The sequence below is a fragment of the Halichoerus grypus genome, chromosome 6 (assembly GCF_964656455.1).
Source record: "Halichoerus grypus chromosome 6, mHalGry1.hap1.1, whole genome shotgun sequence".
Taxonomy (NCBI): Eukaryota; Metazoa; Chordata; class Mammalia; order Carnivora; family Phocidae; genus Halichoerus; species Halichoerus grypus.
In genome coordinates this window covers 137,129,022-137,273,200 of record NC_135717.1, presented here as the reverse complement: position 1 = coordinate 137,273,200, position 144,179 = coordinate 137,129,022, and the positions used below count along the sequence as shown (strand labels likewise).

Genomic DNA, 144,179 nt, shown 5'->3' with positions numbered 1-144,179 from the left:
ATGATGGTTGCATTGTTCCTTGCATTGCCTTTTTTATTCTTTTCAAAGTTAAAAGAAAAAATATGTAGCAATTTCCAGTAGAAAAATATGCTACATGAGAGAATAATTATTATAAAAAGGGGTTACACCAAGTCATCACAATTATAGCAGATCACCTTTTCAGTATCACCACATGTGCCTAGAGAAGTATAAATCAAACTAGTAGACCAATCAATACATTTTAAAATCCTCACAGCAAATATAGAGCGTTATTACACACACACCCCCCCAAAAATTTTAGTACATAATTCCTCCATCTATCTTGTGACTGGGGCTAAGTAATTCTTTAAGTATGTGGCTTATTTTAATGAATTGGTGGCATGGGAATGAGAGATGGTGATGGGTAAAACCTGAAAACTTATTAATCCTCTGCATAACTTGCTATACTTATTGTAGTACACATAGTGTGTTTTTGTGACAGCACAGAAAAAACAGAGCCAACAGATGGAAGGACACACAGAAAGAGAGAGAGATTATGATAGAGAAAGAGCGTGAATATCTCTATGACATGGTTGAGGTCCTAGGTCCAGTTCCCAGGTATGTAGGACAATAAATCCACTTTTTTACTTGTTAATTTAAATTTCTATGATTTGCAATCAAAGGAATCTTGAGAAGTATACTTATATGCAAGTACTAAAGCATACTAAAATTCTAATTCTGTGTCTTCTGGAGAACTCTAAGAGCAGGGAATTTGAGTGCTCATAAGGTCAGATCTGGGCGTCTGAGACCTTCTCCCGTGTTGCTTTAAGGCAAGGGTCCCTAACCTAACCTGATGGCTTGATCCTGCAGGGGTTTTATGAAAGAGTGTGACAGAAAAGTGAACATCCATCAAACTGTGGGTAAAATGATATGTGTACCCAAATATATGTACTTTTCTGGAGAAAGAGTCCATTAATTTAATCACATTAGTAAAGGGACTCAGAAACCAAAAGAAATTAAAATCACTGATAGATAATCAAAAGCAAAAATGTAGTGTTAAAATCTGAATTTCCAGTCTCTAAATGTATCAGATAACTGTACTTTTAATTTGAGATTTTGAAACAATGGAGAAGCCATGTTGCCATCTTACTAACATCATGAAATGACTTGTTTAAATATAAACCCATTAAATGTTTGAAATACATAATCTAAAAAGCTCATTTCATAAAAAAAAAAGTTCATTTCATCAAGGGCCATCTGTGGTTACCACTGTCTGAAGGATGGGAGAAGCATATAGATTTAACAAATGACTAGAAATCTGCTTCTTAGGGAAGTTCAAATATTCCCCTGGTGTCATGTAAACAAATAAAGACTGTAGTTTGCTTGTTCTATTTGCATAAAATAATAATTCTCAGCAGTATCAATACATTTCACATGCCACTGATTAAATCTTGAATATTCATGCATGCATTAAAAAGCCTTCTGTTGCTTTGGTGGAACCTAATATCATGAAATGTGTTCCAGCTTTCCTTTAGGGGGAAGAATATTATAACTGAAAATTAAATCAAAGCAGTTGCTTATCAATAAGAACAATCAAGAAAAGAAAGATGGGAGATTGCCTTGGAAATAGTAGGAGAGGCCCAAGGAAATATTAATGTTCTGTGGGCCTGGGGCCCAGAGAGACTAATATTCAAGTGGTAATGAGTGTCTTTAGACCTTAAGCATCCGCTGTATGTACCAGTATCATTGTTTGGGTAATGAGACAACAGAATTCCAGAATGACGGGCAGAGTTGAGGAAAATGGAGCAGGATTGCCCATCACGGAGCCCAGCATAATAATGAACAGCCATCTGGAAACTTTGGCTTTGATACCAGGCAAGTTCTGCCCTAGGTAGGTAAAAAGTGGGAAAAAACTTTACTTTCAATGCATGCCTGGTTTGGAATAAAGCCCTTACTAGCCCTTTGAAGTAGAATCACAGAAATTAAGAATATCTGTAGACCCAAGTTTCTCAACCTTGGCACTATTGACATTTTGGGGTTGGATAATTCCTTGTTTTCCAGGCTGCAAATTCTTGGGCCCTACCCCAGACCTACTGAACTATAAACTGGGAATGGGGTCACCCCTCCATGTGAGTCTGAGGTTGGCTAAATTTTAAGAAGCAATAATCTAACTCAACTCTCATTTTTACAACTGAAGAAAAAGAGGCTGGTTAAGTATTTACTCAAGCTGGTTATCAGCCAAAGCCATACATCATTTGTCCGTATCTAGAGTTTGCTAAATGGGGCCTTGCAGGAAGAGGTTGATATCCTGCAAGCATATTTTATCCCAACACCAAGACACATGAAACATTTTGTTGCACAGCAAACATTCCAAGACTGGCTGAATATATTTCTCAAATTTGGTCTCTCCTAGATTCCCAGGTTTTCCAGGCTTTCATTCAGACTCCTTTACTTTTGTTGACATTATTTTTCTAAAGATTATTATTTTTTTACCTATTTTTTTAATCTTTTTGCCTACTTCCTTTTTCTTTTCTGCTTTCATCCCTAAGATAGCCAGGCTATAACCTTGATGTGTAGCCTTCCAAATCTTTTTTTGTATGATCACATACAAACATATATTCACATATACACACATACATACATATAATTATTATATCTAGCACATAGAACAAAGTATTTAGAACAGAACCTGAAACATTATAGATGCTCAATAAATATTTATTGAATGGTTTGCTTTATAAAAATGGTATAATTTGGGGTGCCTGGCTGGGTCAGTCGGTTAAGTCTCTGCCTTCGGCTCAGGTCATGATCCCAGAGTCCTGGGATCGAGCCCCGCGTCGGGCTCCTTGCTCAGCGGAAGGTCTGCTTCTCCCTCTCCCTCTGCCTGCCGCTCCCCCTGCTTGTGCTCTCTCTTTCTCTCTCTCTCTCTGTGTCAAATAAATAAAATCTTAAAAAAAAAATGGGATAATTTTTTTTTTGAGAGAGAGAGAGCACGAAAGTTGGATGGGAGAGGGGCAGAAGGAGAGGTAGAGCAAAAATCTTTTCTTCTTTGTTTTTAAAGATTTTATTTACTTATTTGTCAGAGAGATAGAGAGCACAAGCAGGGGGAGTGGCAGGCAGAGAAAAGCAGGCTCCCGGCTGAGCAAGGAGCCCAATGGGTTCCTTGGGATCCCTGGGACCCTGGGATCATGACCTGCCTGAGCCAGAGGCAGACGCTTAACCAACTGAGCCGCCCAGGCATCCCTTGGAGATCAAAAATCTTAAGCAGGCTCCACACCTAGCATGGAGCCTGACTCAGGGCTCGATCTCATGACCTGAGCCAAAACTAAGAGTTGGATACTTAACCAACTGAGCCACCCAGGTGCCCCCAAAATGGGATAATTATTTTTAAAATGGGATAATTATATAAATAATAACATATAACAATTTATATATGTACTGTATCTGGCTTTTATCACTCAATGCCTCTAGGTAATCTCTTCATTAGATTTAATTAATTCTTACGAATGGTTGCATAATATCTCACCACTATGGAAGTAATATCAATTTATTTAACTATATCTCTAATTGATAGTCAAGATGCTTTTACTTTTTTGCCACCTTAAATAAATAATAGCTAACATTGAATATGTACCAAATGTGAAGCTTTTTTTTTTTTTTTTTTTTTAGCATTTTTAATGTATAAAGTCACAGAGTTAAGGTTATTTTTCCTGTTATAGGAAACTGAACAGGGATGGGTAAGAAACTTACTGGTGGGTGTGGCCCCATAGTCCCTTTCACTGAACTGCTTCAACACAAGCAGTAATTGACACAGTTATACACACATTCTAATGGAATGGTGGTTTACTTCTAGTTGACAGTTTTCCAGGAGTGGACTTATTGTGGAAGAATATGTGTATATTTTATATTGATAGATTGCTTTGCAAAAAGGCAGTGACAGTTTGCATTTTCACCAGCAGTGTATGAGAGTGCACTTTCTTCCATCAGATTATCATTTAAAAATATATGTATTTATTATTTATTTTTTGCCAGTCTAGTGGGTGAGAAGTGATATTTCACAGTTATGTTTACATGCTTTTAAGACAGTAGTGAGGTTAAGCATCATATGCTTATAGCTATTTGGATGAGCTCCACTACAAGTCCAATGTCTGCATGGTGGGACAGCAGGCTGGAGATCCACAGAAGAGCTAATGCCCTCAAATTCAAAAGCTATGAGGCTGAAAACCCAGTCCTCCTTCCAACACATATGTAACAATTAATCCTTTTAGTAGCCTTTCTGAAACTGCTAATGGTCAGACTGCCTGGACTTGATGTCTAGCTCACCACTTATTAGTGACTGAGTTCCTTAAAATAGCAGTAATAAAAATCTGCTTCATAGGATTCCTGGGAACGCTGAAGGAATTGATTCTTACTTCATTACTTTCCCCTGTTGTTATTTGTTTTATTATAGGGATTTGTCATTGCTTTTTTTTTTTTTAAGATTTTATTTTTAAGTAATCTCTACACGAAACCTGGGGCTTAAACTCACAACACCAAGAACAAGAGTCGCATGCTCTACTGACTGAGCCAGCCAAGTGCCCCAGGATTTGTCATTGCTTTTTGAGTAAATTGCAAGAATATAGGGATGCGATTGTGGCCTGCCACTTACAAGACATATCTCTCTTTTTTTTTTAAGATTTTATTTATTTTAGAGAGAGAGAGAGAATGTGTGAGCAGGGGAGGAGCAGAGTGACAAACAGACTCCGCGCTGAGTGCAGTGCCTGACCTGTGGCTTGATCTCAGGACCCTGAGATCATAACCTGAGCTGAAACCAAGAGTCAGACAAGTTAACCGTCTGAGCCACCTCGGTGCCCCAGGGGAAAAAATCTTAACATAATCATGTGTCTTGGGACCTTCTGTCCCTAATTAGTAGTCTGTTTTATATATGTACCTTATGTACAACAATCTAAGTTTTTATAGAAGACACACAAGGTTGGATTTCAAATAAACATTCCTAGTTTCACTAACACAAGAAATTCAACCTATCAAAGACTTTCTCTCATTGTGCTGCAGAAAACTTTAGAAATGGCAAGTAGTAAGATCAGTCATCAAAAGAAGTTTCATCTTTAGTGTGTCTAAAAATTTTTAGATTTTTAGAAGTGTAAAAATTTGTAGTAATGATGAACTTCACATCTTGAGGTATTTGGGAAATCTTAGGCTAGGTGAAACTCTTCAGAAGTGTCACTTAGTTACTATCCTTCTGGCTTAGAAAGAGGTATACCAAGACTCTAGGAAATTACCACCAGAAACAAAGACTTTTAAAAATTATCCTACAAAAAATTATCAATCTTAGGGAGTTTTGTTTGTTTTAATGTTGTTTAAGAATTAGAAATGCAAATAAAGTGCCGGCGAAAAGTAGTTTCACAATAGATGTTGGCTATTACTGTCACTCCCTGCCGTCAAGGATTATGTATTTTCGTATTTAGACCTAGCACTTATTTGACAGTCACATAAATATTATCAAATGAATGACTGAGTGACATCAAGGATAGACCGATTGCGCTATATGGCCAAACTCTGGAGTTCGGGGTCCTAAGTAAGATACCGGTACCAAGAGAAAACTACGGGTAAGACAGGCTCCCCTTGCCCATAGTCGTGGACTACAATTCCCAGCATGCAGCTAAACTCCGTGATTGCCATGCATCCTGGGAAAGACGTCTCCGGCTCTTCATTGGCTACGCAGGAGAAACGCTTGTAGTGTGTGCAAATAACGCGGGCTTTAGCGTACGCACGCACGGAGATGGCGCAGATCGCGTCTAAGTTCTACGGAACTCAATTTGAATAGACAGATTTTCAGGACTAAAATCCGGTAGGATTTAAGAACAGTTCCACTTCCGGTAACACCGGAAGCAATTTGAAGATGGCGTCTTCCTCCTACAACGGGCCGGCCGCTGCGGACGGGAAAAGTGAATTATTTCGTAACAAGAAGCCGAAGCCGGAGAATCGAGGTAAGGTTGAATGAGAACTGAAACCTGATATTAGGATATTGAGTTATGATTGTTTTCTTCCGCTGGCTGGGGACGTGTAACGCTGCCTTAGTGTGTTCTGTGAAGTTGAGTACCTACCATTGTTGAGGATTGGGGATGATGGCCAAGCCTGCGGGACCGACTGGCAGGTATGGTGCCAGCCACGTGTTCCTAACCGCTTTTGCTAGAGGCTTTTCAAAGTAAAGATGTTGCAGAGTTTGTCTTCTGTCAAAGGAAGAGGATTAAGAAATCGTGGAGGGCGCCGCAGGACCTTACACTCGTGGCGGTGGCTGGAAGTCGTTGACAAAATGAGGGATGGAATGGGGTAGGAATAGGAGGTCGTTGTATATATGAGTGAACGCTGATAATAAAGGAGTGAGACAGATAGGAGAAGGAGGTATCTGGCGTGTTCTTAACGCTAGTTTGTCCGTTAGTGAAATTTTGTAACATTATCATCATTCCTGTTCGTCAAACCGCTAAAATATTAGACGACACGACTCGTACTCTAATTTTAGACTGCCCTACTTGTAAATTGCTGTCTTCCTTTGTAGTCTGGTTTTATACATTTTCTTCAGTATGAATGACAGGAAGAGAGGCTAGAGAAGTAGCCCAAGACCCGAGCAACCAGTCTTATTCGAAGTGTTAAAAACCTTGAACTCGCATTCTGTAGGCATTAGGGAAGTATTAAAGGAGTTCTGTTATTTTTAATTATGTAACATAGAGTACAGTCTATGTACAGTTTGAAGAATAAACACAACAGGTGAGAAAGGAGCACTCAATACCATTACGCAGAAAAAGCATTACCATACTCCCGACCCCCCTAGGAGCACCTCCCAGATGATAATTCTTTTCCTTTACAGGACATGAGGTAACCATCCTGAATCGTTTTGATCTTCTGTTCTCTGCATAATCTTTACCACCTATGCACGAAGTGGTTTGATTTTGTCAGTTTTTGAATTTTATATGAATGCAAGAGGGCTGTAGACATTCTTCTGGCTTCTTAGGCTAAACTTTGTTTTTCTTATTGAGTCAAGGTGATACTTGTAGCTGTAGTTTATTCTTTTCATTTGATATTGATGAGATTTTCTTCTATGAATATACACTTATTTATATTATCATTCTATTGTTGGTGGACATTTGGATTGTTCCCATTGTTTGCTGTTATAAACAATGCTCCTATAAACATCTTTTTGTGTATCTCCTGGTTTGCATGTTCAAGAGTTTTCTTCAGATTATGTAAGTGGGACTGGAATCCATGAAAGTTAGGGTATGTGCAGGTAATGCTAAATCACTCCCAAAGGGGTTGTGTCAGTTTACACTCCCACTAGCAGTGGATGAGAATTTTTACTGCTCTACATCCACACTAGCACTTGATATTATCTGCATTTTGAATTTCTGTCATTTTGGTAAGTATGAAATGGTGTCTGGTTGGGGTTTTAATTTGAATTTTCCTTTTTAGTAGTGAGGATGCATATCTTTTCACATGTTTTTTGGGCTATTTGCACTTCCTCTATTGTGAAACTCCTGTGTATTTCTTTTGCTAGGTTTTTTGTTTTTGTTTTTTAATTTGTAGCCACTGAAGTGTTTAAATTGGGTAGAAACTTGGTAAGATAAACATTTTAAGTAATCACAGTTATAGAATTGGAGGGGTTTTGTTTTTTTAAGGATATTGGGAAGTGATGTATGAAGACTAGCTAATTCTCTGTGATTTGAACCAGAAATAACAAAGTAGATGTGAGTATAAGAAAGAGAAGCAAGTTTACAAGCAAGTTTAACAAAGGCCCTTTTCTCAGACTTAGTGTGCGTAAGAATCTCCTGATGAGATTATTAAAACACAGATTCCTGGGGCTCATTCCAGAGATTCAGATTTGGTAGGTCTGAGTTGGAGTCCAAGAACTGCATTTCTGACTAACTCCTAGTCCATGTTGATGCTGCAGGCCTGTGGGTCATACCCTTGAGGAGTACGGAATTAAAGCATAGCTGTTAGATTTAAGAGATTCCTAAAATCCAGGACCAGGAGTTTTAATAAATGATGTAGGAGATCATATATGGCCCTTAGGAGACATTTTGTTTTATTAAAAGGAGACCTAGACTGAATCACCTTTGTGTCCCATTAGACAAGTCACTAATCTTTTTGGACTGAACGTCTTTTATAAAACGGGGAAAATAATACTGGTTCTTCCTACTACCTTTCACAGTTGTCATGAAGGTGTATACAGAAATAAGGCATATGAAAACTCTTTGGAAAGTCTAAAACCCTGTACCAGTGATTGGTAACTGAAAGTATATGTGTGTATGCACACACACAAACACAAATATATATGCATATGTATATATATATATACACACACACAAGGCTGCAATTCAGGAAAGTCTAAAAGGTTATATTGAAAATAGTCATGTAAACAAAGGGGTATTTGGATCTTTAATAGTGTAATGCAATAGAAGTTTCTGGAGTACCCCACTGTCTGTCAGGCATATGCTAATTACTGTGGATCCAAGGAGGGTCCTGCCCTTAAGGAACTTTGTCTTACGAGGCTGAAGTATATACAGTTAATTTTAATACAGTGTATTGATAATAATGACCGAGGCATGTTCTTTGTTGACTAAAGAGCATAGGAACAGGAACTACAAGGAGAGTATTGGGAAGCATGTAAATGTATGCAAATAAGTGTTCAAAAAAGTGTCCAAAAGAAGGCTAAAATCTTATGTGTAAGTTTCTTCCCCTCTTTAGATGAATCAGAACTCCTCACTGTTCCTGATGGTTGGAAGGAACCGGCTTTTTCCAAAGAGGACAATCCCAGAGGACTCTTGGAAGAGAGCAGTTTTGCAACTTTGTTCCCAAAATATAGGGAAGCTTACCTGAAAGAGTGCTGGCCATTGGTACAGAAAGCCTTGAATGAACATGTATGCACATTTTACATATTTCTTTGAGATTCTGTTCTTATACCTTTACTTTTAAATAAGTATGTATGCTGATAGATTTTTTTTTTTTAAGGTACTGGCATAACTGGTTAATTTGGTTTCTTTGTTTTTTGTTTTTTGTTTTTGTTTAAGAAAAATCTTGAGAGAGAGCGCGAGAGTGTCGTGTGCATGAGTGATTGGGGGGAGGGGCAAAGGGAGAGGGAGAGAGTGAATCCCCAGCAGACTCTGCGCTGAACATGGCACCTGTTCTCACAACCCTTAGATCATGACCTGAGCCGAAATCCAGAGTCAGACGCTTAACCAACTGAGCCACCCAGGCACCCCTGGTTCCCTTGGTATTTTAAACAGCCTAAATATAAGCTTTATTCTTTTTGTTTTATTTTATTTTATTATTATTATTTATTTTTATTTTTTTATTACAGAGCAAGAGAGCACAGGGGGAGCAGCAGAGGGAGAGGGAGAAGCTGGCTACCTGCTGAGCAGGGAGCCTGATGTGGGGCTCGATCCCAGCACCCTGGGATCATGACCTGAGCTGAAGGCAGACGCTTAATGCGCTGAGCCACCCAGGCGCCCTAAGCTTTATTCTTATATTCCACTCGTTTTTAATTTTGTCAGTAATAGATTACTTTAAAAAATTCACATACCTTTAAAATTTAGGGATCTCATGGACTTTCTGAAACTCAACTGTGAACTCCCAAGTTTCAGGATGCCTATTCTATACTGTGATACTTGCCATGTTTCTGTATAGTTTTAAGTTGAGGCATGTTCCTGGATGATTTCTTAATTTTCATTTTTTTTTTTTTTAAGATTTTATTTATTTATTTGACAGAGAGAGACAGAGAACACAAGCAGGGGGAGTGGGAGAGGGAGAAGCAGGCTTCCCGCAGAGCAGGGAGCCCGATGCAGGGCTCGATCCCAGGACCCTGGGATCATGACCTGAGCCGAAGGCAGACGCTTAACGACTGAGCCACCCAGGCGCCCCTTAATTTTCATTTTAAATGAAAGATGGGGATGTGGCCAACTTTCCCTTGTATGTTGCTGCCATTTCCCTAGAACAGTATATTTGTTTTTGTTTTTCAAACTGTGGATTAAAATTCATTAGTGGAGCAAGAAGTCCATTTAGTGGATATAATGAGCCTTTTAAAAAAAGAATGTACCCAAAAAATAAATAAGTAAAAAGAAAAAAAATAATGTATCACATATGGTAAGGATAAGTTTCATTTTATGAAACTTTTGGTTCATGTATATGTGTGTATTTGGGCACATGTGTAAAAACATGTACACACATGGGCACACTAGGTGGTGATATAAAATAAAATAAAAAAAAATAAAATGTATATTTCAACTGTGTGACTGCTCTGGAGTTGTTTGTGCCCGTTAGGTATTACGGTGGTTCAGCAAACCGCAAGCTGTTTTACAGCTGTCTGTATCTGAGATTGGACTCTTGTAAACTCATAGAGACCCAACCTTATGTTGAATTGTTCATCACTCACTACATTGAAATACTCTTCAGAGTATGCTCCAGTCAGAAAATGACATTTTAATTTGCTTTGTTGAAATCTGGTTCTTCCTACTAAGAGTTAATGCATGATTTTCCAATTATTGCTTCTTTCTGAACCTGTGAGAATTTGTTTTTACTTTGTATTTAGCTAATACAAACCAATTAGAAAGAAGTTTGAAAGGGAAAGTCCATTCTCACCCTAAGGAACAGATGGCAGATCAGAGCTGGGTCCAGGATAGGGGAGCTATATGTAGCTTTACATTTTTACCCTAGGTTTTAAGTATGGCTTCATTTGCATTGATACGTATTTTTTAAACTAGAAGTAATCTTTATTCCAATAAGTACAAAGTATTCTAAAGTACGTATAATGCTTTCAGTTGCGTGTTTCTTATATTCTTTGAAATATGAAAGTAATCAAGTATTCATTATTTATATCAACTACTCAGCTTCTTCAAGGAGGGAGTTGATAGAATGAGAGCTTAATTTACAGTAATTAGTAGTTTGATTAGGATAGGCTCTATAATTACCAAAAAATGAAGTGATTTTTAGACAATTGTGTATTTGCTCTTTCCTTTTTGCAGCACATTAATGCAACCCTGGACCTGATTGAGGGCAGTATGACTGTGTGTACAACAAAGAAGACTTTTGATCCATATATCATCATTAGGGCCAGAGACCTAATAAAACTTTTAGCAAGGAGTGTTTCATTTGAACAGGTAAATTTAGAATTACAAAATTTGCTTTATTTGCATCAACATTAGAGATAACACATAGCACTGCATCCTTCCCTCTTAGAGTTTTCATTTTTCTGCTTCAATTTCATTAGCCTGGGCCTTGAAAATAAATGCATTTGTAAAGAATATTGATGGAATATTTCCTTCATTTTTCCAAAAGGCAGTACGAATTCTTCAGGATGATGTTGCATGTGACATCATTAAAATAGGTTCTTTAGTAAGAAATAAAGAAAGATTTGTAAAAAGAAGACAACGTCTCATTGGTCCCAAAGGATCTACATTGAAGGTACTTTTTTATCAGTGGAAAACTTAAGTGTCTTCCTCTGTCATTAGTTTTTCAGTGTACTGAATTTCAACTTACTGTTCTTTTGATATAGGCTTTGGAACTCTTAACAAACTGTTATATTATGGTTCAGGGAAACACAGTTTCAGTCATTGGACCTTTTAGTGGCTTAAAAGAGGTGAGTAGTGTTTACTATCTTCTGTTAATTTTCAGCAGAGAACAAATTAAGTAATTTGGTTATAATAGTTCATTGGATAATATACTGTTTTGCAATTACTATTTTTTTTAGAATGTGCTTTGTTTGATTTCCCATTGGTAAATACTTTGTGCTTCATGTTGTTTGAGGGAATCATCATTCCTAGATCCTAACGTATTATGGCCAACCTTTGGCAACTAAAGAGGTATCCATTTCCGAATTAGAAGGTCTGCACATCATCCCTCTTTCCACTACAAATTTTAAGTAGGTTTTTAAGATTTTAGTCTGTAGCACATTTGGGAGATACGTAGTTACATGTGCTCAAGTGATTAGAGAATTAAATGGTGATAATTGTCATTTGCAGTAACCTATATAAACCAGTAGAGGTCAGATTCTGAAACCATCTTTAAAATATATATTTTTGTCTGAATTTTATTGGAATGTTTATTTAATGTATTGATGAACTTTTTTATCTGTCAGATTTAATGTTATGAGAAAATCTGTGGAGCAATTTTGGTTTCTGTTAACTGCTTTGGTTGTCTGGATCTGGCTATGAGGTCTTGTTTGCTTTCCAGGACCCATAATAGCAGATCTGTTAGACCTCTTTCTCATAAGTTATCTGCCCTTTTCTCATGTGGCAATACTAACTTAAGTATATTGAATACCCTATAGTTTTGTAAAGTCTAACTATATTATCTTATTTAGTTTTCACAGCAGAGCCTTTAGATAGTTTTATTTCCATACTACAGATGAGAAAGCTGGAACAGGACTTTACCTTATGAAGTGGCATTCCCATTATTTGAGCACGTATTTTCTGACTCTAAATCTAGCTGCCTTCTGCCTAAATTCCACAGTTCCAAAATGTTGTTGTATTAGTTCTATATGTTATATTTTAGCAGTAAAGTTGAGAAACTTCATTGAGTCCAAGAGAGGTTGACTATTACGAAAGATCTAGAAGTCACTCAAAGCAGTTGAAGGAACTACTATATTCAATTTGGTAGTCATTGCTCGGTTCATAGGATATGTTGCAGTATATTAATCCCCTTCCACTTAGTTCCACTTAGTTAAAATCTTTGTGACTAATTCATTTTTCTTTGCAAATTTCAGGTTCGAAAAGTAGTCCTAGATACTATGAAGAATATTCATCCAATTTATAACATTAAAGTGAGTTTATATTACTCTAACAGTGGTTGTCAGACTTCTTTTAGCTACAGAAACCTTTCTTGAAATTAAATCTTTTCTGGAAGCCTAATGCAAAAAATAGATAAAGTAGAAGTATTTAGGGTAATTTAGAGGTAGAGTTCAGCCCACTCAACTCTACCCTAGTCCTGTAGTAGTTACATCCTTGGAGACTTAGGTTTCTGTGGTATGCAGTCTGAAAACTATTGAAGGGGGATCCTGTAATGTATGACATAGTTCTAATACAAAGGAAGTAAGTTTCGTAGAGTTGGTTGTAGATGATAACAATCAGGTTTTCTTGGATGATGGGCCTATTACTATATTTAAAGATGTGATCTTTCAGAATTCTGCCTTTTTCTATTAAGTAGAGTCTGGGATATTTCAGATTGTATTAAAACTTTTTATTTAACGCTCAAATTAGAAACTCTTTGAGAGAGATGTTAATCCCTGTGTGCACAGCATTCATGATTATACTTGGAAATGTAACCATGCTGTAATGAGCTATTTTGTGAGGGGTATTTGTTAAGCAGTCCACTTAAATTTGATGAAGTTATGAAGTCACTCTTAGATTGGGGTGAAAGAATGATTTTGAGTTGCCTTGGGACATTAAAGATAAAGAGAGCTTGTCTTGTATCTGATGCCTGGTTTGCATCCTTTGATGTCCCAATGTGTGCAAAACTCAAATGGAGTAGGAGAAATATGAGAATATTGTTTTTATCTGATCAAGAGAAAGTTTACTTTTTTCTTTCCCTGTGATAAAGTACTACCAGAAACTTCCTGCTTTCAGGGAACATTGCTAATTAAGAACTCTCCTCCTATTAAGTTGAATTTTAAAGGTTTTAATGAACTAATGGTTGAAAAGCTGAATTAGTCTCATCTCAGTTTATTTGAACAGTTCTGCCTTTCTTTTTTTTTTTTTTCGAAAGAGAGGGGGGAGGAGCGAAGCAGAGGAGAGGGAAAAGCAAGCTCCTTGCTGAGCAGGGAGCCCAACTTGGGGCTTGATCCCGAGTCCTGGGATCATGATCTGAGCCGAAGGCAAACACTTAACTGACAGCACCCAGGCACCCGGCAGTTCTGCATTTAATCTAAATTTCTAATGGTTTTCTGATGCTTGGTTTGAGATTACTTTTTTTTATGGAATTGTTTTGCTCCTACTGAGGAGATTAAGAACTACTCGGGTTTTTTTGTTTTGTTTTGTTTTTTATTTGTTTATTTTTTTAATTAAAAAAAATTTTTTTTTTTTTTTAGTTTATTCGACAGAGACAGCGAGAGAGGGAACACAGCAGGGGGGGCTGGAGAGGGAGAAGCAGGCTCCTCGCCCATCAGGGAACCTGATGTGGGGCTTGATCCCAGGACTCTGGGATTATGACGCGAGCTGAAGGCAGATGCTCAACGACTGAGCCACCCAGGCGCCCCTTGTTTCGTTTTTTAAAGATTTTATTTATTGATTTGGCAGAGAGAGAACAAACAAGCAGGGGGAGCTGCAGGCAGAGGGAGAAACAGGTTCCTCGCTGAGCAGGGAGCCCGATGCAGGGCTCAGTCCCAGGACCCTGGGATCATGACCTGAGCTGAAGGCAGACGCTTAACCAACTGAGCCAGCCAGGTGCCCCAAGAACTACTCATTTTAATTGAATTATTTATAGGAACAGTATTTGTAATGTCTTAGTTTGACAAATGCTTGGCTTATAAAATTAAAAATTCTTACTTTGTTCATATATCCCCATGACTAAAGACCTTAATGATTAAACGAGAGTTGGCAAAAGATTCTGAATTAAGATCACAAAGTTGGGAAAGATTTTTGCCACAGTTTAAGCACAAGAATGTGAATAAACGCAAGGAACCAAAGAAAAAAACTGTCAAGAAAGAGTACACACCATTCCCACCACCACAGCCAGAAAGTCAGGTCAGTATTAAATGTTGAATTTCTTTACATGAGGGGGAAACCATTTTAATCTGTTTTGTCAGAAACTTTATGGAGAGCAATTTAGGTAGACTTTGTATGTGTGTGTCCAGGTATAAGAAACTAAAGGTAAGTGTAAATAGGCTTATTTTGAGCTAAGTGCGTGAGTGCGGAGGGTGGGGGCTTCACAGTAGGAGTGTAAACTATGTCTAGGTGGTTGCTGTCAGTTGTGCTCCTATAGCCACAGTACCTGTTCCATGGATGAAAAAAATTTTAACGCTTTAACCCTTAATGCTCTCACTCTGCTTTAGCATCTTTCCTGTGACCATGTGCTATATGACTGCTCCAGTTTTGAAATCTTAAATTCTCACATCCATCCTTTTTCTAAGTTATGAATGCCTCTCATTTTATCACCTGTTTTCTGGCTTCATTTTTTCCCCCAAATTTCCTTTTCTCTCTTGTCCATCACTGTTTCTTGTATGCTGCCTTTTCCTTCTCTTCACACCTGTGCAGCAAAACTCTCAAACTTGATCAGTCCTAAAATTTGGCTTCTTTCCTATAATGTGGCTACTAAACATAGCTGGAGAACATCTTATCTTTGGACTAAATCCACTATAATTTCACGTTTCCAACCTCAGGTAGATCCTCACTATTGTCTGGTAATTCTGTGTGTCCTCTTAATTCTCTCTCTCTTTTCTTTTTTTTGAGATTTTATTTATTTGACAGAGAGAGAGCACAAGCAGGGGGAGCTGCAGGCAGAGGGAGAGGGAGAAGCAGACTCCATGCTGAGCAGGGAGCCCAAGGGAATGATGACCTGAGTGGAAGGCATACGCTTAACCCACTCAGCCACCGAGGCGCCCCTGTCCTCTTAATTCTTGAAGCACCCTCTCACTCCTAGCAGATGACATTCATTTTATTTTATGGAAATATTTAAGACCATCAAGTGAGAATTCCTTCAGCTTCCTTTTCTCTCACCTATAATTATTTTTTCTCCATCTGAACCAATTCTTTCTTTACCTGTTCTTTGAGTTCTATCTTTGAGCCTGTCTCCTGAGGGATCTTATTTCATGATTCCCTCCCTTGGCTGTATCTTAAAGTCTTTCCTTTCTACTAGTGCTTTGTTCTCAGCATGTAAACACATCCCTTTCTGTGTACTGTCTTGTCTTTTCCATAGCCCTGTATTTGGAGTTTGAATTTCAGAGGTTTGATGAAAGGTCAGAGGGGAAAAAGAAATAATGATCATGGTGATAAAACAGTGGAAGTGTTGGTTCATGAGGTCTATTCTGTAAAGGGAAGCAAACAAAGAAACTGTTTGTTGGGGGAAAGTAGAGTGATCTTATTTACCCAACTGTCATTCCATAACACCTGGTATACTTCTTATGGCCCTGTCCTGTAGTTAGTAATTGTCTTATCTTTCTTCCCTATGGCTAAGCTTCTTAAAACAGTGATGTCTCAGTTGACTTACTCTGCCAATTACTTGCTTCATGACTGGCAATTTATTTAACCCATCCGTGCTTCAGTTTCCCTGTACATAAAATGGGGATAATAAAAACATCTTTTTCAAAGGATTGTTAATGAGGATTAAATGATTAGTAATTGTAAAGAGCTTAGTAACTATTAAGAGTTTTAAAACATTGCCTTAGATATAATAATGCTGTGTAAGTGTGAGATAAGTCAATTATATCTTGAATGAATAAGCTAGTGCTTTCTCTAATTAGTATTGAATTAGTCACCAAATCCTAACAATTCTTGCCTTTCATTTTGCATGCCACTACTTTATTCCAAGCGTTTATCTCTTCTTTCTTTTGTACCTTTTAAATGCTGCTTTGGTCTCTTTCTTTTCTCTCAGAAACCTGGAGTCATTTCTAAATCATAGCCTACCTTCTCACCTGGCATTCAGGTTTCTTCAAGCTTACCCCAGATTATCTTTCTAGTTTCCTCACACCTTTCTGAATCATTGATCTTCTAGCCCATCTAAAACTGCCTGCTGTATATTTCATGCACACATCACCTTCTTTCCTACCTCCATGCTTATTGCTTGTATTCCCTTCAGCGTAAAGCACATCTCCTTTTAATGTCAGTGCCTTTATGAATTGATCATAGATTTTTGACCTCACTGTCTTTACCTCAAGGACATTGTGCCTTTCTTAGGGATGACTTCTCATTTACCTTATTTCTGATGTAATTGTAAATACTGATTTCAACAGATTGATAAAGAATTGGCTAGTGGTGAATATTTTCTGAAGGCAAGTCAAAAGAAGCGACAGAAAATGGAAGCCATAAAGGTAAGACTGTGTCTAGCTCACAACACTGATAGCACAGTTCATAGAAATTTCAATTCCTGTTTAATGATAAATTGTGTTATTAATGTATTTCTTATTAATAATGCAGGCTAAACAAGCAGAAGCTCTTAGTAAAAGACAAGAGGAAAGAAACAGAGCTTTTATTCCACCTAAGGAAAAACCAGTTGTGAAACCAAAGGAAGGTAAATGCTTGTTTTCCAATTATTGGTTTGATGTTAAAGTCTGTTAGCTGAAAAGTAAACCCATAGGGAATTTGTCTGACTCTCTTTGAGTGTTAACTAAAGACATAACTATATCTTTCATCAATTCTGTTGACATTTCATTAATCACTAATCCTAGGGACGAGACCACTGAGGTGTTCTATAATTTATTAGCAGCTAATGCCTATTTAAGAATGTCCTGGATTGACAGTCCTCTCCTGACCTCTGATTGTGCTGGAGAAGGACTCTTTGGGGTTTTTTTTTGTTTTGTTTTGTTTTGTTTTAAGATTTTATTTGTCAGAGAGAGAGCACAAGCAGGGGGAGCGGCAGGCAGAGGGAGAGGCAGACTGCCTGCTGGAGAAGGACTCTCTGTTGTGAAAGCTATGAACTTAGAGCAGTGAATCTTCTATAGATTTAAAAGTAACTAAAGCAGTGAGATCCCCGAGCTCTGTTATCATGCCTCTCAGAAAGAGCTTATGAGAGGTTATGCTTTTCTTCTCTTTACTTATGTGATCCATGGCTTAAAGTTTGATTCCTATATTGTTATGATGGATTTCTGATCACCGTGGGCTAAAGGACACCATCAAAATAACAAGATCTTAGGAGCTATTAAAAAGTCATAGTGGGGCACCTGGGTGGCTCAGCTGGTTAAGCGGCTGGCTCTTGGTTTTGGCTCAGGTCATGATCTCTGGGTCCTGGGGTCAAGCCCCACGTCAGGCTTTGTGCTCAGCGAGGAGTTCACTAGAGGATTTTCTCTTTCCCTCTGCCCTTCCCTCCTCGATGCTCTAAGATTAAAAAAAAAAAACACTCAGAAAAGTTTTGTATCTTTTCTATTCCTAGCCTCATTTGATCTACCCTTTCCTCTTCTGCATTTTCTTTCCCACTAGTAACACTTGTACTCTTCCTGAAGTAAATTTCCAGAGTAGCCAGTGACACAGTGAGGGGAGGGAAGTCACTGGCATTATTGTACCTGACTTATTGGTCAAAACCAGACATAACATTACTATTTTAATATCCTATATTAATTACATCAGTGTTAATAGCTCTAAAAATACTGTATTCTTCTGTGTAGATCATTGGTTATGTAAAAGTTAAAAATGTCATAAGCATTATAATTTCCAGTTTGCTGAGCCTGTGAGTTTTACTTTGAAGGTCATTTAGTAGCCATTTTAATCTCCGTTTATAATGATTAAAAATGTAGCTATTTCATGATAGTGAAGGCTCTACATCTCTACTCAAGTTGCTGGGAAGTTTGATGATGTTTTATCTTGTGATTCTCCTATGCTCTGAATACTGCTCTTTAAAGGGTGAGAAAAACCTACATTTTTTTTTTTCTCCTTCTTTTTCTTTGTTGTTCAAGCTTTTGGCATTGATTCCATGGTTGGGTTCTGTTACGAGAATCTCCAAATACTCTCAGATCATTATCTTTATTACCAAAACCTTGTTAAGTAAAGTACTACTAGTCATTCATTGAACTAATATTTGGAAAACTTTATTTTTAAGTTTTTTTTTTAAAGATTTTATTCATTTGAGAGAGAGAGCATAAACGGGGAGGGCAGAGGGAGAGGGAGAAGCAGACTCATCAGCAGGGAGCCCGATGTGGGGCTTGATCCCAGGACCCTGAGATCATGACCCAAGCCGAAGGCAGATACCTAACGGACTAAGCCACCCAGGTGCCCCTATTTTTTTAAGTTTTTATGTGTGGTATTAGATGAAGTAGATTTTGACCTAAAGCTTAATGATTAGTTAATTAAAATTATGGAAGCTAGAAGGGCTACATGTTAATATTCTTCATGAAATGTAATTTTAAGTTATTTTAATGTGCAGAATGGAAAATTGGCATTTTATTTATTTATTTATTTTAAAGATTTTATTTATTTATTTGATAGAGATAGAGAGAGGGAGAGCACAGGCAGGGGGAGCAGCAGGCAGAGGGAGAGGAAGAAGCAGGCTCCCCACTGAGGAAGGAGCCCAACGTGGGGCTTGATCCTAGGACCCTGGGATCATGATCTGAGCCGAAGGCAGTCGCTTAACTGAGTGAGCCACCCAGGCGCCCCGAAAATTGGCATTTTAATGAGTACTCTTGCAGTTCTAAAATATGGGAAAGAATATAAGTAAAACTAATCTCAAATGCAATTTAAGGGGAAAAATGAAGTTTTAATATTGTTGAATTCAATAATTAGTTTAAAAAGCTAAACTATAGTGCCATTTTCATTTGTACCTTTATTAATGTGCTATTTTCATGTGTACTTTCACTAATGTATTTTTAAAGTACTTTATGATTTGTTTTCTCTTCAGTGTCTAACTTTCCTTTAGGCAGTTGTTTTATATTTTAGGCAGGTGTTTTATATTTTACAACATGACCTTTCACCTTTTAACAGTACTCTGAAATTATTGTACCAAATACATATTCTTTATGTTTTCTATGGTAAAATCTAAAGAATTACATATATCGTTTTAATTTGTTTAGCTTCTACTGAAAATAAAATTGATGTGGCCGCCATCAAGGAAAAGGTTAAGAAAGCCAAGAATAAGAAACTGGGAGCTCTTTCAGCTGAAGAAGTTAAGCTTAAAATGGAAGCAGATGAAAAAAAAAAGAAGAAAAAAAAGTAACATTAAAAAAAAACCCTGGATGAGAACCCTTTAAGCTATCTCCTTTTGTAAAGGATTTTGAGATACTAGGGCATTAGTAGCCTGTATGTGAGAAGGAGTACTCTGATCACATTTTTCTGAGTTTATGTCATTCTTCAAAACAGTGTTTATATAAACAGCTGTCCTTTATAAATATAAATTATTGTATTCTCTGTGTGTTTTTTGGAAAACTTTATGCTAGAAAGTGCTATATATGTCTTTGTATATATTGCACCTAATCTGTTTTGGCGTGTTTTGCCTAAGCATGATTTTAGATGTAATTTTTAGGTTGTTTATATAAAGATTTTTGGAATGTGGCTATTGTAATTATCCATCAAATCCAGTGTTTGATGCCACTGGTTAGTCTTTAAATATAATCATGTCCCACCATTTGGTTTTGAGCAAAATAAATTTGCAGTGCTCTCTCTATTGCTAACGAGTAAACGTTTAGGCTTATTTCTTTTTATAATCTCATTCTACATTATGTTTAAGATTAAACAACCCATAAGCAAAAAAAGCAAGGCCCCTTAAATCCCTTAATTACTATACTGAGTCTGGGAAAATGGTAAACCAAAGACCTCAGATTGCAAGGTGGGGGGGGGGGTAGGGAGACCAGATGTTTAGAATTGAAGCAGCATGCAACAAGTTATGTAGAAATGTTTTTACTAATGAGGGTCAGTGGAGTTATTTAGAATCACCTAAATCGAGCACATTCATTTTGTAGTTTTAGAAGCTGAGACATACAGAGGCTGGGTTACTTACTGAAAGTCATAGCTTTGGCAGCCTGAAAACAATGCTTATTCATAGAGAAGTGGAAAGTAAAAATGAGTTTATTCTAGAGATAGGAAGTTGAACAGTTTTTTTATTAAGGGTTTACTGCAACAACGTATTTTTTTCTGAAATGTTTTAAAATTAGAATTAAAAAATATACCTGTTAATTTTTAAAAAAACACATATCTGAATGAATTGTGGTTTTTTGTGAATTATATTAGTTCGAAAGAACTAAATGAGGGTATTTGTGCTTGACCCAAATGATCATTATAGCACTCAGTATTAGGATTGGTGGACTAACAGTGAGAAAGAGAGATAGGTATTTGTTGCGTGAAAATACTGGCCGGTCAGGATGCACAATAGAGTAGTAACCTGTGAAACAAACATAAAATATCCTCTTAAATGTTGTTTCTCAGAATGCAATAATATAATTCACATAGATCTTAATGGAACAATGAAAGATTTATGTACATACCTGTGACTTTGTCTCGCTTTGGATTAGCTGTAAAGTCAGAAGAAGAAAAAAAATATGTACTGGTGAGGCTTTATTTTATTTTAAAAAGCCAAGTCTCTAATTATGACCATTAACTGTTGCTTTCACTTTCTTAGTGTTTTTCAAACATTAGTTATTAAAGATTTTTTGTACTAACTATACTAACTTGATATTTTTAAATTGACCTTATAAACTTTTTATATACTATTACTATAAGTGGAAAATAATTTTACATACCATAACTAGCAGATAATAAATACAATTAAAATAACAAACTATTAGAATTTAAGAATAAAAATAATTATTAGTAATAGTCAATGTGAGCAATTTATTAAAATATTTTCCTGGAAATAAGTTCCTCCCTGAGAAAAATGATACTGTTTTGTGATCAGTCAGTCAGTAATAAAGAGACCATGACCTCTCTCTTATAGGGATTTGGTTTGCATAATGTCATAATTATCCCTCTCTTTTCACTGAGCTTTATTCAGATTTTGACATTCAGAACACTAGGTAGAAAATTCTACATCTGCCTTAGCCTTCTTGATACTTTTCTAATTAAATAGGTACCTTCTCTACACCAGTTCTTTGCCAGCTGGTGTTGAAATCTGTGTCGCAGCCCAGCAAGGACGTGGCTGGGGTGCTGGTGAGCATCCCTGATCATCATCCCTGTGAGGGGGCTTTGTAGGGAGTTACCAGGAAGCTGCTGCTACTTTAACTGTTTTGGGCAGTTAATGCCATGAAATCAAGGATATGCTGTGCTAGTTACATTTTTTCTTACATATACATTTTTTAAATGTTAAATATTCAACTCTTGAATATTGAAACAAATGTACATTCATGCACTAGCTAAAATCATCCCATGTATCATTCGCATACCCAGCACATTACGCAAAACCATCCTAATTTGGCCTCCGTGGGTATTTATTGAACCTGCCAACAGTAAGTACCTAAAGCACCAGAAAGAATTTTTTTCCTCCAATATTTGTCATAATTTGCCAGAGATGGAATCTGTTAAAAGCTCTTTACCCTCATGCACATTAGCATGTTTGCCCTTTATTTTTCTTAAGGGCCCAGGGGCTTTTATTGAATCACAGCCTTCATTTTCTGAATTTTTATCCCGCAAGACTAGAGGCCATTTCAAGCTAGTTCCCAAGATCAAAAGCTAAAATTCCAGGAACTTTCTTCTTGTCATTGTGAAGTTATTACTAATTATCTAGATTTTTAAAGAGAAGGAATATTTTTTGAAGGAAACATGCCTTCAAATTAGTGCTTATTTGCCAGACTAGGGTGTAAGTGAATTAGGCATAATTCCTACCTGTTTGGAATTTAGAATCCATTGGGAAAGATAGCTAACCAGTGGCAATAATTGAATTACTCCTTAAATAATTTAAAATAATTGTCTCAGTTTTCACCACAGATTTTAAAGAAGAAACATGAGGTTTGTTCGTGGGCATAAAAACGTGACAGAGTTTGGGCATAAAACACCAAGAGTAAATAAACTCAACATTTGGGAGTACAGGAAGGATGAATTTATGGATAATAGGTAGTATTTATTGAGTGCTACTGTATGCCAGGTTCTTGTTCCAAATATAGATACTACTTTCTCTTTTCCTTGATCTGTTTCATCAAACCTGTGAAGAGATACTGCCATCTACATTTGATTTTTTTGTTTTTGTTTTTTAATATTTTTTATTTTTATTTTTAATTTTTTAAAATTTTATTATGTTAATCACCATACATTACATCATTAGTTTTTGTTGTAGTGTTCCATGATTCATTGTTTGCGTATAACACCCAGTGCTCCATTCAATCCGTGCCCTCTTTAATACCCATCACCAGGCTAGCTCATCCCCTCACCCCCCCTCCCCTCTAGAACCCTCTGTTTCTCAGAGTCCATAGTCTCTCATGGTTCGTCTCCCCCTCCAATGGAATATTATGCAGCCAGCAAAAAAAAAAAAAAAAAAACCAAAATCTTGCCATTTGCAACAACGTGGATGGAACTGGAGGGTGTTATGCTGAGCGAAATAAGTCAATCAGAGAAAGACGTATCATATGACCTCACTGATATGAGGAATTCTTAATCTCAGGAAACAAACTGAGGGTTGCTGGAGTGGAGGGGGGTGGGAGGCATGGGGTGGCTGGGTGATAAGACAATGGGGAGGGTATGTGCTCTGGTGAGTGCTGTGAATTGTGTAAGACCGATGAATCAGACCTGTGCCTCTGAAACAAATAATACATTATATGTTTAAAAAAAGAAGAAGAAGATGGGGGGGCGTCTACATTTTATTGTTGAGGAACTTGGTTCAGACAGTTGCCCAAGGTCACAGTGGTGGAACTGGAAATTGAACCCGGGCATACCGTTTCAAAAATGTGTGGTTTTAACTCCTATGTCATACTGCCTAACTTGGAAAAAAAAAAAATAATACGCTTTGTAGTATTGTAGCAACATGAAAAATTCAGTTAATACATTGATGCTACGAGAAGAGATTCGTTGCTACATGTTACTGAGTTGCTTTAACAAAACTGCTGTGAGTGAAGTGAATGGTCGAACTAGGGGAGAAATGACCGCTCAGAGAGCTGATCAAAAAAGTATGGCTGTACCTGAAGTGAAGATGAGAAATCAGTGTTTACAAATCAGGAGTTTTTTTGATCTTGCTGAAATGAGCAAATCTTGGGTCTACAGTTTCTATCCTCATAGTCATTTTTTGCTGTACTGATTAGAGCTAAAAAAGAAGGTTCTTATTTGCTTCCTTAAATTTACCTTGAATATATGTTCATTCCCAGGACAGTAAGCCATCGGCTTGATTGCTACCTGACTCCAGCTTCCCTGAAAATAGCTATTAGGATAAAGCAAACATTTGCATTCTGAACTCTGCAGAGAAAGTTGTTTCAAGCACATGTATTATTGGTAGATTTTTCCTTTTACTCACTGCAGAGATTGCCCAAACATTTGTCATCCCTGGGGCAGGCGCTGCAAGTCGGTCCTCTTCTGTATGGCCTTTCATAGCTTTGTCTGTAAAGTAGAAAAAAGCCGTCCATTAGGAGAGATTATTTTTTTTCCAATGACATTTACTGTGAATCTTTGACTAAATATGTAGGATGGAAGTCCACAGATTCCGAGGGTTGAGGGAAGTGGAAGCCTGTTAATATTTATAGAGTTTTATTCTATGTGTCTATGTCTGTGAACCTATGTCTTCACCTACATCTTCTCATTTAACTCTTAAGACAACTCTGGAAGTTATTCTTATTTTTATTTTACAGATAAGGAAACTAAAGCTCTAAGAAATTAACTTGTCAAAAATCGCAATGTATACATGTCAGAGTCACAAGGAAATCTGGATTGGTCTGACTCCAGGGCAACACTTCTCTCTATTTAACTGTCTGGCCTGTATGATCACTACCATCCAAAAAACTGCCCATCCTAAGGTCTCATGACCCACATTTACTCCTCTCAGTTTAGCAAGCCTCCTTGGTTTTAGTTGGACAGGAGTCATTTGGCCGGGTTAAAAAAAGAAAAAAAAAAATGAGGGGGAATTTCTAAATTTGTTTTCACATAAAAGATGTAATGTGGATAATAATTACTGTACTAAGCATCCTTGAATGAATTAATTTTCACAGTAGCCTATGGGGAAGATACTATTATTTATTTATCCCCAATATAGTTAGAGGTGAGGCACAGAGTGTAAATAATTGACCAAGGTCATACACTAGAAAGTGAAATAATATCCAAGCATTTTATATCCCCATGAATATCTTCAGAGTAGTAATGATGAGAACTGTACATGCATTTCAGTAACTCTGCCATTGCACTCATCTTTTTTGGAAAGGAGTTCTTAATTTTTCGTGTCATGGTACCCTTTGGCAGTCTGGTGGAGCCTATGAACTCTCAAAATTATTTTTACTTTTTTTTTTTTAAAGTAACCTCCATGCCCAGGGTGGAGCCCAATGCAGGGCTTGAACTCACAATCCTGATACAGAGACCTGAGCCGAGATCAAGAGTTGGACACAACCGACTGAGCCACCTAGGTGCCCCAAAATAGTTTGTTTTTAAGTGCATAAAATAAAGTTTGTAAGATTATAAAGGAAACCGAGTAAGTTCAAATAGTTATCAAAATGTTAAAAATATTTTTGATATAGCAATATGTCCTCTATTAAATATTAAATAAGATCTAGCAAGAATTCTAATGATAGTACCTTTAATGATAGATTACAACCATATTTTGAGATCTCTGCAGCAAATGGAATGTGCTATGAGAATATCTGATATTTACAAAGATAGAAGTAGTACTAACAGAGTTATGGTATTGCTGATGGGGCTGAAGTGTTGTCTTCATACATAATGAAATGTTATTTTCAGTAGAGGTTAGTGAAAATAAAGATTTAACTCCAAGTTCATAGAGTCAACTCCCCTCCCCTAACACTATAGCTTTACCTCCAAAGTTAAGGAGACATTACTTTTTATTAACACCTCGTTCCCAACACCAAATATATGTTCTAATCATGTTTGGCTCCAAATTAATCTAGGTTGTTTCAGAAACTAAGTTTATCCTCATGCTTGCTTTACACTGTGGAAAATATTCAAAGGAATATTCTGATAACAATTATAAAAGGCCTCCAAAATACACATTAATTATGGGGATATCTTTCATTGTTAGCACAAAACTCATTGAGTGGTCAAGTTCTAGAATGTTTTTAATAAAATCATTTGTGCTGTTTCATTCTTTGTTGAATTGTGTATTCCAAACTATAAAGAAGAAGAAATTACTGTTTCAAAACCAGGCTAAAGACAAGGCAGTTACGAATTCTAGGGAAATGGCAGAATTCATCCTGGGAGAAATACGCTACTGGAAAGGCCTGCATTTGTCTGGATAGGAACAATTGAGACCAAGAGCCCTAAAGTATTCTGTCCATAAAGAAGCAAGAAATTTTAGTGTTTCCCCTGGTAGCCTGAGAGAGAAAGTCAGGGCCCCAGGACTGAGGAAGAGAAAAGACAGAATTTTTTTTTTTTTTTTAAAGTAATCTGTGTCCAACATGGGGCTCAAACTCATAACCCCGAGATCAAGAGTCTAAGGGTTACTGACTGAGCCAGCCAGGCGCCCTGAGAAAAGATCTTTAAAGAAAAAGATAAATATGAGTTAAGGGTCCTTAAGGCAGAACACACTAGGTCTTGTAGGATCTGATGGTCAGCGTTGTCATTTCCTCTAACGTGCTATAATCCTCTCTTCCACTAATCAATCACAAGATAGCCTAGCTCAGAGGGGCCCAGGAGAATGAAGGAGAGTTGTGTCTACGTTCAAAAAATGCAGATCAGAATGATCTGAAGCGGCCAGGAGGAGGAGTCAAAACTGTCCTGGACAATGACTGACTCCAGAGCTTGAGTTACAGGTGACAGGAGAATTAAGCATCCTCACCCCACTCTTAGGAAATCTCAGAAAAATGGGGAAGATACTGGACTTCTTAGAATTATGTGGAATGGGGGCCTTTGAGGAGAAAAACCAGCTCAGAAGGCAGTAGAAAAGAGGACATCCTTAACTGGCCTCTGTGCCCCCCACCCCATACCCTCCAATCCATTTTCCACATCTCATACAGAATGATCTCTCAATTTAAAGCAGGTCTTGTCACTCCCTTGCTTAAAATACTTGGAGGATTCCTCTTGTGATGTGAATACAGTTAAATTTGCCATGACCTACACAGCCCTGCAAGGCTGAGCTGCCTCCTTCCCCCAGTCGCATCTCATTCAGTGGTCCATGCACTCTGCACTTCCGTCCGTTCTTGAATCCTCTCCACAGAAGCTTTGCAGGTGTTTTCTGCAGCAGACATCCATTCTTGAAGTTCTTCACATGTCTGGTTCCTTTCTATTCTTCATGCCTACACTCAAGTACATCATTTTATTCAAGTAAGGTCCTGCCTATTGACAGTGTCGATTACAGTGTTACTGGTATTTCCTTCATTACTCCTATCATGATGCAGTTATTTTATTTGTATTTTTATTGTCTTTCTGCCCCATAAATACAAATTCCGTGAGAGCGGGGACTGTGTCGGGCTGGTTCTCCTTTGAAGCTCAGTAAACAAATATTTGTTGAATAATCGAATGTATGAATTATTTGTATGAATAAATGAATGTTACTCTATAGAAGTATTATAACTGGTTTTAAGTTTTACAACTTATTGTTTAGAACTCTAAAAGCAAGTAAAGTGAGTATAAGCCAGAAGACTTCACATTTGTGCCTCATCATAACAATAACTGTGAGTACTTCTCAAATAATCACCATTGCCAGGTATTACATATACCTGGTGTTTTACCTAGCTTTTCTCATGTAGTTTTCTTTTTCTTTTTTTTTAATTTTTTTTTAAGATTTTTTATTTATTTGACAGAGAGAGACACAGCGAGAGAGGGAACACAAGCAGGGGGAGTGGGAGAGGGAGAAGCAGGCTCCCTGCGGAGCAGGAAGCCTGATGAGGGGCTCAATCCCAGGACTCTGGGATCATGACCTGAGCCGAAGGCAGATGCTTAACGACTGAGCCACCCGGGCACCCCTCTCATGTAATTTTCATAGCTACTTGATAAGTAGTCAGTGCTTTTATTATCCTGATCTTTTGCAGAGCAAACTGAGGTTCAGAGAAATTAAGTAACTTATCCAAGGTCACACAGTAAGTGAACCAAGGTAGTGGGTCTCAAGACCCCGTATCTTAACCATTAAGTTATATAAATGTCATGAAAAGTCACCACTGATTGGCTTGATGGCTTTGGCTGGTTTTTCCTGGGTTTTCCCTATTTTCTTTTTTTTTTTTTAAAGATTTTATTTATTTATTTGACAGAAAGAGACACAGTGAGAACAGGAGCACAAGCAGGGGGAGTGGGAGAGGAAGAAGCAGGCTTCCTGCAGAGCAGAGAGCCCGATGTGGGGCTCGATCCCAGGACCCTGGGATCATGACCTGAGCCGAAGGCAGACGCTTAACGACTGAGCCACCCAGGCGCCCCTTCCCTATTTTCTGACTTTGGGATTTTAAGTCAAAGTTGTTCTCTTCTGAATGACACCTGATTTTAGTCCTTTCACTCCCACCTACACTCAGTCAAACTATCAAACATTTCTTCTGAGCATTACTTCAGGGAAAGAGAGAGAGGCTTCTAACAGATCTTTTGGAATCCCAAAGATTGGAAAAATCCAAACAAAATTCAAGGGAAACAAAGAAAAAAAATGTTGGGGCGCCTGGGTGGCTCAGTCAGTTGGGCATCTGCCTTCGGCCCAGGTCATGGTCCCAGGGTCCCGGGATTGAGGCCTGCATTGGGCTCCCTGCTCAGCAAGGAGCCTGCTTCTCCCTCTCCCCTGCCTGCTGCTCCCCCTGCTTGTGTGAGCTCTCTCTCTCTCTGGCAAATAAATAAAATCTTAAAAAAATAATACTAAAATAAATGTTATATATTTGACAAAGGGTTAAAAGCTTTAAAATACAAACAACTACCATAAACCATTAAGAAAATCACTCTAGTAGAAAAATGAGCAGACCATATGCTTCACAAAAGGAGGAATGTAAATAGGCAATCAGGTGAAAATGTATAATCACTGGTAGTCTACGAGATGCAAAAGAAAATATGAGATAACACTTTATATCAAATTGGAAAATATTAAAAAATGATAATCCCAGTCCTAATGAAGGAGTATAAATTGGTATAAATAATAGTGGAGGATAATTTGGCCATATGCATTTTTTAAAACTTAAAGATGTTCACATGTATCACTTAGTATACTATTTCTAGGAATTGTAGGGAAATCGATGGGACCAAAGACTTCTATACAAGGTTGTTCATCAGATATTAAAACACAGCGAACAATCTAAATTCTTCAGTAGGATGAGCTGTTGTGTCCATCTAGAGGACAGACTCGGGAGCCAGACAGCCCAGGTCACAGTCCATCTATGACTTGGTGACATATGAAATAGTGTCACCAATGGTGGAACCCTGGGCAGGCTACTCACCCTGTCAGTACCTCAGTTTTCTTAACTGCCAAACAGGGGTGGTAAGACGACCCATCTCAAGACCTTTCATGAACAGTAAGTAAGTTAATATGTATGAAGCACTTAGAAAAGTGCTTAGCGGGGCACCTGAGTGGCTCTGATGGTTAAGTGACCGACTCTGGTTTCATCTCAGGTCTTGATCTCCTGGGTCTCAGGATAGAGCCCCATGTGGGGCTCTGTGCTCAGCGTGGAGTCTGCTTGAGATTCTCTCCCTCTGCCCCCCCACCCAGCTCAAGCGTGCGTTCCCTCTCTTTCTCTCTCAAATAAATAAAATCTTTTAAAAAAGTGCTTAGCATATAGTAAGCATTTTATAAGTATTAGTCTATTTTTTTATCGTGAAAATAATGTATGTTTAGATTTAACCAATTGGACTCAGTTTAGATGATCCCCAACTTTTTTTTAAAGATTTTATTTATTTGAGAGGGAGAGAGAGCGTGCCGGAGAGCACAAAGGGGGAGGAGTGGCAGAGGGAGAGGGAGAAGCAGACTCCCCGCTGAGCAGGGAGCCCCACATGAGGCTCGATCTCAGGGCCCTGGGATCATGATCTGAGCTGAAAGCAGACGCTTAACTGACTGAGCCAACTGGAAGCCCTAGATGTAACCAATTCTGTTGGCAACATCCAAAGCGTCATGGTCAGGAGCCATTCGAACATATGCCTTCTCTTCATCGGGCCTGATCAGGATGTTGACCTTAGCCACGTCAAAGTCATAGAGCTTCTTCTTTTTTTTTTTTATTATGTTAATCACCATACATTACATCATTAGTTTTTGATGTAGTGTTCCATGATTCATTGTTTGTGTATAACACCCAGTGCTCCATGCAGAACGTGCCCTCCTTAATACCCATCACCAGGCTAACCCATCCCCCCACCCAAAGTCATAGAGCTTCTTCACAGCCTGTTTGATCTGGTGTTTGTTGGCCTTGACATCCACAGTGAACACAGGTGTGTTGTTGTCTTCTGCTTTTATCAAGGCTGACTCATTAAGTCAGGGGGAGCTTGATGATGGCATAGTGGTCAAGCTTGTTTCTCGTGGGGGCACTCTTTTGAAGATATTTGGGCTGCCTTTGGAGACACAGTGTCTTGGGCCATCAGTAAGTAGGTGATGTGTGGATCTTCTTTTTTTTGGTGACTGTGGACGCCTATCAGCCCTGCCTTCTTGGCCTTCAAAGCCTTGGCTTTGGCTTTGGGAAGGGCAGAGGCTTCCTTCTTCACCTTCAACGCCATCTTTGTGAAAGGGTACTTTCATTATTTTTCTAATTATTCATATGTTTAAAAATTCAATGACATGGAAAATGCTCATGGTATAATTTTAAGTAAAAAGTAGAAAATGTGCATTTCCAGTATGATCTCCATTTTCTCAATAACGTGTATGATGCATAAACACACATATATGTTTAAAGAAAGGTGGGGGCATGTCATGGGTCTACCCTATTTTCCAAAGGAAGAAAAACTGTATCCATTTCAAAACCAAAACTTTCAAAAGTAAATGAAATAAATTACATAAATTGAGAAATTTAATTGAGTTACTTTTTTTGAAAATTGTGCAAAACATGCCAAGTTTTAAAAAAACCAATAAATATAAAGTAACACCAATCCTCCCATTTTGTGGTGTTATTACCATTTCCCATTGATCTATGTCCCTGAAAACATTTTAGTCTTGCCACTCTTAAAAACACGTGCTGTGTATGTATGTGTGTATTTATATAGCACTTCTAAAGGGTGCATACACACACACACACACATATATTAAAAAAAAATGTACCAGGTGTTAATGGAGTAGATCTCTGGGTAGAGGAATTAATAGTGATATTAATTTTCTTTTTTACACTTTCTTATTATCCCAATTTTCTATAATGAAAATAAATACTTCTAAAGTAGATTTAAAAGAAGTTTAGAAAGAGGTTGATTTGGGTACTTACCCTGGTCCGTAGTTGCATATGAAATGCGCTACATTGGTTAAGCGGTTAATGCCATAAACTGTGGGGCAATACTGTACTGCACAGCCAACTTTATAACTGTCTGCCCAGACAACCTGAAAGAAAATAAGGATTTGTAGCAAGAGAGAGACAATAGGGGCGCCTGGGTGGCTCAGTCGTTAAGCATCTGCCTTCGGCTCAGGTCATGATCTCAGGGTCCTGGGATCGAGCCCCGCATGGGGCTCCCTGCTCCACGGGAAGCCTGCTTCTCCCTCTCCCACTCCCGCTGCTTGTGTTCCCTCTCTCGCTGTGTCTCTCTCTGTCAAATAAATAAATAAAATCTTAAAAAAAAAAAAAGAGAGAAAGACAATAAAGTGAACATTTGAGTATGAGTAGGCCTTCCTAAACACAATGAGGTGTATTCACTCCAGCAGGGAAAGCCGTTGTTACCAAGGAGCACTCAGGTGCTCAGAATTCAGTTGGAAACAAGGCTTGGAATTTTATTATTGGGGTGTGTGTGAAATAAACATACACACAATACTAAGATCATTTTGGGCACTTGAAATAAAATAGTGAGTGCTGGGGAAGAGGAGCTGAGCCTGGGTGTCCAGAGAAGGGGCCATGGAGGAGGCACACTGCGGGTAGAATGTGCAGGAGACCTAAATGTGGGAGGAAGAGCCTCCCGGGCCGAGGGAGCAGAGGCGTGGAGGCCCCGCGGTGGAACCGGCTTGTGAGAGTGGCAGAGAGAAGGCCAGCAGAGCTGGGATCCAGGTAATAGGGAGAGTCGTTCGCATTGAGTTAAGAGGCAGAGGGGCAGGTCTCGGGGAATCTGGTAGGCAAGTGAGCATAGACTCTTTTTCCCATCTCAGAAAGATCTCTTTGGTTGTTATGAAGTCAATGGACTGAGAAGAGCAAAGGAAGAAAGAGGGAGGGCATTTGAGAGGCTGTTTTCAGTGGTACAACAAAGACAAGATGGTGGCCCACACTTGGGTGGTGGTGGCCCGTTCCTGGGAATCCATCAAGTTCATGGTTCACTTCTAGCTAAAGCTGAAAGGATTTGCTTTTGCTTTAGTGTGGGGAAAGTGGGAACATTTGGGGCCTGAGTAACACTTGTGAGATTAGGAAAAGTAGAGAAGGAGGAGGGTGGGTGGGAGCATGGACAGGGGTTCTGTTCAGGTCGGGTGACCTTTGAGATGTCCAAGTGTGGAGTGACTTTGCTGCTGAAAGTGACCATCTACAGTTCAGGGGACAGAGCAAGGCTAGAGATAGAAATCTGGAAGACACGGGACTAGATTAGATCGTAGGCAAAGATAATAGATAAACAAGTAAATGAGAGCATGGGATAAAGAGAAAAAGAAAATCAACCAGCAAAGCATATTGAAAAGGAGTGTGGAGCGGCATAGGAGGGAAACCAAGGACGGAGCCGGCCTCAGGGAGAGGGGCCTGTGCAGGTCGCACAGGTCGGGAGGGCTCCGTACTTGGGTTAGTTCAACAGTGTCACATACTTTCCCACATTTAGTGGCACTTTTCCCCCGATTTTTGAACAAGGAACTTTACATTTTCCTTTTGCACGAAGCCCCACAAATTATACAGCTCATCTTAACCAAGAGTGTTTGATGTCACAGAAGCCTAAAGAAAAAAAAATATTTTTAAAGAGCTGGTGTCTGGAGATAAGCCAGCGATCAAATGCACTCCTTTTTACAGTGATACCAAATTGCATATTAAATTACTTTTACACATTTTTTTCAAAAGTAATTTTGTGACAAGAATTGAGCCCAGCATGGGGGATACAGAGGTGAAAGAGCCGGAGCTGGTGGGTGCCTTTACAAAATGTAGAGAAAAGCTGCCGTGGGGCCTTCATGCAAGGGTTTGAGTGTGGTGCGGGGGAGCAGAGGGGGCTAAGGGAGTGTATAGCGCGGGAGCCTGCTCTGCCTTAGTGAGGCTGGACCCAAGCCCGGTGAGCTGGTCTAAGAGCCGGGAGAAGTCTTCCAGAGAGGGCAGTTTATGCTAACCCAAGATGAGAAAGACTCACCGAACTGACACAAGGCTGGTGTGGCTGCAGAAAAAAGTTCAAGTTTACTTAAAAAAAAAAATCAGTGAAAACCACGCCTGAGGGAGAGAGTATAGTGGGACGGGAGATGTGGATCTGAGTCTGCGCTTCTCCAAGGCTTAAAGGTGGGGTCGTGGGTGGGGGAGTGGCTAGGGAGGCTGAGGGGGGTAGGAGGGACAGGGACAAAACCGCAGATAAGGAGCAGCGCTCTGCATTCTGTCCTCTTTGGTTTGGCAGCTGGGGAGACTATGGGAAGGCAGCTAGGGCTCCCCTCCAGAGGACGAGGCGTGCTCTCCTTCAGCAAGGGACCGGTTCCCTTCCTGATCGACGTCGGGGGTTGCCCTTTCATCTCACACCAGAATCCCCTGCAGAGAACTGAGGCCTCTAGCTCAGGGCGAGAGCCTAGCTTTATGGCCATGAATCCTCAGGTTTGACCCTTGTACGTATACTTTCCAATCATTTTTGCATTTATTTAAAAAGTTTTAGGGGCACCTGGGTGACTCAGTCATTAAGCATCTGCCTTCGGCTCAGGTCATGCCCCCAGGGTCCTGGGATCGAGCCCGGCATCGGGCTCCCTGCTCCACGGGAAGCCTGCTTCTCCCTCTCCCACTCCCCCTGCTTGTGTTCCCTCTCTCACTGTCTCTCTCTCTGTCAAATTAATAAGTAAAATCTTTAAAATAAAATAAAATAAAATAAAAAGTTTTAAATTTCTCTTCACTGTATCTCAAGGTGATTTCACCTTGGAAGCTTTGTTTAAAATGCAGGTTTCTGGGCCTATCTCAGTCCTGTTGAATGAGAGTCACTGGAATTATCCTTGAAATCTGTATTTTTTTTTTAATTGAGACATCCCTGATAATATAACATTACGTGAGTTTCAGGTGTACAACATAATGATTCAATAACTTTATACACTGTGAGATAATCACCATAATAAATCTTGTTAACATGTGTCAAAAAGAAAATCACAGGCCTAAAATGGCATGACTTATGCTAGACCATGTCACCAAACTGGGGCCTAAGGCCTAACCTAATTGCACTTTTTTTTTCTTTTAAAGATTTTATTTATTTAACAGAGAGAGACACAGCGAGAGAGGGAACACAAGCAGCGGGAGTGGGAGAGGGAGAAGCAGGCTTCCCGATGAGCAGGGTGTCCGATGCAGGGGCTCGATCCCAGGACCCTGGAATCATGACCTGAGCCAAAGGCAGAAGCCCAACCCACTGAGCCACCCAGGCATCCCCAGAAATGCAGTCTTAACGGATCAGTCAGGGACTTTCTGGTCAGCACCAATAAGCTGATCTGTCAAAGGGACCTCTCCATGCCCCCAAAGGAAGATGAGGTAAACCACCTAATAAGACCCTTTTCTCCCCAAAGGAAGATGACCTCACTCAAAATAATCCTTTTTTCTGTTTCTTTCTGTCCTGCCTTTTAAAACCTTTCCCTTTCTGTAGCCCCTTGAGCTCCCCTCTGCTTGCTAGATGGGATGCTGCCTGATTCATGAATTAGTTAATAAAGCCAATTAGATCTTTAACATACTTAGATGAATTTTTGTTATTTAACACATCCATCACCATAGCGTTACAAATTTTTTTTTTCTTGTGATGAGAAATTGTAAGATTTACTCTCTTAGCACCTTTCAAATATATACTACAATATTGTTAGCTGTGGTCAGTCAGCATGCTGTACGTCCCAGACTTAGTGATTTTCTAACTGTAAGTTTGAGCCTTTGACCACATTCACCCATTTTTCCCCTCCACCCCCACCCTAGCACCTACCAGTCTATTCTCTGTTTCTAAGAGTTTGTTTTTTGTTTAGATTCCATATAAGATGGTATTTGTCTTTCTTGGCCTGACTTCGTTCACTTAGCATAGTACCCTCCACGTCCATCCATGTTGTTGCAAATGGCAGAATTTTTTCTTCAGGAAAATGTGTTACATACATAGAAATATTCAGCCATAAAAAAGAATGAAATCTATATTTTAACAAGTTCTGTAGGTGATTATTATGCATGCTAACTGGGTGCAATGTTGTCTGTGTTTTCCTTTTACCATCACCTCGGTAAATCATTTTATATTTTTTATCCTTTGGTCTTTGCACACTTTCTTCAGGTGTTGTTTTATCTCAAGTATTCTTAATCTTTGGGCTTCCCACACACACATCTTTAATGCTTTACGCTGTTTCTTTTGTTTTACTGTCTTTTACTTTTCTTTTCTGGTCTCTTAGTTTCCAAGGGTATGCAATGTTAATTACCATTCATTTTGTTTTAGTTGGTCTCTTTTTTTTTAAAGTCAGGTTGTAATTAAGACACAGTAAAACCCATCCTTTTTAGGTGGACAGTTCCATGAATTTTGACAAAAACATAGTTGTGTAGCCACCACCATATTCACAACCTAGAACACTGTCCATCGCTCCCAGAAGTTCCCTTGTGCTCCTTTGGGGTCAGCTCTTCCCCCCATCCCCTGGTCCCTGACAATCTCTAATCTGTTTTCTGTACCTATCATTTTGCTTTTTCCAGAATGTTACATAAATGGGATCAGTTTAAATGTAGTTTTTCCACTCTAGCTTCTTGCACGAAGCATAAGCATTTGAGACCCATTCGTACTGTTGGGCTCACTTCTTTATTGCACGGATGTCCCACAGTTTATTCTCCATTCAAGTTGGTCTCTTTTTAAAAAGCTTTATGAGCATTCAGGTTCTGGGTTCAACTTGTGGGCTCTGGGGCTACAAAGACGGAGTTCATATTCCAGCTCAGCCACTCACTCTATGACCATGACCTTAGCTTCCTTCACTATTTAGTGAGGATAACGTTTTCTACACCTTTATAACAAAAACATTGCATCTGGGGAACCTAGGGGCAGGGGCATGTCTCTCCTCTGGAGCTAATGCCCCCTTCCCACCATCTTCTTTCAAGTCTCAGTATGAGTCCTTCTGACTCATTATCAGGCCCTATTATCACGAGTATGGTGACACTGCAACATATATAAAACCAGGTAGAGAAGCTGAAACGTCCCACTTCCATTTGTTTCGTAAGAGTGTAAAAATAACGATTTCAAGAAGGTGGCAGCGCGGCAGGGATTAAAACCAAAAATGAGGTCTATGGTGCCATCTAGTGGGCATTCTCAGCACTACCGAACCGAAGCTGCTGCCCCACCCATATATTGAAGTCAAACTATTCCCGTTTTACAAAGGCGAACTGCTGATCGCAAAAAACTAATCTTCCATATTAATATGCCAAAATTCTTACACAGTGCAAATCTATCTCTAGTGAAGACCGAGCTAAAGTGTTGATCTAATGTGTCAAGAAATACCACATCTTTATGAGTTAGTAATTGGATCTAAATCTATTGTCTTTACTCTGTACAACCATCCTTCACCAGCCAAAATCTGAAAATAACTTGCTTTTTATTAATAGAAGATGAGGATAAGTGGGGGGTTATAATATCCACTTGAGGTGATTTCCAGCAAGAATTTAAAATGGCAACTGAGTAGTCTTGAATCTCCCGGTAATATTTCTTGCAAGGATCAAAACATTATATTTTAATGCGAAGTCATCTTTAACCACGCTGTCAAAATCTTCTTCCAATATAATTGGCAAAAAAAACCCAGCTCATGAAGGAGATCTAACCTTTGTTTAATGCCTGCTAAGTACCAGCACTTTACTAGATAATTTATCTAAATCCTATTATTTAATCCTCACCAGATACCTGATATCTGGATCCCAGCCCTTCCTCTTACCAGCTTTGTGACACGGGGAAAACAACTTCTTCTCCTCCTTCTTCTTCTTCTTCTTCTTCTTCTTCTTCTTCTTCTTCTTCTTCTTCTTCTTCTTTCTTCTTCTTCTTCTTTCTTCTTCTTCTTCTTTTTACACTAGGCAAAGATCTTTATTAACCTTGTTTCAAACTTTATCCTGAGGCTTCTTCAGCTTAATAGCTGCAAAGAATGAATTGTGTCTAAGCAAAAACTGAAAAGAGCTACAGTGTCCAAGAGGCTTGGGCTTAAAAAATATTAGAGATCTAGATTTCATCAGATCCATGAACAAAATTTTAAAAAGTAGTCATCATATAAAATAGCAGCTCACAGTAATAAGTTTTATCTTCTTCAGAAGACGAGTCAGGTCAGTTTGCTTCATTCTTGGAAGCCTCATCAAAATTCCACAAGATCCAGGGTCACCTGGGTGGCTCGTGGTTAAGCGTCTGCCTTCGGCTCAGGTCATGATCTCCAGGTCCTGGGATCGAGTCTCCACGTCGGGCTCCCAGCTCAGTGGGGAGCCTGCTTTTCCCTCTCCCTCTGTCTCTCCCCCTGTTTGTTCTCTCTCTCTCTCTGTGTGTCAAATAAATAAATAAAATCTTTAAAAAAAATTCCACAAGATCTGGAACTTCCTCCTCCTCCTGTCCTATAGCAAGTGATGCTTTTCCGTCCACAGTGTGTGGGCTGAGCTTCAGCCCATCTTCCTGAACTAGGCAGCCTGTCTGCACCAGGTGGGTTGAACACGCTGGGTAGCATTTCCGTCAGCACAGCCTCTGATGGCGAAAGTGTTTGCTGCCAGGGATGCCTGAACTTACCAGTTGTGAAGGTGGATCACTGTTCCTTGGTTTGTGAACGTAGTCACTTCTTCAATCCAGAGATAGTTTACCCCCAGCTTCTTTAAGGAGACCTGAAGGTTTTTTATCATCTGCTGTAGCTGTTCTATGCACCACCTTCTTCCAGTGGGCAGTTCCTTTCCCACCGATGCGCACGTGTGCTTGCAGTTTGGCGAGTTTCTCCTGGTTCATGATAGTTTCTTTCATCTTGGAGCAGAAATGGGACCCTGCGGGGGGATTAGGGCTGGTGCTCAGGGGGTCCCCTGCAGAGCAGCTGAGATTAGGTGCACAGAGGCAAGGACGCAAGGTCTGGGAAAACAGCTTCTTCATTTCCCTGAGCCTGTTGACTCATCTATGGATGATTGCGGCTCTCTGACAGGTTTGTGGTGAGATTTGAATGAGATCTTAAACGACGGAGAGCTAAGTACCACACTTAAAAGTGGTTGCTGCGGGTTGTGTTATCCCAAACCCAGGGTGTCCCTGGACTTCCTCTCCAGGATAAGGCTTGCTCTTCAGAATTGGGAGTAGAATGTAGTGGTCTCTTAAGAGAGAACAGGTTAGGATCACTCAGCTTGGGCTCTGATACCTGAATGCAAGGAAATGAGTTTTCTCGGGTCCGAAATGTTGGCCCTCCTTTTTTTGTCCTAGATGGAAGGGAAAAATTTACAAGTAAGCTCAGCTGATTTGGAGAAGGCCATCTCTGAAATCTCAGGTCTAGATGACGTAAAATCAAGTTTCCTCCTCTTGTTTTTAGTCCCTGGAATCATGGATGTGGAGTGTACTGACTTGCATGGTTTAGGAGTCTGTGTTCAGTTTAACAGTCCTTTGACCTGCAGATATTCGCTGTGGTGAGCTCCTAGCCATTCTTCTGAAGTACAAGGCTCATTTGTACCACTGTACACCTTGTTAATTTTGCCAGGAGTTCTCTTCCTTTTCCTTTTCATTTGATAAACTCTCACTTAGTTTTCAAGAACCAACTGATTTGGCTCCTGCCGTATGAACAACTCCTACGTCTCCAGACCTCCCTTTGGCCACATACGTTGCTGTGTCCTCTTTGCCCACATGGCACCTTGTCAGTTTCTCCACAATGTACCAACCGTGCGCCACATTACATCCACTTCCACACGTCTCTCCTCACAGAAGCTCCCCACCCCGCATTTCTCCTCACTTTGACTTCTCCGCGATTGTACTCCTCAGTAATGTGGTAGGACAGAAGCCATTGCCCCAGGCTCTGTTTGGCAGGCGTCTGCACAAAGACATATGACCAGGGAGTGCCTTGCAACAGTACTGCGTGCAGGGTAGAAGCTTAAACACGGACTGAGTGAGAGTCAGTACCCTCAGACTGACAATTGTTTTTGGAGGTTTAAACAGCGCAATGTTTAATGGTACCAGGTACCACTTGCAGACAACCCGGACTTAGCTTCCTGGCCCTCGAGGACTTGTAGGATTCTGATGGAATCAACTTTCTGGTTACAATTTTTTGTGAACATAAGCCAAGATGAATGGTTTATGGGATAAGTCTAGAGGAACCTTATTTATATTTTCAAGAAAGGGACCAATGCTACTCGTGGTTTGATAACTCTTCCTTGCTTACAATAATCTTGAGGTGAAAATGTCACTGAAATCTTCCATTCCCCTCACATCATAATAATAAATAGTGATGCCAACCTTGTTTTACCTGTAATGAGACCAGAGGCTCTATATGGCTGAACTACATTGAGAGTTTTTCCAACAACATTGCACTCTTTAAAAACACCTGTTATTCTGGGGCGCCTGGGTGGCTCAGTCGGTTAAACGACTGCCTTTGGCTCGGGTCATGCTCCCAGGGTCCTGGGATCGAGCCCCGCATCGGGCTCCCTGCTCGGTGGAGAGCCTGCTTCTCCCTCTCCCTCTGTCTGCCGCTCTGCCTACTTATGCTCTCTCTCTCTCTCTGTTAAATAAATAAATTTTAAAAAATCTTTAAAAAAAAAACACCTGTTATTCCAAGTTAACTACCTTGTTAGAAATGTTTTTGCCCTCATACCTCATTTCAACACATTTTTGTACATTAGAACCAGTCAGTCGTGGGTTCAGCACCGTTAGTTATTGGCTTGACAAAGATGCCAGGAAATAAAAGTAAATAAATGAAATGTGGCTGGGATAGGGAGGCAGCAGAGTAAGAAGACCATAGAAGATGGTCTACCTGAGGGATTTGTTTCCACGTGTTGCAAACATGCATTAGGGTTAGGAAACCAAACCAGCTTCAATTAAAAAAAAAAAAAATCTCAATGGGAGCCTCTGAATGTGGCCACTGGGAGTAAATCCTGTAGATTTGGGGGGCAGAATAGCCACAGGATGGTTTACACAAGCTTACATGCTGGCCTCTCCACTGTTGTTTCTCTCGTCCTCAGGCGACCCACGGTAGGCTCTCCGCCCACGCTCGGAGGAATGCGAGCATATGGAATTGAAGCTTCTGTCAGAGATGCTTATGTCTCCCAATTTTAGAGTCCCAAATCAAGTGCCTCCAATTCCATAGAGGACGCATCCCTGAAAATCCATTCACTCACCACATCCTCTGATGGCTCACAAATGGAATAAAGTCCCCCCAGGGGGGTTGCTGTTATCGAAACATTCAAAGTCTGTCCAGATCGGTGAGCCTCACGTTTTAGGTTTCCGCACATAACTGAACTCTTCAAGCATGACCTCCCCTGCTATGGAAGTTTGCCCCATTTATTTATTTTTGAAGGAAGCTTGCAACCCCTACTCTTTCATATTTTCAGGTGCACCAGCTTAACTATACACTTTCTTAACACCAGATTCCAGTTTTCTCTTTACCCTTGAAAAGATGGTTTCAAGAGAATACAGGGCAGGGGCTTCTGGGTGGCTCAGTCATTGGGTGTCTGCCTTCGGCTCAGGTCATGATCCCAGGGTCCTGGGATCGAGCCCTGCATGGGGCTCCCTGCTCGGCGGGAAGCCTGCTTCTCCCTCTCCCGCTCCCCCTGCCTGTGTTCCCTCTCTCGCTGTGTCTCTCTGTCAAATAAATAAATAAAATCTTAAAAAAAGAGAATACAGGGCAGACGCTTACCTGAGTGTAATGGCCACAGACGTGGGTGCATTTCTGAGTCTCGAAGTCATAGTCCTGAATTTCACTGTGCCAGTTGGTAATGGCTGAAGACACAGAGAATATGGATGCAGACCCAGTCCAGATATTTTCTCCCACGAAAGTGAAATTCGGGTGCAGCTTGTTCGACTGCAGCTGTCCATTGTGTGCAAACTGACAGTTTTTTGCCCATGCTTTTGCAATTCGGGCTAGTGCTGGGTCCCACGTCTGCCAAAAAAAACATTAAACAATAGGAGGGTCAAGAATGAAAATTGGATTTTGTAAAGATCTTTCAACTACAGTGAGGAAAAAGAGTTGAAGAGGGATCAGCGCAGACACTGGAAGATGAGAAAGCGGATTGATCAGAGGGTGACTCAGCCTCCTACCATTAATGAGAGAACAGGAAGCCCTTACACGTCACAGAACAAGAATTACACCTCTTGCACAACCCTCAAGCCCTGTAGGCTGTAAATAAGTACCACCAAATCTACGGGAATCAGGAAATGTTACAGGCCACTGCACCCCCTCGCTAATTAACCGCATCCTGTCCCTTTAAAACCCTCGTGGACAGAAAGTGTAGAGCCGGGTTTGGGACCAGAGTCGGCCTCCTCCCCAGGTGGCCAGCCTCCTGAATGAAGCTCTTATTCCTTTCCATTCAAAAAGAATGAAAACTCTTACCAAACAATGTAACTGGAGTGAGCAAAGTGAGAGTTTGAAAGGGAATGAGGTGTGATGAGGGTGACAACTGGAATAGAGGTCTCATTCCGGTCTTCCACTACCCTATAGGGCCAGTGGGAAACCTGATGATGGAGTTTTGTGGAATTCAGAATCTAAATGAGGGACACAGATCCACATTTCACTGCGGGCCTATTACATGCAGAATATTGTATGCTGTGTTTCACATAGTTTATATAATTTAATAAGCACAATAGGCCCTACCCTAAAGAGCCCAGACACGTTAAAAGCCTGCTCACAGCCACAGAGCTGGGACTCAAACCCAAGCCTGACCGATTCAAAATCACATCCTTTCTTGAGATGCCATGCTGCCTTCCTGAGAAAGCCAATACTCTGCCAGCAGCAAAAAAAAAAAAAAAAAAGGCAAACTTAGAGACAACATAAACAACAAAACCTTCAAAAATTAACAGGGAAGAAAGTGACAAAAAAAAAAAAAAAAAGCAAAATCTATCTATGACCAGAGGAACGGAAGTATCTAAAAGAGAGAAATAAAATGTACTTGCTGAGCCTGCTTGCAAGAGATGAGTCAACAGAGCTAAACTGGATTCATTTTGATCACAGATTATGAATTTACTGCACACATGAATCACAATGAAAAAAAAGAGCCTTCCGGGTTAGCAAGGATTTACCTCCCACGTCAGTACACATTAGTTGTTTTTTACTTACTTATGCTCTTTTCCTTACCATGTAGAGCATAGCACTGGCTGTTGGATTCACCTCTGATCGGAACTTGTTATGAATCCGAACACAGTCTTTGATGAAATCTTCATTTTCGATATCTGGCAAACTGCTTGCTGTATACGCGTGACTGGGAACTACAGAAACGATCCAAACTGTCATAGCAAGTGTGACTCGCATGCTCGGTCTGCCTGGCATGGAGCCCCGGGAGGGTGGACCCCAGAGCCACGGCTGGTCCTGACGTGCGTGCCTCTCTCGGTTTTACTGACTTCAGCTTCGAGAAAAAAACAAAAAGCAGAACATGAGTTCACCACAAGTTTAAAGAAATGGGTTTCTCCATATATGGTTTGCCGCCACTTTGGGGCTTTTAACCCCGCCTTTGCAGTGGTTCTCAGTAACACAGCACCTATTATAACATAGATTTTTGTGAGGCTGCATCAGACTTTCTTTTGAGTTAGGGGATATTTCCAAGGGAAATTCTAGAATCTCCAGAAATAACAGTCTCAATTTTTACGGAGGTTCTGGTGGTTAAATAAAAACATATTTCTTCCATAAACGTCTTGCAAAATGCTTTTCAAAAACTTTTTAAGAGTCATATCAGTTGGAATATCTGGCTAACATCTTAACTTGACGTAGAATTCATTCACGATGGTGTGTGTGTGTGTGTGTGTGTGTGTGTAACCAAGGGAAAAAGAGGGCAGAGAGAGAGAGAGAGAAATGGTAGAGAGAGCACTCGTCTCAATTTCACATTTTAGTTTAAGTTCTGTTCCTCACTAGCTGTAAGACCTTGGACAAGTTACCAAACTGTAATCCTCAGCTGCCTATTTACTGAGTGAGGCCAATAAAACTTTTTCTAGCCCCTTAATCAGAGAGGATTTGGGAGGATCCAATGAACTAGCTAATATATTAACACGTATTAAATTCTGCTCTGGGTATTCAGTTTCGTAATATGAGATGAACACCCGCCCTCCAGGAGTTCAGAGAAGTAGGAGCTGTGAGACAGTGGTGACAAGGACAGAGACAGTTGAAGGTCTAGGTAGAAGAAAGCACTCGGGGCTACGGACTTACAGAGGCCGCTTAACCCATCCTGGGACGGGTCAAAACGGCTTCCTACAACAGCAGTGACGTCTTCGCTGAGCTGGAATCAGACTGGTGTTGATCAAGTGAAAAAAGGGTAAGGAGGTGAAGAGAACTGGAGGGGACAGGGACCACATATCTGATGCCGGCAGGCCAGGTCCAGGTACCCAGAGGGGGTCCCACAGGACCAGCCAAGAGGGTCCTTGGCTTAGAGAAGGATGGAAATAATTTTATAATAATTGATAATAATTTTATTTATTTATTTGTCAGAGAAAGAAAGAGCACAAGCAGGGAGAGTGGCAGACAGAGGGAGAAGCAGGCTCCCCACGGAGCAGGGAGCCCAATGTGGGACTCGATCCCAGGACCCTGGGATCATGACCTGAGCCAAAGGCAGACGCTTAACCGACTGAGCCACTCAGGCGTCCCTTTAATGGAAATTCTTAAAAGGAAACATTACAGAACTCTAAAGTGGAATTATTGCCCCCCAATATAACCTCACAAAGTACTCATATATAATCTCAGTTGTGTCCAGGCAGCCTAATTTGTACTAGCATTCCTTTCCAGTCTACTGACCTAAGACCCCTAGTCTAGGGCCCAGAGGCAACCTTTTGATCAAGGCAGTGATCGTCAACAGTGAGACCTTCCTGCAGCTTGAGGTGGGAGGCAGGCCTGCTGCAGCTTCCCACCTTCTTATGAGTCTGTGAGCTAGAATGAATTTTGAACACCAGAACAAGAAAAATAAAACCTTGCAAACGAGGAAATTCGGTGACATTTTGTGACCGTTTGAACAATCCCCATTGTATACATATACCTTCCAAGAGTAAGCCATATTATCTTGGTATTGTAAGGAACTAATCCAATTTTTTTCTCTAATTTCTTGAAAATAATAAGCAAAAGGGAAAGTCTGCCATTACTGAGACCATTTTTACATTATTATGCAAAGTAAATTAGCTCCTCGGAGCTAAAACCCTCCAAGGTCCTAATTTCCACAACAAAACTTTTCACGACAAAAGCCCACGGAAGTTGTTTACTCAGAACAGGAACTCTCAGCTAGGAGCAAATGCAAGCCTCCACTTCTTTTCAAGAAGGCTTACAACTTTGCTGAGTCTTTCCTCTCTTTACCCTGGGTCTTAGCCATGGTCTCTTTGAAAAGTAATGTATGTTAAGAAAGAGCTTTGTTTTCAGTGTTTATCTCTGAATGGCGGCAGTTTAGATTTTTTTGTATTTTCCTTAGTCTTTTCTGTATTATGGAAATATTTTTACAGTGAGCATATAATATCTTTTTTAATCAGAAAGAAAAACTAAAACATTTTTATTTTGGAGAACCATGGGATCTCTATAATCATACACAAATTAACACATACTCACTGCTGATAAACCCATGCATAGATAGAAGACTAAAGGCTTGTCAATGAATGATGAGGTAGGGCTCTCTATCCCAGCATGTTTTACTCAGGAACCTTCTAAAAAAAAGAAAACAAAAAAACCACAACAGTTTGGATAGCTGGAGATAATTGTATATATTATGGGAAAAATCTCAGCCTTGCTCTGTGTTGTTCTTGACACTTTTTTTTTTTTTTTTAGATCCATGATGAACTTTCTTATTTCTTGGGGAGCAATGATGTAGAATGCCCTATATCCCCATGCCTCCCTAATTAGAATCTGTAAATATTTTGGTTTCAAGAGGTGCTAGTCACCTACTACATTAAGGATGGGAGGTGGGTAGGGATGGACAAAGGGAAAGGGTCCAGAAAGGGGGAAGGATTATAATATTAATCAACCTAACACAAACACGACACGGTTATATTGCCTGTGTGATAATACCTCACACAATAATAACTTGGTGTAAGCCAGTGGTATGGATGCCCGTGTGTACAAGTTAACTCTAATCCACATCCTAGGAACCATTAGTTAGCACTGAAGGACTCTAATCAGGAATCCATAGTCCAAAGGTGCTTGGAACACTTCACATACAGTTATGAAAACTGACACCCGAGAGAGTTTGTTAACTAGGGTAAGGATGTTAACAATTTCCATTGGCAAAATGAACACAATTCAAAACGGATGGTGCGTAGGAAGATTGAACATGCCCTCCCGCCATTGCATGGAGGTTTAAGAGAAACAGCCAAGCACACTCTCTTACTGAGACCCCGGTCCCCTGCCCTATCTGAAGAACCTGATCCAGACTTGAGAACGGGTCTTGGGCAAGCCTCTCATACAGGTGAATGGTTGGAGCGTCTAGGGACAGAACAGAACTGTTTTTGTAACTGCTTGCTAATGAATGGTTAGACATTTAGCAGAATTTGTCTAAGACTTGCTTTCATAGTAGCATAGCATCCAATATTGAGGTTGGGATGAGGAAAATAGCCTTTGCCTAACCAGGCTCCCACAGCATGAGCTTACACATGTTTACAGAAAGAACCTGACGTTTGAAACCACCTGAGTTTAGGCCATGTGGCAGCAGTGACGGCGAGCACAAGGCTGAGCTTGTTCATGTTCATTATCTCACTGTGCTTTCACAACAGCTGTGTGAGGTATACATTATTATCCTTATTTTACATATCCCAGTTTTGAGACATAAAGAAGTTAAACACCTGGACCAAGAGCATGGCACTACTAAGGTGGTAACATCGGGTCTGCCTGATTGCAAATCCTGTTTGCAGTTAAGAGCACAGGTTCTTTTTTTTTTCCCCCTTTAATTTATTTATTTGTCAGAGAAAGGGCAGGAAGAGGGAGAAGCAGGCTCCCCACTGAGCAGGGAGCCTGATGTGGGACTCAATCCCTGGACCCTGGGACCATGACCTGAGCTGAAGGCAGATGCTTAACCGACTGAGCCACCCAAGTGTCCCCAAGCACAAGTTCTTTAAACGATCTAGGTTCAAATCAGGTCCTATGTACTGGCTGTAGAACTGAGCCTTTTACTTCTCTGTGCCTTGGCTTCTCTATCTTTAAAATGGGAGAGTAATAACATCCACTTCATTGAATTGATAAGAAATTATTTGTTAAAAAAAAGTTCAGTGCATGCAAGGCACACAAATACTACCTCTATTAACTATTATTATTACTTCCTTTTAATAACCTAGGTATGCACATGTACATCCCATAGGTACAAATGAAAGTAAGTTTAACCTAAAACATTTTCATACTTTATGGCATTACATTTAGATAAGTTAATTGTTAGAAAAAATATATCTTGACAGTATAAAAATTATTGCAATAGATTCACAATGGATTTTGATGCAAATTATTCAGAATGGTGTTAGATTTGTTTCTTAATAGATTCTTTATCTCGTGATTTTTTATGCCACTGCATTTGATATTCATTTGGATAATCTAAATTATTTATTTTCCTAATTTTAGAAATAGATGGACTCAATTACCCATAATGATATTTTATAATTAGTTTTAAACATCTTTGGAGATTAAATGGAGAATGGTAGGCAAATGCCACTTTTCATTCAAAGGTCCTTCTCACACAAACGCACTGGACTAGAGACATGCTCCTACTAAAAAATATACTCATTTCTTCTAAGATAATATACAAAGCAGGAATATTGGCATTTTCATTTGTTAGACTGAAATACTTTTCTGCTTTTATTTTTATTTTTTTTTAAAGATTTTATTTATTTATTTGAGAGAGAGAATGAGAGAGAGAGCATGAGAGGGGTGAGGGTCAGAGGGAGAAGCAGACTCCCTGCTGAGCAGGGAGCCTGATGTGGGACTCGATCCCGGGACTCCAGGATCATGACCTGAGCCGAAGGCAGTCGCTTAACCAACTGAGCCACCCAGGCGCCCCTTTTCTGCTTTTATGTTTTGAAGTTTTTAGCTGCATTATACATTTCTTTTCTCTCTCTTTTCAATACATTTCTTTTCTCTACTCAACAATTGAAGATGCATTTTCAAAAAACAATTGCCTTCTTAAGACTTGTAATTTTATAAAGTTTAGTTTTACTTTCATGTCTTGTCTAGCTTGGATGACTGGGAGCTTGGGGTTATATGTAGTTCTCAGGATGAGGTTGATTATATTTGTGCATTCAAGCATAACTATAACTATCTTGAATCTTTTCTTGTAACTGTGGAGGAGGAAGAAGTATTTCCTCACTACCCTTCTAGATTCTTGGCTGAGACACCTCCTATAATGAAAAGACAGATTAACAGTGGAAAATAAGCAGAAGTTTAATAACATGTATACCTCCTGTATACATGAAAGATACCCAGGAAAACTGAGTAAGTCCCTGAAATGGCCCAAGCCACTGCCTTAAATACAGAAAGACAGAAGATGTTGCGGGGAGGAGAAAGTCAGTTATGGGAGGTTACCCAGAAAGGCACAGTAAACAAGGGTATTGATTTAAATCATTGCCCTCTCCATTTATAAGAGTTTCTAGAAATTAAGGAGCATCCCTCTCTTCTTATAGGGGGTGGCAGAGATGGGGAGAGGCTAACAAATGGAGATTTGTCTTGTAAATGTAAATATTTCCTACAAAAGGGTAGTATCTACTCAGTTTTCAGAGCTTTTTTGTTCTGCAGTTTCTTAAATATAACCAGCTCAAGATAATCTTTATGCCAAAGAGACATATTTCGGAGTGGCAAATTTTGCTTCCCTTCATTACTAAGGATTCTGTCATGTGGTATCTTTTCAAATTTTTTAGACCTAAGGGAAGAAATAATCCAGTCTTTTGTACTCCTACTACTCTCCTTTTGTTGGAGAGGAAAAATTTCCTTTCCCCTTCAAAAGTTCCTCTGGCTGATCTAAGAATTAAACTGACAGGAGATGGATTAACAGGAGAAAATAAAATTTAATTTCATGTGTATGGGAATCCCACATACATAAGGGGTTCAAAGACAGAGAGGTAAAATGAGGTAAATGTGTCATCCTGAGCTAAGGAATGGGGTAAAGGTCAGGGGCTCCAAAAAAGGGGAGGGCAATTCTCAGGGCAATAAGAATAGGAGATGTTTGATAATTAGATGTTTGTCCTGCCATACTCATGAGTCACTCAGATAAATTTATCTCTGGTAATAACTTTTATTCTTTTTTTTTTTTTAAGATTTTATTTTTAAGTAATCTCTATACCCAACTTGGGGTTGGAACTTACAACCTTGAGATCAAGAGTTGCCTGCTCTACAGACTGAGCCAGCCGGGTGTCCCTCTGATAATAACGTCTATTCTAAGAAAGACTCCCAATTTAGATTCTTCTAGGCAGTTAAGGGAGGGGCAAAGTTTCCCTTGAGCCCACAGGGTCTTGATTGTCTTCAGCTCAAAAGAGTCTACATGACAAAGTGGCATATTTTGGGGAGATTTGTTATGAATTTCTTCATTTTCTTCAACTCTTTATTAGTGCAAATACATACTCTAACCAGAGTTTTCTTCCCCAAGCAGAGCCAACCACAACAAGTTAGGATAGTAATGTACACTCCACTGTTTCTTGCCCTCACTGCCTGCAAAGGATTTGTTTTACATTAGCTGATGAGTAAATCCATTTCCACCAATAGCTTATGCTACTTTTCAAGGCACATGCTACTTTTCTAGTCTTTTCTCTTGTGTGGTCACTATTCCATAAAGGAGCCAGGCCATAAGGATGGGTCTCAAAGCAGTGCTCCATGCCCAGGTGCTTGCCTTGTAGTTTTTACTTACCCGCCCTGTCTGTGTTCTAATGGGGTATAGATTAAGAGGTAAATCCAAGTGATAGTCCCCATGCTGTTCAGAATCTTTTCTCACTGTCAAGGTCTAAAGAATTTTCTGTTGGTTCAAACTTAGCCTGAGTTCCCTCTAGAAGGCTCCTCAGTCTTCATGAAAATAGGATTTTGACCAAACAAGCCCAGGTATGCCCAGAATTGTACTTAGATCCAACAGAAAATCCCTACCCACTGTCCTATAGGTACTAGCCACTATGCAAAGCATTTTCTTTTTTTCTATCTTCAACCTTGAGCTCCTGTCATGTATTCAGCTGCTACTTGTCATCTCCATACATCATCTTTCCCATCTTTTTTTTTTTTTTTTTAAAGATTTTATTTATTTATTTGACAGAGAGAGAGAGACAGCGAGAGAGGGAACACAAGCAGGGGGAGTGGGAGAGGGAGAAACAGGCTTCCCGCGGAGCAGGGAGCCCGATGCGGGGCTCGATCCCGGGATTCCAGGATGACGACCTGAGCCAAAGGCAGATGCTTAACCGACTGAGCCACCCAGGTGCCCCTTTCCCATCTTGAAGCGGGAGAGCTAGGTTCTTGTCTCACGGAGTTGAAGAATAAATCTCTCAGACAAAGGAGAGTGAGTAAAGCAATAGAAGTTTATTAAGCAAGGATACAGAAAAAGCTCCCAGGAGTGAGAGGGATCCCGACAGGGTTGCCACTGAGAGCCTCCACTGACAGTCTTTTATTTAGAACTGACCAGGAAGCTTGTGGCCTTATCATTCTTATGATGTCTTGGCTTGAGTAAGGACTGGCGATAACATCTTTAATGGCTTACTTCTTTTTTAGGGTCTGGTTATTCTTTGTTGGTCACAGGTGACTATCATAAAAAAGACACTCTGCCTACACACCTGGGGCAGGGTGGTCTAGTTTGTTCCCTTATCTCTGGTTTCCTTACACCTCCACATTTTTGTGATTTTTGTGAGCCTGGTCCCATAGCCCCCTACATATCTCTCCCTAGCTAGTCCCGCCTGTCTCTTACTCATTCTCAGTATATTACAACCCAGTCTTCCAAATTCTCAAGCCAAAATCTTGGAGTCCCCCTTGATTTTTGTTTCACCCATTACATGTAATCCATTAGCAAATCTGATTGAAATATATCTGGAATTCATCCACTTCTCACCACTCCCTTTTCTAGCAACCTATCTTCACCTCCAACCTGGATTACTGCATTACATTCCTAAGTAGTCTCCTTGCTTCCTCCCCTGCCCCTACCTTATATTCTCCTGCCAGCAGTCAGAAGTATCCCTTCTGTAATAGAAGTCAGTTATGTCACTCTTTTGCTCAAAACCCTCCAAGACTTTGATTTGGAGATGAGCAACATGAATAGCCCCCACACTGTTTCCATTTTTTTGCTGGATGAGTGGCAACAGACACGTGCAGCATCTGGGGGTTGCAGTTTAAAAGGTGGTAGCTTTCTAGAGTTGCTGGCCCCCAGTTGTAGAAGAATCCTGCTGATGACGTTACTCAGCAACAGTGGTGATGGTTTTCTTATCAGCCAGACCTGGGTGTTGCTCTAAGAAGTATAGCCTGCAGACTGTGAGGAATTTGATTAGATATTGAGGCTAATCATATATCAAGGGTGAGGGAGATCTCCTCATATAGGGGCCAAGGGAAGGCCGCCTCAAGATGGGCCGCTTTGGAGGATTATTTTGAGATTATTTTGAAGCTGAAGATTATTTTGAGTTGAAGGTAATCAAGACCCTGTGAATGCAAGAGAAAGTTTTGCCCCTCCCTTAACTAAGTAGAAGAATCTAAACTGGGGGTCTTTCCCAAAACAAGGTTATTAGCAGAGATAAACGTTATCTGAGTGAACCATCTGTATGTCAGGGCAAACATCTAATTACCAAATATCCGTTCTTCTTACCACCCTGTGAAATATAGTCCTTTCCTCTGAAGTCCTAGACCTCTACCCCCTTCTCCTTAATTCAAAATGACATATATACCTCATTTTGCTTGACTGCCTTTGGAATTTCCATGTCTATGTGGATTCCCTGTACATACATTATTAAATTTTATTTTCTCCTGTTAGTCTGTTTCATGTCACTCTGATTCTTAGTCCAGCTAGAAGGACCTTGAAGTGGATGGGAATTCTTGCTCCCTGATACTCTCAACTGATAGGATTGTTGATAAAGCTGGCCTATGCAGGTCTGGCAAGGATGGGGTGGGGGGCAAGGTTGAGGTCCAGTCAAGAACAGGAATGAAGTCCCGTCAAGAAGAGCGTCATGTTAACATACATATTTAAGTACTTCCTGTTTTCTATCCTTTTGTATGCCAGACTTTAGTTGATCACTTCCTGACTTCAGCTTCAGCCACACAGACATCAAGGAACGGTTTTTCCAAAAAGGAAGTCACAGTGGAACTTCTCAATTTTGCCTTTGGCATAACAAGAGAGACAGCATCCAAACGAAATTTATAAGCACTGGGATCAATTCTGCTCAACCTTAAACAGAGTAGTCACTTTTAAAAATATGAACTCAAAGATAATGACAGCATGAGAAATGAGTAACATACATTTCTACACTCTTAAATGTTGCCACACTTCTCTTCCTATATATATATATACACAAGAAATATGTATACACATTTCTAAAAACTTCCCCAAGCTAGATCTGTTTCAGAGGAAAACATTTACTGAAGCTTCACATCCTCTGGTTGCATTTCTTAGTTTGGTAAGAGTCCAAATATGAGTTAATTCAGTTTTAGCATAAAAATCTCCCTGATGCTCTCTTTTCTGTTTCTCTACAGAGTGACGCCATTCTGATTTGAAGAAGGCAAGAGAGAAGTTCTTACTTTGCACTCCATCAAGTGCCTTCAGGGCCTCTCCACGGGGGCGATCTCAGAGCGTGCTTTACATGCTTCCGCAGCTATACTACCAGGCTCTCAGTAGCTCAGCAAAGAGCTTGGTGAGAACTGCATATTGTGTGCAGGAAGAGGAGCTCTCCTGTGGGGAAGCTGAGAGAGCTGGTATGTAGTTACCATAGCAACAAGCCTTCACCTTCTGCCATTGTGCTTTTACGCTGCCCAACGCTGGGAAGCCAAAGAGTTGTACTCTGGACTATTCCACTTAAACAAAGAGGGTGGCTCTCTTCTGCCGGTCACTACCATGGTGATGGTCCCTTCACAACACAGAGATCCATGATCTTATACTTTCCATTTTACTGTGGCCCACCATGTTCTCAGTTAATGTTTACCTCATTCGGATCCTGGAAAGTATGTATTCTATAGCTAAATTTTTGATGAGGAAATTGAGGGCCAGTGTTAAGTAATCTGCTCGAGTTCACAGCAAATGAAAGAAGTGTATTAAACTAAGGGTCATCTCCCTTCTTCATTTTTTTTTAATTAAATATTTTATTTATTTATTTGAGAGAGAGAGAACAAGAGAGAGCACAAGCCGGGGGAGGGGGGAAGAGGCAGAGGGAGAAACAGACTCCCCCCTGAGCAGGGAGCCCGATGTGGGTCTCAATCCCAGAACCCTGGGAGCATGACCTGAGCCGAAGGCAGTTGCTTAACCAACTGAGCCACCCAGGTGCCCCTCTTCTCTCTTCTTTATACCAATGACTCATACACCTTTTACACTTGACAGTCCACATCATGACAATTAGTCAGTGCTTTTAATCAGCTCTCGCCAGTGTTTCTGGGATATGGCCAAAGTTTAAGAACCACTATTTTACACTACGTGGCTTCTCTTTGCTGTAATGACAACTTATCTCTGGCAAAGTACTTAGGCTGAAGGCACTTACTCACTCTCATTCCCTGTATCTTAGGATGTTGGGACTAAAATTCTCCCAGCTTTCTACCTGCTTCCATTGCTACACAAGCTTTCCTCAGTAAGATTTTGTGAGTACACAACGTCCATTTGCACTGAATTCCATTCTTACCCCCATCCTCCTCAGACCTCCCTTACAGTCCTTGAGGACTTGGGCCATGGCCTATAACTGTTGTCTCCATTTGGATATCTAACACCCAGCACAAACTTTTTAGCCCACTCTACTTCATTGATTTTAAGAAATCATTCACATAGACTTATCAGCTAGAGTTGCTCTACTTCCAAACTCCAAATGGAATTATTCTACCTCGAAATTCCTACAATCTACTGCCTCCTACCTCCCAAGTTCTGGCACAGTCCCTGCTACTAAATCTGCTGTCTATGCTTTTGGTGACTCAAAAGCTTCTCATCTTACTCTCTCATCCATCATGCCCCCGACTCCAACCTGTTTGTTCCTTTTCACTATCTAGCCTAGATACCAATGATCAGGAACCACAAGTATGTTCACACCAGTATCTTCCATACTCTCACTTTAGGATCTCCCTGTGAGCTTGGTCAGCCGATCCTTGATCAAAGAATGTGTGCTGGTTTAATTTTTACTAAGTAGAACTACAGAAAGTAGAAAAACCATGTCGATGGTCATCATCACAGTTTTTTGTTCCTCAGAATTTTAAATCAGATACACTTTTTTATTTTGAGCAGTGGTGTATCCAAACCTTTTGCAATCCTTAAGCCACCGACACACGCTGAGGAGCTGGTCTCCTGTAATTCACCTTCCTTAAACTTCTTGACAGGAACTGAATGCCAGGTTCTTCTCTGAATCAGTGTTTCTGTTCCTTTTGACCCAAGTGTCATTTTTTTACTTCTTTCTTTGTCAAACTCCTACTCATCCCATAAGGCCCAAATCAAATGTTGCCCATTCTCTCTTGCATTTTCTGACTCTCCTTTCCTCTGTGTTCCCTTTTTCCCTTTACATACATGTCTTCCTTTTCCTCTAAACTATGAGGCAGAAGCAGTTTGTCTTCATTATATTACCTCTTACTATCTTTCCCTCTGCCTTAGTTCCCTCAGGCTGTTATAACCAGTACAGACTGGGTGGCTTATACAACAGAACTTTATTTCTCACAGTTCTGGAGACTGGGACATCCCACCATCTGTGTGCAGGCTGATTCACTTCGTGGTGAGGGCCTCTTTCTGGCTTGTAGAGGGCTGCCTTCTCACTCTGTCATCACATAGTGGAGAGAATGAGAGAGCTCTGGTTTCTTCCTCTTCTTATAAGGACACTAATCCCTTCATGGGGGCTCCATGTTCACGACCTCATCTAAACTTAATTACTTCCTAAAGGCCCTACCTCCTAATACCATAACATCAGGGGTTAAGGCATCAACATATGAATCTGGAGAGGATGCAAACCTTCAGTCAATATACCCTCTAATTCAGAATCCCCACCTCAAATGATATTAAGTAAACAGAAACCTGGTGGGATATTGGACAAGATGTACTCTAGAGTTGGGGCATTGCAAGATCTGAGTCTTTAAATTTGTGCTATCTAGTGTCATAGCCACTAGCCACAGGGGACTTCTGAGCACTGGGACTGTAGCTAGACTACACTGAGTTGTTTTCTAAGTATAAAATATACACTGGATTTTAAAGACTTAGTATGAAACAAAGGATGTAAAATATCTCTTTAATACTTTTAATATTGATTAAATGTTGAAATAATAATACTTTGGATAAGTTGGGTTAGTAAAGTCTGTTATTAAAATTAATTTCACCTGCTTCTTTTTACTTTGTTAACGTAGCTACAAAAATATTTAAAATAGCAGGTGTGGCTTGCATTATATTAGTGACATTTTAAATAAATATATATATGTGCAGTATGAATATAGTGACTAACACAGAAGTATGGACCGATAGAGTTTAGGAATATTTTCAACTAGGAACTTTGTGTACAAACCTGTACTTACAAGAATAGTCTATTTTTTATAATTCTGCAAACTATATAGTAAATTCAAGTTTCTTATCAATATGAGATTAAGATTAGAAAGATGTTGGTGATAATGCTACCTTGCCCCATTATTAGAAGATTCTAGGCTATCTGCTCCTCCCCATTTGATAGATAGCTGCATCTTCTGGTGCAGTGCCAACCACATCCCTGAGACACCATGGTGAAGGTCGGAGTAAATGGATTTGGCCATATTGGGTGCCTGGTCACCAGTGCTGCTTTTAACTCTGGCAAAGTGGATATTGTCACCATCAGTGACCCCTTCATTGACCTCAACTATATAGTCTACATGTTCCAGTATGATTCCACCCATGGCAAACTCCATGGCCCAGATTCAAGGCTGAGAATGGGAAATTTGTCATCAATTGAAAGCCCACCTCCATCTTCCAGGAGCCAGATCCTGCCAACATCAAATGGGGTGATGCTGGTGCTGAGTATGGTGTGGAGTCCACTGGGGTCTTTGCCATCATGGAGAAGGCTGGGGCTCACTTGAAGGGTGGGGCCAAGAGGGTCATCATTTCTGCCCCTTCTGCTTAGGCCCCCATGTTTGTGATGGGTATGAACCATGAGAAGTAGGACAACTCCCTCAAGAATGTCAGCAATGCCTCCTGCATCACCAACTGCTTGGCCCCTCTGGCCAAGGTTATCCATGACAACTTCGGCATTGTGGGGAGACTCATGACCACAGTCCAGGTCATCAATACCACCCAGAAGACCATGGACAGCCCCTCTGGGAAGCTGTGGTGTGATGGCCAAAGAGCTGCCAGGACATCATCCCTGCTTCTACTGGCACTACCAAAGCTATAGGCAAGGTCATCCCTGAGCTGAATGGGAAGCTCACTGGCATGGCCTTCCGTGTCCCCACCCCCAGTGTGTCAATTGTGGATCTGACCTGCCACCTGGAGAAAGCTGCCAAATATGATCACATCAAGAAGGTGGTGAAACAGGCATCAGATGATCCCTTCAAAGGCATCCTGGGCTTCACTGAGGACCAGGTTGTCTCCTGCAACTTTAACAGTGACACCCACTCTTCTACCTTCAATGTTGGGGCTGGCATTGCTCTCAACGACCATTTTGTCAAGCTCATTTCCTGGTATGGCAATGAATTTGGCTACAGCAACCAGGTGGTGGACCTTATGGTCCACATGGCCTCCAAGGAGTAAGAGCCCCCTGGACACTCAGAGCCGAGGCTGCTTCAGAATTCTCTCCCTCTCCCTCTACCCCCGACCTTGCCCTCACATGCACCTGTGTGTGTGCTCTCTCTCTTTCTCTCTCTCTAAAATAAATAAATAAATCTTTAAAAAAATTTTTTAAAAAAGCAGTCCTTTTCTGAAAGCAATTTATCTTAAGATAATTGTGATGGCTAAACTTTTAAAATTATTGTAAATATAGAAAGGATAAATATACTTTCTAAATCCATACACAGGCAAAAATAGATATTAATAGATTAATGCTTGTGTTTATGAAGTACTTACATAATGTTGTATAATGTTGCTAGATTTAATCATTCATGAGGTAAGCTTGTCATGTATCTGAACATGAGTATCTTGTATCTGATCATAACCCAAGCGTTTCCAGGTAGGAATATAAGATATAAATGTTCAAAGAGATAAGGTAGCCAATATAATCATAGCATTGAGACTTACCCAATTAAAGTTTACACTATTCAAGTAGCTACAGTTTAGCCTAGTTAATTTCTCACTTTTGAGAAGGAAATGATTCTGAACTTGATCAACTCAAAGGAAGTGGTGGTTTCAACAGGAATTTTGCTGTTTTCTTTCAACGTTCTAGATCTTAACTTTTTTTTCCCCTTTGTTTTCTTTTTGCAGTTTCTTTGCTAAAACATCTTTAGCATGTGCTGTCAGCTGTGGTTCCAGGGACAACTATATTTTTATTACAGGCCATAGAGGACTATTTGCTTTCTTAAGTATAAATAAAATTTAAGAAACAAAAATGTTTTTAAAAGCTTTAATTCATTACCATTACTGTAAAATACTGTCCTCCATCTCTGACCCAGAAGTCCTGTGTTTTCTCTCAGTATCTTTGAAACTGTGGTTGACTAACTTGTGAGTTCGCAAGCAACATACAGTCTCGGACCTTTCATAGTTTTAGTTTAGTTTAGTTTTTTTTTTTTTTAATGGGAGGCTACTTAGATTTTTTTCTTTATTCTCATGTTGGTTTTGAAAGTGGACTCATTCAAGAATTTGCTCATTCCAACTAAATCACTGAATCTATTGACAAAAAGTTATTCATTATTCATTATTCTTCTAATTTCTCCTCCAGGATCTCTAGTAGTGGCCCTTGTTTTATTTCTGATAGTGGCAATTTTTGTTTCCTCTCTCTCTCTTTTTTTTTTTCATGACCAGTCTTGCTAGGGAGTTATCATTTTTATTAGCCCAGTATAGGTAAGCTCAGCCAGGATTCCATGGGGCTGCCTGTTGTGAGGAGGGCTAACAGCTTAGGCCAAAGTCAGTGTTAGGAAAGCCCAACCAGGCAGACAGAAAGGATTGAGAAATAGCAGGCCACGTCAAAAACCAGATGGGAACTCTGCCAACGGGCAGTGTCTGAGGTCATTTGATGTCTAAAACCGAAGTCAGCAAAGACGAAGCAAAACAAAATCACACCCATGAACAAGTGAGTTTGTTCTGCTTGCCCTTTTGTGAGGAGGACAGTTGTCACCAGTGAGACAGTAACTTGGAACTTTCCTGGTAGGTGTGAAAATGTAGGCCACCCTTTGGTTTAAAACAAAAAGAACTAGAAACTTAGAACTAAAATATATATTATTTGTTATTTTTAAGAAAGACATCTGCCTGTGTTGAGCTGCTAAGATATGCAGATAGGAAATCATGCTTGAGTCTTATGGGTTTGCATGAGCAGGTAGGCCCAAGCAAGCAGTCCATTTAACACACGGTCTTCTGCATTTCAAATTTCACTGTTTTGAGGTTTTTGTTTGTTTGTTTGTTTGTTTTTTTAGAGAGAAAGAGAGTGGAGTGCCCGTGCAAGTGGGGAGTGGGGGGAGGGGCAGTGGGAGAGGGAGAATCCCAAGCAGGCTCCACAGTCAGCACGGAACCCCAGTGGGGCTCGATCTCACGACCCTGAGATCAGGACCTGAGCCAAAATCAAGAGTCGGATGCTTAACTGACTGAATCACACAGGCGCCCCCTGAGGTTGTTTTTTGAAGGAAGGGATAGTTGCCCAACAACACATCCACAGTGACTTAACTACAATGGGATATGATTTTTCTAAAATAACAAGAAGTCCAAAGGTGGGGGTGCAGGGATGTGCGGTAGCAACATGATGCCATTATTTCCCTCACTTTCTGTTTTCCTGTCCCACCATCCCTAGCATGTGGCTTTTCCACTCATACTTATCTCATGGTCACAGGACTACCGCTCCCTCCATGGCTTCATGTCCACACTCCAAATACAAAGGAGGAGGAGGAGGAGGGGACGGAAGGTGTCTGTTTCAGACTGGGGACACAATGGAGATAGCCAGTTTCCACTTTGTGTAGGGGGCAGAAAAATAAGTTACCTCTGGAGAAGTTATTCAGAAAGCTGCATCTTTTATGTCTCTCCCCTCATTGCCAACTCCCTTTCTTAGAAACAATTCAGCTAGTGATCAGCTAGTTTATCGCCCTGCAACGTGAGTTGAAACACATTCTTTTAATCTGGAATATTACTCCTTAATGCTTTGTCACAACCCCTGCCATGTTTTGCCTAGTAATTGTGTTTCCAAAACCCAAGTTCCGCCCATTGCTCAATACTCAAGAGACCAGTGTTGATTGAAAAGGAATAGGAGCTTTATTCAGGAGGCTGGCCACCGACTCCACGCTTTCTGCCTCGCCAAGAGGGTTTTAAAGGCACAGGGCGTGGTGGATCAGTGAGGGGGTGCAGTGGCCTGTAACATTTCCTGATTCTGTGGAGATTTAGTGGTGCCTACTTAACAGCTCTCAGTGCAAGAGGCTTCCTGTGTTGTGCAATTCCTGTTCTGTGATGTGCAAGGGCTTTTAATTCTTCTTCCAGAAAGAAAAATAAGATTTGTAGATATGAAAGGAGGGTTAGTAAATCAATCATATAAAATGAAGAACACCTGCTAAAGGTCACCATGCCAGTTATGAAGATCAAGGAGGGTACAATTACTTAAAGTGCCTATTTTAATTTTCGTTTATTCCTCTGTTTTGTGGTTGATATGAATTATTGAGAGGATCATTTCATGTTACATTTCTTGCTCCTTTGTGTCTTATACTGTCTGCTATAAAATGCTGTCATTCCCTGATCTGTTGGTATCTAAGTTTGGGTTTGTGTATGTGGATAGTCTTTGTCTTTTAGACTTTTTTGTATTTGTCAAGGCCTCGGTCACAAAATCAAAGCCCGCAAAATTGTCAGTAGCAAAGAAAACCTAGTTGTAACTTATTACTCCCCTGGGTGATGAGCCATGTAACTTTGGGATCGGTTTATGGACTAAAATGTAAACATGTCTTTAGTAAATTATAAGCTGGACACAAAACAAGAGCAATTTCTGGAAATGTGTCTATTGAGACCTGGCTTACAACCTCATGCACACTCCTCTCAGGGACCTAACCCTGTCACAGCTTGCAAATAAACATGTCACAGACAAATAAACATGTCTTGTTTTTCTGAATCACTGGCACTACTCTCCTCTGAATTTGACTGATGGGCATCAACATGATTCATCCATACATTTTTTTGACTAATACATATTTTAAGATAAAAAGCTCATGGCTTTTCTTTAAGTTCAGCTTCCAAATGATGGTATTGTTAAGTCTGGTTCTCTGTGTCCCACTTGCCAAAACAAATGGTTAGACCACTGGTCATTGACTGAATCGTTATCTATCTATCTATCTATCTATCTATCTATCTACTTATCTCAGTAAGGGTTTGTGTTAGATATACTGTATATAACTGTCCATATTGCTGATTATGCACCTTTTTTTTTTTTTAAGATTTTATTTATTTCACAGAGGGAGAGAGAGAGGGAGAGAGCACAAGCAGGGGGAGGGGCAGAGGGAAAGGGAGAAACAGGCTCTCAGCTGAGCAAGGAGCCCAATGCAGGGCTTGATCCCAGGATCCCAGGATCATGACCTGAGCCGAAGGCAGACGCTTAACTGACTGAGCCACCCAGGTGCCCAAATTACGCACCTTTTTTTCTTTTACTAGAAATTTATTGTTAGCTGGCATTATTTCAGAAACAAATCTTCTCTATCCATCAAGCATTGCCATCCACAAATCAAGTTCTATCTTGTTTTTTCTTTCTGCACATAGAAACTCATATAGTGGGGAACAAGCCTTCAAGGTCAGAAGTAAATCATCTTCTAGGCCCCAGGGAAATGGCTTCCCCTTATTTACAAACAGGTATCTGAATATATCTTTTCCATTTAATCGGGTCATTTTGATGAGCTGCCTGTTTTTAATTTAAATGCTTCTCTGACAATGCCCAGGTTCTTACTGGCATCTTTGATCTTAAAATCACTGGAGTCCCTTATTAATAAAGTCTCAACCAAGCATTCAACCCAGTAGAATGCATATGATTGCCTTTCAAAGGGAAAATGGTGAATAACTGGATCAAGTATCCTTAATGCAAAAAATGCAATGTCCTTTCCTGCAGCCCTCCTTCAGTCTTCTGCCAGAAGTACAATTTCCTTTTGTGTCCCCCAGGGTCTGAGTCCTTAAACTCACCCACGCCTTTCAGCTTGGATTACTCCAAGGCTCCCAAGTAAAGAACCCACCCTTGCTCAGTGGCAGCAGCGGGTTTCCCAACTCACTCACACCATCCTTACCATGGATGAGCTCTGGTATTCCTCCTAACAGAACTGGTTAGCCTAACACCTTTCACTCTTACCGCTGTGTCCTTCTCTCCCCTCAATATTGACATATGGCTCATGCCCTAGGATCTGAGTTACATTGCACATTAAGCCCAGTACCCAGAAACCCAGGAAAGTTCTGTTACTGATCCTCAGGCCCTTATACTGTGATGTCATCACATGGTTTCAGACCTTCTTCGCCTGCCTGTCAATTGGAATTTTCATATCATATTCCAGGAATTATTTCCCTTATGGAGGAGAGTTTAATCTCACACTCTAATCAGAATTGCCTCCCCACTTTTTTTTTAACAGTTGGTTCCCCCTTATCTTTTCCTTTAAATCTTAAAAGCTGTGAGATACGCTGCATATCTGCTTTGACCCATGTGAAGTGTTAGCCACTGTAGGCGAATCTTCTTTACCTACTGTGGCCGTGCAAGGGCTTATCGCTCAGATCTCTCATCAAGATAGAACCTGTCACAAGGCGTGTGGTTAGCTGACGGTCCCCAGCCGCAGAACTGTGGAATTGGCTACAGCATCTCAGCCAAGGCTCCACTTTTCCTGGGTAACTGTGGTCAGTGACTGAGAATGACAGCTGCACTAATCCATTTCTGCTATCGACCTAGATAACGAGGTAAACCGATGCCGGCTCAAAATGGCCGGAAAGACTGGTTTATTTGGGAATTAGCAAAGGAATTGCAATTCAAAACATGCAAAGTGTAGCAAGTCACAGGCAATCCTCTGTTGAGGGTTTGCGGTAGTCTGTATTTATGGGCAGAGAACGTAAAGAGGAGAAAGTTCACTTAGCATCTGTTAAAATAAAAAACAGAGACCAGTTTTGAAAATTCCCTGAGCAGACAAAACCCATCCAGTCATACAAACAAAGCTCAATTCAGCTTATTTTGCAAGGCCAACCGACTGGGGTCATTTTTCTTCTGGGAACTATTAGCAAAACTTCCCAAGGTTGATATGAGGCAAACCCTGTATCATTTTAAACTCCGTATCATTTTTTTTTAAAGATATTTTTTATTTATTTGACAGAGAGACACAGCGAGAGAGGAAACACAAGCAGGGGGAGTGGGAGAGGAAGAAGTAGGCTTCCAGCGGAGCAGGGAGCCCAATGTGGGGCTCGATCCCAGGACCCTGGGACCATGACCAGAGCTGAAGGCAGACGCTTAACGACTAAGCCACCCAGGCGCCCCTAAACTCTGTATCATTTTTATTTTTTTTATTTTTTTAAGATTTTATTTATTTATTTGACAGACAGAGACACAGCGAGAGAGGGAACACAAGCAGGGTGAGTGGGTGAGGGAGAAGCAGGCTTCCCGCCGAGCAGGGAGCCCGATGCGGGGCTCAATCCCAGGACCCTGGGACCATGACCTGAGCCGAAGGCAGACGCTTAACGACTGAGCCACCCAGGCGCCCTGTATCATTTTTAAAAATTCCAATAATGTCAGTTTTCTGTTTATGGGAAATGAGTCTCTCAGTCCTTAAGTTTTGTGCTCCTGAGGGGACATGCATGAGATTTTTTCCATTTTGTATCCTCTGGTTTGATTTTATTTATTTATTTATTTGTTTTCCCCCTCTGGTTTAATTTTAGATTGAAATTCTGACAACACTGCCCAACACATACCTCTCCCAGCACGAAAGATCTCTAGAGGGGATTTTTGCACCACAGCTCCCCGCCTTGTTTGGGCTGAGATTTTTCTGAGTTGCACTGTGGTCTGAGCCTTTTTCTGACTGAATTTTACAGGTGTCAGATCTGCATTATAGTCTGAAGGCTTTCCCTATCTACTAATGCTCTCTCCCAGCCCTTTGTGTGTGTTTCTGTATTCTAATAAAACTTTATTTATGGACAGTGAAATTTGAATTTTATGTAATTTTCATGTCCCATAATTTTTTAATTTTCTTAAAAACCTTATTTTAGAACAATTTTAGATTTACAGAAAAATTGTGAAGACAGTACAGAGTTCCCATATACCTCACACCCACTCTCCCCTATTATTAACATCTTACAGTACATTTGTCACAATTAATGAACCAATATTGATACAAGTTCATTAGCTAAAGCACATACTTATTAAGATTTTCTTAGTTTTCACCTAATGTCCTTCCTATGTCCCAGGATCCTGTTGAGGATACCATCTTACATTTAGTAGTCTTGTGTCTAGGTTTAGACTCCTGTTGGTTCTGATGGTTTCTCAGGTTTTCCTTATTTTTGATGAATTAAGGAAAGTTTTTTTTTTTTTTTTGAAATAAGGAAAGTTTTGAAAGTTTTTAGAAGTATTGGTATTTTATAGAATGTCCCTTAATTGGGATTTGTCTGATGTTTTTCTCATGATTTGACTGGGATTCCAGTATTTTTGGGAAGAAGACTACAGAGGTAAAATGCCATTTTCATCATATCATATCAAGGATACATGCTATTAACATGACTTACCATTGTTGATATTGATCTTGATCTCCTGGCTGTTGTAGTGTTTATCAGGTTTCTCCACTACAAAGTTACTCTTTTTTTCCCCTCTTTCCTATATTATATTCTTTGATACCTCAAGTTTTACAGGCATCAAATAATGAACCTCTTATACTTCTAGTTCTGTCTTGACATTGGCTTCAGGAGGATCTGAACTGGCACAGTTGGTTTCAGTAGTGATCCAATAAAGCAAGTGGTAAGAAATCATGATCCCTTGCTTAGTTACTGGAACCGAGCCAATTTTTACACAGGAAGCCACTGAAGAGATGGCTGAGTTCCTAGGAGGCCACTAATACGCACTTTAACGAATTTCTGAGTATTTTCCAAAAGGAACCCATGGACATTTACTTGAATGAATATATATTTGAAAGGGGGAATATCCACACATTTGGGAAACTGATGGACACATGATCTGAGTTGACATTGAACCAAAGCATCATCATGGAATCAAATCCAAGTGGGACCACAGGGCATGAGTAAGCTACATGAGCAGAGAACCTAGACCTCCATTTCACCCACCACTGTTATACCAGCACCCCTATCTCAGTTCACACTTGTGACTATATTGAGGGGGTGTCCTGTACATCTAGGTAAAAGTAATTTTTAAAAGCCAAATGTTAATTTATTAGTTGGCCCAAAATGTGGGTGCAAGCAGAAAATGGACAATGACTGCATTATAGCCTTGAAAGGCAGCAGTAAGAGAAAATCTTCAGGGTGGAGCTTTGAGTGGTAGACCTGACTATCCACTTTGTATGGAAGTACAAGTGGCTTGAGATGAGAATCAATATGGACACATGGACCATAGCAAATATCTAGCCATAGGTTAGGAGTTTGGAAGGAAAAGGACCCTCAGAAATAAGAGGGTCTGGGGCAGAGGCATGTGAATGGAAATAAAGAAGTGGGAATGGTAGGCAGAAATTTTTTTTACTGATTATTGCCCACCAGATGCATCAAATGACAAAGTAGACGAAATAATTCATCAGTTGACATTAACTAGATTTTTTCCTTTGCCCACCCAGAATTAGCATGATGGGCAGACAAATAGGATGCATGGATGCCACATATAGATCCAGTTGCATAGACTTTCATTTATCAGTGTTGGTCCAGGTACCTCTGTATATAGAATCTACCAACAATGGAGATGAATTCTGGGTCCCTAACATGGCACTATTGTTTGAGGAGACTAACTGGCACTTGGTGGCAAGTTGACTACATTGGGCTCCTTCCATCCTGGAAAAGCCAGTGGTTCATTCTCACTGAAATAGACACTTATTCTGACATCTTTTCTGGGTATGGGTGTGACTTTCCTGCCCTCAGAGTCTTAGCCAACACCACCGTGTGTTTGTTTCCTGAATGTCTGATCCACAGGAATAGAACATTACACAAGCTAGCATCCCATCAGATGTCTCACTCCAACGTTGAAGTCTATCAAATCTGTTTAATAACAGGAATATCAATAATATTCCTCAGATTTTAAATATTTTTAGAGATCTTATCTAATACTGTCCATAATAAATTTCCCTCACTCAGGCGGTACTTTGAATTTGAGTGGGCATGTGTTTTTGGCAATTGCTTTTGCTATGGAAGGGAAAGAAAAGGTCCAATGCCCTCCACTCTGCTCCAGCCCACCACTTCTGACCAACCTGGTTTCCCAGCAACATTATACTGAATGTTGTGGAAGGGGCTCACGGCTATGCTAAATAATTGCAAGTCCTCCTACCCCCTCTAGAGTCACCAAACCCTTAGGACTCTATCTAGTTCCTTCCCCATTGCTGTGTGTTGTTCCTGTGAACATTCTGTATTCATTCTTGTTCTTCCCCAGCCTCCCTTTTTGTAGTGTCTATTACCATCCAGCACTGTAGTTCATTGTTATGGGGAGTTGAGGAACCTATAGAAAACCCAACAATCTTTACCTTTATCTAGTTTTAAGGAATAACATACTTGATCCTTGACCATTTAAATGAAGGACTCAAGATAGCATTGGATCACTAATATTTTGTTAATATTTATTGACTAAGTGAACTGACTCTTTGACACTTTCTTGATCAAACCCTTAGCTAAACCAAGGGCAAGTATATACTACACGTAATGTAGTATAGACACTCGTTGGAGATTACCTTACTAGTGCCAGGAACATTTCAACAGTCTTAGAATTTTATAATGCAAAATGGAATATATAATACTTTAAGGAATGAACCAAATGGTCATTCACCACTCAAGACCATTTAGGTCAGAACATCCTGGTGAAAGTATATTCCTGAAACTCAGTGCCATGGAAACTGAGTAAGAGTAATTTCCCCTGACATCTCTGGGATTCATACTAATGATCCCTTATGCAGGGAGTCAACCTGTAACTTGTGTAATAAAGATAAGAGTAAGTATTCTAAGCACATAGAGTATATGGTTCTGGGAGAGATGGAGATGATACCAAGAACCAAGACTTAGGAAATAAAACTTAAAAAGACACTCTATTCCTTTGACCACTTGATGCTATGAAGGATCTTTACATACTGAGTTTTAGTGCCATTATCGCTAATGCTGTTTCAGAATAATTTTAATTAATTAATTAATTAATTTATTTATTTTTAAGATTTTATTTATTTATTTATTTGACAGAGAGAGAGCACAAGCAGGGGAGCGGCAGGCAGAGGGAGAAGCAGGCTCCCCGCTGAGCAGGGAGCCTGATGTGGGGTTCCATCTCAGGACCCTGGGATCATGACCTGAGCCGAAGGCAGATGCTTAACCGAATGAGCCACTCAGGTGCCCAATAATGGACATTTTAATGAAAATATCTTTATAGTAATGTCCTGTTAATTGAGTCAGTTACAGAATCCAACTCAAAATAACCTAAGGAAACCTTACTGGTTGGAAATAGGATATATTCCGGGAAAAAAAAAATACATATGAAAGGTTGGGATAAAACTAGGCATCAGGGACAACAGCCACTCATTGCTTCTCTGTATTCATTCTTTCTTTCCATGCAGTCTGCTAAACAGCCTCAGAGCTTTACCTATTAAAACTTTTGCCACCAAGGAGAACCTGTCTTGAATGTCTGTCTGGATCTCCACGCCAAAACCTATGATTGCACCCACCTGTGGTCAGCAGACCATCTCCAAAGTAAGGAGACAGAATCACAAAAGCAAAATGATGTTCCCATGGTAACTTGTGGATATAAAAAGGTGAGGTAAGAAGCGTAGGAAAGAAAATGAGAGGACAAATTTTTAGAAAAATGAGAAATTAAGGAAATACAATAACATATACAATACATCCATAATTTACACATGTCCAGGGTGGAAGTAAGCCAACAGCAGAATTTCTCAACCTTGGCACTGGTGGTATCTTGGACAGGATAATTCTCTGCTGTGGGGGCCGTCCTAGGCACTGTAAGATTGTTACCAGCGTTCCTGGCCTCTTTCCACTAGATACCAGTAGTACCTTCCTGGGCACAACTTCAATAACGTTTGCAGATTTTGCCAAATGTCCCTGGAAGGAAGGTGGCAAAATTGCCCGCAGTTAAGAACCACTGGCTTATAGCAATCATATTCCATGAAATCACCTGGAGAATATGCTGAAGAGTAAAGTTAGATGAGTAGAAGTTAGATATACAGATATGTAAGTTAGTGATAGTGGGAACTGAACGTGGTATCATGAAGAATTTACACTTATAAATGCATCAGAATGTCCAGAAATTAATTTGTTTTCAGTCCTTGGTTGTAACACTTCACAAACTCAAAGTCAGTCTTCTCATTTTTAAAAATGGAAGCAAGGCCAACTCCACAGAGTGGTTTTGGGAATTAAAGAATTATGTGAAAGCACTTTGGAAGCTATGAAGTAGTACATAAATATCAGAAAATACTAATAAATAAAAGCACTGTAGAGAATCAGCCCTTTTCTCTACCTAAGGCTTTTTCTTAGGAAGCTGGTTAGAAAAGAGGCTGACTACACAGAAATTACATATATGCAGGGCTTTTTTGTATAATTCTCACCTTGCCCCATTTAAGAATAGTCTTTTAATATACTGAAGTTAATAAATATGGAGTTTATACCATTTGATGTGTGCTATGTTAGGTATTTTTTTTTTTTAAAGATTTTATTTATTTATTTATTTGAGAGAGAGAGAATGAGAGACAGAGAGCATGAGAGGGAGGAGGGTCAGAGGGAGAAGCAGACTCCCTGCCGAGCAGGGAGCCCGATGCGGGACTCGATCCCGGGACTCCAGAATCATGACCTGAGCCGAAGGCAGTCGCTTAACCAACTGAGCCACCCAGGCGCCCCTATGTTAGGTATTTTTATTCAGATCATTTATTAGTACTACAAATAGTAAGTAGTTATTTTATATTATTAATTTATGAACTTTTACTGTACATATTAAATAATTGCAAGTAAATAACTTTTTAAATTTTTATTTTATTTTACCACATAAATTTGGAAGCAGCCAAATTGCTCAATCACAAATAATTAAATTTTTGACATTTATTTGCCCTTAGTGGCAACAAATTATATAGCCTAATAAAGAATTACAAGGCCTTAATGAAATATTAAACATGAAGTAGAAATAAAAATTTATCTCCTAACAGCATGTACAAGTACCACTTAAATTATTTCAAACACAAACAATATAAATATACATAATGATATTCAATGCCTTGATATCCCATGGTCAATATCATCACCACCATCATCACCACTATCAATAACAACTATAATAATAATTAATTGATTTTAAATAAAATAAAAAAATAACAACTATAACAGTAATGATAAAAATAACAAAACCAAAGGTTATTAAATGGTTATCTTGAGTTGGAATGATCCTAGGCACCTTAATACTTGAGAAACTTATTAACCCATTTAAGAAATATTTAAAACACAGAGAGAGAAACATATTTAGAAAATGGGAATTCCTTCCTTTATAAGGATAACACAGTAAAATCTTAAAACTAATTAGACTGGTCAAATCTTTTTTAGTATTTCTGTCATCACATCTTTACCTACTCTTAGTGTCCAAGAGCTTGCCTTACAATACTTACTATAAAAAACATGTTTTTTGTTTATTTGTTTCTGTTTTTCAAATTTAAATTTGGTGAACAAATATAAGAAAGAGAAGAGAATAAAAGGTATTGCAGTAGTGGTTTGTACATATTCTTTTTTGTTAAAGCTCAGTGTTTTATTTTTTGCTTTTATTTATTTAGTTTTTGTATTATACATTTGTCCTATGATGGTGGTAAATCTAAGCTCTCTTCCTCCACCCCTTCCTCTTCCTCACCCCCTCCCTCCCCTTCCTCCTTTCCACTCTCTTCCTTTCCCTCCTCCTTTTTATTATCTCCTTCCTCTTTCTCCACTTCCTCCAACTTTTCCCTGTCTTCTTCCTGTAACTTTTCTGGCTCTACCTCAGTTACTTCAGGGGCAAATATCATCTCTTCTTCCAATAATATATTTGGAAACCGAGACTGTATTATCAAAACAACTATGATACATATTGAAAAACATAGCATTCTCAGAAAGAAAATAAATAAGCACAGTGGATCACACACAATTGGCCGGGGAACTTCCCATCTGGGATACCAGAATCGGTAATCTGTAAATAAAGAAGCAAAATTGAAAGCTGGATTTTGCATAAGGTAGTTAAATTGTCCAAGAAATAAAGGACAACAATACATACATACGGATTGGTCACGATCTGCATTACCTAAAAAGAAAAAGAAAGTCCATAAAGAATTACATAAAATTCCTTCTTTGTCTAGAAATAAAATAATTTTTCTAAAAATAATGACATTATTCTCCTAGTCCACAGGTATCATGCTGCCATCTTTGATGTGCCTCCTCCAACCAGTAGCCCATCATAAAATACAATATATTCTCTTTTAGTAAAAGTCAGCCTAGTCTGCTAGGGAGAACATAGAAGTATAAGAATGAGGACGTGTGGATTCTATTACCAATTCTGTCTCTAAATCATTGTCACCTTGTATGAATCACTTCACTTCTGTGCCCTAAAGATTTTTCCAGCTTTACCATTCTAGGATTTTATAATATCTTTTACTTGCATCTCTCTTTTTTCCCCCAGATCATTATCCAAATTAATCTTCTGAATCTACTCACTTTCCTCATCTAATTCTTATTCTCAGGGGCTTTTAGTTGCTCTTCATTTCCTACATGGCAAAGTTAACTCTATAGCTTGGTATTCATTGTTTCTGCTATCTAGCCCATTGCTTTCAAAATACTTTTCAGGAAATAAATTTCCTTCCCTCTGCTGACTGGGGTAGAGAAGATCAGAAAATCATTCCTGGATTCCATTAGGAAGGAAAGTGAAAGGATAAATTAGTTCTCACACATAGAGAACCCAATGGCAACGAGAGGCTTTGTCTTGCAATTGACACTACCCTTACAAGAAAATTTAGAAATCACTCTTCAGATAATCCTAGAAATGAACTGCCCTATTGGATCTTTGAGGTTATTTTAGCTTTTTGTGCTTGGTCTTATTTTCCCTCATATTTTATGCAATGATTTCTATTTTAGCACTCCTTTTAAAAAAATCTTTTACCACACAGTCTGTATTTTCTCTACTTCATTCCGTGTATGTGTATCTATTGATCACTTAGTTTGAGCAATGATGTAATTAGCATATTTCTTATTTGCATTTTCCTTCATCTGTCATCACTATTTTCCATTGATTACATTCTTCTTTTACTTTTGCACTTGATTGAATATTTAAATACATTTAAATCTACTTACATCTCTATTGCTTATCAGCTTTAAATAGTATCTTTTGGCCCCTTGCTATAAAAGATGGGGAAATTAAGCACATTTTTCTCTCTCTTCTTCTCCCAAGTTTTATTAATTATATCATTTGTATATTGCCAAAATTTATTATATTTACATTTTGTCTTGTATTATATAGCCTTCAGAATTTAGTCTTTGTCTATTGATTAAGTCTCAATGCTTATAGTTTTTCCAGTGCAGCTTTTCATTTTCCATTCATCTCTTCTTTTTGGTGAAAGCTTCTAGGGGTTTATTGAGAATGTGCTTGTGAGAACTATGTACCACAAATTTCTTGGTGTTTCCACAAGATTTGTCTATCTGCTTGTACTTGAATAATAGGTTTGGCTGAATTTATGTACAGCATTAAGGACAATATAGGAATTATTCCACTGTCTCTTGGCATTGACTGTTATTGTAGAAAAGTTTCATGACAGCCAAAATGTGCAGGCTTGTCAATTGCCAATGCAGCATTCTACCGCACTGGTGTAAAGCTGATCCTGTGTTGCAGACCTGAGATCAGGAACTAACTACCTTTCTGTGAATTCCTTCCTTTGTATAGCTTCAAGTTAGAGTTTGCCAATGACAAGAATGCAAGTGAACTTTGGAAGATTTAAGAGAAGTGGAAACCATTATTATTCTCCAGGGGTGGTTTTTCGCCAGATACCTAAACAGATGTGAGATTCACAGTGGCTGCTTGGTAGAATGGGAAACTAACTACCTGCTTTGCTGTCAAACACTGAGACAGTTTGGTGGGAGCTTTCTCAAAGATTCTTGAGAATTGCAGCAATTTTCTTGTAAGCTTTTGAGAACCACCTATTTTGGTGCTTAAGGCTAAGAGGTCTTCTGTTTCTGCTTCTTTGACCTTTTAACTACGGTTTCTCTGCCTTTTCATAGCAACTTCTGTGATCTTTGCTCCTCCAGAGTTTACACCATTCACGTAAGCCCTATTTTCTATGTTAAACACTATATTGTCAGAATATTTAAAATGAAAAAAAATATTTAAAGTGGCTGTTTTCCTGACTCAACCCAGACTATTAAACTCTAATGAATTATTTTACATTTTGGTTTGGATGTTTAAAGGATTCTTTATTTTCCTCTAATTTACTAATCAGGGTCTAAAGGAGACTATTTTGCATCACTTTTTCCTGGCACATAATATGCATTTTCTTTCTTTTTTATCTTTAAAAAAGTTGTTGTTTGTATTTTTATTTATTTATTTATTTTCAATTGAGGTATAATTGACATATAACATTGTATTAGTTTCGGGTGTACAACATAATGATTTGATATTTGTCTTTATTGTGAAATGATCACCACAGTAAATCTAGTGAGCATCTGTCATCATACATAGTTACAAATGTTTCTTCTTGTGATGAGAACTTTTAAGTTCTACTCTCTTTGTAACTTTCAAATATGCAATACATTATTATTAACTATAGTCCCTATGCTGTACATTACATCCTCATGACTTATTTATTTTATAACTAGAAGTTGAAGTTTCTACCTTTGACCTTCTTTACCCATTTTGCCCACTGCCCACCTGCACCTCTGGCAACCACCAATCTATCCTCTGTATCAATAAGCTTGGTTTTTGTGTTTGTTGGTTTTTTGGTTTTACATATAAGTAAGATCCTATGGTATCTTTCTTTCTCTGACATTTCACTTAGCAAAATGCCCTCAAGGGCCATCCATGTTGTCACAAATATCAAGATTTCATTTTTTTATATGGCTGAATAGTATTCCATTGTGTATGTGTGTGTATGTGTGTGTATGTGTGTGTATAGATAGATATAGATATAACACATTTTCTTTACCCATTCATCCATTAATGGATACTTAGATTCTTTCCATATGTTGGCTATTGTAAATAATGCTACAATGAACATGTAGGTGCATATATCTTTTTGAGTTAGTGTTTTCATTTTCTTCAAATAAATACCCAGAAGTGAAATTCTTGGATCATGTGATCCATTTTTAATTTTTTGAGGAACCTCTTATTTTTTTCCACTTTACATTCCATAGTAGGCATTCAATGTTTAGATTCAAGAATTTCTATTTCTGAGATTTTTTATTATTTCTTTAAATATCTGTATATCTATCTATTGCTTTGTTTTCTGTTCTATTATTTTTGTTCTGTTCTTCAGGGGCTCCAATTATTCACATATTGAATCTGATTTATCAGTGCTTATTTATAATTTTCTCTTTAATCTTTTAAATTTCTTGCTTGCATTTCTTAGGCTTGACCTCCATATCCCTTCCTGTATTTTCCAGTGCTTTTGGTTCCTTGTGCTGTTTTCAATGTGATTTTCAGTTCTTCATTAGTATATTTGAGATATATTAAAAATATTTTTGTTTACCTGAAATTCAAATTTAACTGGGCGCCCTGTATTTGATCTGGCAACCTACAGGCTAATCCTCCACTTGGACCCCCTCCCAACTGGCTCAGACTTTGAAACCCAGATTTAATGTTCTCCCATATTGCCAATTCAATAAGTACACTTTAATGAAAGGGAACATTGGGGTATCATTTTCTCCTTGTTCCCCATCTACTGTTCCCCCATTCTCTTTCAGTATTTCTCATTGTTTTATTTCCCCCCTTAGGATCCTATTCTTAGTATATTATTCTTCTTTCTCTGTGTATGGTATCTGGATGAGTTCTTCCTTTTTTATATTTTTAGACTTGTCTACATGCTCATGATTCTGAAATAGAGCCCTGATCTGTACCCTAAGCTTATGAGTCTTATATACTCAGATATTAAACAGGTATTTAAAGCTAACAATGATCAAAACCCATCATCTATTTTCCATAGCTTCTCTCTTCATATAATTCATATCTCAATCAATTGCACCAAATCCGATATTTATATTAGACTCTTTTTCTTATCACTATATCAAATTAGTCTCTAAGACTTGCTAATTTTGTCCCATAAATATTAATCAAATTTGTCTCATCATCTCTATTTCTCTTACAAATACTCCAGTATGAACCTCATCTCTCCCCTGGACTATAACAAAAAACTTCAAATTGATTTGCTTTCCTTAGATTTTGCATTAACACATATTTTTTTTTTAATTTAGAAGAATCCCTCATTTAGAAAAAAGTTGCAATACAGTACAAATAACTTTTATTTTGAACCATTTTAATGCAAGTGACCATTCTCTACATGACCGTAATATACCCAACAAAATCAGGAAATTAACATTGTTACATTACTGCCTTCTAATCTTTGGACTTCATTCCATTTTTTGCCAGCTGTGCTAAGAATGTCCTTTGTAACAAAAGATCATGTTCAGATTCATGCATTACATTTAGTTTTCATGTCTCTTTATAGTCTTCTGTCTGGGACAGTGCTTCAGTCTTTGACATTCATGACCTTGACATATTTTGAAGATAACATGCTAGTTATCTTGCAGACAAATCTTCAATTTTTTTCTAGACAAATCTGAAATTTGGACTTATTTGACGCTTCCCTGTGATTGGACTTGGTTGTGCATCTTTGGCAGGAGTATCACAGAAGTGATCTGTGTTATTCTCATTGCACCATCTCAGGTGGTGCAGGGTTTTGGTTTTGATTTTTCCCATTGCTGATGATGTTCACACGGATCACTTTATTAGGGTGGTGTCTGCTAGGCTGCTCCATTGTGAAATTACTCTTTTCCCATTAGTAATTAAATATTTTTATGGGGAGTTACTTTGGAACTATGTAATACATTGTTCCTCATCAAACTTCTAATTTATTCATTTATTAATTTATATTAGTATGAATCATAGTTTCCTGTTGTATCCAATGAGTTATAATCAATTACTATTTTTATTTCAGGACTCAAATTGTCCCAGATTTGATCATGGAGAGCCCTTTAAGAGGTCTTCTGTGTCCTGTGTGTCCATTTTGCTACATGTCCCCATCACTCTTTGATCATTTCTTTGCTTTTAGGTATAAAAAGATGATCCAGCTTTATCTGATATTTTCCCTGCCCCAGCCCTGGGACCTTTCTCCAATGAGCCCTTGTTTCTTTTACTGCAGGCTAGAATTTGGAAACCAAGATGTGGGTGCTAGTTGTGCTCATTCCTTTGGGGGTGGGAGGCCACTGCTCCAAAACCATCTCAGAGCTCAATTCATCATAAGATTCATGTTTGTTTTCTTCCTTTACATATTTATACTCCATTCTCTGACAGTGAGAAAACTGGCTTCTATTATCCTTAATCTATTTGTTTTTTTTAATCAATCCCCAGTATGTTTCCAATTTTCATTATTGCCTCTATTCTCTCCCCTACATGGGTGCCCTCCTCATTCTGCTTGGGCTCTTACACCCTACATCTGGCTGTAGAATTGCCAGATTTAGCAAATAAAAATATGTGGATGGAGCTAGAGAGTATTATGCTAAGTGAAATAAGTCAGAGAAAGACAAATATCATATGATTTCACTCATATGTGGAATTTAAGAAACAAAACAGATGAGCAAAGGGGGAAAAAAAAGAGAGAGAGAAGCAAAGCAAGAAACAGACTCTTAACTACAGAGAACAAACTGATGGTTACCAGAAGGGAGGTGTGTGGGGGATGGGTTAAATAGGTGATGAGGATTAAGGAGTGCACTGGTTGTGATGAGCACTGAGTGTTGAATGAAGTATTGAATCACTATATTGTACACCTGAAACTAATATTACACTGTATGTTAACTAACTGTAATTTTAATAAAAACTTAAAAAATATATATAGGATGCCTAGTTGAATTCAAATTGCAGAAGACAACAAAGAATTTCTTGGACAAGTATATCCCATGCAATATTTGGAATATACTTATACTAAAAATATATATATATTTTGTTTACCTGAAGTCCAAATTTAACTGAGCATCCTGTATTTAATCTGGCAACCTATAGGCTGATCCTCCACTTGGATCCCCCCCCACCCTGCTCAGACTGTGAAACCCAGCTTTGGGCTTCTCCAGTGTGTAGATTCCTTCCTTTTTCCACTAGGGCTCTGACCCCTCCAGTGCCAGGCCACCTCCCCCACATTAAAGCTTTCCTCACCTAGCTTGGACTCTGATACCTCATGTGAAATTACCTCTAAACATGGATGCCCCCTTATCTGCATAGATTTTAGTACCTCTTACCAGGCCACCCCATATGTAAATCCTTTCCACATTCTGCTTGGGCTCTAACAACCAATGCCGAACCATCCCTCCATGGATGTGGTCCTTATCTGCCCAGTCTCTGATACTATATGCCAGGCTTCTCACTCCCACCCCATGTTGATGCCCTCCTCCACATACTTGGGCTCAGATACTACGTACTGAGCCCTCTTGGTATGGAGATTCCTTTATCCTGGTATGTCTCTGATACCCCAAGTCTGACCTCATTCATGGACACCCATTTCACTCCATAGAGGCCTTAGCCTCCTATATAAGACTATACCCCCAGGTGGACACTGTCCTCGCCCTGCTTAGTCTGTCTCTTCATGTCCACCGCGCCGTATATGAATCCCTTGTCATTCTGCTTAGGCTCTAATATGTCACATTCCTTGGCCCTCTGTGTGGATGCCTACATTGTTCTGACCTACTTCATGGTTTTAGGGTTGAATTTTTTTAGGAGGAGAAAGAAAAGGGGAAGAGGAAGAGAAAGATTTTGCATCTTTATTCAATTGAAGCAAAGGCAAGAATGTTAGGGTGGATTCATATCAGCAGTGGCATTATGATGAAATTGTCCATTAGTTTCTTTATCACAAAATCACAATGTGCCCCTTACTGTCTCAATTTATCCCCTAACACATTCTTCTAAGCATCATATATTCCAGGGGTGATTGTACTTTTGGATTACATGCTCTTATGTTTGGAAAAACTAAAAGAAAAATTTAAACAAACATATTCTCTACTTTTATCTTTTGAATATTTTGGAGGAAAAAAACTAAAAGAAAAGGCTATTAAATGTGTGCTACTTTACTTCTTTTCTCTTTATAAATATTTTAGAATATCCTATCCTCTGGACCAGTCATTCTTAAACAGGCTGCTATTTCAGGAATTAACTGGCAAGCTTCTTTAGAGATAACTGTTCCTTCCCATTCCTTCTTTCAGACATTGTGGTAGGTCTCTAGGGGCAGGAAAAGGGTAAGAGAGAGCAAAAAAGGCTATGCAGTCTAGAAAAATCTAAAGATGATACGGTTTCAACCTTCCTTTGTTAATATAATAACACCACTCTGATCAAAAGAACAATATTAACCCATGACAATGAAAAACTAGTGTTCAACACTTCATTTTTCTTGTCATCCAATGTGTTATGGATTTTTTTTATGTTTAAGTTATTTTCTTTATCTTACTGCATAGAAAATCTGTGCATCTGTCATATTTGCTACATCGAGCACAAGTTATTCCTGGTTTATAAGGCCTTCTCGACAGAGATCCTCTACAAAAAAGCAGAAAACATTTAGTTAGAAAAAGTCTCAAATTTCATCATTTAAATAATATGGCTACCAATTTTTAGTTAGGTTATAAAGGTGATTTAACTAAGAAAATGGACTTTAGGAAGTACTGAAATTGGAGATGTAATCTTCTCCTTTTTCTCCCAAGACAATAGTCTCTTCTGAAATGAATCCCCATGTCCTTAAAACAAAGTACTGTAATTTAAGTTTGAGCGAGTTTTAAAGCTGCTTTCATTTTAGTTTGTAGCAAAATTTTCCTTTCAAAATGATGTTATAGAATATTTTATAATTATTTGCTTTCTGCTTGGTACAAATATGTGAAAAGTTCTATAGAAATGATATATTAATTTTCTGAAAAGTTTGCAAAATCCTGAAATGCCTATTGTCCCAAAGACCCAGCTGCATGATTTACTTAGAGGTCTGCCTTAAAAATAAGTAAATATATAAAAATATATAAACAAGCAAATAAATTTAAATGGGATTTTACAAATTTTGTTTAATCCATTGTACAGAACAGAGGGAAGAAGTGAGAAATTATTACATCAATTGCCCAGAGCTAGGTAAGAAAAAGAGGTCCGAAAGTAGATACAAACTGGGAAGCTTATATGAAGGATTTAGGTTAAGAAAAAGGGAAGATAGGCAGAGAAATTATATTTAACAGGAATACTTATTCACTCAGTGTGTAGGTGGAAATTTTAAAAGCAAATGTTAGGCACGGATGCCCCTGGTTAGGTCACTCTGGGCCATCTGGAAGAAGGGTGAAACCTAAGAAATACATATTTGCAAACCTGAATATCAAATTTCTGAGTCATATCTTATTAGAAGTTTTTGGTGATACCCAGTAAGGTATCTGATACCCATGAATAGCAAGCTTTCAAGTCCATCAAAGACATCGAGTGGTTTGTAGTTATTTGCAGATCACACATTGCTTCTCTAAAGTCACTGCTCCACTATCAGACCATTTCAGAAAGAAATGCATTTTGTTTAGATCTTAGCCAGAACACTAGCCTTTCAAAAATTCAGACTTGATCTAGTTACCTATACCTACACCCTAGCCTACTTTTCCTGCCTTAACCCTTTATCACTTGAAACAGATGCCTCCAATACAAAAGCAGCACTTCTGTCTTTAGGTACCAGTGATGGAGGACCTTGCCCTTGAACTTATGCAAAAAGCTACTCACTACAAAGACTGCCTTTAAAACCTGCAGCATAGGCCAGTCACCCCATGATCATAATGTCTGATGACTGCAGCCTAGAATAACTTTGGAAAGGCAAATAAAATATATCTATATATATATATCTCTCTCTATATATCTATATCTATATATATCTATATACCTCAAAATAAATAAATTTACATCATGCTAGAATACAATGGGCCCTCTTTTCCTAAGATTTGAATTTCATATCACTATTTATATTATATAGAAATGCCAGACTAATACTCTCCCATGCCAATCTTTTTCTTGTTGAGTCTGCAAGAAGTTTAACCTAAATCAAGTAGAGTCCGAATCTACAGTACAATTCCACAACAATTCCACAACTGAATTGGAATTATTGGGCTGGATTAGGAGAAAACAACAGTTAAGTACCTATTACCAGCAAGGTCCATTGAAATTTCATAGCTGCCCTGGCAGTACTTGAAGAAAGAGACAAATTTCTCTTTTTTTAGGCCTTTGCTTTTTCCAAGAATCAGCCTAGTGGTTTGCTGAGACCAAGTCAAGACTGAACAGTCCTCTGGAATATTATTTAGACTCATATCTGGCCATACCTTCAGTATATTACCACCTATAGGATATGTGTCCAGGCCCTAGATAAGGACGTGTTGCCTAAGTGGCCTAATGAGTAACTATACACATGTCTAAGCCCAAGTCCATTAAAAGATCATTATTCAAATTTATAATAGAGCTATACTGTATAGATCATGACCTGAGCAGAAACCAAGAGTTGGACTCTCAACCAACTGAGCCACCCAGGTGCCCCAAAGCTTTCTGTAAAACTCAGTCACATCTCTTCCCTTCACTCTCACATCTTGTACCTATAGGTCTAGGGACCACAGTTAAACACCAATAAAGCTCCTTTGGGATGGATATTATTTAGCTGCACCATCCTTTAATCCTCTCCAAGATACCATCTTCCTTCTGATTGTGCCTTCTTATTCACTTTGGCACCCAGGTCACCATCTCCCTTTTCAGTCAAAATTGTCCTTGTCCCTAAATTTGGGACATAGATGATTACAATATGCTTATGGATGATTCATCCAATAACTTGGTCTGTTACTGGATGTCTTTACCATCTCAAACAATAGTCCATAATCGTTGCTTTTGTAGCCATATTCTAGATCTTGCTATCCCCTAAAACTATTCTACCTCTGAACTCCCAAAATCATATATTCCATTCACTGACTGTAGCCTCCTAACCTTGCAGCTTGCTCACTCATGTACTCCTGCCATATTTCTCCATTAAGTTCATTGGTACTGCAAGTCTATTTTTCTGTCTATCCTATTGTCTCTTCTCTATTGTCTGCAAGTCTATTTTCTCTCTGTCTATCCTATTGTCTCTTCTCTATAAAGCTTTGCATATTATCTGGCTAAAACCCTAAAACTCTCTTGTACTGTTTTCCTTTATGTCTACCTGAAAAAACCCCAGTGTTGGAAAAAATGACAGAACCTTACTATCTGCATGCTCCATGTCTACTTCAAGGCTGCTGGGTGTTGCTGGGGAAAAATCATTATCTAGGTAGAGACTCTTTCTATGTTTCTCTAGTCAGCTTCCTCCCTCATTTTCCATAATAACGCTTTCAAACCTCCCCAACCCTCAAAATTCTAGCTTCACTGTCTCCCTCTTTATTCTCAGGATATGATCTGTCCTACTTCAAGTGAAATATAATAGACTTTAGATTGGAACATGAGAAATTTTTTGTCACTAAATATGTTAAATTTTTCCCTTCTTCCTTCCTTTCTAATACAACTGAAGAACTGCCCCTCCTCCTTTCTAAGACTAATCTCTTTAATACCATTCCATTTTCTCAGGAACTTGTATCTTTACATATGTATACACACACACACACACACACACTCACACTGCCTTTGTTCTTTATAAAGCATTACTTTTATTCTGTATTTGACCTTTCATGTTAATATTTAAATAGGCTCACATCTTTCCCACTTTAAAAACAAAACAAAACAAAACAAAATAAAGGCAACAATAAAAGAGCCCTCAATTCATTCTCGGTTGGCATCAGTTTCCTCAACCCCACAGAAGTGGCTCTTCCTATATTTATCAATGAACTTCTCTTTAATCTGTTATTTTGAAGTCCTTACTTTGCTCAACCTCTTAGAATTAGAAATTTTGGACTACTACTTCCTTCTAAAAACATTCTTTCCCCCACACCTCCTGTGACACCATACTCTTCTGGTTTTTTCTCCTACCTCTGTGGTCATTCTTGGGTTCCTCCTCCTACTTCATCTCCCTCTAATTGCCCTTAAATGTTGGCATGAGATTCTGGAGGGGCTGTTCCCTTTTTTACTCTATATCGCTCACTAGACAATCCCATTTACTCACATGATTTCATGTGGCATGTACTCTGGCACTCTGCATCTTTGTTCTATGCCATGCCTCATTCATGAGCTTCTGACTCATATAACCACCTGCTTATTGAATCACAGCCAGTAAATCACAGCCAACTCAAATTCATTATGTTCAAGATGGAATTCATCATCTTCCCTCCCAATAGGTTCAGTGTTTCCCATTGCAGTTAATGGCAATACCAGTCATGCCTGAATTATAATTCTGAGAATCTTCTTTGGCTATTTCCTCTCTCATTACTTTTTGTAAAGATTTATTTATTTATTTATTTATTTATTTATTTATTTATTTATTTATTTATTTATTTTAGAGAGAGAGAATGCATGCAAGTGAGGGGAGGGGTAGAGGGAGAAAATCTTCAAGCAGACTCCCTGCTAAGCAGGGACCCCCTGAAGTAGGGCTCGATCCCATGAGATCATGACCCCAGCTGAAACCAAGAGTCTGATGCTTAACTGACTGAACCACCTGGGCGCCCCTCCTCTTTCTCATTACTTAATATAATGACCTATAAATCCTGTTATTATTGCCTTCTGAAAGTGTCTTAAATACTTCTCTGATCTCAATCCAGATATCCTTTGTTGATGTTAAAGCAAATAAATAAGTAAAAGTAATACATGTATAATACTTACAAGTATATGGTGGAAAGGAGGAAGCAGAAAAGGGCAACCTTAAAGGGGGAAATGTCTCCATCCTCCACTTTCCTTCTGTCTCCCCAAAGATAACTTCTGTTTAACCATAATAACGCTTTCAAACTTCCCCAACCCTCAAAATTCTAGCTTCACTGTCTCCCTCTTTATTCTCAGGATATGATCTGTCCTACTTCAAGTGAAATATAATAGACTTTAGATTGGAACATGAGAAATTTTTTGTCACTAAATATGTTAAATATACCTATTCCCTTCTTCCTTCCTTTCTAATACAACTGAAGAACTGCCCCTCCTCCTTTCTAATTTACGATTCCTTACCAGAAACAAGTATTTTTTTCATAAAAATTCTCAGTACTTATATATTGTGATAGACTGCTAGCTGTCAATTTAAATATCTCTTAAAATACAGAAATAACAGTATTTTAGCTTGCCACATTAATGGCTAACCTTGCTATGTTTTCCAACTTCCCTTGCAACTTAGATGTGGCCATGTGATCAATTTTATATCCAATGGAATGCAAACTAATGTGCATGACTGCCCACTTGTGCTTTAAGAGATGGTCATGCTGACAACACGTTTCTTTTGCCTTACTATGAGCTTAAGCTAGCCCTTATCTGTGACGTGGACTTGATCTGTAGACATAGATTCTGCCTCCAGGGAATGGTTAAAAAACAAGATGGGAGCAACCTGGGTCTTTGAGTGACTAGTAGAGCAGAGCTACCCGCCTACCTGAAATTTCCCATTTCTCTCTTCCTGAATCACTATATTTTCTGGTAATGCTAGCTGCTATGACAAAAGACCCAATCTTACTTTTTATTGTTCTGCATTTTACTTTTTCATCTAACAAGCGAGACTGGTACATAAAGACACCAGTATTTTCAATGGTTATACAATAATGCATAGTAAATTAATTGCTCAGTCTGCTATTACTGGAGTCATTAGTTTTATTTTTTTTTATTTCAGTTTCATGCTATTAAAACATTCTAAAATGGGTATCCTTGTATATATATCTTGGCCAATTTTCATGAAGATATTAATAAGATAAAATTCTAATAAGGAGATTACAAGATCAAAAGGTAAGTATATTTTAAATTTTGTTATTCTGCCAAATCCAGAAAGATTATACCAATTTATTGTCCCATCACATGTGCAGAGTATCAATTAAGCTTTTCTTTTTTTTTTTAAAGATTTTATTTATTTATTTGACAGAGAGAGACATAGCGAGAGAGGGAACACAAGCAGGAGGAGTAGGAGAGGGAGAAGCAGGCTTCCCCGCGGAGCAGGGAGCCCGGTGCGGGGCTCGATCCCAGGGTCCTGGGATCACGACCTGAGCTGAAGGCAGACGCTTAACGACTGAGCCACCCAGGCACCCCATCAATTAAGCTTTTCTATCTTCTCAGATGGATGAGTGAAAAGTAATAACTTATATTTGTTTTTATTTGAGTTACTTCAGTTATGAAGGAGATTGAATATTCTCTTCATATGATTAATGACCATATTTTTTTCTTTTCAGTAAATGACCTTTTCATATCTTCTGCAAATCATTCTTTTGGGTTGTTTCTCTTTTTCTTCATTATTTGTATGAATTCTTTGTAAATTAATGAGACTAACTGTGCCATATAGTCCACAAATATATTTTCCCAGTATATTATTTTTTCTTTGGCTATATCTATGGTATTTCTTTAGCCATAAATTAATTTTAAATTTTTATATACTCAAACGTATTCATATTTTCTGGATTTTTATGTTCTGCTTGGTAAGACCCAAGCTGTTGACCAATATCTCTTCATCTTGGCTGAGCCCAGACTGCAACTGTGTCTTCTCAGCACTGTGCAGCTTCTGAAATTTCTGTGCAGGTCTTCAGCTTCCAAGCAACTGTTCCTATTTAATCTCTCCAGATTCTTGCCTTGAGATGTATAGCTTAGGAGTTGACCAAGGATCCATAAAGAATTTTTACAGACTTTTGGGAGTCCTTCTTTTCAGCCCTCTCCTCTTTGGGATTCTAGTCCTGAATATAAGGCATCTTAACATCAATAAACACTGATATTTCCTTTGCTCAGAAAATAACACATTCTTTGCTTGGATTCTGTTTCTCTGGCTATGGTTTCGAGAATTCTCTCAGAGAAAACCAAGGCAAATATAAGGTTTCTACTAAGTTCTTTTCTATTTGCAAAGATCATAGCCCTGCATTGGTTATTTTGTAATGCCTAAGCAATTATATTATGTTTTGTCTGATCTTTATAGTTATTTTCATCAGGAGACTAATTCTTATACTAGATTACATAATGTCCAAAAGCAAAGTGGATCAAATATTTAAAAGTTAAAAAGATAAAGAATTATTAGAAGAAAATGTGGGATAAAAATACTTTGGAAAGATTTGTCTAAATAAGACACACACCTCAAAACCCATGAAAAAAAGTATTGATTCTTTTTTCTAATAACAAAATAATTCTCTTTGGCAAAAATAAATTGTATTATAAAGTCAAAAGTTAAACATCAAACTGGGAAATAAACATATTATCTGTGAATGACATTACATGAGAGAACTAATTTTCTTGCTATTTAAACACTCTTACAATTGAAAAAAAAATCCAACAACTTACGAGAAAAATAGTGAATGTATAGGAACAGTCAGGTCCCAGAAAATAAAATCCAAATTTTCTGAAAATTACAAAAAGATACTAAACTCATATAAAATAGGAGAAGAAAATTAAAAATATAATGAACTTATATAGCAATAAAGCAAAATGTTTGAAAATATGTTAGTAAAGGAATTGAAAAATAGTCCCTCTCATATGTTGATGTAAAAAAACTGTATTAGAAAAATATAACTATTGGAGAGCCTGGGTGGTACAGTTGGTTTAAGCATCCAACTTTTGGTTTCAGCTCAGGTTGTGATCTCAGGGTCATGAGATTGAGTCCTCCAACTGGGCTCCGTGCTCAGTGCCTAGTCTGCTTGAGATTGTCTCTCCCTCTCCCCCTGCCCTTCCCACTCTCTCTCTCTCAAATAAAAACATCTTTTTTTTTTAAAAAAAGAAAAATAGTGTGACTATGATAGATATTCAGTAATATTTACCCAAATTAAAAGTACATATCTTCTTTGACCTAGCAATTCCATGACTATGAAATCATATTAGTATGATACTAACTCATGTGAGAACTACATGTCTACCTGGATAATTATTGCTTGAGATAAAGCTAATAAAAGAGTCTAAATGTCCATCAAAAGGAAAGGATTGTTTATTGCTTTTATTTTTAAAATTTTTTTTCAAGATTCATTTAATTTATTTTAGAGAGAAAGAGAGCATGGCAATGAAGGGGCAGAGGAAGGAGGAGAGAGAACCTCAAGCAGACTCTGTGCTGAGCCCAGAGACTGGTGTGGGACTCATCTCACGATGCCAAAATAATGACCTGAGTGAAAACCAAGAGCCAGACATTTAACCAGCTGTGCCAACCAGGCACCCCGACAGCATTGTTTAAATAAACTTTTGCACATCTATTAACAAAACCAAACACTGTAAAGTTCTTAAAAAGAATCTGGAAACTCTTTGTGTACTCAAATGGAAAGACTTCCAGTGCATATCACTAAGTAAAAAAAATTAAAGAACACCACAGGAAGTGTAGTATGCTTCTGTTTGAATTGTGGAAACACACACACACACACACACACACACACATATAGATACACACACAAAGACAGATATACTTATGTATATTCACAGAATATATCTTTTAGGATAAAATATTGGGGAGGGTAACTGGAAGACAGAAATGGGAACATTACTTTCTCCTTTTGAATTTTCTATCATGAATTTTCTATCATGACTATGTATCAAGTATTAAACATATTTTATTAAAATGACCTAAAATTACAGTCCATTGAAAGTAATGAGAAAGAGGCGATACCATACAAAATCTTAAGGTCCAGCAGAAGTTGCAATAAGAGGAAAATATATAACTGTAAATATCTTCAATATTAAGTAGGATTAAAGATAAAGAAATGTTGTATACCTTAACAAAAAAAGCAACATATAACAGCCTCTACTCTTAAAAAATACTTGGAAGATTGAATATCACAAAAAAATAAAATAGAAAACAAACAAAGAAATCAGAAAGTATGAATAAATCTGAAATCTTTTCTTTTGAAAGATCAATAAAATAGATTAAATCCTTATGAACTCCATTAAGAAAGGAAGAAAAATAGTCATTATTAATATTTCTCTACATTTACTTTGCCTATAGCTCTTTTGCTTTTTTCCATATAGAACTTGCACTTCAATTCTTCCCACTTCCCTTGTATATTCTAATATATTCTACCTCTCTCTTTTTTATTGATGGTTTTCTTTAGCTTATAAAAATGCATTAGCAACCAAGGTTATAAAACACAGCTTTCATTTAACTCTACACACTGACCTCTTTTTCTTCTCTCTGCTGCCCAACATCTATATAGAGTAGTATTTTAATTTGGCATTATTTTTCAAACTGCAAGTCACGAGCCCTTAATAGTTCATAAAATCAAAGTTAGTGCTTCACAGACAATATATTAAAATATGTAATAGTTGTACTAAATTGTGAATAAAATATTATTTCATATAACATGTTTTTATTTTAAGGATACATATTGTTTTATAGCTATTTCCTTCCAGTTATATACGTATTTCATAATTTTAAGATGCACATCTTCTCATATTTTACCATCTCTTCAAACGAGATACATGTTATTGATGGTATCTCAAAATCACAGCCAGGCAGTGAATGTGATATGGTTGTCACTGAACATTTGTGAACTTGTCATAGCTCTTCATATTGTCATTGCTTCAAATGGTTATATGCATTGTTTGCACTTAATGTATTTAAACTTCTATTCAAAATGTATAAAATGATTACAATATGATATATCATTGAATCATAAATTATTATGTATGCAGGAAAGCATGGAAAAAGAACAATCTCACATATAATAAAAAGAGACTGATGGAAAAATAAGTCTAACTGTTATTTTTTAAAAATGCCAGCACATCAACATCACTTGGCATCAGGGAAATACACAAATCAAAACCTCAATGAGATACCACCTCACACCAGTCAGAATGGCTAAAATTAACAAGTCAGGAAATGACAGATGTTGGCGAGGATGCAGAGAAAGGGAACCCTCCTACACTGTTGGTGGGAATGCAAGCTGGTGCAGCCACTCTGGAAAACAGTATGGAGGTTCCTCAAAAAGTTGAAAATAGAGCTACCCTATGACCCAGCAATTGCACTATTGGGTATTTACCCCAAAGATACAAATGTAGTGATCCGAAGGGGCACCTGCACCCCAATATCTATAGCAGTAATGTCATAAGAGCCAAACTATGGAAAGAGCCTAGATGTCCATCAACAGATGAATGGATAAAGAAGATACATATGTATATGTGTGTGTGTGTGTGTATATAATGGAATATTATGTAGCCATCAAAAAATGAAATCTTGCCATTTGCAATGATGTGGATGGAACTAGAGGGTATTATGCTAAGTGAAATAAATCAATAAGAGAAAGACAATTATCATATGATCTCACTGATATGAGGAATTTGAGAAACAAGACAGAGGATCATAGGGGAAGGGAGGAAAAATGAAACCAAGATGAAACCAGAGAGGGAGACAAACAATAAGAGACTCTTAATCTCAGGAAACAAATTGAGGGTTGCTGGACTGGAGGGGGGTAGGAGGGGTAGGGTGGCAGGGTGATGGACATTGGGGAGGGTATGTGCTATGGTGAGCGCTGTAAATTGTGTGAGACTGATGAATCACAGACCTGTACCCCTGAAATAAATAATACATTATATGTTAATTAAAAAAATGAAAAAAATGCCAGCACATTTCTAGTTTCTCTCTTACCTCACTAGACTCTCTTTATACTCTTTTGATAACTCTTTGCTTGAAGTTGAAATACTGTAGTGATGTAAGGCTTAGTCCTTAAGTCTCTCCTGTTCTATTTTCCATACTTTCTTTCTCACAAGGTAATCTCATGCAGGACTAACTCATTTCTACCCCAGCATCTTTACCGGCAGTTCTTACTACTTAGGAACCTATCCTAGACCTTCATCTGACTAGCCCCTTCTCATGATTCATTTACATTTCCCACATTTGTCTGTCTACCCAATGTGTCTGAAAGAGAACACTTGATCTTTCCCCAAGGTCTACTCACTTGCAAGCCTTCCCTATCTGATTTAATGGTATCACCACTCACCCAGTTGCTCGGGTTAGACATAGATATCATCCTTGATCATTCTATTCTATTCACCCCTAGAGTTAAACCAATCAGCAGGTATTATCAGCTCCATCTTCAAACTATATCCTGATCTGACCTTTCTTCACCATTTCCATGTGACAACAGGCAGAATTCAGGTAATGGGAGTATAGGTGTTAACAGTGGTAGAACAGAACTTTCCTCTGAGCAGTCATTCTGGGACAATGGCTCACTTACTTCATCCTGTGGCTGTGCCACCCTCTAGGACAACTGAATCTTCTACCAGATCCTCTGTGTCCAGCCAGCAGATGAAAGAAGATCAAGAGTGTGAAGGATCATGTGGGAAGTTTTTAAAGGCTAGGTCTGAAGTGGCCTATATTCCATTGGCCAGAGCTTGTCACAGGGCCCCACCAAATTTCTAGGGAGGCTGGGAAAAATATATTCTAGCTATCTGTTTATGAAGTAAAGAAAATGGCACCACCTGCCAGACTCTATTTCTTTAACTATTAAATAAAGAAAATTTTCTTTACTAAATGCTTTTGGACACTATCATTTACTTCTTTTGGCATTAGATTCAAGTCATTTTCCTCAATCCCAGATCTCTTACCTTACCTATTGACCTTTTTTTCCCCTCTAATACACATCATCTATGCATCAAAGCTGACTGCTTTTAAATCTATATTCAGGTAATTGTTTCTATGATTTCATACGTGCTTTTACAACAACTCCTTTCTATTTAAAATATACATATGTATGTATTTTGTTAATGTTGCTTTTTATTTATTTACTTATTATTTATTTGTTTATTTTTACATATATCCTTCCCAACAGAGTATAAGCGCTTTCAGGATAGACACCATATAAAAAAATATGGAATTCTCTTGCCTAGTCAGTGTTTGGTGTACCTACTACAAATATATATTTAATTAAATGAAAGGTCCTGCAGTCACCTACAGATACAACGTGTCCAAAAATAAACAAATCCTTTTCCTCCATACTACATCTTTTCCTAGCTTAGTTTATAAAATGACCTATCACTGAAGCTTAACTTCTCATGGTCATATTTGATTGTACCAACTCCAATATCTAAGTTCAAGACTAATCTAATTGATATTTTTAAAATTATACTTTATTTTGTTTAGAAATATATGAGTCGTATCTTTGAAACTGAAGAATAATCACTAGAATTGATATATGTAAATATTGTTTCAGTTCATTTTTTCTGATCCTTATGAGCTATCTTAATCTTTATATGAGTATTTTATAGATTAGAAACATTCTCTTTTCTTTTATTATTATTTACATTCCATTTATTCTTCTCTGTTCTTTAGGAGCACCAATTTATAGATTTTATCTGCCCTATATATTTCCTTTCTTTTTTCATACAAATTTTGATTTCTATTCTTCATCTTTGTGTTCTGAGAGAATGTTTCAAGGTTGTCATTGATTTATATTTTCTCTATGGCAAATCTGTTTTATTCTTCCATTCTGTGTTAGTTTCCTGTGGCTACTTTAACAGATTAGTATAAACTGGGTGATTAAAACAACAAAAATTTATTCTCCTAGTTCTGGAGACCTGAAGTCCAAAATCGAGGTGTTGGCAGGACTGTGCTCCCTCCACAGACTCATGGGGAGACTTCCTTGACTCTTCCAGCTTCTGGTGGCTCCAGAAGTCCCTTGGTTTATGGATATATCATTCCAACCTCTTCTATGATCCTTTTGCTTCTTCCTCTTCTGTGTATCTAAGTGCTGAATCTCCCTTTCCCTCTCTTAAGTGAATATATGTGATTGCATTTAGGGCCACTCAAATATTCTAGGCTAAGCTCCTCCTTTTAAGATCCTTATCTTGATCACATTTTTGCCATATAAGACAATACTCATTCTTGCCATGTAAGTTAATATTGACAGTTCTATGAATTAGGACCTGAATATGTCTTTGGGGGGGCACCAATCAGCCCCTACACATTCCAATTTTCAATTTGTCTCTCTCATATTCATTTTTACTATTTCATAATACTGTGATGGGTTAATTTTTCCACTAACTATTCTTAAGAAAGATAGCTATGACTGTCTACTTTGAGTACGTATCAAATAAAACTTGGACTGAGTTGACTAATATATGTTCTAACCTAGATCCTTCACGGGGCAAACCTGCCAATATTTGTATCAAAAGAAAAATGGTTGATAGAAATTCCAAGACACAGAAGCTTATGGGACAGGTGGGTGGAAAGAAGAGTAATCCTATCTTGTAGCTTCATACTTATCACTATACTTACGGGGTACTCCTGCATTCACTACTGTTATTAAGGTCACCAAATACCTTCATCCTATCAAATCAAACTGTCATCTCTCCTTCCTCATGCTTTTCATTTCTTCAGAGGCAACTCATACAGTTAACCACTTTGGGCATATTGACTCATGTTTTTCACTTGGCTTCCAAGTACCCTTACCAGGACTGTTTAGGGTTTCCTCTTATCTCCTTTGTCTAAAGTTGAAATACCGTAGTGTTCCAGGACTTTATCCTTAAATTAAGCTCTATACTCTCACATAAGGTGATCTCATTCAAGACTGTAATTTATTTCTATCTCAGGGCCTTTATACCAATAGTTTCCTCTGCTTAGAAACCTATCCCAGACCTTCATAGAACTTTCTACTTCTCACGATTCATTTCATTTCCCACATTTATATTTCCACGTAATATGTCCAAACCTAAAACACATTTCCTGTTGTTCCCTATCTGAGTTGATGGCATCATTATTCACCCAGTTGTTCAAACTAAAGACATAGGTATCATCTTGGATTATTGTATCCCATTTATCCCTCAAGTCAAATCCATCAACTAGTATTATTAGCTCCAGATAACTTCATTATATATGCAGAAACAGTCCTTTCCTCTCAATTCCCATTCTATGGTAGGCAAAATTCTAAGATGGACCATAAGATCCCTTCCCCTGGTATACATGTCTTGCATAATTCCCAGGACTTTACTTCCATTATTAATAATTTATGTTATATGGTACAGTTGACCTTAAAATAGGAAAATTATCCAGGTGGGCCTGACTCAATAATTTGGGCACTCTAAAAGCAGAGAGTTTTCTCTGGCTAGTCACAGAAGAGAAGCCAGAGATTTGAACCATGGGAAGGTTTTGCTGACTTGAAGATGGGGGGAGCTTTGTGTTAAGGAATGTGGGTAGGCTCTAGAAGCTGAGAGCAACCTCTGGCTGAGAGCTAGCAAGTAAATGTGGTCCAAGTCCTATAACCATATTGAACTGAATTCTGCTAACAATCGGAATGTGCTTGGAACAGATTCTTCCCTAGAGCCTTGGAGATAAGAACTCAGTCAAGTTCTTGATATTGGCCTTTAAGACCTTGATCAGAGAATCCAGCCACAACTGTGCATGAACTTACAGCCTACAGAACTCTTTGATAATAAAAGGGTACTGTTTTAAGTCACTAAATTTGTGGTAATTTATTATGTAACAATAGAAAACTAATGCACATGCTAAAACCCTAATCCAAAATAGACTAGGGGCACCTAGCTGGCTCATTCAGTACAGCAAGCTACTCTTGATCTCAGGGTCATGATTTCAGGCCCCACAATGGGTATAGGGCTTACTTAAAAAAAGAATACCATAGTCTATAGCCTGTAATATAGACACAATCTAATTGTGCTTACTTCCTCTTTGTACCCATATTTCCCTATACTCAATGCTCAATACAATAGCAAGGATAACTTTTTTTTTTTAAGGTTCTTTTCAAAACATAGATAAAATCATGTCACTCACTTGCTTAAGACTTTCCATTGACTTGGCCATTACTTAGGATAAATTCCAAAATCCTTAACATGCTATTTGGTATAGCTGTCACCTAACTTTCTACCTCAACTCCTACCTCTAACCAGTTATTCATTTCTCAAACATGCTAAACTCATTCCAAGCTCAAAGGTTTTGTATATGCTCTTCTTTCTTTCTTTCTTTTTTTTTTAAAGATTTTATTTATTTATTTGACAGAGACACAGCGAGAGAGGGAACACAGCAGGGGGAGTGGAAGAGGGAGAAGCAGGCTTCCTGCTGAGCAGGGAGCCTGATGCGGGGCTCGATCGCAGAACCCTGGGATCATGACCTGAGCGGAAGGCAGACGCTTAATGACTGAGCCACCCAGGCGCCCCTACGCTCTTATTTCTATCTGAAATATTCTTTAGTCATCTTCAGACTAAATGCCACTTTCTCTTATAAATACCCTATCTATATTCCATATTCCATCTGCTTATCTTGCTTTATGTTTTATGGCATATTTTATTATCTAATTAAATATTATTTATTTGTTTATTTATTGTTTGTCTCCCTTCCAAGACTACAAATTAAATATGTTTCAGCCTTCTTTTGTCTTGTTGGTAGATAGATCAGTGCCTTGTACAGAGTTGCTGACTGCATAAATGAAGACTAGTGACCCAGAGGGAACCTCTTTCCTCCCTTAATTCAGTACCTGGTTCTCTGAATTTTCAATACCAATCAGCAGTTAACTTTCAAAAGTTTCTCCCTGTAATAGATATTGTCCCAATGCTTTCAGTCTGTAGGAATGAAAGGAAGCCTAAGAAGTTTTATAATGACTCTACATCCTGGACTTGTTTTGCGTGACTGCGTTCAGGGTCACAAAACAGGGTCAGGAAGGAGATTTCTCAGTTTAATTTGATTTACATCATAGTTCTTATTTTCCCTATCCAGAGGAATACAATCAGTAATAAGTAATCGATGGTTTTTTGTTTGTTTGTTTTTTCTTTTTGGTTTAGTCCCAGAGCATTTTATTTGGCAGAAATTCTTTTTTAATCCTAGTGTGTGGTCAATGTTTTACTGTTTCCTTGACATATTGATTAGGATATTTTCTCACTTAGTTGGACATTTTAATAATATTACTTATAGTATCATCTTGACCTATAAGAGAACTTCAGACTTTCCAACAAAACTCTCCAGGGATGGAGGCTATTTTGGAAGGTAGTTATTTCCCATCATAGAAAGGTATTCAGGTGTAGGGTAAATAATTACATGGTAAGGGGAAATAATTCAAATTTCTTCAAAAGAAGACTTTTGAAGTACTCTTGCATCTTTGAGATATTATGATTTTTTATATGAGACTAGCCTCAAATAATAATGCAACTTGTGAAGGATGGTCAATTAAAAGTGTCTTTCAGTTGCAAAACTGAGGCACTCCTGAAACAATTCTTACAACATACATTTCAACACATCTAACCTTATTTTTGACTTTTACTATAAATATGGGAATAAACTATTTTGGAAAATAACTTAAATCCTATGCTAATTAGGCTAGATATTGTGAAATAATACTGAAGTTAAAATTCTTTTAGGAAGTAATACTTGGCTAATCTGAATGTTAAATCAGTATCTCCAAAATATGGCTTTTTTCATTATAGAATTTAAACTATTTCAATTTAAAATCTTCAATATCTTATATTTAATTCTTTTACAGTTCACAAAGACATTTAGAAGAATATTTTGAAAGTAGGAAAACTTAACCTTGAAAAATTCCCAATTTATTTTTATATTCCTTTTAAAATTTAAAATAACTTACCCTGGTGCATAGTTGCATATGAAAATCACTGCATATTTAATACGTCCAACTCTGGTACATGAAGTAACAGCACAACCAACTTTGTAAGATGTGTCCCAAACAAGCTAAAATAAAGTTTTCAAAGAAAACAAAATTTGATTCTAAACATTTACTCTGTCATGTTATAAACAATAATATATTCAATTCACAAAGAACCATTAACCAAGCAATTTAAGGAATATAAAGTATTCTTTATTTGGATGCAGGTAGAGAATTGTCATAGATTTAGGGAAGCATTTCCCAAACTCTATTTAGAGAAACCTTTAGCAGGTTTTGCCTTAGGATAAAGAGTTTGAGAAACACTGATCCAGAGAGTTTTAGAGCCAAAGGCACACATACTGAATCAATTTTCAAACTCCCGTTGAATCTGAGAGTTCTAGGTTATTGACAGAGAGGAAGAGGGAAAAGAGAGGAGATGTTTTAGAAGACTGGAAGTTGTGACTAGCAAGGAGAAAAATGACATCAAGATTACAGAAGGGAAGGAAAAGCAATATAAGAATAGAGAGTAATTGAATGTGGTCAGCATTTCTCTTCTTTTATTGGGCAAATTCCATTATAAAATAAAATAGAGTCTGGGCCTGCAATTTAAAAAAATATATATAAAAGAGCTGGTTTCTATAAAAAGAAAAACAGGTCTTGAATTGGAGTGACAATATGAGAATGACTGAAGATATTCCAGAAATTCTCTGTATGGCTTTAGTATTTCTAATACTTCCACATAACAAAAAAGTACTTGTCTGTTAACATCTGTGGAAGAGAGAAACAGTTTCTGGTCTCCTTTTCTCTTTATCCCAAGCTTCAGTGGTTTTAAAAATGTGATTCTTAAAGAAATAGAGTGATACATTAAAAGAATAGAGAATAGAATGTCTGCAGCAGTTGAAATGGAGTTAAGCAGGTCAAATACAGGAAACAAAAATGTCTAGGATACCAGAATTAAAGAGTAAAAAATAACAGAAGTGGATCATGGAGTAGACTCGGTGAATTTGCTGGGATTATTAAAATCATATTAAGAAGTCTGGCTTTGATATGAGTGAAACAATGGAGAACCACTATAACTTTCTAGAAGAAGAAAGAATGGATCAAACGTCTTTTGAAACATGATTCATTTGATGGAACTTAAAGACATGAATTCAACATGAAAAAATTACAAGATTTTAAGTTCTGCATAAAACATGACATCATAGTCTATTGATTGAAAAATAATCATCTCTTAAATCAGCTTAGAAGTTCAACCAATATTTTGATTACTGATACAAATATTTATAGAAGACCAAAATAATGTTATGTTCTTGTCGTGTTGAGAATGTATGGATAAGATAACTCTCTGTACTCAGTGTAGTATCATATGTAAATAGATGATTATAAATAATGTGATAGTGAAATAGTAAGTGTATGTAGAGGAAATAGCAAGTGGTTCAGTATTCTTGGAGTATAAAGTGTAAAGGTGGATTGTTAGGAGACAGAAAATAAGGCTATTAATTTGCTATTAAAATGCTTTAATCAATCAGTTATACACTGATTGTGTACTGATCTGTGCAAAAAATATCAAGTCTTTTACTTATGTTTATAGTCAATAATTTAAAGATAATTTTTATTTGCTGGTTTCTTCCTTTTCCAGTGTGTGTCTATTACTTTTAGAAAAGCACCTTTCATTTCTGGGTATGGAGATGAGATTTACTACATTTAAAGGAATGTTTTAACTGTATGGTTCACATAATAGATGGAATTACAGTCATTTTGAAGATCTAGGACTGATTAGAATTTTGACTCTATTAGAAGTAATAACTTTACCATTTGAGGTTATTTATAAAATTGAAACACAATCAATAAAAACTTGGTAGGAAAGCAATTAAGGAGTCTATTGAATTAATATAAAAATTAGATACCTGTTTATAATTAGAACAGTCACTAGAGCAACTGTCATTTTCAAAATGGTACTTTTTCCTCTCTTCATACCAACTTCTGATAGCAATACTTGCAGTGAATTCATTTTCAGGTCCGACCCATATATTTTCACCAATACCATTAAATTTAGGATGGGCCATGTTTAGTTCTTCTAAATGATTATTATGTTCAAACACACATTTTTTCCCCCATGCTCTAGCAGTCCGTGACAAAGCTACATCCCAAGTCTGAAAAAAATGCAAAAAGCAAAGAAAACAAAATAATAATAATGAGGGTTTTTTGTTTAATAATAATGAGGGAGAAGCGGGCTCCGTCTGAGCAGGGAGAGGAGAAGCAGGGAGAGCCCACTTCTCCCTCTGCCTGACACACAGGGAGCCCGATATGAGACTTGATCCCAGGACCCTGGGATCACGACCTGAGCCGAAGGCAGATGCTTAACCGACTGAGCCACTCAGGCACCCTAACAATATGATTTTTAAATTTGAGTGGCTCAGTCGGTTAAGCATCTGCCTTCGGCTCAGGTTGTGATCCCAGGGTCCTGGGATCAAGTCTCATATCGGGCTCCCTGTGTGTCAGGCAGAGGGAGAAGTGGGCTCTCCCTGCTTCTCCTCTCCCTGCTCAGACGGAGCCCGCTTCTCCCTCTGCCTGTCACTCTCCCTGCTTGTGCTCTCTCTCTCATTCTCTCTCTCAAATAAATAAAATCTTAAAAAATAAATAAAAAATAAAATAAAAATCATATTATTAGATGATGCAAATGGTTATAATACTCTTACATGTAGTCTGTTCAGAATATATACTTTTAATCTCATTCCTCTCATACATGGTAATACAATAATTTAAAATATTCATCTAAATAAATAAACATCTATTCAATGTTTATTGAATCCTGAGTATATGCAAATTCTTGTAATGTGGGGAATAAAATACAAAGTCAGGCATAAATTTTGTCTTCTATATTTTATAAATATAAAATTTTAACACACAGTGATACTTGGTGAATATTATAAAAGAGGCACATGTAAAGTTTTATGGATAGTCTCAGAAATGTAAGAAAATATCACAAGATACTGTTCCCTGGCTATTTAGAAAGATCCAGAAATGTGTAATTTTATCATTATTTAGAGACTCATTTTGTTCACTGCTTACTTAAGGACAAGAGCAAAAACAATACACTTAGATAAATCAGCAAAATAGTTGTAAAATCAAAATGCTTTATACATGCTACAATATATCTGCAAATAAACATTTCTGAAAACCAATACTAAGATTTCCTTAGAGTTTTCTTAATTTCATAGATTATACATAAATATAGAAAATATAGAAAATAAATATTCCTTTAGAATATCCCCCACACTTTCCTCCCCAAAGGTAATAATTGTTTAAAAAATTGCTTATGTATGCATTTCTCTATCTCTATATACATATTCATACAAACACATTCAAATATAAGATATAAGTGGGGATGTTTTAGGTAGGTATTGGGTGATTTTTTTCTGTACTATTGTAATCATACCAAACACAATATAATTGGCCTTCAACTTGGCAGTTTTCACTTAGAGAGATTGTTCCATTTTAGCACAACTCGATCTACCTAAGTTTTACAAAGTCAACACAGTATTATTCTATAGTATGGATACTATGGAATAACTGTTACCATTCCCCTATTAATGGCCTTTTAGATAGCTTTCCATTTGCAAACAATGCTCCAAGGACTATCCTTCTACTGCCTTGTTTTGCATATTTTTACCCATCACATGCTTACTGTGTATTAGTCCCTATTCTGTGTTTTTTATGCATTATTTCACTTAATGTTCAAAATAATCCCATGAGTTATGCATTATTGTTTTTACTTCACAAAGGAAGTAATTAAAACACAAAACAAGTTAAGTAGTTTACTTACAGCTACTTATAGTCAGTAAATTGTGGAGCCTGGATTTAAATCCAGGAAGTCTAACTCTTAAATCCAAGTTTGTAAGCATTCAGTCATTGCTTCCCATGACTGTGTGAAAATAAGTTATAACACACTACTGGTATTTGCTTAATTTGGCGTAGTCCTTTAGAATAGCAATTGCTATATATCATATAAATTAAAAATATCATATCCTTAATTTATTTATCCCATTTCTCAAATTTGTCTAAGGAACTAATCCAGAAGGAAGAAAAGACTTATGTCTATGGAAATAGTCCTTGCAGTATCATTTGATAATGTAAACTGGAAGCTCCTAATTGCCTGGTAAGAGAATATTTATCCAATGAATTTTGCAGCCATTTTAAATGACAATCAGAAAGACTAGTAGCAAGAGAACAGTTGATGAGATGTAAAATAGAAATAGGAGAGGGAAATGGAGGAAAAAAGGAAGAATAACATTGTAAGGGAATGCAGAATCAAGGCCAGGACTGGGATGAGGTGACTGAGACACTCCCTCAGTTGAGTACCCCTGTGCAAAATCTTGGTAATAACCGTGTGTCACAGTGACATGTTTTTTATTTGAGTGTATTTTTAAACCCAAATTAAAAGTGCAGTTCCCCGCGATCCGTCACCCTCAGTGAAGCAGTGCCCAGGTTTCTGAGGCCGAGGGGTGGCATCCTGACAAGGAGGTTGTTGGTTTGGGCAACGGCCTTAGAGCCTCACCATGAAGCGCAAGTTAGACCCTCGGGGGAGGACGTTGCCCCGGAGCTCATTGTGGACGTTCACGTACTCATTGATAAAGTGTACGTCCTCTTCGTGAGGAAGTTCCGCGTTCAAACCGAAATCCAGCAGTAGTAGCCAGAGTTCCCAGACCCGCAGCTTCAAGAGGCTTCCTCGCGTCAGGGGAAGTGATTGGGCCCACCATTCCCGCGCAAAGGGCCTTGGGGCCTCCATGCTCGGCCCGCCGCAGACAGGCCAGTGCGCAAGCGCCAGCCGTCTCTACCAATCTACGCAGCAACGCACGCAAGCTGGGCCGGCTTTCTCAGGAGCTGAGGGAGAAGCAGAGTGGAAGTGACGGGTGTGGGCGGCAGAAGCTCGTTGTAGCTATCTGCAGAACTAACCGAAGAGAGGCTCGAGTTTAAAGGAGTACAGGCTTTTCACTAAACTAAGGTAGCTAAATATTATCCAGAGTTGATTTCTGACACCAGATGATGTGTCATCGTTTATGAGCCATCTGTACACTGAATGCCAGTTGCTGAATAATGAACGTGTCTGAGGAACTTTCTAATTATGCAAGGGGAAATGAGCATACTTCCGTGATACTGATGAAAATTCAGTAAATCTTTCTCATTCATTCTTGCCTCTGGGGTTGAAAATTTAGTGCGGGACGCACCCTTTATTATCCTCATGGACAAAAGTATTTCCTCTTTAAGTCGGACTTCCTCACTGAGATTTTCTCTCAGTGTTTTAATAATCTTTTGCGAGGAACCACAGAATAAATGGAAGAATGGAAAGCTCAGCTTTTAAGGGGTAGAGTAGGAGTCATCAAGTTCTCATAAGGTTAAAGTATTTTCATTTCATCTCACCAGCACTGTATAGACAGCCTGGAATATCAGAATTCATCATCTCTGACAAATTGTCTTGTTCACAGCTGGTAAGAACTCATTTTTTGTTTTCATTTGTTTCTTTCAGACAAAATGGTTAGTGTCTTAGCAGATTTTGGCTTGGTCTCTTTGCCTTCGAACATTTTGCTAAAGAAAACTTGCTTTGAGGAATATAAGTTCTAGACACAAAATAAAAGCACGTATTTGTTTTGGGGTACACATTTGCATATAACATACTGTGTTCAATAGCATTACAGGGGTACTTGAATTCACTGACACTGGGACAGAATTTTGCCACAAAGAAAGCATTGGCAGTTGGTTGGTCAAAATATCTAAAAAAAATGTGCTTTAAAAATTATGAGGTACGGGGGCACCTGAGTGGCTCAGTGGGGTAAGCCTCTGACTCTTGGTTTCCGCTCAGGTCATGATCTCCGGTGGTGAGATCAAGCCTCACCTTGGGCTCCCGGCTCAGTGGGGAGTCTGCTTGAGATTCTCTTCCTCTCCCTCTCCTTCTGCCCCTTCTGGCTTGTTCTTGCTCTCTCTCTCTGTCTCTCTTTCTCTTTAAAATAAATAAATAAATCTTTAAAGAAATGATGATGTATACAGTTGAAAGCAGTAGACCTCACAAGATGGTTTCATTCATGCCGTTATACTTTTAATAAATATTTATTACCAGGCAATGTGTTAGATAGTTGAGAAAGACCCAGACTCTGCTTCCAAATAGCCTATAGTTTAGAGAACTAGCAAATTGGTAACTCTTATACCATGTGATAAAAACAAAACCAAAATGCTATTACAGCATGTATGGGACAATTAACACCCCTTTTGAGGACCATGGAAGCCTTTCTAGAGAATGTGACCTCAAGAAGGTGAAGCATACAGGTGACAGAGCACATTTTAAACAAAGGGAAAAAAGCATGCAAATATACCAGGAGATCTGAAAAGACTAAAAGTGTTTTAGTACCAGCAGAGCATACTATAGGGATGAAGGTGGCATGTGGTGAAAGATGGAATTCCTTTATTATGTTGGTAATGTTGTTAGATTATGAAAATTGCTATATCAAAGCACAAGATAAATAGTATAATGCAATCTTAGATTAAGAAGAAATGTTAGACAATTTTACTAGTCCCATGTATTGGACAAATGCTCTGACACATCACTAATAGGAGATCATTGTATCTCTCCTTAAATAATTATACTAAGAAGGAAGTTACTGTCTCTTAGGCAACCCATTCCATTGCAGGACACCACACTCAGTCATAGGTATTTCTTTAGGACCTCCTATATGTCTGAGTCCATGATAGGTGTGGTAGAGCTAGTTTTTAAACCCAAGTGACTAAAATGGAAGTACAGGGAAAGGGCACATGAAGGCATTTAGTTTGGTTTGTGTAGAAAGAGTTTGGGTTTGCTGAGAATGTTTTGCAAAATATGCAGTCTTTCAATGAATTGGTCCACATCATGTGCTTCATCCAAGAAACATTTCAAATGCATTACATTCTAAAATATATTTTTTTCCAAAATTTAAAGAGGCACATAATATTTGAGGATTATTTAATCACTGTTTAACATTTTCTGTATTAAAATCACAGATTCTATATCAGTGCTGTATAGGGGCCAAGGGCAGGCTGTCCCAAGATGGGACACTTTGGCATGAAGACTATTTTGAGTTCAAAAGCAATCAAAACCCAGCAGATTCAGGAAAAGCTCTTTATCTCCCCACAACTGGGAGGTATCTAAAAAGAATTTAGATAGAGGACTGCTCCAGGAGAAGAGTTATTGCCATAGATTACTACATTATACTATGAACTAGTTTTGATAGACAGGGAGGAACCCAGCAAGGTCTGTTTGATCAAAGTCTTCTATGTCCCATTGTTTCTGAAAGGCCCAGCAAACATTTATTAAACATTTACTCTTTTTCATCTTCCTGTGAATTGCGCTCCTTTTCTTTGAGATCCCAGATCTCTGTCCCCTTCTCCTTAGTTCAGAATGACATATATACCGTCTTTGCCTGTCTTTGGAATTTCTATGTCTGTTTGGCTTCTGCATACATACAAAATAAAGTTTAATTTTCTTTTGTTAATCTGTCTCATGCCAATTTGATTCTTAGTACAGCCAGAAGGACCATGAGTAGGAAAGGAAATTCTTTTTCCCCAATGGTACCAAAAGATGTGTTCATTTTCTCATAAATTCTTATACCTTTTGACTTTTTGAACTTTGAAATTTTGGCCTATTCATCTAGCCCTCAAAGAAGTTTTAACTTTTTTAATTTTGAAAGTGGTGATATAATTTAACACATTAAATTTCTTGAAGGCATTGGAATTGTTAGAGGGTATTGACAGAATCATCTATTTCTTTACAAGCAGTGTGAAAAATAAATTATCACTGAATTATTTATTTTACTAAAGTTCTGCTGCAGATGTTCTTTTTGAATATCCATTTACTTTTCTGTTGTGTCTACAGAGCTATTGCCTTCACTTGAAAAGTATAGGTAATTTTAGGATATAGGCTAAGTCTCTTGCTTATCTCAGATGGCTTTGGGCTCGTTTTCAGTTTCTGTACATTGTGCTTGAAATTTTAGGTAAATAATACTCTAATTCTACACTCTGATTTTGATAAAAACTAGCAAGTTTAAAAATACATGTTTTATGTACACTTAAGGAGAATGATCATGCAATAAGTCTAAAGATTATTTTGTTGTCCATAGAGATGTTATTGGGGAGACATACTGTTTTTACTTTACTCTTATTCTTTCACTTTTATGTCAGTCTTCACTTGATTGATCTTTTCTATAATTCAAAAATTCAAATTACGATAATGGTGCATGAGAAGTGTTGTAAGATGAAAACCAAATTGATGGTACAAATAAGATGCAACATTTAAAAATGGAAAGATAGATGTTAGTTCATTAAAATGTAAATAGACAACTGTGAAAGGTATCTGCTAGATAAATGTCAAAGGATTAAAATCATGGATGTGCCATCAAGGTACATTTAAGAATCATTTAAAATTCCTAAGAAAATGAACAGCACAATTAGAAAAATAAATGAAGGAGATAAGCAGGCAATTGACCGAAAGAAAAAAAAAAGAGCCAGAAACTGTGGAAATTTCATGCTGCATCTATTATTTTCACATATAGATAAGATGTACTGTATATAATCAGCTTCCAGGATGAGTCTGGGCCTCAGGAAATAAAATATAGTGTGCCTCTACCTAAAAGTCAAAGCCATAAAATTGAATATAAATCTGGGAATATTTATATGAAATTTTGACACCTTAATTTATATTACTTCTGTATTCTTGAGGTCAGTATTTATTTAGAGTGGTTGTATGTATGCAATAACTCCTAGGAATCCTTGACCAAAGGATAGCATTCCCTTACACTATCTTTTTTTTTTTTTTAAAGATTTTATTTATTTATTTGACAGAAAGAGACACAGGGAGAGAGGGAACATAAGCAGGGGAGTAGGAGAGGGAGAAGCAGGCTTCCCGTGGAGCAGGGAGCCCGATGTGGGGCTCGATCCCAGGAGCCTGGGATCATGACCTGAGCCGAAGGCAGATGCTTAACGACTGAGCCACCCAGGCGCCCCTCCCTTACACTATCTTAACTCTCAAAAAATGTATTTGTAAATTTGAATGAAGTTTATAAAAATATGTTTAAACCTACTAGTAGTTCAAGAAAGGAAAATTAATAGCACCTACCTCACAGGATTATTGAGAGGATTATATAATTATTATATGTGAAGCACTTAGTGCTTGGCACATTGTAAACCTTACTTAGTGTTAGGTATTACTATTATTAAATTAATACTATTAATAAACACTATCTCATTTTTACTTATATTGACAAGGACTAAAGTAAATTTTTAACCCGTAATATGATGTCAGATACATTATGCATTTTAATACATATTTATTGAGTTATTTTGATAAGGAATAAATCCAATATGTGCAGGTGAGTCCTTGGTGTTTTTTGACAGGGAGCAATGGCAAGTGGTACATAGCTTTCCTTAGGAAAAATGGTAATTCTACAGGGAGTGATGATTTGGGGAATTGTTTATTCCTTTTGCTGCAGTGTATGAACCCGGGTAAATTTAATTGCAGAGTATATTACCGGGTTTTAACTAAGCCAACCATTACAAAATGATCATATGTCTTGCTGAAAGGAAATTGCAGATTATAGTTGTAAAGATGCAAGTGCAAGCAAACAGTATCAGTTCATTCTTTTTTAAAAATTTATTTATTTGTCAGAGAGAGAGAAAGAGAGTGAGCACAAGCAGGGGGAGTGGTAGGCAGAGGGAGAAGCAGGCTGCCGGCTGAGCAAGGAGCCCTATGCGGAACTCGATCCCAGGACCCTGGGATCATGACCCGAGATGAAGGCAGACACTTAACTGACTAGCCACCCAGGCATCTTCCTGGCATAAACCTCTCTTTAGCACTTATTTTTTAATTCATTATTATGTCATCCCTTTCAGGTTCAGTTTTGGGTATTTAAAATGTATATTGCTCTATTATAAAAGTACACATAATACATGTAATTAAATGATACACGAATACTTTTGATTTAAGTATAGGGTCACCAACCTCCTGACTTGTTAGGGAATGCCCTGGGTTTAGTGTGTTTTTCTGTGTCCTGGAAAACTCCTCAGTCCCAGGCAAACCAGGACTGTTGACCGGTCAACATATATATATATATATATATATTTTGTTGTTGTTGTTGTTGTTGTTGTATTGTTTTTTACTGATAGTGATGCATAATAAAAAAAAACTATAGAGACTACTGTTTAACCATCTGTTTATGATCCTTCCCAGGGGGTAAGAATGAGATAAACCTGGCCCAGCTAAGACTGATGAGTCTGATCACTTTACCTCCAAGTGATTAGTCCAATTTGTGGGAATTTCAAACATAACCTAGTAGGACAAGAGGATCCCCCAAAAAGAATGCACTGTTTAAATCCTGAGTTAACTGCCTTCAGTAAATTGAAAAGGCCAAACCCAGAGCAGTTTGTTTAGTAATTGCAAACTGAATGAAATAGGAGGGTTACTTAAGGTCACTATTAAGAACAAGATCTTCTCAGAGTAAAAGAATTGCTAGTGATGACAGGTCTCCCAACATGTCCTTTGAAGAGTCTGTGGTTACGATCATAAGGAATAGAAAAGACAACTCCTTGACCCAGAATTTTTTCTTCTTGCCAATGAGGGGAAGCCCCACTCAGTAAGGCAGAGGCACTCCACCTATCAAGCTTCTGTTCACAACTTCAGCATAGAGAAGTCTGCAAATAGAGACCCCCTTTTCTAAGAACTACCACTACTTGCAAGTTTCCATAGCAGTGCCAATTTAATATTCTGAGAAATATTTCTTCAAAATCGAGAATATAATTCTATAAAAATTCATTTTTATGTGTTCTGTAGAATTTAAATTAATCTGATCTAAGGAAACATGCTTTTGAATGAATAAGGTGTCTGAAGAAGATAAGGAGGTGATTATATTAAAAATCAGAGGCTATTTTAATTATTCAGGAAAAAGTTTAATTCAAAAAAATCCACGAAGACAACACAATAATAAACAATACAAAATATATGTATATGTATCAGTTTACCTTTAGGTTATTTCAAACTGCAAGTTAAGGAGTAATTAATTATGGATTTGAATTTTAACAATGCAATAGTTAAACAAATAGCAATAGTTTACCAAAAATATAACGATTCCATATACATGATGACAAATAGCAGTGTGATAGTTAATTTTATGTGTCAGTATGGCTGGACTGTGGTGACTCTCTATGTGTCAGTGTGGCTAGACTATGGTGGCAAGTGTTTGGTGAAACACTAATCTAGCTATTGCTGTAAAGGTATGTTTTAGATATGATTAACTCCACAATCAGTTGACTTTAAGTAAAACAGATTACCCTCCATATGAGGGTGGGCTGCATCCAATTAGTTGAAGGCATTTAGAGCAAAGACAGATTTCCTGAAGAAAGAATTCTGCTTTCAGATTGCAACATAGAAATTCTGCCTGATTTCCAAGACTTCAGATGCAAGACTGCAACAGCAACTCTTACTGGAATCTCCACCCTGCCAGCTTGCCCTACAGATTCCGGACTTGCTAACTTACAGTTGTGTAAGCCAATTCTATAAAACCTCTCCTCTTTGTCTCTGTCTCTCTCTCTCTCTGTTGGTTCTGTTTTTCTGGAGAACCTTGACTAATACAAACAGATCTGAAATATAAAATAATTTGGCTTTTTTTTAAAGAATAGCAACAATCCTCCAGCTATGTGGAAATTCTTAGGTATATGGCAGTATAAACAAAACAACTCTCAGTCATGTTAAAAATACATTTAGGGGTGCCTGGATGGCTCAGTCAGTTAAGCATCTGACTCTTGATTTCACCTCAGGTCATGATCTCAGGGTCATGAGATCAAGCCCTACGTCAGACCCCGCACTGAGCATGGAGTCTGCTTGACATTCTCTCCCTCTGCTCCTCTCCTGCTTGCTCTCTCTTTCTCTCAAAAAAAATTTCTGTTTACAAATATATTTAAAAATGATTTTTAATACTTATAGTGGAGGAAGTTGGTGGTTGCTTTAGTTGAGAAGAAAGAGATCTAGATAGTTTAGCCCATAGAAGTCAACAATTCAACATAACTGATTTTTAAAACTGAATTAATTGAATAATTTGGGTTTCTTTTGGTTTTTTTTGTTTGTTTTTTGTTTTTTTTTTAATCTTCAGACAAAAGAAATGGCAGGATTGACTGATTCTTTGGTTTGTAGAGGTGTTGTTAACTATACTACAGTTGTATAGGTTTTAAAAGGTATACTCTTTATATCCTGTTATTTTATACAGGGCACATTTTAAAATAAAATCTCCTAAAAGAACATACATTTACCTTTCGAAGGTTTAAAATTTAATTGATTTCCCTTTTAGTTTAATCTGTTCCTATCCATTTCCCCAACTATTGATAATGACATTACACGCTATCTGAAACTTTCCTCAATAACATTTTGTTTCTGAATAATGTTGATGATATTCTTAAAGGAAACCACTGGAATATAAGGAAAATATTTAATATCTGAAATGTTCTTTAAGTCTACTGTAACTAAAATGACAATCTAGAAAATTAGAGTGGGACTCTTGATACAATGTAAAATTGCATTAAAAAAATCCTTAATTTTTTCTTTTTTTACTGTTACCCTTCTTTTGTTAAAATCAGGCATTAAATTTAGATAACAGATAAGAGTGTAGAAGTTTTAAGAGTTAAACTGATGAGAGTTACGTTTAGTCATAAACTGCTTGTTTATTGTCATGTCTGAGAACCTTTCTTATATATGAATGATAATTAAAATAGTCTCAGAAGAACAGGAACTAGGCACAATGGATTACATGATATCTGCTGAGGTGTCTTCCCCTGTGGATTCCAATCTGGATATTCTGTCAATAAAACACAACAGTTAAAAGCTCCATTTAGTTTCAAGGGGAGGAAGTAATTGAATCAATATTGAAATAGTTTGATATGTACTTTCCAGTTTATCACATTCTTTATTACCTAAGGTAGACAGAAAAATTATAGAATTAAAGGCATTCACTTGAGGGTGCCTGGGTGGCTCAGTTGGTTGAGTGACTGTCTTTGGCTCAGGTCATGATCCTGGAGTCCCAGGATCGAGTCCCGCATCGGGCTCCCTGCTCGGCGGGGAGTCTGCTTCTCCCTCTGCCCCTCACCCCTCTCATACTCTCTCTCTCATTCTCTATCTCTCAAATAAATAAATAAAATCTTTTAAAAAAAAGGCATTCCCTTGCCTTTCTGGTTTTTTAAATAAGGTAATAAACTTAGGAAACTTAGTTTGGCTTTAAACTTAGTTTAACTTAAGAAAATGAAAGCTTCCTCCACAAATCCCTCAGTGCTTAAAAATCTATATGATGCCTTCTGCCAACAAAGTCATGTCAACAGGTATTTCTAGAGTAGCTTTCACATTGAAGGCAAAAAAGACTACAATTGACAAAACTATATAAAGTAGTTGACTTTACTTGTGACACTCTGCCATGCCCATTTAAATTCCCTGAAAGAGAATGTAATTCCTTCATGTTGACTTTTTGGTTCCCAGAGCCCTCCATTAAATATCTCATTCATTTCTGGTGTGGCTCTGGCTCCAAATTTTGCTCTGTGTCTTTCCCTCATCAAGTTTTTTCCCTCTGTTTAATAAGATCCTGCAGTTGGTTAGGAATTCATTTGTTTAATTTCTTTCATTCATTTATTCACTTTTTGAGTGTGTACTATGTATTGAACATAATTCTAGGCTTTAGATATAATAGTTATCAGGAAAAAATAAAGTTTCCTTACAGAAAAGTAAGGGGAGAAAGTCTATCATTAATCTGCTCCCATCTCTCAAAAAGGAAGTCAACAAAACTAAAAATTGGCTTTATATAAACACTGATCAACATAAAACAGAGAAGACACAAATCAAAAGTCATAGGACTTAAATAAGTGGAACATACCAGAGCAAAGATGTTAATATTTATTTATTTATTTGTTTATTTATTGGAGAGAGAAAAGAGACAGAGACAGAGATAATGAGAGAGAGCAGGAGCAGGGAGGAGAGGGAGAAGCAGACTCACCGCTGAGCAGGGAGCCTAACGTGGGGCTTGATCCCAGGACCCTGAGATCATGACCTGAGCCAAAGGCAGACACTTAACTGACTGAGCCACCCAGGCGCCCCAAAGATGTTAATTCTTTCCGAATTTATTTATAAATTCAGTGTAATTCCAAGGTCTCCTGTGGAATTGATAAGGTTATCCTAAGGTTAATTTGCAAGAGCAAAAGTTGAGGAAGAGCCAAGTGATTTCTGAACAATTTAGAAAAGAAACAAGTTGGGAGAACACCTCCTGCCAGGTAGCAAAACTTATTGTAGCCTTTGCAGCTTGTGCAGTGCTTTCTTGGAAACCCATTGTCGATAACTGCTTGAATCTTGGGATGGAGAAACTCATGGCAGTAAAGTCCTCATTAAGTAAAACTAGAAAATCCAGATAAAGTACAACAAAACAATGTTTCAGAACCTCAGAGATTTGCTAAAGCAACAAAGACTGGAGGGTCAAGATTTCAGAGCTGGAGATCCACAGAGAATGGACTGATGTTATGAAAGCTGTCTTTTTTTCCCCTGGAGCCATTTGTTCATCTTGGGCCCAGATCTAGGGCTGAAAATCTGGGCTTTGCCCAGGCAGAGGCTGATTTTGGGGAAACAGAAACCATCGGAGCTTTTGTTGGCCTTGTAGGACCAGAGGGAGAAAATTGGAGAATTGAGCAGTTTAAGATCCTGGTGAAAGGTAAAGGTGGAGGAATGAGTCCAAGAGATGGCCATTTTGTACTCAAAGTATTTGTTTAATTTTGAAGCTATGAGGAACAGGAGGCTAAAATCCTAGGCTGAAACCTTCTGGAAAACAAAGCAGATTTTTCAGTAATTTCAGAATGCTAAAATAATACGGATTAGAATTAAGAACCTATTAGGGAAAGGCAACAGTGAACGCAGCAATCTCTCAGTGGAAAGCCCTGGAAGTCTGTGCCCTTAGAGCAGAGACAAACAGAGGTGAACCAAGCCTTACATAAATTCTAACCCAGTGTTGACTAAGCTGTGTTTGGATTAAGGTAAACAACCTTGACTCTAACTGTTCAGCAGAGGAAAAGGTAGAACTCTGCATTTTTGTTTTACACGGTTTGTTAGATGTTTAATAGAAACTTATTAGGCATACACCAAGTGTTTTGGCCGTGTACTGCTGTGACACAAACTTCCAGAACAATGGCTTAAAACAATAACAATTTATTATTATTTCTTACAATTATCTGGATTGGCTGGCTCTACAAGACAATTACTCTGCTCTATGTAGTGTCATCAGGACTCAATGACATAGTTGCATTTAGCTGGAGCTCAGTTAGGGTTGCAACAGAAAGATGACCTCTCCTGTTCCAAGGCCTTTCTCCATGTGACCTCTCCAGCAGGTAAGTGTGGAATTGAAATTCTGGGGGGCTTCCAACAGAGCAAAAGCAGAAGCTGCCAAGTCTCTTCTAAAGGGTAGGCCCAGAACTGGCACAATATCAAGGCCTCATTGAAGAGGAGGAGAAATAGTGTCCACTTTTTTGGGAGTGGCTTATGTGTAAAGGAGGGGAGGAATTATTAGTGGCCATCTTTAGAGATAATTCACCACACCAAGAAACAGAGCATGTTACCGAAACCAAGAGAAAACAAAACAATCTTGAAACTAGAAACAGACCCACAGGTGATCCAAATGTTGGAGATTTCAGAAAGAGGTTGGAGTATTTGAGGCTGGTAATCATGGCGCTTAGTGTATCAAAGGGCGGATAACAACAACAGCAACAAAAATGGTAGGGGAGAAAAGCAAGGGCCAGATTGATCATAACTGGACTTACTGGCCTTGGAATAGAGTCATATTTTTCTTTAATTGGAGTAAGAAGCAATTGAGGAATTTTTAAGAAAAGGATTTGGCCTGGATTTTCTTTCTGTAAAACAATTTGGAGGAGGAAAGGTGGGAGATTACTAGCTCAGGCAAGAAATGACAGTGGCTTGGATACTGGGCAGGAAGGGGAAGTTAAAAAAAAAAAAGTGTATCATTGTTATCTTTATGTCCCTTTAACTAGAAAACATTAGTTTGCAAATAGGAGATATACAATGGATTTATTTATTTATTTATTTATTTATTTATTTATTTATTTATTTTAAGATTTTATTTGACAGAGACAGACACAGTGAGATAGGGAACACAAGCAGGGGGAGTGGGAGAGGGAGAAGCGGGCTTCCGGCAGAGCAGGGAGCATGATTCAGGGCTCGATCCCAGGACCCTGGGATCATGACCTGAGCCGAAGGCAGACGCTTAACAGCTGAACCACCCAGGAGCCCTTGGATATATTTTTTAAACTGCTTTGAATGAAATTTAAAATTAGAGGGACAATACTTCTAATTCATTGTTTAACTGAAGTATAATATCAATATGAGAGTATGTATGCCTCATAAATGGAAAGATTGATGAATTATTACAAAGTGAACACATGTAGGTAAACAAAGCATAGGTCTAGAAAGTCCTTCTGGTATCCTCTTCTATTTAATTAACTCCTCTTTGCTCTCTAAAGGTAACCACTATCCTGACTCCAAATGTAGATTAGTTTTGCCTGATATTCTGATATTTGAACTTTATATAAAGAAATCATTTAATATACATTATTTTTGTGTCTGTCTTCTTTCATGGCACCAAATCATCTTTTCTTTTTTTTTTACAATTTTCAGATCATCTCCTCTCTTCACTGTTTCACTGAAAATTCTTTTTCAATCAAGAATTTATGCACTTATCTTTTAAAAAAAATCTTTGTTCTGAGAGCCAAAAGACTGATAAAGGAAGAGACACATATTAGCTTTAAATCATAATTAATTTGCACATTGATTAATGTATTACTTCTGCATGAGTCACTATTTTGATAATTAATAATAATAACTAATACAAATAAGAAAAATTTCAATGAACAGATACTTTGAGTATAGTAGCAAACTGGATCACAGTTATACTTTACTCCTTTCTGTCCTTTAGCTTGAGAAGAAAAATAATCAGTGAAGAAGGGAGGGATCATCTGAGTTTAAATATGATAATTTATGACAAATGATTTATATCATCATATAGCAGCAATCAAATATTGTCAATAATTACTTATGCACTTGAGGATCCAAATTTTAAAATACTATTAATTTATGGAAACTCTTCTCCAAATAGAATGTTACGATTATTTTTTTTCCTTTTTGCTTACGGCAGAGATTCTCTTTGCAAGTTTCTTCTTCTGCACACAAAGAGCAGGCTACTCCTTTAGTGTAAGGGGGCTGATTTGGAAAATTTCCTCTGTAAAAAAGAGAATAATTGATTAGCCAAATGACTATTAATTGCTCTAATTTTGTGCACAAATTTATGCAAGTTGTTTTGGTCACTCACTCATGAATATTTAAGAGGAAAAATAACAACTTTTGTCCCAATTTTATGCTCCTTTTGTTTGTAAAAAGAAACCATTAAAACTGTTTACAAGATGTCCCTAATCCACATGGCAGTTACATTCTCAAATATTCTGTAAAATACAAATTAGATGTGAACCCCTTGTAATTATGCATGTTGATAGCCACAAAGTTTTTGTTGTAAACACTATGATTATCTCTTGATTTTGTAAATAGAATGAATAAAATTTAAATTGCAAGTGGAAACATATGCTTTATGTTCAATACCATAGTTCTTATCTAGTTCTTTTGGTGATGTATCAATAAGACTTGGCAGCTATTATGCCTGCTTTTCTCCCATCTCTGTATCTGTGGAAGACTTAAAAAAGTGTTAATTACCTAGAGTACACAAAGGAAACCATTAATAACATGAGTAGTATTCCATTAAAAAATATGCGGCAATTTATCTATTCATTTGTTGATGGACATTAAGGGTATTCCAAATAAAGTTACTATGCACATTTTGAACATTCATATATAAGTATTTACATGGACCTACATTTCCTTGGATAAAAGAATGAATAGATCATATGGTAGATGCATATTTAACTTTTCAAGTAACTTCCACACAGTTTTTTCAAAGTTGTTGTAATGCTTTATATTTCTACCAGCAGTGTTGAGAATTCTAGTTGCTTCACTTCCTTGTCAGGGCTTGTATTGGCCAGTCTTTAGCCATTCTAATTGTGTAGTGGCATTCATGGTGGTTTTAATTTGTGTTTCCCTAATGATTAATGATGTTGAGCATTTTTTCACGTGCTTATTTGCCATCTGCATGTCTTCTTTATTGATCTTTTGTCCACTTAAAAAAATTGAGTTTTAAGTTTTTCTAATATTGAATTGTGAGAGTTCATCCTATATTCTCTATATAAGCCCTTTATTAGATAAGCTTTACAAAGACTTTCTTCCCGTCCATGGCATGTTCTTTTTATTCTCTTACGAGTGTCTTTGAATAGCATTAATTTTAAATTTTAATGAAATCCATCTTATCAATTTGTTTTTTTATGGATCATGGTTTTGCTGTGGTAGCTAAAAAAAATCTGGCTATTTTAAGGTCACAAAGATTTCATCTGTGTTTTCTTCCAACAGTTTTACAATTTTGGGTTTTACATTTAGGTTTATGATCCATTTTGAGTTAATTATTATAGGTTGTGTGTTGTATAGATCTAAGTTTACTTAGAATGACAAACAGTACCAGCATCATTTATTAAAAAATATTTTTTTCCACTGCATTGCTTTTGTTCATTTTTGGAAAATTAGTTGAACATATGTGGACCACCATGTATAAGTTTATTTCTGGTCTCCACATTCTGTTCCACTGATCTATTTGTTTAACTTTACATCAATTGTTGTGATTATTCTAGCATTAATAATTCTTGAAAACAATAGTGTTTAGCCCTTCTGGGGCACCTGGGTGGCTCAGTCAGTTAAGTGTGTGCCTTCAGCTCAGGTCATGATGTCAGGGTCCTGGGATCGAGGCCGGTGTTGGGCTCCCTGCTCAGTAGGGAGTCTGCTTCTCCCTCTCTCTGCTGCTCCTCCCAGCTCGTGCTCTCTCTCTCTCTCTCAAAAAAAGAAAAAAATCTTAAAAAAAAATAGTGTTAGCCCTTCAAATTTTTTTTTCAGAGTTGATTTGGCTATTAAAAGTCCTTTTCATTTCCATATGAATTTTATGACCAGTTCGTCAATTTCTACAATAAAAATCTGGAATTTTTGTTGGGGATTATATTGAATCTATAGATCAATTCAGTGAAAATTATGTCTTAACAATATTGAGTCTTTTAATCCATTAACAAGGTATAATCTCTTCAATTATTTGTATCTTTGTTAATTTCTGTCATGAATATTGTGTAGTTTTCAGTGTGGAGGTCTTTCATGTCTTCTGTCTGGTTTATTCCTAGATAGTTTATATTTTTTGATGCTGTTATAAATGGTATTATTATTTTAATTTAATTTATGATTATTTATTGCTAGTATATGAACATGTAACTAAGTTTTGTATATTGATCTTGTGTCCTGAAAAATTACTAAGTTCACTTATTAGTTTTAGAAGAATTTTCAGATTTCATTGAACTTTTTTTATATAGACCTGTAGACTAGAAGTCAGCGAAGTATGGCCCATAGGCCAAGTCTGGCCTATTTTTGTGCTGTCTGCAAGCAAAGAATTTTTCTTTTTTTTTTTACATTTTTAATGGGTTCTTTAAAACAAAATAAAAACAAAGATGACGGTAACAATATATATGGCATGCAAAGCTTAATATATTTACTCTCTGGTACTTTACAGAAATTTTTTTTTTACTATTGGTATAATATTACATATAGGTTTTTCACAGCTGTCCTTTATTAGGTTTAGGAAGTTCCCTTCTATTTCCAGTTTTCTGAGAGCTTATATCAGGAATGAATGCTTAGCTTTTTCTCAATCTATTGAGATGATCATGTGATCTTTATTTTTAGGTTGATTAATATGGTGAAATACATTGATTGATGTATTTAGAATGTTAAACCACCTCTATATGCCTGGAATGAACTCCATTTGGACAAGATGTCTTAGGCTTTTACTATATTGATGGATTCAAATACTAAATTTTGATTAGGATTTTTGTACATATATTCACAGGAGATATTGCTCTGTGGTTTTCCTTCATTTCATTTATCCTTTGCAATTTGTGTCCTTGGAGGAATTTTTCCATTTCACCAAGTTGCCTCTTGATTGATTAACCCCACTTTCATTTTTTTTTTTTTTTTTTTGAAAGAGAGAGAGCGCACACATGAGACTGCCATGTGTGAGTAGTGGAGGAGGGGCAGAGAGAGAGAATTTTAAGCAGGTTCCACACTCAGTGTAGAACCTGCTGCAGGTCTCTGTCTCACAACTCTGAGATCATGACCTAAGCCAAAATCAAGAGTCAGAGGTTTAACTGACTGAGCCACTCAGACACCCCAACCTCACTGTCATTTTGAAATGACTTTCTTTAGCTCTAGTATTATTCTTTGCTCTAAAATCCACATTATTTGTTATTAGACCCTGCTGCTTTCTTTTGACTAATGTTAGCATAGTAAACCTTTTTCCATTCTTGTACTTTTAATCTATTTCTGTGTGTTTCTTTGTTTATTTAAATTCCAGTATAGTTAACATATAGTGTTATATTAGCTTCAGGTGTACAGTATAGTGATTCAGTAATTCTATACATTACTCAGTGTTTATCATAATAAGTATACTCTTTAATCTCTGTCACCTATTTCACTGATTCCTCCAACTACCTCCCCTCTGGTAACCCATCAGTTTGTTCTCTATAGTTAACTATCCATTTTTTTATTTGTCTCTTTGTTAATTTGTTTGTTTTGTTTCTTAGAGTCCACATATGAGTGAAATCATATGATATTTGTCTTTCTCTGACTTATTTCACTTAGCATTATACTCTCTAGATCCATCCTTGTTGTTGCAAATGGCAAGATTTCATTATTTTTTATGGCTGAGTAATATTCCATTGTATATACATACCACTTCTTTATCCATTCATGAATTGATGGACACTTGGGTTGCTTCCATAATTTGGCTATTGTAAATAAAGCTGCAGTAAACATAGGGGTGCATATGTCTTTTCAAATTAGTGTTTACATATTCTTTGGGTAAAATACCCAGTATTGGAATTACTGGATCATATGGTAATTCTATTTTTAAGTTTTTGAGGAACCTCCATATGTTTTTCCAGTGACTATACCAGTTTACATTCCCCCCAATAGCACATGAGGGTTCCTTTTTCTCCACATCCTAACCAACACTGGTTGTTTCGTGAGTTTTTGATTTTAGCTATTCTGACAAGTGTGAGGTAATAATCTCATTGTGGTTTTGTTTTGCATTTCCCTGGTGATAAGTGATGTTGAGCATCTTTTCATGTATCTGTTGGCCACATGTATGTCTTCTTTGGAGAAATGTCTGTTCCTGTCTTTGACCCATTTTTAATTGGATTATTTGTTTTTTTGTGTGTGTTGAGTTGTATCAGTTCTTTATACATTTTGGATACTAACCCTTTATTAGATATATCATTTGCAAATATCTTCTCCCATTCAATAGGTTGTCTTTTAGTTTTGTTGATTGTTTCCTTGACTGTGCTGAAGCTTTTTATTCTGATACAGTCCCAATAGTTTATTTTTCTTTTGTTTCTTTTGGCTTAGGAGACATATCTAGAAAAATGTTGCTATGGTCGATGTCAGAAAAAGTACTGCCTGTGCTCCCTTCTACGATTTTATGGTTTCAGGTCTCACATTTAGGTCTTTAATCAATTTTGAGTTTATTTTTGTATATGGTGTAAGAAAGTGGTCCAGTTTCATTCATTTACATATAGCTGTTCAGTTTTTCCAACACCATTTATTGAAGATACTGTCTTTTTCCCATTGCATATTCTTGCTTCTTTGTCTATTTTGGGGCTCCCTATTCTGTTCTACTGACCTATGTGTCTTTTTGTGCCAGTACCATACTGTTTTGATTGCTATAGCTTTGTAGTAGATCTTAAAATCTGGGATTGTGATACTTCCAGTTTTGTTCTTCTTTTTCAAGATTGCTTTGGCTATTTGAGGTCTTTTGTCATTATGTACAAACTTTAGGGTTATTTGTTCTAGTTCTGTAAAAAATGCTGTTGGTATTTTGATAGTGACTATATCAAATCTGTAGATTGATTTGGGTAGTATAGACATTTAGCAATATTTGTTCTTCCAATCCATGAAATGGAGTATCTTTCCATTTCTTTGTATTGTCTTCAGTTTCTTTCATCAATGTTTTATAGTCTTTTAACTCTTTGGTTGAGTTCCTGGATATTTTTATTATTATTATATTATCTTTAAGCTCAACACGGGGTTGAACACACGACCCTGAGAACAAGTCTGGAGCTGAGATCAAGAGTCGGATGCTTAACCAACTGAGCCACCCAGGTGCCCCTTATTATTTTTGGTGCAACTGTAAATAGGATTGTTGTAAATGTTAATTTCTCTTTCTGCTACTTCATTATTAGTGTATAGAAATGCAATGGATTTCTGTGCATTGATTTTGTATCCTGCAACCTTACTGAATTCATTTATCAGTTCTAGTAGTTTTTTGGTGGAGTTTAGGGTTTTCTATATATAGTGTCATGTTATCTACAAATAGTGAAAGTTTTAATTTTTTATTTTTTCCTTACCTATTTGGATGCATTTTATTTCTTTTTCTTATCTGATTATTGTGTCCAGGACTTCCAGTATTATGTTGAATAAAGTGGTGAGAGTGGACATGCTTGTCTTGTTCCTGATTTTAGGAGAAAAGCTCTCAGTTGTTTTTTTTTTATCATTGAGGATGATGACCTTTATTATGTTGAGGTATGTTCCCTCTAAACTTACTTTGTTAAAGGTTTTTTTAAAATCATGAATGGATGTTGTACTTTGTCAAATACTTTTTCTGCATCTATTGAAGCAATCAGGTTTTTTATCCTTTCTCTTACTCATGTGACATATCATGTTAATTGATTTGTGAATATTGAATCACCTTTGTATCCCAGGAATAAATCCCACTTGATTGTGGTGAATGATTTTTTAAATGTATTGTTGGATTCGGTTTACTAATATTTTGTTGAGCATTTTTGCATCTATGCTCATCAGAGTCATTGGCCCATACTTCTCTTTTTTTTTGTGGTTTCTTTATCTGGTTTTGGTATCAAGGTAATAGTCTCATAGAATGAATTTGGAAGTTTTCCTTCTTCTATCTTTTGGAATACTTTGAGAAGACAAGGTATTAACTCTTCTTTAAATGTTTGGTAGAATTTGCCTGTGAAGCCATCTGGTTCTGAACTTTTGTTTGTTGGGAGTTTTTGATTATTGGTTGAATTTCATGGCTGGTAATCAGTCTGTTCAAATTTTCTTATTTCTTCCTGCTTCAGTTTTGGTGGGTTATATGTTTCTAGGAATTTATCCATTTCTTCTGGGTTGTCCAATTTGTTGGCATATAATTTTTCATAATATTTTCTTATAATCCTTTGTATTTCAGTGGTATCAGTTGTTATTTATCCTCTTTCATTTATGATTTTGTTTATTTGAGTCTTCCTTTTTTTTTTGTTTTTTTTGGTGAGTCTGGTTAAAGTTTATCAGTTTTGTTTATCTTTTCAAAGAACCAGCTTCTGGTTCATTGATTTGTACTATTGGGTTGTTTTTGTTTTGTTTTGTTTCTTAGTTTCTATTTTATTTATTTCTGCTCTAATATTCATTATTTCCTTCCTTTTGCTGGTTTTGAGTTGTGTTTTCCTTTTTGAGCTCCTATAGGTGTAAGGTTGTTTATTTGAGATTTTTCTTGCTTCTCAAAGTAAGCCTGTATTGCTATAAACTTCCCCCTTAGCGCAGCTTTTGCTGTATCCCAAAGATTTTGGACTATTGTGTTTTCATTTTCATTTGTCTCCATGTATTTTTTATATTTCCCCTTTGATTTCTTGGTTGACCCATTCATTGTTTAGTAGCATGTTATTTAACCTCCATGTATTTATGTTCTTTACATATCTTTTTCTTGTGGTTGATTTTTCATTATTTCTGTCTTTATATTTAAAGTGTGTTTATGTAGGGGCACATGGCTGGCTCAGTCAGTGGAGTTTGTGACTTGATCTCAGGGTTGTGAGTTTGAGCCCCACATTGGGTGTAGAGATTACTTAAAAATAAAATTTAAAAAAAATAAAATGTGCTTTTGTAGGCAGCATATAATTGGTTCTTGATTTCTTATCCAATCTTGGAATCTCTGCCTTTTCTTTGGGTTTTTGTATCATTTAAATTTGATGTGATTATTTTTTTTTAAGATTTTATTTATTTATTTTGAGAGAGAGAGAGTGGGTGTGTGTAGGGGGGAAGGGGCAGAAGGAGAGGAAGAAAGAGAGAATCTCAAGCAGACTCCAGGCTGAGCGTGGAGCCCAACATGGGGCTTGATCTCATGAACGTGAGATCATGACCTAAGCTGAAATCAAGAGTCAGATGCTTAATTGACTGAACCACGCAGGCACCCCGATGTAATTATTGATATAGTTAGGTTTAAGGCTATCATCTTATTTATTCTATTCATCTCCTCTGTTCTTTGTTCCCCTTTTCCTCTTTTTCTGCCTTTCTTTGGATTAATTCAATATTTTTTTAAATCTAATTTTATCTGCTTTGTTGATGCCTTTGCTATAAGTAGTTTTATTATTTAAGTAGTTGGAGCTTATAGTATGCATCTTTTACCTATCACAGTCAGTTTAAATTATTGCACTTAACAGAGTAGAAGAATCTTAATATACTTAGATTTTTCTCTTTTAGCCTTTATGCTGTAGTTAGCACATATTTTAATTTTATGTAGTTGTAACTCTCATAATACATTGCTATTATCTTTGATTAAACAATTATCCTTGGAAGAGAATTAAATAATAAGACAAACTGTATTACTCATGTAGTTACCATTTCCAGTGGTTTGAAAAAAATCTTTTAATTTTGAAATGTATTTTCAAAAGATATAGAATTCTCAGGGGACAATTTTTTTTTCTTCCAGTATTTAAAGATATTGCTGTTTTCTCTCTGACATTATTCCCACTGAGAAATCTGCTGTCATCCTTATCTTTGTCCCTCTGTATGTGACATGTCTTAGTTCTCTGACTGCTTTTAAGATTTTCTCTTTATTACTGGTTTTGAAATGTTTTATTATAAAGTGAGTTGGTATAGTTTTCTTCATGTTTCTTGCGACTTGGGATTTGTTAGCCTTTTTGGTTCTGGGAGTTTATAATTTTCCTTAAGCTTGGAAAGTTTTGGGCTATATTTCTTAAAATATTTTCTGCCCCTGCCTTGTTCAGGAAATCAATTCTGCCTAAACTTACCTCACAGATAACTGATGCTCTTTTTATCTTTTTTGGATTCGTTTTCCCTATATATTCTATTTTGGATGATAATAAATAAGTGTTCAGTAGTTCTGCAATTTCTCTGGTATTTATAAAAACTGTACTTTGCTTGAAGTTTTAAGGCTATGAATTTGTCCTTCTTGTTTTTGTTTCTGATTGAGAGGCAACCAAAGAAAATACAGAGATATATACATTTGTACTTCTCCATAGCAATTTTGGCACATCTCAGATCCTTTTTGCAAATTATGTATATTTATTCTTTGCCTGTGTTTTCATTTTTTATACATTTTAAAAAATTTTTGGTTGTTAAAAGAGTTGGACTATTAACTGATTTTTATCTTCTTCCTTGTACAGATCTATTGGGATTAGAGTTCCAGAATTCATTTTTGGGGACTCCCATAGGCTAATGTTATATTTCCATATATATATGAAACTATTAGCAAGGCAATTAAAAATTATGGTAGTCTTTTCTTAGAAGAATGTGCATTTCACTGTCATTCTCAATCATTTACTCATCCCGGTTATGTCATATTAGAGAAACATCTGCCAATCTATTTTGTGTTCCAAGTATTTGGATATTACTGTAGCAATGTATTTATATTCTTTTTTTTTAACTTAAACAGTTTCCATAATTTTCATTCTCAAGTTTAAGTATTTCATGACAGGTATAATATTTTACATAAGGTAATGTTCTCTCACCACCTTCTATTTTAATGTATTTCTTGAGTAGCACTACAGAGGGAGACTTCAACTTATTAAAAATATACTTGTCCCTTTAGTATAAGGTTCTATTTTGGGAATAATTCTTTTAATTTAAAATATTTTTAATAGCAAAATAACTTACGAAGGTCCATAGTTGCATATGAATATTGCAGTTTCAAATCCCCCAAGTTTAGGACACATTGTCACTGCACAACCAACTTTATATGAATTGGCCCAAACTACCTATAAGGAAAGGAATTTTAAAATAAAATATGCAAAACAACTTTATGCAAACAGTGTATTATGGGAGCAGGTATAATCTTTGTCATGCTACCAAAAATGAATGCACATAACTATACTCTCTGTTTATTTTCTTAGTTTTTAATATTAACTTTAAAACAATTATTTTGTTAAGGCTACTTTCCTGAGGCCTATCTATCTAGTTTTCCTCACTGTTAATTCTCATAAATCGAAAGGAGAATATACCATAAAGACAAAATTGTATTTTTTCTAGATGACTTATGAAATATATTTTAATTTTCTCTATTAAAATATATTTTAATTTTCATTATATAAATGATATCAAAATCAGACTATAAATGAAAACAATAAAACTTTTATTTCTTTTTCTCAGAAAAATTCTACTTCATTTTTTAAATTTTGTGGTCTTAACCATGTTCTTACCTTTGTTAAGTAAACAAGAGACAGATAAGAATAGAGATTAAGAACATAATGAGTCTTCTGCAAAAGATGCCTGCCACAGAGATGATGTATCTTTATTTTTGTCTAGTTGCAAAGAATAGTAAAGTTATCAAAATGAAGATGACTCCTATGGAAAACTAGACAGGAGAGAGAGAAAAGAGTGAAGATTACTATTTCTTTAGTAATAGTAAGAGATGAGAGAAGAGTAAGAGAGAAGTAAGAGATGAGTGTTGCTTCTAACCATGTGTGTGGCTTTAGAGACTGACAGCAATTCTGAGCTTGTTTCCTACTTAATAAAATGAGATTAAGCTTGATCCTTAAAATATCCTTTTCCTTTTGAATGTTTCAAAAAGTTAAAAAGCCATACAATTGCAAGTATACATTTTTTCCAAGAATTCATGTTTAAAATTTGGTTCATGAGTATGTGGCTACTCCAATGAAATTCTATTTGCTTAATGTATCTAAGTTACGATTCTGTTTTGGCTTTGAGAATGGTAAAAGTAAATATTGACTGTGTAGGTTTAAAATGTATTGCTTTCATTAAAGGGACTAGATGTGACAATATGAACATTGGCTGTAACTTCAATATGAATATCTGCACATAGTAAATGCGGGAAATTTTTAGCTCATTTTGTTTAGAACATTAAGCAAGATATAGTTGCTGAACAAGTAGAAAGAATGCACTCATTCCTAATTATTTAAGCATATGTGTAAATTAGCCAGTGTGGAGTGAGCTTCCAATTCTGATGTAGCAATGATAGTGGAAAAGGAGTATTTGGGAACAGGTTCCTTTTGACTTGAAGCAAAAGAGAGAGACAAAGGATTATATAAAGGCTGTGAGTCAGTCTTAATGCCATATTAGGGATATAACATTCGGCTTGTTATCAGTACACCTGACATTTGGATTCCATTCTTTTGATTTTCCCAGCAGTAGCCAAACCATATTCTTTGCAGACATCTATCCTGAAAAGGGTTTCCAGACTTACAGTGTCCTATTGTTGGACAATGAGTGAATAGAAGGGGAACATGGAAGCTGCTAATCTCTTTGTTCAGTGCTCCTCTGATAAAAATGACTTGCTTTAAGTCACTATATACTAATACATCTTATACAGATAAGTGAGTTTGGAGAAGAAAGTTAGCCCTTTTTATTGCTTAAATGGAGCTTCCTACGAGTTCAGTGCCATTTTTAGGATTGGTTTTGTTTAAAAGCGACTTCCACTTCTCACCAAAAATTCCCACTGAAATAACCAGAATACTTGGAAAATAATGAGAAATAAAGTGGACATCAGTATCTTGAAAAGGATAACACCCTCTGCGAGTTGAGGGGAAAGGATTCAGGCAGTACAATTGTCCCAGATTATTGCTTTGAGAGAGTTTCCAGGCCATAGCTGGGGGGTTGGGAGTTAGGAAACCAGCAGAAGCTTGATGGATTCACACAACTGACAGGCAGAGCTGATTGGGGAGACCAAGAAGGCAGGAGTTTAGAGAATATAGTACTGGGGAGGTGAAAATCTCACTGTGATACAACTGTAGAGATCTACAGAGAATCCTCATGGTCAATTCAGCAGAGCATTAATCAGCATGTATGTGAAGAAACTACCTGAGGCCTGGGAAAGAACCATTCTAAAAACTAGAAGAAAGATGCTAAGACTTAAACAGGGCCAGGAATAGAGCCTGTTACTACTAGCCACTGGAAAATACCAATTTCTAGGGCATTGGTAGAGTATGCACAAGAATCTTGCTTTGCAAGAACCAAAAGAATTTTAAAAATTTCAGGTAATGTAACTGTATTCCAGAAGACAGTTCAAGAATATTTAGAGATATATAAATAAACCCAGCATTCAACAAGGCAAAATTTACAAATTTGGGAATATAATAATATTCCAAAAATAATTCCCAAAAATAATATAATTTACCCAGCAGCATGATAAGAAGCAGGAAAATTTGACCCACAATGAAGAGGGAAAATCAGTCCATTGAAACTAACCCAGAACTAACCTAGATGCTAGAATTGGGAGGGAAAACATTAAAATAATGATTATAACTGTATCCCATATGATTAAAAAGCTAGATGAAAGATTAAACATACTAGATACGGTCATTGATTGATTAGTGAACTTAAGATAAAGCAATAAGACTATCTGAAATTAATCACAGAAGAAAAAAATCAGGAAAAGAGAGAAGAGAACATCAGTCAACTGTGGAAAACTTCAAGTGGCCTTCTACATGAGTAACAACTCTGCAAGGGAGTAGCAAACGAGAATGACAGAAATATTTGAAGAAATAATGGCAAATGTTTTTCAAAATTTGATTTAAACTATAGAGATACAGTTCCAAGAAGCTCGTTATACTGCAGCAGAAAAAACTGCAGTGCATTATTATGAAATTGCTCACGACCTGTAATAAAGGAAGAATTGTAAAAGTGAGAGCAAAAAGACACATAAAGTACAAAGGAATAAAGAAAAGATTATAGTAGATTTCTTGTTGGAAACAATACAAGTGAGATGACAGTGGAGTAAGATTTTTAAAGTCCAGAAAAACAAACAAATGAAACAAACAAACAAAAAATTCCAGTACATAGAATTCTATTTCCAGTATAAATACCTTCCAAATGAAGGTGTGTTTTTAGATACTCAAAAGAAACTCAAAAGAAAATGCTAAAAAATTCTCTTTTGATAGAAATGTGCATAAATAAGAACTAATCAACAAAATGTCAAATATTTACCTGTGTATAATGGCCACAAACTTTGGAACATGATAGGGTATTATAATCATAAAATTCGGTTTCATTAAACCAAGCAACAACAGTAAATTTTGGTGAAAATATGCTTAATCCACCTAACCAGATATTTTCTCCAACAAATTGAAAAGTTGGATGGCATCTGTATGATATTGATAAACAGGAGTTGTGTTTGAATCTGCACTTGTTTGCCCACGCTTTAGCAACCTTCGCTAAACCATCATCCCAAGTCTGAAAGATAAAATAATTTAAATTGAATCATGCATATTTGCTTGGATTAAAGCTATTCTAATGATCGTAATACAATTTTGTTTAAGTTTATTTTAATAAAATATAGATTTTTTTGGTATTATGTTTACAGTTATTCATTTTTTTAGTTCTACTTCAGAAACATTTAGTACCCACTCTATGGCAGTTTATCTTTGAATTTCCAATACCTTGCAGATGGCCTTGTACACTAGAGGCACTCAACAAATATATTCGAATGTGATTTAAGTAAGTCAAGAGTTCACAGTCTAGTAATTCGGGTCATGCAAATATATCATAAGTGAAAGATGAGTACCCATTTATAAGTAAAAAGGGAAAGTGCCTCTTAGCACACCAGGAATAGAATTTCCTTAATTTGATCAAGAGTATCTACCAAAACCAAAAAAACAAACAAAAAATGCTACAACAGGCATCAATATAATGGTGAAATATTGAAAGCTTTCCCCCAAGATTGGGAATGAAACAAGATGTCTCATTTTCTCTATTTAAAATAATACAGGAAGTTAGTTGGTATAATAAAATATGTGAGCTATAAATACATAAGAAAAAAGACATAAAATGTATAATGACTGGAATCTGTTATTATTCATAGATAACAAGACTGGGTACATAGAAAATTCAAATGAATACACAAACAAAACTATGGGAAAAAAGTGAAATTATCAGTTTCCAGATATCAGGAAAATATACAAAATTATATTCCCATATATACTTCAGAAACAAATAATTAAAATATAACAAATATATAAAAATAAATTCAATAAATGATATAAAAAAATCTCTACACTAAAAAAGCTACAAAAACATCACTAAGATTAATTTGTAAAGACTTAAATAAATGGATATATGTAAAATGTTTATGAATGGGAAGATTTAATATAGATAAAGGATTGGATATTGATATTTAATCCACTTCTAAAAAAATCCAAGTAGCTTTTTTTTTGGTGGAAATTGATTTCAAAATTTATATAGAAATTCAAAGAACCAACAATAGCTAAGACAATCTTTAAAAAGTAAAACAAGGCTAGAGGACTTACTGTACCAGATATCAAGACATCATAAATCTACACAAAGACATTGTGGTATTGGTATAAAATATGGATAGACAAATATCCCAATGAAACAGAATAGAGTCCAGAATCAGTTTTTGACAAGAGTGGCAACATCTTAATGTAGGTATTATTGGCAAGATGATTTTTTTAATTTAAGTAAGCTCTATGCCCAATGTGGGGCTTGAACTTACAACTCCAGGATCAAGAGTCACATGCACTGCCAACTGAGCCAGCCCCTGGCAAGATGAATTTTTAAAATATTTTTATTTCAAATTAATCGTAAATTCACAAGAGGTTACAAAAATAGTACACAGAGGTCCTGCACAAACTTTGCCTGGTTCCCCCTCGATAATGTTTTATGTAACTATAAAACTATATCAAAATGAAGAAATTGACATTGGTACAATCAACAGACCTTAAGATTTCAGTAGTTTGGGCGCCTGGGTGGCTCAGTTGGTTAAGCAACTGCCTTCGGCTCAGGTCATGATCCTGGAGTCCCGGGATCGAGTTCCGCATCGGGCTCCCTGCTCAGCGAGGAGCCTGCTTCTCCCTCTGACCCTCCCCCCTCTCATGTGCTCTCTCTCATTCTCGCTCTCTCAAATAAATAAATAAAATCTTTAAAAAAAAAAAAAAGATTTCAGTAGTTTTACATGCATTCATTTGTGTGTGTATGTGTGTAGTTTTATGCAATTTTATCACAAGTAACCACCCCCATGATCAAGATACATAACAAACTGTTCTATCATCACAATGATTCCTCATACTAATGTTTTAAAGTCATACTCATTCATTCCCCCATCTAGTCACTATCACTAATGTGTTCACCATCTCTATAATTTTGTCATTTCAAGAATGTTATATAAACAGACACGATATGTAACCATTTTGAGATTGTTTTTTTTTCACTCAACAGAATTCCCTTGAGATCCGTCCATAATGTTCCATGTGTTCATAGTTTATTCCTTCTCATTGCTGAGTGGTATTCCACAGTATGGATATACCACAGTTTGTTTAACCTTCACCTACTGATGGAAATTTGGATGTTTACCAGTTTGGGTTATTACAAATAAAGCTGCAATGAATGTGTGTGAACAGGTTTTTGTGTAGCAGTTAAGTTTTCCTTTTTCTGGGAAAAAAGGAAAAGGAAAAAGTGCCCTAAGAAGGCAATTGTTGGGTCATATGTTAAGTGTACATGTGTTTTTTTAGAATAAAAGGCCAAACTATTTTCTAGAGCAGCTGCAACATTTTAGATTTTACATTCCCACCAGCAAAGTATGACAGATAGAGTTTTTCTACATCCTCTTGAATATTTGATGTTGTCACTGTTTTTTATTTTAGTTTTTCTAATTGGTGTGCAGTAATACCACATTGTGGTTTTAATTTGTATTTCCCAATGGCTAATGTGTTGAACATATTTTCCATTTGTGTGTCCTTGTAGTGAAATGTCTCTTCAGTATCTTGTTCATTTTCTTTTTTCTTTTATTTTTTATTGATGAGTTTTGAGAGTTCTTTATATATATTCTAGACAGCAGTTCTTTGTGAGATAAGTGGTTTGTGTATATTTTCTGCTATTCTGTAGCTTGTCTTTTTATGTATTAACAAGGTATTTTAAAGAGCAAAAGTTTTTAATTTTGATGAGGTTTAACTTACTGACTTTTTTTTAACTTGCAGTTTTGATGTCATGTATAATCAAAGTAATCTGCCATATTAGGAAGCCTCAATAGCTGTAGATTCTGAGGCTTTTCCCCACTTTCCCTTCTAAAAGTTTTATAGTTTTGTGTTTTACATTTGTTCTAATTTTTGTATAATATGTAAAGTTTAGGTCAAAAATTTTTTTTATTGTTTGTTTTTTCTTTTGCTTATGAATGTCAAAAATCTGTAGAGTTGTTCATAGTATACACGTGAAGGATCTGTAATAATATGCCTGATTCATTCCTGATATTGGTTATTTGTGCCATTATCTTTTTTATTAATCTTTTCAAAGAATCAGCTTTATATTCCACTGATTTTTTTCCTATCATTTTAATTTGCAACTTACATTGATTTTTCCTCTTCCATTATTTTCTTCCTTCTGCATGTTTATTTTGCTTTTTTCTTGTTTCTTTAGATAGAATTTAGATTATTTAAGAGCTTTCCCCTTTGTAATATAGCCATTTAGTGCTATACATTTCCCTCTCAGCACTGCTATGGCTGTATTCCATAGGTTTTGATATATTGTATTTTCAGTGTGTATTTTGAAGTTTTCCTTGAGATTTCCTCTTTGACCCATGGATTATTTATAAGTGTGTTTAATTTCCAAGTGTTTAAAGAATTTCTTATTATCTTTGTGCTATAGATTTCTGGTTTGATTTCATTGTGTTCTAAGAACATACTCTATATAATTTCAGTTGTCTTAAATTTGTTGTTTTCACTTTATGGTTCAGGATATGGTCAATCTTGGTTAATGTTCCACAGGCACTTCAAAGGAATGTGTATTACTTAGTTGTTGAGTGCAGTCTTCTATAAATGTAGTTAGATCCTAGTTGGTTAATGGTATTAAGTTCTTCTATATCCTTGCTGATTTTCTGTCTGCTTGTTGAGCAGAGTGTTGAAATTTTCAAATGTAATTGAGAACTTTTCTATTTCTTCTTTCAGTTCTATTGGTATTCCTTCCTATATTCTAAAGGTCTGTTGTTTGGAGCATACAAATTTTTTATTAAAATTTCTTTGATGGATTGATTGTTGTATCATTATGTAGTGTTGTTCTCTGGTGTATTTCTTCGCTCTGAAATCTACTCTATCTGATATTAATAAAGCGACTCCTGCTTTCTTTTGATTAACTTTCATATGACCTGTCTTTCTCCAACCTTTTACTTTCAATCTACCTATATCATTATATTTGAAGTGAGTTTCTTGGTAATCGCATATTGTTGGCTCATGTTTTTGTTCTTTTTTTTAAAATTCATTCTGATATTCTCTGTTTTTTAATTGATGTATTTATACCATTTACATTTAATGTCCTTATTGATAAGTTAAAGCATAATCCTACCATTTTATTGTTTATTTTTAATTATCCCTTTGTTTTTCATTCCTGTTTCACTTTTCCTGCCTTCCTGTGAGCTACTTGAACATTATTTAGAATTGCACTTTGATTTATCCATAGTGTTTTTTAGTATATATATATATATGTTTTAGTGGTTGCTATAGATATTACATAATTTATGTAACTTTTCACAAACTACTGGGGTCAGCATTTTACCAGCTTGACTGAAGTATAGAAATATTGCTTCCATTTATGTTCTTTTACCACTCACTCCACCAATAATATAATTATCTTAAATATTTCTTCCACATATATTAAGAACTATATCAAACAATATTATAAAATTTGCTTCAACTGTCAAACCTAATTTAGAAAACATAATGGAAGAATACTTTGTTATATTTACCCATATTTTTACCTTTTGCCTTGTTTTTTCTTCGTCCCTGATATTCTGAGGGTCTTGTTTCATCATTGTCTTAGTGTTTGAAGAAATTTTCTTAGCTATTCTTTTAGAATGGGTCTGCTTATGACAAATTATTTAGTTCTTCGAATCTGAGAGTGTTTTTTTGTTTGTTTGTTTGTTTGTTTTAATTTAATTTTATTATGTTATGTTAATCACCATTTTATTATGTTATGTTAATCACCATACTGTACATCATTAGTTTTTGATGTAGTGGTCCATGATTCATTGTTTGCATATAACACCCAGTGCTCCTTAATTTCATCTTAATTCCTGAAGTATATTTTCTTTGGGTAGGATTCTTGGTTGACTATTCTTTGAAATTGAAATTGAAATTGAAAATGTTGTACCACTTCCTCTGGGCTTCTGTGATTTGGATGAGAAATTTGATGACATTGAAATTGTTGTTTTCCTTTAGGTAATGCATTGTTTTTTTTTTTTCCCCACTGCTTTTAAATTTTTTTCCTTGTCTTAAATTTTCTGAAGTTTGATTATGATGTATCTTGGCATGAATTTCTTTGGGCTCATCATATATGGGCTTCACTCAGATTTATTGTGCATGTTTTTACCCAAATTTTGGAAGTTCTCAGCCACTATTTCTTAGGATATTTTTTCTGCCCCTCCCCATCTTTCTCCATTCCTTCTGGGACTCCAGTGACATGAATAGATATTTTGTTCTTGCTGTATAGATTCCTGATGATCTGTTTATTTTTTTGTCTTTGGTCCATTTTCTCTCTATTGTTCAGATTTGGTAATTTCTATTGTTCTATTTTCAGGTTTACTCATTTTTTCTTTTGTCGTATTCATTCAGCTATTGAGCCCATCCAGTGAGGTTTTTTTTTTTTTTTTAAAGTAATCTCACACCCAACATGGGGTTCAACCTCATGACCCCAAGATTAAGAGTCTCATGCTCTACTGACTGAGCCAGTCAGGCACCTCCATCCAGTGAATTTTTATTTTGGTTATTATACTTTTCAGGTGTATAATGTCCATTTAAATCTTCTTTATAACTTCCATTTCTTTGCTGAGACTTTTCTACTTTTTCATTTGTTTTAAGCATTTTTATGAGTGATCTTTGAAGCATTTTTATGATGAGTCCTTTAAAACTTCTGTCAGATAATTCTAATATCTGTGTCATCTGGGTGTTGGCATCTGTTGTGTTTTCTCATTCATGTGGAGATTTTTTTGGTTCTTGGTAGGATAAGTGATTTTTCATTGCATGCTTGATATTTTGAGTTTTATGTTATGAGACTCTAGATTTTACTTAATCCTCCTGTTTTAGGAGAACTTCACTAACACTGTTCCAGTGGGGAAAAAGGAATACTGCCTCTTTATCACTTGATTGGTGGATGAAAGTCTAGGCTTCCCACTCTTACTATCCTTGTGGGATACCTTGTTGCTACTGGAAGGAGATGGACATCTACGTTCCCCTTTTGCTTTTGCTGACATCATCATCCCACTGGGATAGTAAGGGTTGCCTTTTTATCACCAGGTGGGATGAAAATCTAAGCTCCCTACTTGGCCTCTGCCAATACCACAGGAGAGGAAGGAGTATCTCAATACCTTGTGGGACTGGAAGTCCTGACATGGCCTCCACTGATACGATGGGAAGGTTGTTATGAGGGCCACTTCATTACTGCTGGGTGGTAGTAAAAATCCAAGTTCCATGATTGGCTTCTTCTGATAACCCTGGCTGAGAAGGGAAAGGGAACCATATTACTGCCTCATGAGGGCTAGAAGCTTCCTCACTTAGCCTCCTCTGGCACAACATTGGTAGAGAGGAGGTAAGAGGGGTGGTTTACTAGCATCAGTCAAGGATGATAGCTTAGGCTCTCCACTTAGCCTTTGTTAAAAAAGATAGGAGCGTTGTTGCTTCCCTTCCTCACCACCACTGTTATTTGTCCAGAATAGGATGGTTATTGTTTAAAAAAAAAAAAAAAAGGTTTCTTCCTTACTAGACTGCCTTTTTCTTTGTCAAGAGAGAGCAGTCTTTTCTTGAGGTTTTATTTTCTGTATCCATTGGTATTTCTGGATTTTAGGCTTCTTTCATACTTAGTCCAGGATATACAGGAGTCAAAAAGGAAATACATGGAACTCACCCTGTGTCAATCCTTGAGTCTTGGCGTCTCTAGCTACGTTTTCTGCTTTTTTTCTTTACAACTTTAAGAGTCTTCTAATATTTGTCTTATATGTAATATCTGAGGTTTTTATCTATACTTAATGGGAGGGATAGTGCAAATGGATCTACTCATGTCAGGAAGATGATTTTTTAAATTTTTTGCTCATTGTACATCCCATTTCTATCTCATAACTCCAAAAAAGACATTCCCAGCAGGTAGATAGGTTCTCTGTAATTCCTTGCCTCAAGAATTGTGGTCATGGCAGAAAGCTTAAGTAGCTAAAAATAAAGGCTACTACCAGTATTAGAATCATAGCCTTGAGCATACAGCAAGATTTCAAAGGGAATAGTAGGATGGTAGCCTAGGAAAGTAGACTATCTAACATAGTTCTCCCAGTGTCATAGAACTGTCCTGGAATCATGTCCAAACCTGGAAGGATAGTGATATTGGCATCCCAATGGTGACTAGTTTGGAAGGATAATAATGATTATTGACTTGATTATTAAAATGATTCCCCTATCTTTTGGAACAAAGACCCAAGGTTTTTTTGTATAATAATGGGGAGAAAGGAGTCCCTAAAATGTTTAAGATTGCATTTTTAATACCCTTATCAACGTGAAGACTAAAAATTACAATTAGGGTGACTTAATGGAAATAAATAAATGACATTTCATTTCCATTTTAAGATTGTATATTTAAATTCATACTACTAATTTCATTGGCTAACTACTTATATTTTTTGATATTTTAATCATTCATATTCCTTCAAACTACAAAAATAGTTACATGAAAAACTTTGTTTACAGTAGCCAAGAGAGACATCAGCAGGTCCTAGAGGATGATTCATAATTTACTTTTCTGAAAAAATGAATAGACTGAGTGATGAGTTCTCATATACCACCCCTCACCAAAAATTATACATACTTGGAAGAAGTAAGATACCACAAACATAGAACATCCATTTTTTTCATAGTTACTATAAGACAGATACAATTGCAGAACCAAACAAGAAATCAGCAATAGCAAACAAGTATTTTCAAGCCAGGCATTTTCACTTAATATATTCCTAGCTATAGCTTTTATGCAATTCATTCCTTTTCCAAGATATTTCAATTTAGCTATAGACTCTGGAGGTGTTACCTCCTCTTAACACCTTTGAGAATCCTAGTTTTTTGCCTGAATCATTGGGAGGTTTTTTCATTTTAAAAGCAAAAAAAAAAAAAAGACCAGCTTAAATTTGGTATATATTTTTTTATTTGTTAAGATTTTATTTATTTATTTATTTGAGAGAGAAAGAGAGCACTCAAGTAGGGGGAGGGTCGGAGGGGGAGGGAGAGGGAGAGAGGCTCACACTGACTCCATGTTCAGGGTGAAGCCCAGTGCAGGGCTCCATCACACGACCCTGAGATCATGACCTGAGCTGAAACCAAGAGTCAGATACTTAACCGACTGAGCCACCCAGGTGCCCCTAAATCTCGTATATATTAAAAATATATATATTAGTTAAAACATAGTTCTAATGGGGAAGTGAGTAGGGGGATGGGTTAGCCCGATGATGGGTATTAAGGAAGGCACGTGTTGTAATGAACACTGGGTGTTATACGCAAATAATGAATCATGAAACACTACATCAAAAACTAATGATGTACTGTATTGTGACTAACATAACATAATAAAAAAAAACAAAACACAAAAAAAACCCCATAGTTCTAATGTAGAATATCTTGTACCAAATCATCCCCTATCAAAAGTATGGTACAAGAGAAAATTACTCTCTCATTCTAATTAATATCTGATGGGTAAGGAATTATATGCATTTAAAACATGTATTTCAAGCCAGTTCAAACACACATAATATGTATAAATTATAATTATCTAGATGTATGTATAACTAAAAAAAATCTATTTGCATTTTAGAATCCCAGGGACTCTATAAAGCTCATTTTCCCCCTGATTGAATAATGTAATTAAACATCTTTCTAGAAAAAATATTTTAATGTCTCCTTAGATCTGGCAATGCTTTCACCTAACAATTGTTATTAAGTCTCTAGCTGTTCAGGAAAAATTTTATTGAGTAATATTCTGCCTTAACATGTAAATAGAAGAATTTGACATGCTTATAGACATAAATTTTAAAAAGCCCAATCACCTGTCTTCTGCCTAACCTAAACTCCAGTACACTCTGCAAGCTCTTCTGATAAAAAGTCCTTATATTATGAATTACATCCATATCACTGAAACTTCTCTACACAAGGAGGAATAAAAAAACCTACTAAGAAATTCTTCAAAATATAAACTAAAAACAAAGAGAATTATAATAGATTCATGTGATGGAGAGTTTCCACACTATATTTTAAAAAAGGTGTTTATATAATCATGATGCTTGTACTTGTGCTGTGACAAGAAACGGTATATTGTGCATAGGGTTGAGGGCAGGAGGATGTTGGGATATGTCAGTACACTACTGCAGAATTTATGCTATATATGGATAATATAAAAAAGAATGATAATGAGTAATAAAAATAGTATAACAGTCAATGTTCAAAATTCCTGAAAGGATTATAAGAAATGATGCAAATAACTAAAATAATACTGAAAAAAATCAGATTTATTGAGGTATCATTGATATAGAAAAAACTTTACATATTTAATGTGTATAATTTGATGAGTTTTGACATATGCAAACACCCATGATACCATCACCATAATCCAGGTAATAGACATGACCATCACCTCCTGGAGTTTCCTTATGTCCCTTTGGTGTTGTTTGTTTGTTTTTGTGGTAAGAATATTTAACATGAGATCTATGTTCTGCACAAATTTTCAAGTGCCCCATACCATATTGTTAACTATAGGCACTATGCTATATGGCAGATCTCTAGAACTTATTCATCTAACATAACTGAAACTCTGAATAACAATTCCCCAATCCCCCCTACTGCCTCACCTCCCAGCCCTGACAACCACTATTATATTTTCTGCTTCTATGAGTTTGACTATTTTAGATACCTCAAATGTAGAATCATGTAGCAGCATCTGTCCTTCTGTGACTGACTTATTTCACAGATGACAAGATTTCCTTCTTTTCTTAAGGCTAAATAATATCCCATTGCATGTATATACCACATTTTCCTTTCCCATTCATCTGTTGATAGATTCTCGGATTGTTTCTGTATCTTGGCAATTGTGTATAGTGCTGCAGTGAACATGGAAGTATAGATCCCTCTTCAAGATCCTGATTTCTGGATCTTATAGTAGTTCTAGTGTAATTTCTTGAGTAATCTCCATATTGTTTTCCATAGCTGCAGCACAATTTTACATACCCACTAACAGTGTACAATAGTTCCAATTTCTCTATAACCTCACCAACACTTGCTATATTAAAATTTATTTGTGTCACTTTTAGCATAACAAACATTTGCAATTAAGAAGAACAGCAATCTGAATATAAATGTCATATTAATTCAACAAAAATATGGGGAAGAAATGAGAAGAAAATAAGATGATGCTAAACCTCTTATTTTAGAATAGCAAGAAATCAGTAGATATTTATTCTTTACATTGGTAAAGCAATTATCCAATGAATGACTTTGGGAACTCTTGTCATATTGCCTGTCAATGTGCTAGCTGGGGTAGGGGGCTCCCCCTTGTACCCCCAAGAGAGGTTGAATCCTGACTCACCTTCTCTACAACCTGTGCCAGTAAAGAATTAAATTTTATTAAGCCACTAACATTTCAGGGTTTATTTTATACCACAGCCTAGCCTAGCCTCATAAAACTTACTGCTAGAAGTAGAGTGAAGCCATAATAAAAATCTAAATTCAAACCACCCTGAGACCTAGGTAAGAAGGAGCCCTGCTCTGGGCTCAGATTTTATAAGACATTAGATATTATACCCCCCTCCCCAACACGGTGTATTATAAAATGACCACTAGATGGACATGAACACCAGAATGGTGAATAATTTTATGTTTATAAAAATATACAAGAAGACTTAAATTTTCAAAAAACATTTTTTAAATATGTAAAATTTTTATTCATCCATTATAACTTTGCCTTTTAATTTTAATAGAGTTTCAATTATTTCAGAAGAAATGAAAATTTAGTTACTGATAACATTAATGAAAATTAGCAAAATTATTCTGATCAAATCCAGATCTGAACAAGTTAGGTGAAATCCCTGAAAACCACACAGTCTTTACTAAATAAAGATTTAATTACGAGCAAACAATGAGACTGTAGGCTTCCATTTTTATTCTTCCTTTAGCCCACAAATGATGGTAAGCTTGCCTGAATCATGTGGGGAATTTAATAGTTAGCTGGCAAACAGTGAGGAAACTTATGTCAGGGGCAGGAATCCATGTGATTCAGGGCCAAAACATCTGAAAAAATGTGATCTATAACTCAGGAGGGAGACCATGAGTTCATTGAACTTGAAGCTCTAAGCAGAGATTGGAAAACAGAGCAACAGTGTTTGTTAGTTGTAGTGTGTGTTCAACAAGATTATTTTAGGAGTAAAATAACTGGCCAGCTTGGAAGCAGAAATAAAAGCTAGAATCAAGAAATGTGGGGCTTTGGGGGCACCTGGGTGGCTCAGTCGGTTAAGCGTCTGCCTTCGGCTCAGGTCATGATCCCAGGGTCCTGGGTAGAGCCCTGCATCAGACTCCCTGCTTAGCAGGGAGTCTGCTTCTCCCTCTGCCTCTGCTGCCCCCCCTGCTTGTGCTCTCTCTCCGCCCCCCTCAAATAAATAAATAAAATCTTAAAAAAAAAAGAAATGTGGGGCTTTTGAGACATGGAAAAGAGACTGCTTCTATATAGCATATAATAAGATATGAGTTGTTAAAAAGTCTTTGAGAGACATGTCCTAAAACTTTCATGTGATTAGAAAAGCTCAGGACAAAGAGATGAAGTATATAACTCCAAGGAAATCCTCTTAATTGATTAAACAGTGCCTCAGCAAATGAACAGATTAGGGTGTATCCATTTCCCCAAAACTCACATTTCAAGAAAACTGGCATTAAGATGAACAAGAAAAACACCACAGTGAGAAAACAAAAAAAGACTTGAAAATTTCTCTAACTGGTACTTTAAGTGTGGGTATTGGTATTTGGAATTGACTGGAGGCATACAGCTCAAAGACCTTCAGAGCTTTTGAGACAGATGTATTTCCAAAGATATTGGAAACCTATTATGAAAAAAGTCTGTGAATGTTGGATACTTTAAATGACCATTGGACCTTAAACTTCCATGGGCAGAAAGCAGTCTGAGAAGGCTATGGCTCAAAGATGGCATATTTCCCAATACCCAATTCAAGTTGGCCAAGGAGGATGACAGATAAGGAAGAACATTTTAGAGGGAGAAGATAGGTATCACAGAAAATAATGGACTAGGGAACTCCTACCTCCTCCAATCAAAAAAACTTTTTTGGCCTCCAGTATAGTACTATCTCCTATCTAAAGATTGCAGAATCATTTTGAACCAATGATTACTGTGTGGCTCCCGTTCTTCCACTTTCTGAATAGAAGTGTTTGTTATGGTTGTCTTGTCTTGTGCTGCCATTGAATATTGTTTGTGTGGAGGACAGACACAGTCGCTAGGCCAAGAGTATCCACAACCAATCTTGTTGGGTCGTTGCATACCACTCAGAGATATTAAGACTCTGCTTCAGTAATTGAACAAGATATTGGGCTTTATCCTTTGGAGGAGGCCTTGAATTGTTCTATTAATGGGAGGGAAGGAATAAAGAATGAATGAATAAATGAATGAATGAATGAATCAATCAATCAATAAATACCTGATGACCATAAAAGCAGTCTGTGCTTGAGACATTTAATGCAAGCATGTTAGGGTTATCAGACTAATTCTGGCCAGACGGATATGAGTGGGAATGACATATATCACCTTCAGGTCTCATTATACAAATACCTATACAATCTTCTAGCTTTCTCAATGGTGACTCTGAAAAACATATGTTGGCATGATGGAACCAAGATATAAACAGCCTATGGCGTTGCATGAAGAAGAAGTGATGTGAAGAATGTCCCAACCAGTATTGGACTTTGTGTGAGGGAGATACTAAACCTATATTGTTTAAAGAATTATGCTAAGTGAAATGAGTCAGATAGTGAAAGACAAATACTGCATGATCTCACGTATATGTGGAATCTAAAAAAACAAACTCATAGATACAAAGAACAGATTGGTGGTTGCTCGAGATGGGGGTGGGTGAAATTGGTGAAGGAGGTCCAAAGGTGCAAACTTCCAGGTTTAAGGCAAGTAAGTTCTGGGGATATACAATAAAACATGATGATGTGACTGTACCTAACCATACTGTATTGTATATTTGAAAGTTGCTAAGCAATTAGTCTTAAACATTCTCATCCTAAGGAAAAGAATTGTAACTATGTGAGGTGATGGACGTTAACTAAACTTGTGGTAATCATTTCACCATATATACATATATCGAATCATGTTGTACACTTTAATACAATGTTATATATCAATAAAAAAATGGAAAAAAAAGGCCTGAAAGCTTTCAGGGTTTATTTGTTAACATAGCATCATAGTCTACCATTTTCTGATAAATACAGAGTTTTTTTTTTTTTAAGTTTAAGTAATAATCTCTATACCCAATGTGGGGCTTGAACTCACGACCCCAAGATTAAGAGCCACATGCTCTACCAACTGAGCCAGCTGGGTGCCCCTGATAAATATAGAAATTGACATGAGAAATGAGGTGCTTAGTTTTCCTGGATGATCAGTAGTGAAAGACAGGAGAATCCTGTTGAAGACTCAGCCAGCAGTTAGCACTTCGGCTTCTGGCCAAGTTGGAGTAGCAGGACCAGATTTACCTTCCCACTTGAAAAAAAATATGTGAAAAAGCAGGTGTCAGCACACATAACATGAGGCAAAAAAGGCCAGTGCTCCCTGAGGGTAGGGAAACTAACAAGGTAATCCTCAGCTTACTGCCTTGAGAGAATTTTCAGGCCATAAAGAAGTACCAGGAAAGAGAGACCTGCATGGAGAGAGAATTCCAAAGACGTTCAGAGGGTCCTGCTTGAGTATTTAGCAAAGTATTGATTAGCACATGTATATGAGGAACCTACCCAAAGTCAGGGAATGAATCACTCAAAAAGGTAGGAGAAATATTACCTAATGCTCACTCAGTCCTGGGAATAGTGCCTCTTCTCACTAGCCAGACTGGAAAACCTCATAATCTTGGGGATTGTATAGAGTACTCAGAAGGATCTTGGCTTAGTTGTGGGAGATATTTATCCCTAGCCTAAACCATTGTTTTGTTCTGCCCAACAAATCTTAAAAACAAGACTCAAATGGATCAAAATGCCAGGTAACATGAATGCATGACAGGAAGAAAGTCCAGAATATTTATAGAAATACAAAAATAACCATCACCCAACAAAGTAAAATTAGCAGTATCTGGCATCTGATAAGAAATTATCTGCATACAAAGATGCAAGAAAATACAACTCCAAATGAGAAGAAAAATCAATCAATGAAAATCAAACCAGGACTGACACAGATGTTAAAATTAGTAGACAAAGCAAGACTGAGAAAAAAAAATTAAAGGAGCATCAGTGAACTGTGGGAAACTTCAAATGGTATGATGTACGTGTAACTGGAGTCTCTAATATTTTAGTAGACAATGGCTCAAATTTTTCTCTTTTGATTAAAATCTGCAGATCCCAAAATTTCAATGAACCCCAGGAAACATGAACAATGTGATACCAGGGCACATCAGATTGCTCAAAACCAAGGATAAAGGGAAATTCTTAAAAGCCACCAAGGGAAAAATGCATATGATATACATGGGAACCAAGAAAATGATCCAGCAGATTTCTCATCACAAATAATGTATGAGAAGATAGAAGACAGTGCGGTAACATCTCTAAGGTTCAATTTAGAATTCCACACGCAGTGATAATATCTAGCAAAAATTAAGGAGATCAAAAGGTGTCCAAAGATACAGATTTCCAGTTATAAGATAAATAAGTACTATCCATATAATGTACAACATGATTGATGAGGAGAATGAAAGCAAAAGAAATGTGGATAAAATTAAATTTCCTTACAACCTGCAGCCCATTGACGAATACTTGAGACAGGCAGAGTAGGAGATTCCTCAAAAAACTTTTATTTATTTTTATTTTTTTTAAAGATTTTATTTATTTATTTGAGAGAGAGCCCAAGCTGGGGGAGGAACAGAGGCAGAGGCAGAAGCAGGCTCCCCACTCAGCAGGGAGCCACTACCCGGGCTCAATCCCAGGACCCTGAGATCATGACCTGAGCCTAAGGCAGAAGGCAGACGCTTACCGCTTAGCCGCTTAACTGACTGAGCCACCCAGGTGCCCAACTCACAACTGTTTTAATGTTAATGCTTTGATAGAGGCAAAAAGTAACCTTAGCTTGACAATAGCCAGACCTCCAGGATCCTGTAAGTCCTCTTTAACATATGCAAACCCTTTTGGAAACTTCCTTTGTCTTTAGCCCCCTCTCCCAACTTAAAAGTATATAATCAATTGCTCCTCACAATCCCAGTGCAGCTTTTTCTGCCCTTGGGTCCTTGCCCTGTGCTTTAATAAAAACCCCTTTTTGCACCGAAAACATTTCAAGATTTCTTTCTTGATCATTCCCTCTTGGCCCACATCACATCAATGATGATTATGATTAACACTGCTATATGATATATAGGAAAGTTGTTAAGAGAGTAAATCCTAGGAGTTCTCATCACAAGGAGAAATTTTTATCCTTTTTTTCATTCTTTTTTTTGGTAATTGTATCTATATGAGAAGATGGATGTTACCTGAACCTATTGTGGCAATCATTTCACAATATATGTAAAGCAAACCCTCATGCTGTATGCCTTAAATATATACTGTGCTGTATGTCAATTATTTCTCAGTTCAACTGGAAAAAATATATAGTTAATAAAATTGCATGATAGGGAAAAGATTAAGGAGAAACAAAGACTTTTATAATATAAAAAATGGATAAGATTAAAATCAACAGACCAAAGTATAAGAAATGTTAATGTCATTTAGGCAGAAGGAAAATGATACTAGGTGGAAATATGGATCTGCACAAAGAAATGAAGAGCACCAGAAAATGTAAAGGGTAAAATAACAAAAGCTTCTGCACGTTTACAAACTCAAAACTATAAAATAAGGTAAATGCAAAGAAGGCTTGTTTCCATGTCTTCTCCACCCTAGTCTTTTCTTCACTCTCCTTCAGCTGGCTATTTAAATTTAAATTAATATTATGTATATCCTTTTATTGCTTCCTTTGGAGAACATAGCGTATACAGGTGTTTATATAGAATGTGTGTATATTTACATATATTTGCATATGTATATGTGTACATATTTACATATATATTCATAGGATGTATATATTTACATATATACACAAATATATGTGTATATATATTTAAATAGCATTTTAGTGACATAAGATAGTCCTTAAAAAATATTCAAATAAGTATGCAGGAAATGCTGTATAGCAAATCCATGTCATTGACCACCCTAACCTATTGGAGATTAAAGTACATATTATATATTAAACTAGTTTAACAATTTTGCATTAAAGAGATCAGTTTATTTTTGTTTAATCAAGTGTTTCCCAAACATTGTTGAAACCTCTCTCCCCTCAAAAAAATGCTTTCCCATATAGAATAGTGCAGTTTTGAACTTTAGTGCCTGAATTGTGATTTTATAATACTTTCATTTTATTTTCCGTTGGATAGAAAGGAAGAAAGCTGGAATAGATATGTTTTACAATGTAGCTACATCTGCATAGCACATAAGCAAAACTATGCTGTCAACATTTATGTTCATAATTTCATAATGATATATCTGCATGCAAGAAGAAATGCAAGGGAAATTTCTAGTGATAAAATTTATAGTCAAGCATTTATTTAAAAACTATAAATTCTTATATATAAATTTTTATTATCTATAAATTTTTAATAATCAATTTTATGCTCATTCTTCAGTAGAGTACTCTTTTGCCTTAATGTCTATATGATGGAAGTCTGCAAAAGACACCATCAGTTCAATGTTTTTGGAATTAAACTTCACATATTTATTATTTTTCATGGAAATGACAATCTGATATTCAAATGTTGATTTCACTATTTACATCCTTGTAAAACATTCTTAAAAATGAATACTACACATGTAGTACTGTTTCAACCTTGAGTTCATAAAATGTAAAAGGTAAGAGGACAAGAGAATCTCCATCCCTGTGCTATTTCTTTTATATGAAGTATCTTGGTTGTGCGGTTTGGGAAGTACTAGCCAAAATATGGGGGCGTGGTGGGGAAAGCTGTGAGAAGTTGCGAAGTACATTTATCAAGCCTTAGTGATGAAGACCAAGCAACTCCCAAACACCTCCCTTCTGGACCCACCACCCTCCACCCCTTCCCCCCACCCCCATCCCCATTCTTCTTCCTCCCTCGCCGCCCCCCCCCCCCCAAAGGGAGCTAAGCCTTGGCAAGATACAGCTTCAAGTTTTCCTTTTTCGTCCACTCTTATCGCTACCCTGGAGGATAGCCCGGCTAAGGCGTGATTCTTAACTGCATGCTGAAAGTCCAGATTAAATTCATACAAATGAGTCTATCAAATTTAGCTCCCAGATACCTTAGGATGAACCAGAGAAATCAGATCCCAGCCGGTTCTTTCTCACCATGTATTTCATGTCAGCCGCGGGGGGCCAGACTTTGCTACGCATTTCGTTATGAGCCTTGACGCATTGGTCTTTAAAACTCCGGTCTTCGATAGAGGGGACTTTAGTAGACGATTTACTGGCTACCAGACAGAGACCTAACGTCCATAAGCAACTCAGTTTTTTCGTCAGAACCATGGCGGGATGCAGAGTATGCTCTGACTGCGTGGACCAGTAACGGTTCTGCCCACCAATCTTCCTTGGCCCCTGGAGACCACGCTCTCTGCTGGCTCCATCCTCCCACAGAAGCTCGAGCTCAGCGTGGGGATGCTCAGCAGGCTGGCCCCCAGAGCGCAGGGCCAGAACCTGAGGCAAGACAAGCAGCAGGATTAGCCCATCACAAAGCCCTGGGCTACAGGAGAAAAGCCTGAGTCGCTGTCTGGTGCAGGGTTTTAACCATCCAGGGCACTTTCTGCGGACCCAATCCAGAATCACTTCGGAGGGCCCCTGAATTGCAATCCAGATTGCAACAAATAGGCGGCACAGTGTTATGTAAAAAGGCAACGTATTAGATGCTGAAAACGGACCAGGCCTGTACAAAACTCTATATATTAGTTACACATACTCAGCTTTCATATATAGTTTTATTGTTTTAAATAAACTGCAGCATTATACTGTCCATATCTCCAGAAATTGGTTATAAAGCAAGAATAGGCATTTTGTATACTCCACATAGTGTGATTATTGCTTTGCGGAACATTTAATAATTTGCGTTTGTTTTCTCATTTGGAGACAGACTGCCTAGAAAGATATAAATAGAGAGGTGCAGCCAAGTAGTTCCTCTGGACAAAATCTCATACTTGATATTTGAGTTTGGAACAAACCTATGGTTTGGTTACTAGTAAACTTCTGAGAAAGGATAGCTTTAGTGGGCATTCTAAAGACTAAGGCAGAGTACATTTGATCTTATTTTACCTACATTGCAATATAAACCAACTTCATTTAGTTTAATATTTTAAATCCATTATATCAGTTGTTATTTAATAACAAACAGCATTTTTTGTGTGTGACATTAAATGACATTTTCCAGTATTTCTGTGTTTCAAATAAATATCTTTATTTGGTGATTTGAGGTTGCTTACAATGCCATTTAATTCAAGTAAATACATATTTATATCTACTGTATATTCTAGTCGATAAATCTTGCCACTAAAAAAAACTTTGATGCAACTAGTTACCATTTTTAAATAGAAAATAGAAAATTAGGGGGTGCCTTGCTGGCTCAGTCGGTGGAGCATGCGACTCTTGATCTTGGGGTTGTGAGTTCAAGCCCCATGTTGGGTATAGAGATTACTTAAAAATAAAATCTTAAAAAAAAAAAAAGAAAGCAGAAAATTAAATTATAAAATGGGAGAAAAATACAAGGATCTTAATGGAAATTCTATTGAGTAGTGGAGAAAATATTTGTCAGCCTCCGCTGATGGAAAATTGCAATATATGTGACTTTAGCATTACTTACAGAGTTCAAACTGAGCTTTTCATGTCCCACACCCCAATCTGGATCCTTCCACAATTTCCCTATCTCAATTAATTACAGCTTCATCTTTTTGATTTCAGGCCCCAAACTTTGGAGGCTTTGGTCTCTTAGCAAATTCTGTTGCCTTTGTCTTTTTATTTTCAGAACTTGATCACTGCTCAGCATTTGAAATGGTACTCCTTGATTTCATGGATAATTGCAATGGCTTCCTGGTGGAGTTTCCTTCTCCTGCTCCTAACCTATAGTTTATTCTCAAGACAGCAGTCAGAGGGATTGTATATAATCTTTAGCATACTTAAATACTTTTGAGTGTCTCTTATATTCTAGGCATTATTTCTGATGCTTGGGATTACAACCATAAGAAATAAAACAAAACAATCTGCCTTTCTGGAATTCTAGTGAAGGGAGGCAGAGAATAAATGATAAACATAATAAATAAATTCTATAGCATGATAAACCTGATAATATATACGGAAAAAATAAATCAGGCTAAGGAGTTTGGGAGCACTGGGGTGGGTGTGGAGGTGAGGGTGGCAGGTTGTGATTTCAAATAGGGTGATCAGTGCGGATGTCTTTGAGATGGTGACTCCTGAGCAAATACTTGAAGGGGATGCAAGAGGGATGCATATGGCTACTGGAGGAAGAGTGTTCGAGGAAGAAGGAGTTCAAATACAGGATGGAACTATAATACTTGGCAAAAATCATGTGGAAGATGGGAGAGCTTACTGATTATAGCTGAACTATTCTGAGGTCCTTATATTCCTGGGGAAGAGTAGAAATATGGAGTAATTTTGACTTTGTTAAGTGATGCATACATGTTAAACATTTAAGAATAACTATTAAAAAAATAAGAATACCAAACCATAGAGGGACAATAATTTTTTGAGCATTTCTAGGACCTCATTCAATTGTCTCTATGTATACTTATCTTCATATTCATGTATTTAAATACAAATTCTCAACACAACATCCAAAATGATCCTATTAAATCTAAGTCAGATCACTCCTCTGCTCAAAACCTCCCAACTGATGGCTTTCCATGGCAGTCAAAACAAAATCCCAAGGTTATCCTCACTATTACCTTCAAAGCCCTAACTGAAGAGGCCCTTTTCTGATCTCATCTACTTCCTTTCCCTTCCTTTTCTCTCCTCCAGATACTCTGGCCCCTTTATTGTTCCTTAAAAAAAGTGAAGGTCCTGCTGCCTCAGGGCATTTGCTCACTTCTTTTGCCTAGAACTCTTTCTTCCAGAAAGCTACATGGCTAGTTTCTAATCTCTTTGAAATATTTGCTCAAATGTCATCTTTTCAAAAGACCTCACAGTGGTATTTTACATTACCCATCCTACACCTATCACTTCCTATTGTCCTTTTTCTGCCTTATATTTCCCCATAACCCTTATCCTCATATCATATGTAATTTATTTACATTTTCATTTCTCCCTTCAATTGAGTGGAAGCCCCATGAGGCAGGGATTGCTTATTATTATTATTTTTACTCCTGTATCCCCAGCATCTCAAAAGAGTTCAATATTTGATGAACAAATTAATAAATGAATCTTTTAAGACCCAAATCATTAGTTCCTTTTATGAAGTCCTCCAATCAGAAGGAATCTTGTGTCATTAAATCACTTCATGATCCGATATCTGATTACTTTATTTCTCTTTTCCCCTCTGTATTAGAGTTATCCAGAGAAACAGAACTAATAGACATATATTCCCACCCCACTCCCTTTTACACACACAGGTACATACACACAGATTTTAAAGAAATTGACTCCCACAATTGTAGGAGCTAGCAAGCCTAAAATCTGTAGGACAAGCTGACAGGCTGAAGATTGGGGTAAGAGTTGATGTTGTAGTCTTGAGTCTGAAGGCTAGAAACTCAGGCAGAATTTCTATGTTGCACTCTGGAAGCAGAATGCTCTGGGAACCTTGTCCTTTGGGGGTACTTTTGGAGACTTCACCACAAACGCAAGATTGATTAACTCCGTGGCCGTGGTTGATTAATTCAACCTCTAGCCCCTGTCACCTCCTAGGAGGCCTGAGGGTGGGACTGAAACTTCCAACTCCAATCACAGGCTTGGCTTCACTGGTAGCCAGCCTCTATCCATAAGTGATTTCTAAGATTCACCTCATTAAAGTAACAAAAGAATGTTCCTTGCTCTTAACATTTAGGAAAATTCCAAGGGTTTTAGGAGCTCTGTGCCAGAAACAGGGAGGAAGATCAAATATATATTTCTTATGATAAATCACAATATCACAGCCTCCCCTCTTTCCAAAACCCTCTGATGACTTTCTGTCACACTTATAAAATCCAAAATCCTAGGTTTGGTCCACAAGGCACAATTTAGTCTGACCATGGCTAATCTCTGCCCTCTAGTCTACATTCTCCACTAGCTCACCTGGCCTCAGCCACATCTATCTGCTTGAAAAGGATGCTCTATCCCCAAGCCTTTTGCACTTGCTATTCTCTTTGTCTGCAGAATTCCCCTCAGCAAAGCCATACATGATCCTACAATTTGTCCTTTCTGTCAGTGTCTCTCCAGTAACCTGTTGTATTTTTCTTCACATTAATTGCTACCTGAGATGATATTATTTATCTAATGTTTGTCGCCTCGGATTTTAACCTTCACTGAAACAATGGTTTTATTTGCTTTATTGCTATATCTATCTATAGATCCCAGAACAGCTACTGAACACTTATGCCCTCAATAAATATTATTAATTAGGAAATGAGCATTCCTTAACTTTCTAATAATGTTGTATACAATTGTAAGCTTCTTTAAGAACTATCTTATTCATCACATACATACTAGAGGCTCAATAAATATTTTAAACTCAGTTTGAAAGGCAGTAAATACTAGGTTGGCTTATATACTTTAATTCTTAAACCAGCTGGAAGAACTCAAAGGGTAAGAGGAAAATGTGTTTCTCCTCTCTATATATAATCAATAATAATCCAGTATTATTGCTTTTGTAATAGACACAATGTCTGGATTGTATAAATGTGCTTTTTAGACCATATTCTTAACGGCTTAGAGAACTATATTCAGGAATACTGAAGCAATTTAGGTGTAATAAGCTTAAGTGCGAGGAAGGATATGTCCTCATGTTATTTTCTTGAATATTTATCTGTGGAATGGGCAAGGTTAGTTGGGCATTGGAATTGTTTAAGTTCTTTAAAAACTTTTTACAATTTGAAGTTGAGTTTTTTGTTTCATTTTTACTTTCTTTTTCCAGTTTAATTTCGCTTTTCTTTCTGTGAGGGGGGAATGGGTGGATGAATTTTATATAAGGAAGAAATAGAAGGAGTTAATTACCTTATACACATTGCAAATATATTTGTATTTTTACTCCAAAACTGACTC

The 144,179-nt window shown here is 37.3% G+C and overlaps 4 protein-coding genes and 1 pseudogene across 5 annotated transcripts; 2 read left to right on the top strand and 3 right to left on the bottom strand.

Moving 5' to 3' along the window:
* Positions 1–5,763: 5,763 nt before the first annotated feature.
* Positions 5,764–20,259, top strand: KRR1 (KRR1 small subunit processome component). Its single transcript, XM_036091676.2, has 10 exons — positions 5,764–5,945; positions 8,698–8,870; positions 10,971–11,105; positions 11,284–11,409; positions 11,501–11,584; positions 12,710–12,766; positions 14,514–14,684; positions 16,889–16,966; positions 17,073–17,166; positions 19,655–20,259. The coding sequence occupies exons 1-10, from the start codon at positions 5,858–5,860 to the stop codon at positions 19,795–19,797; spliced, it is 1,149 nt and encodes a 382-aa protein (XP_035947569.1). The 5' UTR covers positions 5,764–5,857; the 3' UTR covers positions 19,798–20,259.
* A 202-nt stretch (positions 20,260–20,461) lies between these two features.
* On the bottom strand, positions 20,462–42,425 carry GLIPR1 (GLI pathogenesis related 1). Of its 2 annotated transcripts, XR_013449283.1 has the most exons (7): positions 42,136–42,425; positions 40,702–40,944; positions 31,013–31,125; positions 24,010–24,092; positions 23,841–23,916; positions 21,062–21,088; positions 20,852–20,958 (listed from the first exon to the last, which is right to left on the bottom strand). XR_013449283.1 is itself a non-coding variant. In XM_036091677.2 (6 exons), exons 1-6 carry the CDS (start codon positions 42,325–42,327, stop codon positions 20,804–20,806), a joined length of 813 nt encoding a protein of 270 aa, XP_035947570.2. In that variant the 5' UTR covers positions 42,328–42,425; the 3' UTR covers positions 20,462–20,803. The 2 variants fall into 2 exon arrangements, 1 of the variants encoding a protein (XP_035947570.2); XM_036091677.2 differs by lacking the exon at positions 23,841–23,916 and having other exon boundaries at positions 20,462–20,958.
* A 9,347-nt stretch (positions 42,426–51,772) lies between these two features.
* LOC118535320 (glyceraldehyde-3-phosphate dehydrogenase pseudogene) lies at positions 51,773–55,971 on the top strand (annotated as a pseudogene).
* A 20,035-nt stretch (positions 55,972–76,006) lies between these two features.
* GLIPR1L2 (GLIPR1 like 2) lies at positions 76,007–96,992 on the bottom strand. The gene is made up of 4 exons (XM_036091672.2): positions 96,762–96,992; positions 94,111–94,356; positions 92,186–92,289; positions 76,007–76,115 (listed from the first exon to the last, which is right to left on the bottom strand). Exons 1-4 carry the CDS (start codon positions 96,990–96,992, stop codon positions 76,007–76,009), a joined length of 690 nt encoding a protein of 229 aa, XP_035947565.1.
* A 10,360-nt stretch (positions 96,993–107,352) lies between these two features.
* Positions 107,353–139,472, bottom strand: GLIPR1L1 (GLIPR1 like 1). Its single transcript, XM_036091671.2, has 5 exons — positions 139,296–139,472; positions 121,659–121,904; positions 118,374–118,474; positions 109,410–109,524; positions 107,353–107,427 (listed from the first exon to the last, which is right to left on the bottom strand). The coding sequence occupies exons 1-5, from the start codon at positions 139,470–139,472 to the stop codon at positions 107,353–107,355; spliced, it is 714 nt and encodes a 237-aa protein (XP_035947564.2).
* Between the last annotated feature and the right edge of the window lie 4,707 nt (positions 139,473–144,179).

What these genes read in the sequence shown, in the direction of transcription:
- GLIPR1 (XM_036091677.2), bottom strand. Translation starts at nt 42,327, where the DNA reads ATGCCAGGCAGACCGAGCATGCGAGTCACACTTGCTATGACAGTTTGG. An exon ending in CCAGTGCTATGCTCTACATG is followed by an intron (nt 40,945 to 42,135) that starts GTAAGGAAAAGA and finishes TTTTTTTGGCAG; the next exon opens with ACGTGGGACCCAGCACTAGC. An exon ending in ATATGCAACTACGGACCAGG is followed by an intron (nt 24,093 to 31,012) that starts GTAAGTACCCAA and finishes TCTACTTTACAG; the next exon opens with ACAAAGCTATGAAAGGCCAT.
- KRR1 (XM_036091676.2), top strand. Translation starts at nt 5,858, where the DNA reads ATGGCGTCTTCCTCCTACAACGGGCCGGCCGCTGCGGACGGGAAAAGT. An exon ending in CACCACAGCCAGAAAGTCAG is followed by an intron (nt 14,685 to 16,888) that starts GTCAGTATTAAA and finishes TGATTTCAACAG; the next exon opens with ATTGATAAAGAATTGGCTAG. An exon ending in AGAAAATGGAAGCCATAAAG is followed by an intron (nt 16,967 to 17,072) that starts GTAAGACTGTGT and finishes TTAATAATGCAG; the next exon opens with GCTAAACAAGCAGAAGCTCT.
- GLIPR1L1 (XM_036091671.2), bottom strand. Translation starts at nt 139,472, where the DNA reads ATGGTTCTGACGAAAAAACTGAGTTGCTTATGGACGTTAGGTCTCTGT. An exon ending in CGGCTGACATGAAATACATG is followed by an intron (nt 121,905 to 139,295) that starts GTGAGAAAGAAC and finishes TTTATCTTTCAG; the next exon opens with ACTTGGGATGATGGTTTAGC. An exon ending in TTTGTGGCCATTATACACAG is followed by an intron (nt 118,475 to 121,658) that starts GTAAATATTTGA and finishes CTTTCCTTATAG; the next exon opens with GTAGTTTGGGCCAATTCATA.
- GLIPR1L2 (XM_036091672.2), bottom strand. Translation starts at nt 96,992, where the DNA reads ATGGAGGCCCCAAGGCCCTTTGCGCGGGAATGGTGGGCCCAATCACTT. An exon ending in ACTGTTCTAATTATAAACAG is followed by an intron (nt 92,290 to 94,110) that starts GTATCTAATTTT and finishes ACTTTATTTTAG; the next exon opens with CTTGTTTGGGACACATCTTA. An exon ending in ATATGCAACTATGCACCAGG is followed by an intron (nt 76,116 to 92,185) that starts GTAAGTTATTTT and finishes GCTTTTTTGTAG; the next exon opens with AGGATCTCTGTCGAGAAGGC.